The sequence below is a fragment of the Pholis gunnellus genome, assembly GCF_910591455.1.
Source record: "Pholis gunnellus genome assembly, chromosome: 12".
Taxonomy (NCBI): Eukaryota; Metazoa; Chordata; class Actinopteri; order Perciformes; family Pholidae; genus Pholis; species Pholis gunnellus.
The window spans coordinates 9,025,484-9,140,965 of record NC_136539.1 but is presented as its reverse complement, the minus strand read 5'-3'; the positions used below and the strand labels follow the sequence as shown (position 1 = coordinate 9,140,965).

The 115,482-nt window shown below is 41.9% G+C and overlaps 6 protein-coding genes across 8 annotated transcripts; 3 read left to right on the top strand and 3 right to left on the bottom strand.

Annotated features, from left to right (window-relative positions):
• Positions 1 to 26,223: 26,223 nt before the first annotated feature.
• Positions 26,224 to 28,501, bottom strand: trim13 (tripartite motif containing 13). 2 transcript variants are annotated; one of them, XM_079169917.1, is made up of 2 exons: positions 28,449 to 28,501; positions 26,224 to 27,789 (listed from the first exon to the last, which is right to left on the bottom strand). In XM_079169917.1, exons 1-2 carry the CDS (start codon positions 28,479 to 28,481, stop codon positions 26,551 to 26,553), a joined length of 1,272 nt encoding a protein of 423 aa, XP_079026043.1. In that variant the 5' UTR covers positions 28,482 to 28,501; the 3' UTR covers positions 26,224 to 26,550. The 2 variants fall into 2 exon arrangements, with proteins under 2 accessions (XP_079026043.1, XP_079026042.1); XM_079169916.1 differs by lacking the exon at positions 28,449 to 28,501 and adding an exon at positions 27,887 to 28,432.
• A 734-nt stretch (positions 28,502 to 29,235) lies between these two features.
• On the top strand, positions 29,236 to 34,945 carry spryd7b (SPRY domain containing 7b; the record flags this gene model as incomplete). The annotated part of the gene is given in 7 exon segments (XM_079169918.1): positions 29,236 to 29,301; positions 29,303 to 29,382; positions 29,384 to 29,532; positions 30,425 to 30,541; positions 30,825 to 30,991; positions 32,551 to 32,653; positions 33,815 to 34,945. Coding segments are annotated over 7 exon segments (780 nt in total). The 3' UTR covers positions 33,913 to 34,945.
• A 251-nt stretch (positions 34,946 to 35,196) lies between these two features.
• On the top strand, positions 35,197 to 49,370 carry kpna3 (karyopherin alpha 3 (importin alpha 4)). The gene is made up of 17 exons (XM_079169766.1): positions 35,197 to 35,327; positions 37,704 to 37,748; positions 41,372 to 41,461; positions 42,262 to 42,291; positions 42,395 to 42,447; positions 42,545 to 42,640; positions 43,490 to 43,575; positions 44,255 to 44,341; positions 44,427 to 44,596; positions 44,930 to 44,974; positions 45,093 to 45,224; positions 45,350 to 45,478; positions 45,897 to 46,001; positions 46,285 to 46,356; positions 46,658 to 46,820; positions 47,072 to 47,166; positions 47,253 to 49,370. The coding sequence occupies exons 1-17, from the start codon at positions 35,259 to 35,261 to the stop codon at positions 47,349 to 47,351; spliced, it is 1,566 nt and encodes a 521-aa protein (XP_079025892.1). The 5' UTR covers positions 35,197 to 35,258; the 3' UTR covers positions 47,352 to 49,370.
• Positions 49,371 to 51,435: 2,065 nt separating this feature from the next.
• LOC306704187 (RCC1 and BTB domain-containing protein 1-like) lies at positions 51,436 to 61,314 on the top strand. Of its 2 annotated transcripts, none has more exons than XR_013767303.1 (12): positions 51,436 to 51,557; positions 53,602 to 53,815; positions 54,557 to 54,707; positions 54,799 to 54,965; positions 55,594 to 55,752; positions 55,843 to 55,950; positions 56,784 to 56,926; positions 57,026 to 57,216; positions 57,741 to 57,867; positions 57,970 to 58,024; positions 58,231 to 58,361; positions 58,556 to 58,692. XR_013767303.1 is itself a non-coding variant. In XM_079170431.1 (12 exons), the coding sequence occupies exons 2-12, from the start codon at positions 53,690 to 53,692 to the stop codon at positions 58,694 to 58,696; spliced, it is 1,596 nt and encodes a 531-aa protein (XP_079026557.1). In that variant the 5' UTR covers positions 51,436 to 51,557; positions 53,602 to 53,689; the 3' UTR covers positions 58,697 to 61,314. The 2 variants fall into 2 exon arrangements, 1 of the variants encoding a protein (XP_079026557.1); XM_079170431.1 differs by having other exon boundaries at positions 57,970 to 58,121; positions 58,556 to 61,314.
• Positions 61,315 to 61,354: 40 nt separating this feature from the next.
• Positions 61,355 to 72,215, bottom strand: phf11 (PHD finger protein 11; the record flags this gene model as incomplete). The annotated part of the gene is made up of 17 exons (XM_079170240.1): positions 61,355 to 61,490; positions 64,034 to 64,105; positions 64,216 to 64,503; positions 65,478 to 65,616; positions 65,823 to 65,920; positions 66,009 to 66,043; positions 67,807 to 67,826; positions 67,941 to 68,029; positions 68,124 to 68,191; positions 68,608 to 68,630; positions 68,727 to 68,803; positions 69,573 to 69,585; positions 70,096 to 70,181; positions 70,268 to 70,302; positions 70,437 to 70,570; positions 70,677 to 70,781; positions 72,105 to 72,215. 17 exons carry the CDS (start codon positions 72,213 to 72,215, stop codon positions 61,393 to 61,395), a joined length of 1,491 nt encoding a protein of 496 aa, XP_079026366.1. The 3' UTR covers positions 61,355 to 61,392.
• Positions 72,216 to 75,886: 3,671 nt separating this feature from the next.
• mcf2lb (mcf.2 cell line derived transforming sequence-like b) lies at positions 75,887 to 109,398 on the bottom strand (the record flags this gene model as incomplete). Its single annotated transcript, XM_079170750.1, has 34 exons — positions 75,887 to 76,902; positions 77,001 to 77,104; positions 77,197 to 77,306; positions 78,369 to 78,478; positions 78,892 to 78,969; positions 79,135 to 79,200; positions 79,700 to 79,762; positions 80,270 to 80,362; positions 80,612 to 80,712; positions 80,860 to 80,932; positions 81,117 to 81,195; positions 81,643 to 81,735; positions 81,853 to 82,074; positions 82,389 to 82,514; positions 82,594 to 82,686; positions 82,777 to 82,869; positions 82,966 to 83,035; positions 83,174 to 83,289; positions 83,380 to 83,446; positions 83,623 to 83,708; positions 83,801 to 83,862; positions 84,524 to 84,683; positions 85,263 to 85,454; positions 85,544 to 85,735; positions 86,446 to 86,565; positions 86,658 to 86,772; positions 87,591 to 87,715; positions 87,827 to 87,976; positions 88,367 to 88,483; positions 88,635 to 88,754; positions 92,289 to 92,379; positions 96,271 to 96,385; positions 97,971 to 98,054; positions 109,242 to 109,398. The coding sequence occupies 34 exons, from the start codon at positions 109,396 to 109,398 to the stop codon at positions 76,823 to 76,825; spliced, it is 3,723 nt and encodes a 1,240-aa protein (XP_079026876.1). The 3' UTR covers positions 75,887 to 76,822.
• Between the last annotated feature and the right edge of the window lie 6,084 nt (positions 109,399 to 115,482).

Sequence of the window (115,482 nt, the reverse complement as noted above, 5' to 3'; positions counted from 1 at the left end):
AATTGAACGTGTCAGAAATTCAATTTTACTCTGAAGCCATCACATGCAGGGCAGCGGGTTTACATTGACTTGACTGATCACATTTAACTGAACAGCTGCTTATACGTTTGAACTACAATTATTATTATGCCAATTCCTTTCTGTTTGTATGTCTAATCTGATTGTTTAAGAAAGACTTGTTTAGCTTTTTCAAATCTCCACATAACCGAGAGCCTAAAAACCTCTTTACAGTCTGATAAGTTGCAGAAATGTTGAGAAGCAGAGATGATTTGTATCAGTGTGCCGTGTGTCTCTCTCATGCACACACACACACACACACACACACACACACACACACACACACACACCACAAACAAACACACACAAGAAAAACAGACTTTTTCGTTTTGAGTCATATAGATTCCTCCCACACAATATGACCTTTCAGTTGCTCCTCATATTTTAAATATCTAAACTTTTAAAAAAGGTTAACTGCCCTGCTCCTTCTTTGCTCTTGATTGAAGGTGTTGCAGATGCTTCAAAGTGCAGACATGGGCTCTTTATAATTGGTTGATGTGTAAGAGACATTCCTGTGACTATAATATATCAATATTTGAATTCATTCATCTCTCAAAAGCAGATGGTGATGCACTGCATGAAAATGTATTAATCATTGATTGCAGAAAGCAATGTGGCCCCTATTTCTTAACGTGCTTTGAGAGAATCATGCACGTGCAACTCGGAGTCAAACAAAAAGTTTAACAGTGTCTTTTACGCACATCTGTCTTATATTTTCAGAAAGTCGACCGTAAAGTGTCAAACAGCATGCTGAAGCAGAAAGACGCAGAGAGAAAGCACACGACTGCACAAACTTTCTTGAGCAACGTTCGAGTTTGTTCAGAAGAAAAAAAAGGTTGGTGGACAGATATAAAAGTAGAAATTATAAAAAATCTCCAGAACTATTTTGCCGCTCTCGTTGCAGTCTTGTTCTTCATCGATGACCTTTAAGTGGAGCCGCAACCCATCAGATTATTGTGCCTGTTTACTGTTTCTTCTTTGCATTCTGACTGTGCATCAGCCCACACGTCGGGCGAATATTCAAATACTGCATAACTGTGACACTCCCCAAAAACACACACACACACGCAGAGAGCGTCTTAGCAATTAGGCTGCATCAGCTCTGTCAGTTGATCACTTTCATTTGCGGACAGAACAAAGGAAACTAAAGGTAGGTTATCATACACATGTCAATATGAGTAATCAATATGTATTAGTATGACTTGTCAGTCTGGGGTTTCAGCTTCAGGTTTTCATTTCTTTCTTCTTCTTTTTTTTATATATGCTTATGACAATTCAATATTTGTAGTTCTAACATAGGTTGGAGATATCGAGCGGTGATAATTTATAAGGTAAAAAAAAGTCCTATTTTAAGTAAAAGATGCAGTTTTTCTCAAAGAAAGAAAGTAATTCAATGGGTTTTCTACAGGCTAGTTATCCATCCACAAACCGAATATTAGTATTTCATCCAGTAATCAACTTTACTTGGTAATTATCCACATGCTCAATAAAGACTGCATATATTTTATAGCAATTTCCGATTACATTTCTCATAAAATACTGCACAGGAGCTGTGCTCAATAAGTCTTACAAAGCAAATGAGTAACAATATTTGGTGCATGTGAAATTGACAAATGTGGCTTACATATTTTAGTTTTTCCTTTTATGTTTTGTTTTATTGTTTGCCTGTATTATCACCGTGCAGCACAAACAATAAAGGCATTTGTTGCCCTGTCCTTACAACAGATGACCTGTGGCGCATATAAGACGTATAGACGATGGCTGCTGTGCACCTTCTTTTATAGGGAGAAGGCATGAAACAAGCATTAATCAAAGGGTAGTTTTTTTTCTGAACGTGCGTGAGAATGTTTGAGTTTAAAAAACACACTCACCTTTTCACTTCAGCTGTGGTGACGCAGCGCTTGGTGGACAATAAGGACGGTGTCAGTGAATTGGTACCTCATTAGGTTACTGATAAAAGAAAAAGCTTTTGCATTGATGCTTCTGATAACAAGCAGCACCTTTCACTCTCTTACTGTCGACCACACATGCGGGCTTGTGCTTTGTACACTTTGAAAAAGAAGTGGTGGTTAATTGTACAAAAGTTATATTTTCATGCCACATGCATGATCTCTATTACAATCTAATTAAAAACTCTTTTCTTTCCCCACCAGCCTTCTACACAATGACAAATCAGATTGTGGGGTTGCTTTATGCAGAATCTCTCCAAATTATCAACCCAATGCTTCGATTTTTTATTTTATTTTTATGTTACTGTTAACTATTTACTTTCACCAAGCCTCTAAAGAGCTGTGTTAAGCCCGGCTATAAACATCAGGCCTAAAACTGCATGCCTGTATTTGTGCACCAGGAATATCTCCGATGAGCTCCTTCTGCAAATCCTCTCGGTTCATAAAGCTTCCACACTCTTTAGATGTGTTCATTTGTGTTCCCCGCGGTTGTCTTCTACAACCTGCACTTCATCCTCAGTGAAATCTGCAGCCTTTTATTTCTATCGTATAGCAAACGTTTTGTCACAGCCTCCGGCGCTGTGAGGTCAACATATTTTCAAGGGCATGTAAGGGCTGAAGGCACTGCGCTGCTTTCTTATTTCACACAGAAATTATCTCGACGCGGTCTGTGTTCGACATATGCTGCCGTACAGTCGCCCGTCTGGATGGAGGAGAGAAGGGCGTCTTTGATGGTGACTTCACTGACACCAACAACTTCCTGACGCAACGCCACTGTAACAGCGACGCGGAAACAGGGAGCTCACCTTTTCATCCGATGAACCAACATGATCCTATTTCTGCATAGTAAGCCGTCTCAGCTGTCCCTCCCCATTGGTTCCAAGAACAGCGACGGGCTCGTTACCTCAAAGAGTCGGCCGGTTTGTTTGCGCTTCGGTTTCCTATACAGCGTAAGGGCACCAACGCCTCAGTCAGACCATACTTGTTGCGTTGCTTTACGGTCCCGTCTTTGCCGCCAGAACGCATGGGATCCAATTACCTGACCCGATATTGATGCCTAAACTGTCCTAACATGTATTTTGTTTGATAAAACCTGCTTTCACCGGGAGAAAGTAAACTTTTTGCCACCTATAATGTGCGACGGAGAGCGAGTAACCTGTCAAGAAAATGAATGGATAGATGGGGGGTAATTACTCAACTTCGGTCTGGCAATTTAGGCTGAATGAAAGTTTAGGAGTGGGGAGGAAATCGTACGTCTCTCCTCGTTGGTGGTAACGCGTTACTGCGCATCTCGTTACCGCCCTGCACTGTCCGGGAACTGGCAGCAGAGTTTGAAGTCGAAAGGCGTGTGTAGGCTGCACGCGCTCTCGTTTTGAGGGATCTGGCTCGACGAAGTAACAGACGGAAAGCCTATGCGCGCCACGGAAAGCAAGCAAAGGGAAGCCCGCAAATACGGAATCTGTAGTTGTGGGAAAGAAATCCAAGTCGCCGAGCCGGGCTGAGCGAATGTGTCCGTTTCTCTATACGCGCGCACGGGGCGCACCGACCTGTAGTAGCCTGATCTTGGATAGCCTATCAAACCCGGGCACCCGTGAAGCCTACCGTCTGCTTCACTCTGAAGGGATGCTGGTCGTCCCAGACACGTGAGCAGAGCTGATGAGACGAGTTGATCGCGGATTTGGATGAGGGCTTTTTTCCCCCTGTGCGTTAATGGCCAGCCGTACAAACTAGGCTATGGTGCGCTCAGATGTGTGTGTGTGTTTTTTTTTTTTTCCTTTCTCTCTCTCGGTCGCTCTCTGTATCCACCGCTCCGCCTCCCCCTTTTCGCAACATTGACGCAACCAAAAATCACTGGAACAAAAGAAACAACTTCCTTGAAGCTTTGCTGAAACTGCACTTAGTCGGAGAATGGAAGCTTCTTGTCAACTTGCCTGGATGGAAATGTCGAGGTGAGGGTGTCACCAGCGGCCGGCTGGCGGCGAGGGAGATGCAGTCGATCAGTCCAAAGAGGCATCCTGGCTGTCGAGTAAGTGCCATTAAACATTCAGTGGAGTAATTTCAACTTTTGCTGTGTGCTGTGTGACTAGTTGAGTTTGCCGTTCAGTTGTCCAGCGCAAAAAAATTAAGTCGTTTTGGTCGATTCTCTCCGACGCGGGACACAAAGTAAAGTCCCTTTAATGTAACGCTGTCGAATTGACGAGGTAGAGTATAAGTTATAGGCCTTTATAGTCATTGTGGGGGATGTCGATGTGCATACTGTTTCCAAAATGACAAGTATGTAGCTACTCTTTAAAAAAAACAACTAAAAAACAGGACATTTAGGAGCCTCTGACAACGGGGCTGTCAATGTAAAAGACAGTGTTTGTAGATTTATTTCATGTACCGTGAAAACACGAGGTGAATGTGGATCACCTTTATCCGGGCAGACGTTGATGTGTTGTGCATTGACAGGCTTCCAGTTTATTATTGTTATTCATATGCAGCAGCCTTGAGCCGTCGCCGGGTTGCGTGAAGATCCCGGTGGTCGACAAAAACAGTCCCCCAACGTGAGCAGCGGTGCCTTGGTTCGGTGAAACAGATGTGGTGTCATCGTTTTTGGTTGATGTGTCTTAACTTTGCTTTGAGGTTCGGTCCGCAGTTCGGGGCGGACGACCACTGCGCTTTTGTCGCGTCGGTGTTTTCGCTGCATGAACAAAGGACTGGATGAAGTAGTCGGCTCCGCGCAGAGCGTCGGTGGAGAGCAGGCGGGCTGTTTACAATAATAACACGATCGCGGGGTGACGTCACGCGACTGACAGCGGCCTCGGCCAATGGGGGAGCCGCGTGGCCATCAGCAACACGCTATATTTGGAAAGGGGGTTACATCATCGAGGTGCAACGGCGGACTCTGGTGGGAGGGACTTCCGTGGGGATTTTCAATTTGTAGTCCAGAAACAGGACAATGAGTAGATTAGTTTTGTCTTTGGAAGCTTGAAGTGTGGATTTTTAGAGCTTATCAAACATTTCCAGAAGCTGTTTACACTCTCATTTAGCCAAGATGCTGTTAGTCAGCTTATTCTTGCAATTGCGTTTGGTATCGTTGTGTGTGCAGTTTATCCTTGCATTTTTAGGTTTTAAAAACTTTTTTCCTGTATTTTGTTACTGCACTTTGTTACCTACCTCTGCAAATTGTCCTCCAGTGACAAAGGAAGTGTTTTGAATTAGAATTAGTCTTTGAATTAGATGTGCCTCAAATAACCTAGTGTTATTGCAATGCAGTCATGGTCTTGCAACTTAGCCTATCATTTAATTTAACCTCTATAGTGTGAATGGAAAGTGTTGCCCAAGTATCTGTCAATAGCGTGCTTCCAGTTTCAGTGCTAAACATACTGCGGAACACTTAGGAGGCTGCTGTTTAATTTTCATACATACACAAAGTTTCTCAGCAACAGCCGAGTCCATAAATGTTTACCGATCCCAAGAGGTCTCGTCAAGTCAATTCAAGTCAATTCTATTTTTATAGCACAAATATGCTAAAGAGCCTTTACAATCTGTTCAGAATATCACACCCTCTATAATTTGACTCTTGTTTTGGATAAGGAAAAACCCCCAAACCCCTTTCAATGGGGGGGGGGAAACCCTTTGATGGGGTTCTACAGTGGAGAAGGGTGGTTCTATAACAGAAGTATTACAAGTAAGTACTGCACCTACATCTTTTTGTAAAGTGTCGATTTTAGAAAGGTGTGTTGATAATGCTGTAGTTTTAAAGTTACCGTTTTTTTTCTCCCATCGACTGCTAAATTGCAAACACAGCAGCATTAGTCGCCAAACTGTGAAAGAAGAGATTAACCGTCGCCTGTTCCTAGTCCTCCTGCCCTCAGCTCCTATAACAGCTAAGTGACAAAAATGAGAATTTGGTCAATTTATCATACCGATTAATAAAAAACGCTGCAACTTTAAAATGTTCAGGTAGATGCCGCGCTTCAGGACTACATATTTGTTCACACACAACAACACCTCCAAGTTAAACATGAGAAAGAGACTTCGAAACTGCAACAGAAGAGACTATGTCCAAAGTCATTGTCAGGGATAGATGTTAGGAAAGAGTCTCTTTAGGTCGGCTGCATACAGTCTTTCCGAGGAAATATGGCAATCAAATGCCAGCTGTTACGTGACAAGCTGCATTACTGCTTCTTAATTATTAGTAGCAGTATGTTAGATTGTAAAGTAATAATAAATGTAATTTCTCTAAATGCAATGGTCTTTAATGTTTCTTCTCTATAAAAGGGCATTTAGCATTTTTATTAATGCAAAGTATTGGTATTATCAGCGATAACTGCTCTGAAATTACTTGGTTAAATTAAATTTAAGGTATCGTTCACCACTACTACTCTGTAAGAAAAGAGACACTTTACACTCTGGAAACTACTTTTCATGAGAGCATAAGATCTACAAGCGGTGTACTTGAAACTTCTATCTCTAATCTATCGCTTTCATGTGAATATTGGCTTAATGTTTTGATTGATATTGGCCTTTGATCAGCTCAATGCGCTTGAAGAAATATATTAACAAATATAAGTCATCTCACTTGAAAACACTTATCTCAGCATAAGAAAATACATCATATAATATACACTACCGACAGTGAGTCACAGCAGAGTGATATTTGCCGTAGAACTACATTTCAGTGTGAAGAAACCTTCCAGTTTTTAGCGTCTCAGAAATGTCAGCTATATTAAGTTGATTGTGATAGGTGACTAATATAAATCTAACACATAGCCTACACATTTTTCCAGTTCACAAATAAACAGTGCTGACAATGGAGTCTTAGCTCAGCTAACGTAATGAGTTGGCATTATATGCATGTGTTGCATGTGCTTTGTTTTTGACTTCATCTCGTCAATCACTTTGCATATACAGTCTTTCCAAAGTTACAAATGTGTATTAAAATGTTGTCTCGAGATTTAAATCTATCAGCGTATCACTACACGGTAGGTTACAGCCGAGGTTTGTCTATAACATTAATAGTAAACGTTATATTGGCGCAGTATGAGCGTAGGCATGCTTTACAACACTCATGAATGTAATTTAGGAAATCTACTGGCTTTAGTGTTTTTTATATGCTCTCTGGAATTGCATGCCGTGAACTAAACACAGCATGAGTCTTTATTGTGCTGAATGTAAGAGATAAAATTAGAAATTGAGAAAAATGTATGAAAGAAAAAATAATGTCCATTAAAAGTGTCTTGAAGGACAGGATAGTCGGATGCTTTTGTTATTTGAGTCTTCTTTGTCCTTTTAAATGTCACTAAAGCTCAAATAATGATAGAATGAGACATTGGTAAAGTCATTTGCAAATAGTTTACCGGCCTTGCAGATACTGAACAGTCCTTTGAGACTTAATGTTTTTATTTATTGATCAGAGGTACACTTGTGTCTGACTGTCACCTGCTTTTTGAAAGATTCTTTATTTTGATGAAATTGCACACTAATTATTTATTTTTATTAATTCCATCCGTGTCTCAGGGGAGAGTCCTAATCCTGTGGTGAAGTTGCTGCTCCTACCGTACTTGGCTTTAGTTTTTGCACGATCATCATCATAGAGATAAAAAATGTCGCCACCAAATATCTTCAATCACCAGCTTCCGGCAAAAAATATCAGGCTTCCAAAACTTATTCTTCGAGTCCTTTCTGTAACCCTGCATGCTTAGGATTAGGTCTTGCTTGTGTTTAGCCTGCTCTGTAATCCCTCTCAGCAGTCTGCCTCCAAAAAGAAAGAAAAAAAGACTGAGGGGTGTGGACAATCGTCAAGATAATAACAAATAAATAGTATTAGACGAGGAAGTCATTCTAAATAATGTTTTGTGGGGCGATTTTAAAAGAGTCCAAAAATGTTGAATTGAAAACCTCATCAGGTTGACACACCCCAACCATGACACTGGATGTTTTAACTCCTGATGCAGGGATACGTGTCTCTGAGGGTATTAGTCAAATTGAAATGCCTCTACACAGGATCCTGTGGTCTTTTTTGGCACATGACCTCACATTTACTGTGGAAAACGCCATATTTGATACTTAGCCTTGAGCCTCGAGGTGTTAACAATATAACAGAGTTAAAAAACACAATTTGAAAGAAATCGAGCTGATCTCGAGGATCTTGTCAGTGACAGTCTGTGTTAGCAGACTACACAGCTTTTTACAGGCTCTACGGGGAAGTTGTTGCTGATTCTTTTTTTCTATTTAACATAAAAAATATTCATGGGAAGTCTCAAACCAAAGAATATCTTAATGGAGCATCGCTTTACTCTCCTCAGCTTGCCTTCTATTTCAAACCCCCCCCCCCTTCTAAATGAATTCTACTCACTTAATTTGATTACAATGCGTGGGAATGTCTGTAAGATCATATAGACTAAATAAAAAGGGCTTCTCATACTGTAATATCTGAACTTGCCGGCCAAGCATGTGATAGTGTTTAGCAGGACCCTGACTATAAAAGTCTGTTTTATTTAAACTCTTCTATTTTAAAAGAAACGACACTTTACGATGATTTGTGCAGCCAATTTAGATGTAAAAAAAAAAGTTGTGTGTGCACTTTTTATAGCGCCCGGGGGCTAACGTGACCACCTCGCAGCCTTTGTGCTAAAAAGAGGTCAGAGGTCTCTGTTATGTTTTCAGGGTGACCTGCTAGTGACTATTAGCCATTGATAAATGTGATGTCCCACAAGTGTGCGGGCCGGACCCCTCCAAAGGGGGAGGTGTCATAACACGCCCCACGCTAACCTCCCCACCTCAACCAGTGCTTACACACACGCAAACACACACACTCTGCCCTGCTGACAGGAGCACAAGGGGGCAGCTGCTACAGATGTCTCATAGAGAGAGGGGGAGGGGAGCCGGGGAGACATCAATGGAGAGTCTCTCTCTCTAGTATGGAGTTCTCAGTGGGGCTCATTGTGTTCTCAAAGGACCAAGACGAGGGAATAGGCTACGTTAATATAGTACGCCTATAGTCTCTTTTACTTTGTTTCAGGGTGCTGCTCAGTTTGACTGCTGCCCATATTATTTTCAGAGGGAATTGTCTCCTATACACTGCAAAATATCCCCACACTTTAGCTCCATTTCTACGGGTTGATATTTCCAATGAAGCAATAAAGAATAAGGGGATTTTTTTGGGGGGGGGGATTCAAACTGTGAATGGAACTAACTATATTTGAAATGATGACAATCTTGCGCTCACATCTACAGTGAGAAGAGGAGGAATGATTTTCACACTCTGTTCATTTGTAAAGCCTAATTTAACTCAGGGATGGGCAGCAATGTGCCACAGAGAGCTGTGCACACTCGCATGTCCGCCTACACCTAATGCGCCCATGCAGAAGGTGATTTCACATTATACTGCACCTTCAACAAGGGCCAGTCACCTGCTGGTGCGTTACGTTGACAGTAAAGCTGCCATGTGCTCATCCCTGGTTCGGTGTCACCCCTGACCTTAATTCGTTTTGTTCGGTCTTCAGTTGATATTTCTTCACTAAACTCGAAAGATGTGCTCGTGAACTCTCAACGCGTGTTGGGAGCTGAGCTTTTGCTGTTGTCTATTTCCCTATCATCAGATGTGATGCAGTCCCATGTCTGGTGGTGGTGTGAAAGGCCATCTTTTGAGTCACATGAGGGGAAATAAGAGAGAGAGAGAGAGAGAAAAAACTAATCTGTAAAACTCCTCCTAGAATGAGAAGCAGCTGAGTGTAACAGCCAACCATGCACACATGTCATCTAACATGAAATCAAATTACACTGAACTAAAACTGCCCCGGCATGGCAACTTTGCAGCCGGGTTAGCCTGCTGTGGCCAGACACCACGATACATGACACTGTGGCTCTTGTTAAGCTAGTCTACCAGAGGACAAGGGAGAGCCCCACTCTGTCTCAACCCTCCTAATGAAGAGATGCATTATGATGTGATTTCATTTGGGCCTGCAGAAAAGCTGTTGTGGATAACAGAGCAGTCTGAGTAGCATTTGTGTACTGACATGTGACTTGTGTTTTCGTGAGTCATAAGGATCTCCTGCTTAATGGAAGGCAGTGTGTGCTCATGTGACGGCGACACAATGCGGGATGAACTGTATAGTATTCACCCGAGCTCAGCTTGGCTACCGTTTGGCACTGCTAAAGGGACACACAAGCACCTTTTTTTTTTTATCTTGTTCATTTTTCTCATTGTGAAACTAAATAAACCACAATTTCTCTTTGTGTCACTGAAGGGTTTTGGCTGATTACTGCGTAATCTTTTTAAAAACCCTGACAAGTTTTCAACAGTATTTGTAAGTACGGCATATGTGCATTTGTAGATAGGACTGCATGCATGCGTGTGTGTGTGTGTGTGTGTGTGTGTGTGTGTGTGTGTGTGTGTGTGTGTGTGTGTGTGTGTGTGTGTGTGCGATGTCTTTGAGTACTGCATCATGATCTCTCCTATGGTCACACTGGTGTTTTCGCTGGCTCATCCCTGCCTCTCCACATGCCTGTTTAACAACACAGAGCTCCTCCTTACTGGCTTCCTGTCCAAACCAGTTTATCTGTAAACAAGTGTGTTTTTTTCCCCTCTCCGCACCATTGTCCACACTACACACCAGAATGCATACACAATGGGCGCCCTCTCTCTCCCAGTCGGCTTTTGACCTCCAAAGTAAAAAAATGTTATTAATGTTTTTACAACCACACACACGGCAATGCAAAGAAACAATATGTAGGACCGAATACAAATATAAAGGTTTAAAATACCATTACCCTACATGAAAAAAGTAAAGGATATATTTGATTGTGAGGACATTTTCAGAGAGGCAAGTAGAATTCTCAACTCACTTAAAGTTGCGTTCAAGAGATCGGCCTTTATTCACACCATAAAAACTAATAGCAGGTTGCAGCTAATTCTTTTTCCAATGCACACTGGTGGAGCCAACTACTGACATAGCAGGTGACTGTTATGCATTGCTATTATGTGTGCATTGGGATGAAATGGCTGTCTCTGTTTATCTTGCCCGAGGTACACTATGCTACACTAGATATGATAACAGCAGGGTTATTGTGGCAGAGCCCAACCCATCCCTGCTTTGGCCGTCGTATGCACACAACAGTGGCGTGTGTACTCATGTGGTGTTGCCAGGCTAATCTCAAACTGACAAGTGGTTATGCGATGCAATGAGGGCTACTTGAGGAGTGTGTTTCTTTTAAGAAAGATCTGTGTGCCTTTTGAAAGGTGTGGAAAATATATCAGTGAAAAGTTTTTAAAAAAAAAATAGGGCAGTTCAAAAGGAAACTTCAAATTAGAGAGGGCAATATGATGTCACAGCAATTTAAGATAAGAAAGAAACGTCCTCATTTGAACTGTGGAAAATAAACTAAGACAGTCTTCAAAACCCAACCCCACATTCTGATGGAGAAGAGCGTGGAGGGATAACATAACTGCTGACTGAGCCTTTATAGTTTAGCAAACCCTTTAGCCTTTACCTCAAAGTTAAGGCTTCTATTGCTTTTTAGTCCTGTTTTTTCATATCCTTCATGATTTGGTTTGCATCTCCTTGGTCTTGGGAGTAATCTCACCGTTTCCTTTACTTCTTGACTTCACAATATGCATTTACCAGATGTTATGCTCCTGTCATCGATGGCTGCAATAATGTGTTTTATTTGGCTATTTCCTGATTGTTTTTGATAGGCCTGTCACTCCTACTATTGTGCTTACTGCAGATAAGTACCCATTCTGTAAATAAGGAACACATGGTGACATCCATGGTGCTTAAATAAAAGATGGTAAGAAAAGTATTGCAACATATTCAGCATTCTTATACGATGATATGCTGTACCAAAGGCTTTTATTTACTGTGTTTTTATGACTCTGACAAAAAGCATATCAAAGCTTTTAGTTATATTTTTTATATATGCTATACCTGATTAGGAATAATCAGTGAGTTAAAGTGCAATAGTATACAGCTGACACATTTTAATCTGGGTCATCTAAGTAAAGAACAGTGTATTTTAACCACAAGGCCAATTGCAACTCTCAGTCATTGCTGTTTTGTTGTGGATCACTATGGAGTGATTTTTTTTATTTGCCCAGTTCGGTTGGTACCAAGGACATTTATCATGTTTACAGGTAAAGGCCGTGGAGCTTCCAGTAAAAGTTTTAGACATTTATATTCACCAGCAGTAAGAAACCTGACAAATGGCGATGTTTAGTGTAAAATAAACAAGGATTCTTATGCAACCACACTATTTCTAAAATATACAACGTTTTATTTGGGGCTATGAACATAGTGTATCTATGCCACTAGTATTGACTTTATTGCACTTTCTCTTAACCTCGCGTTGTATCACCATAGTTTTTGTGGTACATTTTGTGACTTGTAAAAGCTGCACAGTGTTCTTGATAGGTGATAAGGATCGTGGCATTCGGTTAATAAAAAAAAAAATCTGGTTTGAACAAGTTTGACCGTAAATATTTCGGCTCTGGCGATTGCTGTAAATGTTGTTTGGCATCTAAAGAGTTAACTTGTCTCTCTCCGTTGAGCGCTGCGTGGGCTGCGAGAGTGCATTTTCAGTGGCCAATGAGCGGCGCGGAGTCCACTCCGCATTCAGCCAATGGGGAGAATGGGAGGCTCTATCGAATTTGAATGAGGAGTGTATCTTTCGGCGCCATTTTCGAGTGAGCAGCGATCGCCTCAGCAGCTGCGGGGAGAGGATGCTGCGACTAGAGGAAAGCTGTCGCTGAGACGGGGGAGAAAACCAAGCGCTCAAAATAAAAACTGCGCCGTTAGAGAGGGGGCATCGCGTAATTCCAAAGGAAACACAAGGTAATTTGACGCCACAAAGTATTTACATTGATTTTTAGTCGGACAATTTAAACGGACCGAATGAGAGGAATACGTGGAGAACAGGAGAGACCGACCGTTGCGGGGAGACGTTAGCCGTTTGGCAGCTTTGCCAGCTTGTAACGTTACTACTCGTAGCAACTAGCCTGTTAGCTTAGCGTGCTAGCACATAAGGGACGTCTCACTTTGCTGCGCTGAAACGGTAGAAAAAAAATATGCGCTCATACAGCGGTCCGTTTTATCCGGGAGGTGAGAGGATTATATGTATATATTTTTTAAAAATACGAAGTGATGGTGAAATATTCTGTAGGGAAGACACACTTAACTTTGGGGTTATGAATGGAAGTTGAACTATAATGGGAGTATTTTTTTTTTCTTGTTTTCGCATTGGAGCCTAGTTTTGAGCGGGAGGTGCAGAAGCAGCCAGGCTCGAGCGGAGGAGCAGCAGTCTGTCAACAAATGCACACGGCACCGACACTGGGAGGGAAACGTCCAAACGAGAGACCGGGACACACGGTGCCTTTTGTGGGATAACTCAATTTTACCAAGCTCCTTAACTGAGGCACACTATTCGTCCGAGCTGGTAAATTGCATGTCTTGTTGCAAGCGTTTTTTTGGGGGGGGATAAGTTAGTCGTCATATTACTGTATGACCTTACACTCAATCATGACTTAAATAATAGTGACGGTTTTATTTCCCTATATCTGTGTGGTAAACTGGTTCTGACGTGTTTGCAGTCTTAACGTTATGCCAACTAATTTACCACGTCTTATTCGACGTCAGTCAACGTTGACTCGCTTTATATTTTGTATTAATAGATTTGAATGTCTCACCTTAACGTTAGATGGTCATCGATGTGGCTCTCGGCCAGCTGACAACAATCATAGGTCTACATCTGATGATTGAACTTTAACAGCTCTGTTAAACGTGGCTGTCATAACCTCGTAACGATGCAGTAAAGTTGAATTAATTAGTTATTGAAAATACAACTTGTAATGCTGGTTTCTTTTTTGGCTCATCGTAGTTTGTTTTCAGTCATTGCTTTCTGTCTCCTTTTGCTCTTTTATTTTTTGGCACTTACTAACCTCGCTCCACTCTCTGTGTGAGCTGGACTGATTCAGTTCAAGTAACGTTGAAGGAAAAACCACGACGTGGTCTAATCGGTGTGGTAAACAGTGACAAAACGGACCTCATCATTAATTACTAGAGATGTCCCATGTAAGGCATTGGATCCTGCTTTATGCTTCTAATAATGAACATGACTACTCGTCTGATAAAGCATAAGAGAGGCTCCATATAACCCGCCCCTTCTACTTCCTCCTGAGTAGAGATCGGTTTAATGTGTTACATAATGCGAGGCCTCGCGATCTGTTACAGTGTTGCATTTATTTAAACTAATACGTGTCCACAACGTCAATTATGCTTTTTTTAATTTCTGAAAAATTCAAATGAACTGCGTTGACATGAGACAGAGTTGTCACATCTGTCCAATGCCCCGTTACAAATGACAGAGTGCTTACTAATGGCGTTTTACAAGATTCTTATTTGGTCATACATATTCTGCAGCAGTGAGGTTGTAAGTTGTTTCCACTTAGATATGTATGACCTGAATGAAAATGAAACAAAATATCAAAGTCTTCCTCGGTATAATATATATATTTTGGAAATAGGACAGCATTTTCCTAATGAAACCATCCACTCTATGTTAGATTTTGTGTATTTATTTGGAGGGAAATGAGTTTGTGTGAAATGAGGGAAAGACCTTTCACAGTCACAAGAGCAAAGAGTTGGAGGAGGAAGAAATGACTGTACTATAAGATCTGATGTCTGACTGACAAGGAAACTTTAAATTGTGAGTGTATGAAACACAATGAGTTGTATGATAATCTAAAATGTGACAGGCCTGTAATTATGTGCTTTAGGAATGAACACATTTGTGGATATTTAATGTTCACCACATGGTGTCGTTGAAATTGGATGGGCAAGTTATATTAACCCAAGTTTCCACTTACCCATGTATATGTGTGGCTGTGTCAACTATTTATTGATTAGGTTTTTAGAAAATTGCTGCTTCTTAATGAATTGATCTACACTCTAACAAAAGCTAATCGGGTCACTACACCTGAGTTGTGTTTTTTTGCAGTAATCTTTTTCACACCACCAGATAGAATGTTTGTCAAATGTGTGCCGAAAAAAATTTAATTATTTAAAGCGCATTATCTTTTAGTTTTTATAGGATGGATTTACGGTAATACTGTGATGTATATACACATACTCAAAATATATAGCCTACACCTGCCTATTTTCATGCTAAAACTTGAAACTGTTCACCGGTCTGCTATCGTGTGAATCAGACAGATAGCTGTCAGGGGTATTAAAGATAGAAAGTCAAATTGATCTGATAACATACTTTGCTGGGGGGGGGGGGGTATTTCCGGTTAAGAGTAGATATATATGTATATATTTATTTATTTACAGATGTGTATATATATATAAAAATCACTTTGAAAATGTTACGGGTCACAGTGTCACTCTATATTTGTTAAAATGGAAAAAAGGCTAAAATACACATGTTACAGGCGGTACTTAATATTTCAGTTGAAGCCGTGATTATTTAAATCCCATTTCATCCAATTTAGTTGATCGAAGCATCTTTTGTAATTTAATTTTATAATATCAGCTGCAGTGCTTATTGCTGGTATTCCTGTTTCATAAAAACTACAGATTTCAATTAGTCTAATCTGTAGAAGGGACGAGGTAGCGCTTCGTCAAAGTGAGATTTTATGATCAGGACTCTTATTAATATCTAACCTTTTACACATCAGCTATGTCGTTTTAGAATGTGTATCTGGTGTGCTCACACAGATGAAATAGGTGTAAATATTTTGGTCATATTCTTCTGAAGAGGAATTACAGTATTGACACTGTACGCAATGGTCAAGTTAGTACTTGTGTATTTTACTAGTTTTTATTCCTGGCTTACAGTTAATCTCCTGTAAATGCTGCCGGTCTATGTCTCCCCTCCGTTCTCTGGTATTTGCCTCTGAACTCCCTTTGCAGAGCACCGTGGTGATGTTTCAGACCGTTAGCATGACATTCTGTGACTCATCATTCTGTCTTCTCAGACCCCTCCGGCAAAATGGGCTCCCACCCCCATTTCCTGGTGAAACTGCCTCTCTTCTTGTACTTGCTCACATGTGTTGTAGCCGGGCTGCAAAGGATCCCCCACCCCTTCTCTTCCTTCTTTCTGCACCACTCAGCACAAACTTTATAGTATTCAAATTTGCGGTGATGGGAACGGGTCTTCACGTGTCTCGTTGGTTATTTTCCAGAAGTTGGCCTTGGTTTCAGTTCTATGCCTCGGCAGCATTAAATAGAAGCTGTCGAAAGGGTTTTATATGCATCAGTCAGTCCGCTCGCAGACATGATTTAAGTTCAGGAATAGTTTAAAATGTGGTCATCTAGGTGAGCCTTAAGTTTACATGTGATATTTTTTAGAAATTTTTTTTGTGAAAATGAGTGTACTTAGCCATACATGTAGGGCTGATAACAGCAGTGCAGCATATGTTTCGAATTGGCTTTGGTTTTTGCATACAGTAGGTGCTGCAGGACTGTAGGTTTGCATAAGGCTTCACACCTGTCTCACTGAAAGGGTGAAGATGTTGAAAACAACAGTTTATAAAAGTGACTGCTGTTATGGTTTGTGTAGAAAAAACGTAGGGGAATTTTGTGGGCTGCTAAAAAAAGATAATCTGACATTGATGTAGTTTGGTGGTCGATTAGCAGCTTTAAAATTTAAAAAGGTCAACCGCTCTTCTCTAAAAATCTGATCTTTTTATTACTTTAATATTACTTATTTTAAGTATTTCTGGAATTAGACAGCGTGTTTAGAAGGAATGGGTCAACTGTACAGTGCTGGTGAATTCTCCACTTGATAATTGCCTTTTAGATATAGTATAATTAATATAATTACTATGATAACCTGCAACAGCACTGGCAGTAAGATCTGACATGGCAAGAGTATGCTTCTACACACACACACACACACACACACATGGTGTTTTCATTTTTGCTGCACCAGTCTTTTTTTTTCACCTGAGGGTGAGGAGTTCAATTGGAAATATTTACAATGATCCTGAATTATTGGTTGCTGGTTTGTGTATTTTTATTTGGTAATCGGGTAATACGTCAGCCACTGGGTGCAGCGAGACCAGATATTTTCACACACAGTGTGACCAACAATTAGTTGTTTTGTCAGCTTTTAAAGTTTACGTCAAGAAACTCATTTGGTGTATTTGTGACTGTAATATCAGCACACATCATTTTAGATATACTGCTGTGACTCATGCTGGTGTTTTAATTGGCGCTGCATACAGTTGTAAGTAGGTAGGTCAAGCCTACCAAAGAATGTGGTGAAATCATCATAGAATAATATCGCCAGCATTAACATGTAATAATTTAGTAGCGCATGCAAGAGCCATGTTATACTTCGATTGATTTATTTATGTTAATATTGTGTCGCACATGTAAACCACATCAGCAGTGTGACAACAGAACTTGAAGTCCTTGGAAAGCGTCAGGTTTTTTTTAGCAGGAAAGATTTTGGTTATATTGTGTGTTAAACACACATCTTCTACACTGAACTGTAGTATCGTGAGTATCTAAATTCAACCTAGGCATTTGAGTTGGAATATGCTGCAAAAAAAAAACATGTTTGTGAAATTGTATGGGTGTGCCATTCGGCTCTCACACTTAAGCTTTGCTTCCTCTTTTGCTCCTCTTGCTTATGCATGTAAAATATGTGCTTATCCTAATTTCAGCCTCACTGATGGTTCTGTACGTAGGTACTAATTCACTGTAATTAAAAAGGTTTTAGTAGTTTTTGCTGGTTCTCACCATGCCTTTTTTAATTGTTTTTATAGTGTGTCATGGTAATAGTCAAGTGTAAATGACGTCCAGGTGGCACTTTTGAAATTGCACCACAATATAGTGCTTTGTCTGCATCCTGTTTATTTCTGCTCAGTCTTCCTCTGCCAGTAAAGGGGAAGCTTTAAATAGTTAAAATGAAGGAGTAAAGAACTGGAGACATTGAAGTGCATCATTTTTTACAGTAGAGGCAGTTGCGTGTTCAGATTAAATATTTCACCAGACACATTGTGGACACACGGGTGTGTTTAGACGACAGACACTGCTGTTGGTCACTGAGGAACCTTTTTATAATGTGGTTCCACACTTTCATCAGAAGTGTTTAAAAATATCTCTAAAGACATGCAGCGTCCCGTTGTGAGACCTGGTCCCACTAAATGAATCGTATTTAACATTAATTCACAAGTGTAATGATTGTTGTGCTTTAAAAACTTAATTTCCAACTCTGAGTTAATTAATTAGCATAGATATTGTGTACCTGAGGAGTCTGTCTGTCTGTAACTCTCTCACCTGACAGTAGATGGGGGGGTAAACCTGAGGAGTGTGACGCTCTTATGTCTGCTGGTGTGTCCTGTGAAATGGGTTTGCCCTCTTGTTGGTGCCAGCTATGTGTCTCCACATGTTCCTGGACTTTCCTGTCATTCATTTGATAAGATATGATTATAGCCTCCAGGGAGTCCCAGTCACCCTGCCTGTGCTATGCTGAACATGTTCTGCTGGCTGTGCAAATATAACAGGTTTTTCTAGGATTAACACCATTACGGTGCTAGTTTATATGGAACAAAGTAGTTCTTCATTGGTAGCATCCCTGGTCCACAATGAACAGTGAAAAATGTTCAGCACCTCCTGGGTTTCTTGGAGAATTACACACCCACGCAAAGTACTTTTTGTAAAAGGTTATTTTTTTATTTTTCCCGTTATTGATATGCTTTGTCTTTACGGATGAACTGGTTTTGTATTTGACTTTTACTGCCCCAGTAGGTACATTTGATCACACCGTATGAAGTTGTGGCACAGTGAACACAGTATATGTGTACTGTGTGTGTGTGTGTGTGTGTGTGTGTGTGTGTGTGTGTGTTGTCTTGTCAAATGTTTATCTGGCTTACTTTTTTAAAGTGATGGTTTTCTTAATTATGTGCATGTCGCTTGCACAACAAAATATAAATATATTTATACATTTCCTGTAACTAGTATAAATCAGTCATTTAAATGTAGTGCTTTCAAACTGGGCTGTTGAGTCTGCAGTTTCCTTAAATGTCTCAGTGGCTGAAGATTGAAAGCTTTATGAACCCAACTCAAATTTGCATTAATCTTTTCATGTAGATAAATGTGAATGCTGTTTTTTTTTTTTTTTTTTTTTTTTTTTTTTTTTTTTGCACAGCTTAGGACGTCAATGTTAATCTCCCTTAGTTTATGCTTGTACTGGCAGAAGATGTTGTAACGCGGACAAGAAGCCGATCCAGGGCCACTTTTGGTGAGGTGATGGGTTGTCGTCGGCCGCCTTTGTACCCGATGGGGTGTAGGAGGTTACTTGACCTCCAACCTCGGGGTCAGGTGACTCTTTGAGGCCATTGTGAGGAGAGCAAATGTCGCAGGAATGGGTTAAATAGGCTGAGCAGTGAAGGTGACATGTCCGGGCATGCTGCCTTAAAGGAGAGGGAGAAAAATGGGGAGAGGTTAGATTGATTGATGGGAACTATTCTACTTTGACTTAAAGCAATGATCAGCTGAAAAGAAAAATACACAATTTACCTGGTTAGTATTTAGCATATTTTCTCTACTTGGTGTATGTTGTTTCTCCCATGTTGTCACACTTTGTGCTCCCACATGTGTAGAGTGTAGAAAGGAAGCTGTCTTCAGCTGCCTGAGCTTTAGTCTGTAATTACAGCTAACAACAAACAATTCATTTTATTGATTACTCAGCTGGTCTTTTTTTTTTGCCTTTTTATCATTGATTATTCTTCAAATGTTAGAGATGATGACAAACACCCCTTTGCACTTGCAACTATTTTAAAATAGTTATTTAATTTTTTGTTGCTAACCTGATTTTGTTGTGATTGCGTCCCCGTTTTTCTTGGTAGGGGTCGTGGACCCTGACAGGAGATTTGGACCCCAATAGCGCAGGACTAAAACGAGGCGTTGTCGTGCCCCGCAGATCTGACAATTATACACCTTTGATGTTAAGTTATGAATGTACCACAGTGTCATTTGTGGTGTATCAAATGTCTTGATTATTATTGGTTAACTTTTTTTTATACCATTGCAAAGCTTGAAACGCTAAAAAATTGTTCCTCCATATAGTTCTCTGAATTAATTTAACAGCATCATTTATCATGTAACATTCATGTTTTTAGAAGAATTTTACATTCAGAAGGTGCCACGAATTTTTTAAAAGGCTGAAAACATTTTGTGCATAAAGACACATTTTTGAGACGCTAGAATTGGTTGTAAAATTGGCACCAAATGTAAGCTCGAGATTTTTAGACTATTTTTGTTATGCTTAGCCTAAAATGTCATCACACATGCTTGAAAGGGGCCGGGCTCCTACACGCCGATTTAAGACAAACAAACAAAACAAAACAGCACACTCACTGTCAGGTCTGTCTGACTGGATAACATTGTTTCACTTGTGTTCTCTATATTTGCATATCTAACAACACATTTCAGCTGTAGTCATTCATTTAGATCACCGAAAATGACACGTGTAATGCCTCTAGATAGAAAGATGAGTCAAATCCTATATTGAAAGTATTACTAATAAAATATGCAATGTGGATCTCCAAATTTCTGGGGGGAAAACCCCCATATAAGTATATATATAAATTATTTTTATATATATATATATATATATATATATAAATTATTTTTATCACTGCTTGTGCGTAGTATTAATTAACATTAGAAAGCTAATCTTATCAATGAGGAAGCCTTTGTCAGACAGTAACACAGAGGCTTTGTAGAAGATGAAGACAATGGTACATGGTGGTAATGATGGAATGAAGTTAATGGGAATTCCAAGCAGCATAACGAGTATATTGATGAAAATGTTATGTTTGCCATTGCAGTTCATCTAACGTTTTCTACATCATACTGCAGGGTTTTATATTGAGTTCTGACCTTTCAGTCAGGTGTGTGGCTTGAGATGTTTAATCTATCACAGTGAACAATTAGTGGCTCTTTTTGCAGTCAGTTATGTTATTGATGCATGATGTCATTTTGGTTAAGTTTGATGTTTGTGGGACACTGACAATTTTAAAAAGTCAGATTCCAAAAGCTACTTTATATTTGCAAGAAACAACCAAATCCATACACCCTGTGTCAGTGTTTCCCTTCTAGGTTTAATGGTCTTAACTGATGAAAGCAATACGTTTGTGCTGCTGACTCTCAAGTCTTAAGAATTTATTTTTAATTGTTCTTGCTTGCAGCTTCGTTACCACAATAATTTAACTTGAACAGAAGAATATAAGCTACTAATTGTTTGTTTTTTTCATCTTTTATTGGATGATTTTTTTTTAATGGATTCATTTTTTTGGTCATCTTCTGAGCTACACTTGAGTGTGTGTGTGTGTGTGTGAAAGAGAAAGGCAGTCAGTGATTTATTTATTCATTTATTTGAAGGGACGTATGTTAGAGATGTTGGGTTCAGGCTCTCGGGTCCATTTCAGACCAAGGTCATAATTACAGGTCCATTGAGACCTCTAGTGGCAATAGTTGTTGGACCCAATCTCCTTCAGGATTATTATCAGGACCATGCTGGTTTTAGCGCCTTTGCCTACAAACTAGGTTTTGTTAAAGGAGATTTAGTTTTAAGGTTTACAAGGACAGCCTGAAACTTTTTTGGGGTACTTTATTGATGCCCCCAGTGGGCTAATTCTGTTTCATTTTGAAAACCAGATGCTTGTTTCTCCATCGTGAAACTGTTTTGTAGGAAGTCGACCTCTTTAAAAAGGAAAAGGTTTGGCTTCATATTTTTTCCGGGTAAACTACAATGATCTCTACCGAGGACAGTGGAGCAGCAATTAGCTTGTAACCCAAGAGTGCTCCACCACTGAATGAGATGCTGCACTTTCCCTCTGACATGCAAAGAGAGAACGCTCACTTTACAACCAGTTGTGTATGGAGCACCTGTCAATAGCACAAGTGTCCGTTACTGGGCAGGACAATTCCACCGTATTTTGACCGACGTCCTGAGGAAATTTGAGTAATTTAAAGTACAGACTATTTTTTTCCCCTGTCAACCCGGCTCTCCTGTTTTCACAGTGCTTTGTTGATGCAAAACTATGAATTATTTATTTTACCATATTACTAATAACCAGTGGACACATTTTGCACACTGCCTATGCTACTAAACCAGTTCAGTCAAACATGTCAGATTTGCAAATGCAGTTTTTCCTCCTAAATAGTTTAAGATGTGTACAGCTTTCACACGCTGCCAAAAACAGACTGGGGGGGGGCTGTGAAATTGTTCTGCTGTTACGGAAATGCAATCGAGTGAAGATGTGAAATGAAAATTAAGAACGGGTTACTGAGTTTTGTGAGGACGAATTTAACTAATCTGTGGAGATCGCTGACCTCGACCCCGCCCAACAGCTTTGGGATGATGTTGGGTCTTATGGACCAACATCAATGACCAACCTCCCATTGTGGCTCAAATTGGTGCACATTTTCAGGTTTAAAAAATCTTGTGGAAAGTTTCCCCGGAGGAGTGGCGGCTGTTACAACAGCAGAGGAATTCCCCGTAGCTTGAAATGAGATTTTTCAACAACCGTGGTGTTTTACATTCTGGTGTCCACATACTTTTGCCTTGCACTGCAATTCTGACCGTCTGCGCTCATGCTTGCATTCATCCGCATTGTCTGTTTCTGTGTGTTTCAGGTGGTGAACAAGAAGCAAGAAGATGCTGATGATCATCTGAACGTCTTTTAGGTAGATGATGGGTAATGAATCTGTGAACATGCTGTTTGGACGAGACGGCTGAAGAATGAAGACAAAAGCCACAGAGGATGACAAGAGTTGGGGAGTTTAAGGGACCATGACTGCAGCTCTGGCGATGCTGTAGCAGCACGGAATGGTTTGTGGGTTACACTGAGATGCAGGCCATACTGTGCTGCCACAGTAAAGCCTGAACATACAACCTGGCTGTCACCTGGCAGTCCCTCATCCTGTTGAGGCTGACTCGTTTATACTATCGCTCTTGGATTCGGTGTCTGAATATTGTTTGTCTGATGGCAAAAAAAAAGTTTGTTTGGAGTTGCACCTCTCTCATTTGCCGGTCGCTTTACTGTAGCAGCACGTAAATATTGGAGTTAAGACTCTAGCTGAAGCCTCCAGTATTGATCGTGCTGCTGAAGCAAAGCTGACCACTCACAGTGAGCTCAACCAACCAGCGAGTTTACTCCGGTCTCCACGGCGGTGCCGAACAGTGACGGGCGGCGATTGCGTGAGAGATGCTTCCAGGTACATTGTTTACACACAGATTCTGAGTCAGCCTCTAACACGTCCTTGCTTTTAATTGTTAAAATATGTACACCATCTTTTTACGTTTCACTGTCCTGCCTGCACACCTGGAGAAATAAAAATTTGAATTGGCTTTTTGTCTGTAATGTGTTCTGATCATGACGTGTTAAACTTGATGTTTAACAGAATGTAAGGCTATAATGTTTTCATGGTCTAAACGTTACACCAAACATTTAGCTGACATCCTTTACATGGCTTCATATAGTCCGCCGTCCACGAAGAAGAAATCATGCACGTGTAGGCCTGCGTGCCGCGGTGCAGTGTAGCCGGGGTGACCGGCCTGTTCAGCATGAGCCGATAAAGACGGAGTTGCTGCGGATTAAAATGATTACAATCGTACTGCAGCGAACGCATCAATTCTTTATTAAATATCAAAATGAGTTAAAAGTATAGATTTAGTTTCCTTTTGGAAAATGTTTTATATTTCTGCTCTTGTTAATTAAGCACTGACGGTCTTTATGAGCTATATACGCTCGCTTACTACGACCCTGTGTTTTTACATTCTTGTGCATTATGCACGCAAATATATGATATATTCTGATCACTGCAATGCTGTAACGAATGCTGTGGTGTCCCGTAACATGGCTAAAATCCTCCATTTTAAGTGGTATCGGATGCGCACGCAATCATGTAGACGGACACCCGGCGACAGTAATCTCCAGGCAGATTTACCTAAATAAAAATGACTGAATTCATGTTTTTTTTATCGGCCTTTGATACAACACGGTACCCGTTGATAAATCTGGCTTTATAAATCGTTAGATCACATGTAATGTAGGGAAATCTTCAAAATCCTATAACTGAACAGAAGAAGAGTGTTACACTTGTTTACAAAGCCGCTCGGACCCTTGCCTTTTGATAAAAAACATGAACTAAATAAACTGCAGTAATTATTGATTACATTTTTCCGTTTGGAGATTTTCTGATAACATGGTGTAAAGTTCAGGAATATTTGCCGTCTACTGAACAAACGCATGTTGCAGCATTTCTTTTTCGCCATTTGGCCTTGCGGGCCTGGTTAATGCTAATTCTGAATTCTCGTATTTGTTCTCGCAACTATAATTATAAATAAACTGGAATTAAGATATCTAACAAAGGTGAATTAATGTAAAATTATAACGGAGACAATTTGCGCATTTTGGGTGTTTCTTCCTAAGCAGCAAAGCGTGCATTTTTCTTTTCAAATGGAGAACATCTAACATATTGTATATTTATAAGATTAGCCTTTATATGATAATATGCATTTTTTTAAATAACACCGTAGCTGCAATATGGACCTTTTCTGTGTGTGTAAATATTAACCACGTCAACTTCATTTATTAGCAATTATTGAAGAAATGATTGCATTATAATTTCCTTTCTCAGTGTAGTTATTTCAATTGAATATGTGACCATTTTGCGTATTTAGGGGGAAAAGCACATCAAAGTGTGGAAGCTGTCTCGATCGTGATATACAGCGAGACATTCCACATTTTGTCTCCCATCGGTTAAGTTTCACATACTTTGCTGTCGTGACTTTTTATGCATATTTTCATTACATGCAGGCTATGATTGTAGAATAACACGTCTCTCTTGTTTGCTCTTGCACTTTGGTTGCAAACACATTTTCCAGAAAACCTGAAAATTATTTTTTAAAAAGACAGCAATAGAAAATACCATTGAATAAGATGCTTTCATCACAGTAATAATAAAATGTCTCTTCCCTCTAATCGATGTGAAAGGGTGTAAGAGTGCGGGACCTTATCCAGTGATGGGATAAGACGCTGTAAACACTTGGCTATATTTCATTATTATCTAGATATTTAGTTAAGTGATTGATCGCGTGCATGGTGACTTGAAGTTTTTATTATTATTATTATGTATTACTATTGTTTTATTACCTCGGTGTCTGGCCGTGCAACATACGGTCATTTGTTATCAGAAAAGTCTTAGTTAGCAGTTATTCACAATATATATATTTATTTTATTTTGGATTGAGTTGACCTTTTTCATGCTTTTGCGTGCAGAGAAAATTGAAATATTAATGTAGAGGGGTACATTTTTTTTCATCCTATATTTGCCTGGCAACAGAAGGCTATATATATATGTACATGCGTGCCATGACGTACGTCCTGAATTATGGTCAGTGCTGACATCACGGATTCACTTTGTGGTCTGATTTTCAGGATTTATGTTTTTCCAAATGCAGCTCTACTCAGGAGAATGAATGCATAAATAAATAAATAAATAGAAGGATAAATGATCAATGCACAATTCACCGTTTGTCCTTTTGCTCTGACCTATTTTAATAAAGACCATTTTTGGTGATAAGCCAAAAAAATCTCACTGAGCTATACCCTGAATTTAAAATCATTTTAAGAACTCCCAATTCCCATTTGCCCACACAATTGCATTTTGATTTGAAGCTTGCGAAGTCCGTTTTCTACCAATTCAAACGCGTAGCAGAAAATAGGCCTGAGCTTTTGACTTAACAGGCTGCAGATGTCTGACTTTATAGACCGGACAAGTCTATAACGACGAATGAGTCACATTTGCCTCCGCAAATAGCTCTCGTGCGGAAATAGAGTGAGTGCCCAGCACGCGTGACAATCATGCACCCTTGCCTAAGGTTTGTTATCAATAATAGGGGAAATAGAGCAGTCATCTGTTCGGGTTTCATGAAAACACCATAAACATAGGACCGTATTCTTTTCTCTTTTTCTTCTCCTCCCTCGCTGCAGCCTGGTGAATATTTCACACGGGCCCTGTTATGCAACGTGTGTAACCTTGAAGAGGTTGCAGCATCACTGTGGTGCGGACGCGCGCTGCAGGGAAGAAGCCAGGGATTATTACTCTGTACATTTCGTTTATTACACACACTTGCTTAGTTCACAGGGCTCGGTTGTGTCTCTAAATAGTTGGCGCACTTAATAAAAAAGAAAAAACACTCACGGGTGTGACTTAAATCTCTCAGTTTTATTTATCAAGATCACCTTGGACATGTATAGATTGTGAATTAAAAAAAAGAAATGTATCTATAGTGTCTATCTGATGTAAACATAGGCTACAAACTCTGTGTATAAGGTTTGATTCTATGCCTTCATTGGAGTTTGGCGCTTGGGCAAAAAAAAGGGGCAAGAAACAGAAGACATGGTAAACAAGGGTTTCCCTATATTCAGGTGCGCATCTGTCCCTAATTCAATGCACCTCGCGGGTCACTTGGATAGCAATTCGTAGCTGTGAGTGCATGCCAGAGATGCCAAAAGGCGAGTCATTAAGACAACTTATGCATTGGCAATGGCATTGACAGCAGAGTCAATCAAGTTCCCCATACATTCATGACCTGCACCCATCAAACGTATGCACGTGCCAGTCATTTCCTGCAGGTACACACCGGTGTGGGAAAGGTGCGAGGAGACGGCAGTGAGCAGCGGCTCAATCTGCGAGGGCACGTAGGCTGCGAGACTGTGCGGCTGCAGCAGGAGCAGCGCTGGCAGTAACACAATCATAGTGAAGGCGATCCACCTTGGCGCCGCCATCCGGGAGCCCCCCGTTCGGTAGGAGCCATTCTCGTGCGGGACCGAGATCTTGTCCACTTCTCCGAGCCTCAGCGAGTCCCACTTTTTAACATCGAAATTGCGCACAAGGGGACCGACGTCCGTGTCTTTCCGAGAGGGCAGCGGGGTCTCCTTCAGGACCTTCAACTTCTCCCGAAACTCCTGCATCTGCAGCAGAAAGCGCAGGGGCTCGGCGACGCTCCCGAGGGGATCGGCGACGCTCCCGAGGGGGTCGGCGACGCTCCCGAAGGACTCGGCGATGCCGAGCGCCCGCTGGTGCTCCTCCATCGCTGCGCCCAGCCTGGCGATCTCCGGGTCGTATTCTTGCAACGCCACCAGCTTCAGGGTTTCAAAGTCGGAGAGTATCTCGTGCTTTTTGCATTCGATGGTGCTGATGAGTTTGTCGAAATAGTCGGTTACCTTCTCCGCGTCCCTGGTCACAGACTGAAGCGCCTTTTTCTTACTGGCTTGCAGTGTCTCCAGGCAGGACAGGACGTCTGCGCTCTGCCAGCACTTCACCCCGTGAAGCAGCACATCAAACGCCTCCCTCTCGCGCTCGTGTGCCTCTTCCAAGGAGCAGAACGTGTGCCCTTTGTGGTCATCTGTCGTTGCGCAAAACCCACAAATTAGATTTAAGTCCGTGGCGCAGAATATGTTCAGTGGCTGGCCGCAGTGTTGTTTACATTCAGACATTTGTTTGGGCATGACCCTTATTTTGCTGTATTTTTCCACTATTCCCCGTAGAGAGTAGTTGATCTGCAGGCTGTTCGCGCCGTTGTGAGGGGTCTCTTTGCGGCACGTGGGGCACCTGAACGGCGTTCTGAAAGCCAGGCATCGGTTCCCCTCCAAGAGACCCTCCAAGCATTTCTTGCAAAAGCTGTGCGAGCACAGCAAGACCCGCGGGTCGTCGAAGAGACCGCAGCAGATTGGGCACGTAAGTTCATCTTCCAGCAGCTCCATGGTACCCTGTAAACACAGCATCCAGGCGTCAAATCGGTGCGTCATGCGAGTAAAGAAAACCCAATAAATCAGCACGTAATGAAATAGGCTAAAGGCTACGCACCCACACTGATGGATGCCTCCATAAGGCAGCACATGCAACACATTACACACGACAATGCTGTGCCATCGCAAAAGGATACAGGTTTTGCAGTCATGTTCCAGCTGCGTGTGGAGTATTCCCATCCTGAAAGTGAAACTGACTTGCATCCCCGTGCCCGCGTAAAAGGTTGGCACGAACCACGCCAAAGACTCCGTTTGGCCATCTAACGTTCAGTAACATCTTGCTTTTTGAAGTATATTAGTACCCAGCTGGCGTTGAAAGAATCGTGAAACCGTGTCGAGAAAACAAGGCTTGATATAAATCAAACAAATCGTTAGTAACTTTACAGATTAGAACAGCAAACTATTTCCCCCTCCTAGTTTTGCGTAACAGAATAACAAGGCAGAGGTTAGCTGAGATGAGCCCTAGATTAGCGCCGTCTAACCAATCCAATGCGACAAAATTATCGACAAACGGGGTTCGCGTTAGCGTTTCTCCTGTTGGCAAGGTACTGGAGTGGGGCTGTGACAGATTTTGCCAGCGCATAGTAACATGCAACTACTGGACCAAAAGAAGCACTCACCAGCTGCTGAGACGCACAGTGCAACGCAATCATGGCGCTTGTTGCTGTGCAGACTTCGCCCTCTTCCGGGTTTGGTGTTAACCGTTTCGGTGGCGCACCGAAAATCTAAATACACGGATTCGTCTGTGTTTGCGCAAATGTGAAACGGAGCGCGTGCTGTTTTGGCATTAATAAGAAAGCGTGTGATGTTTTCAAGTTTTTTTGGGGTGCTTAGTTTAGGACATTATGTTGTTTGCGTTCGTGTCCCTGTTGGGTAATTTGCAGAGGATCCCTGCCAGTCTGATGGGGGAGGGGCTGTTGCTATGCAAAACATTACAGCGTGAAAAACTGTCAACTAGGTTTTAGTTTGGCATCACATGTTTTCACACTAACCAACTTCTGTCGCGCGTGTGGGTAGGCTCTATGTGTAGATATATCCATCTATAAACCACTAACACGATGAAAAAAAAGGTGCAAGTGAAGGTGCTCAGCTGCATCAACTGATTGAAAGAGCACACGTAAATAGCGCACCCAATTGGCACAGTATCTTGGCACCAACAGAGACGGAGAAAGACAAACTATACCATAAATCAGCAACATTATATCAGTTTTGAGTTTCAGCCTCTGGGGATGCTCATCGGTTATTAATAAGCATCACCAATTCAGCATTTGTCCACTTAACATTTATTACATTTTCTAAAAACAAAAAAAAACACTTTCATCCCACTTGTGGTTATGTAACATCGATACCCAATAGTTACTTAGTCACGTGTAGAAATGTTGACCTTGATTTTCTTCCCTTGTTTCCATGCCATCAGGAGCAACTGCCTATCTTAGCCGCTGTGATTGGATACAGTTGGGTAGTAGGCGGCTGATGCTGCGCTCACCTCTGTCGCCGCGTGTCGCTGTTGTGCTCGTGGAGCCGGACGGTTTCTGACACCGCGCGCTCGTTGGTTTGACCGTGTGACTTTTGTTTCCGGATGTTATCGGGGAGCAAGAATGGCTGCGATGTTTACGTGTTGTCTAGGCTGCTGCGGAGATGGCGGATCGGGGCATATTCCCCTCAAAGAAATGCCCATTGTCCAGTTAGATACCCACCACATGGGTGAGCGGGTCTATCTCTGGTTGTCACAGCTGTGGATGTTGGTCGTGTGTCGTGATTTGGCTACTTCCGCCGTTAGCATTAGCTAGCTAACCGATAGCTGCTAGTGGTGTTGTAACCTTTGTGCTCAACGTGAAGTTGGTAGCATTGAGGGGTGTAGCTTTGTGTTGTAACACCTTCTTTAATATAATGTTACTTCCTGTGGGGTTATCACGCGACTCGTTACATTTTAACCTTTAAGTTAGCTCCTGTAGCTAAACTCAAGTCACGGGAGACAGCTAACTGAATTAGCATTTCGTATTTCTTTTGCTACTTCAGTGAAAAGCCTAATTATCTGTAAATGTGCAGTGTGAGATTTGTATAATAGTTTGAAAACTCTCATCTAGTGTCAAATTATTCACTTTCGAATTCAAACATTCAAGTTAAGTAACAATTGGGAAAAAACATCTTATCGAGTTGAGGGTGAATCTAAGGTATGATTTACCTCCAGTTGTTTTTTGATCAATCTGACTTTTTGAAGACATTTTACAAAGATTGTGCTTCTGAAGTATTGGTTTATAGAGTATGGAACATTATCAAACACTTCCTCTACCTTGGGGAATATCTAGATTTTCAAATGGCACCTGCAGATTATTAAAATTAACCAACAGCAATTGGCTTGGTGCTGAAATGATTAGCCGATAAATTGATCCGCAAATAATGACCCAGCAACAATTAAGCAAATCTTTTAATCGCTTGTCATTCATCAAACATTCTCTGTTTCCAGCTTCTCCGATTGGATTTGCTGCTTTTTATCTGACCTTTTCATTGCAAACTTCCAAAATTGTTTCCTCATTGTTTTGTAATAGATGTTTGTGTTTTTACAACCAGATGTCTCGATGCCTTTGTTTTGCAGGCACAGATGTCGTCATAGTGAAGAGCGGCCGGAGGATATGTGGCACCGGAGGCTGTCTGGCCAATGCTCCTCTGCACCAGAACAAAAGTTATTTTGAGTTTAAGATCCAGTCCACCGGTGAGAGCTCGTCTGATGACCGACCTGATTTCATACCTCTGCTGCCTGCTTTTCTTGCCAGATTGACATTTCCTGGTGCATCACTGTACTGTTATTATTGATACTGACACGCTGCGGTTTTTAGTAGCTGCACCGTCCTGTGACTGCATGCTCACTGGTGAGATTCTGTACAAATCTTGTCTTTTGATTTTTTATTACAGCTTGTTTTTGTCATAGATATGACGTTTATGTGCTTCAACGTGTTTTAAAAGAGCAGACACTCAGTGTTTTGCTTTGTGTTCAGGTGTGTGGGGATTAGGTGTGGCTACACAGAAAGTGAATCTTAATCAAGTGCCTATGGGCAGAGACACAAACAGCCTGGTCCTGAGGCATGATGGGTCTGTGTACCACAATAATGAAGAGAAGAATCGCCTACCTGCAAACAGCCTTCCTCAGGAGGGCGACATTGTGGTAAGAGCGACATTTATTACATCACTTGTTGCTGAATTTGTGTTTGATGTCCCGATCTTTGACAGATTGAAGTGTTGCCAGTTGCTTGTGAAGCTGAAAATGAAGAACTTCTCTCTCTCTCTCTCTCTCTCTCTCTCTCTCTCTCTCTCTTTCTTTTATACTGCGTCTTGTCAAATACATGACAACTGATAAGCGTACATTGATATAGACACTAATAGTATGAATGAACTGGAATGATTTGGGCAAGCCAGTCACTCTCTATTCCATCTGCCAGAGGCCTGCTGGAGCAGGCTGACCTGGATGTCCTGTGATACCCACAGGATATACAGTATACTGCATATATGTTTTATTTTTGTTGATGGGTATGTACTTTATTTTTTAAGGCAGCTGGCTGACACTTAAATATAGTCCCGTTGTAATGCTTGGTCCAGTATGGGCTGGATAGCCTTCTGTTTGTGCAAAAATTGCTATTTGGCATCAGCCTAGAAGTCATAATAACAGATTTTTCATCACACTGAGAAAACATTTATTGGATTATTTTACACACCATGTCATTCCGGACTCTGAAGTCATTTTGTTACATATGATGTTAATGGACACAGGCTTTGGGTCTGGAAAAAAATGGATCGCGGGTGTTTGCTGCTGCAGCAGAAAACCCAGCAGGGGGGCGGGAGCTGTTTTGAAACTCATGCAGACGTCTGTCTATCACTGTCAGCGAGCATGCCATTATCTGCTCAAAGCAGACACGACGTACCCAACTTATAAGACAAACCTTGTTTTTTCTTTTTCCCTGAAAGATGTTTTATCTTGCTTTATTTCTTATCACGCACATTTTATGATACCATATGATCCCGCTGAAGAAGAACCCCAAACAGCTACTACTGCTGGAGCTTAAACCTTGGTGACACCATAAGTCCCTTAGAGACATAAATATAGGGATGCTTGCTCCTTTGTGTCTAGTCATTGCTTTTATTTGCTATTCTATTATATCCTAGAGGATACATGAACACCTGTACATGAATACAATCCAGTGCTATTCTGTCCCTGTGAAGCTCATGATCCACTTCACTACATTTCTGATGCTTTTTGTGCTCATTTTGCATTTTATAATGCATGATGTAACATAACAACACTGTTGAACACATATTTTCAGAACACAGTGCAGATGACTAATATAATGTATTTACAAATTCCTTGATATTTAAAAAAATTGACAGGTGGCAACAAATTTGATCCACACAAAAATGTCTGTAGTGTCATAATTATGGAGTGGTAATTTAAGCTCAATCCATCATGGTCTAGTAGGAGAAAGCAGAGAATACTGTGGGGTTAAAAAAAATATATATATACTTTATTTTTGTTTTGTTTCTGTGCTATTCAGCTCTCCCAGATATTTGCTGCTCCTCTTGACTTGTGCTGAAAATAAGATGCTTATCTTTTAAATCGGTAGCCAGACTACACATACGAAGGTTTCTTTTTGATAAGTTGATCACGTTAAATGCGTTATATTCACATGCATAAATTCAGTGACTAATTCACGTTTTGTTTGTGTTCCTCAGGGCATCACATACGACCACGTGGAGCTGAATTTATATCTGAATGGAAAGAACATGCATTGTCCTGCCTCAGGGATCCGAGGCACTGTTTACCCGGTTGTTTATGGTGAGTTCATTTGTCGGCTTAATATGCTGATTAGTTCACTCCTTTTTAATCTTGTGATCATTTTTGACAAATTTTCTTGACTGCCGAACTGCTCTCTCAGAAATACCATTAATGTAGTTTCCCTTTTATTCCACTAGAGGGCTGTATTTGTACATATTTGCGAACCGCTGCTCATTTGGGCCTCATTAATTGTTTAAGTTAAGAGTTTTTCATTTGTCCACACATCCAAGAGTGTGTTATGTGTACTAGTCAAAACGAAGCCTTTAGCAGGACGAGACGGTGTTTCCACAGAGATTCGAGACATGCAGGTTTTATTGTGGTCAAAGGATGATTTTGTTGTCGTCTCCCTAAACATTCTCCAGGCTGATGTTTAGTTAGTCTGTGAAATCAACCCCCGATTTTATGTTGGAAAGAAACCGTGAAGGCTTTTGGTGCTTCACCTGTTTCTGTGCCACAGCAACACTAATGCAGAAAAAAAACCTGTGACTCATTTGTTTGAGCTGTTGGGCGCTAACACCCTTTGACGTAAAGCGCTAATTATATTTCTGAGCGAGAACATGTATCCATGTGATCAGAGAGTCACCCTGGGTGTGTTCATTTGTATGATCTCAAGCTTTCCAATCAGTCGCTGTTGTGTTGTATGTGTGCGGTAATATCATTTATGTTTAAAGGTTACATTCGTGTATATAAACTGAACTCCACTGTGGGATTATCCTGAAATATAGATTTTTCAATCTTTGCACTTTGAGTCTATATTTAGAATGAATACAAATTGTAAAACGTGATGAAGCTGGTAATTGAAAATCCTGTATTAGTAAGATACTTCACCCTAAAAACTTTCACCAAATGAGTTCTTTGAGCTGCAGTGTTACAGCAGCATTGCTTTGTTATAAACAAATGATTGCATTCTTATATTTTAATTTACAAGAATGTCTGCTTTGTCTTATCTGCGCGTCTGTAGCTCAGATTTCCAGCATATGTTTTGGGGTTTGCATTGGATCTCCACTTTCTGTTAATTAAACGGCACTATGACTCATTGTATTTGCATTAACTTCAAAGAAATACTGATTTAAATGCTGCTAATACTAAAAAGTTAGTTTTAAGAGGTGAACGTGTATACGTCTAAGCTTGTGCTCACGTCTTTCCCTTCTTTTGTTCCAGTGGATGACAGTGCCATCTTAGACTGCCAGTTCAGTGACTTCTATCACACAGCTCCACAAGGTTTTGAGAAGATCCTCTTTGAGCAACAAATCTTCTAAAAGGAAGACCTCTGTGACCACAGTTTGACCTTGATTGGATAATACTATGTGTGGCTTGAATGCCTTTTTGTTTTGTTTCCCCCCTCCGATTACTCTCTCTCTCTCTCTCTCTGTCCGGATCGACGTTGGAGCATCCTTGAAGGAGTGGGGATTTCTGATCATTGGTCGGCTATGCTTGTGTCGGTGGTAATCCCTCTGTATTAACTGAGACACTTTCAATTGCTGCTTACATTCTCAGTCTGTGTGTAGATGCCAGATAGTGGATGTAACGGTGAACGGTTCCCCCTTTTCAGGATCAGAAGCCATGTTTTATTGACATTGCTATATACATGTGTTTTTGATTATTATCTCCCATATGCCATACTGACATCTAAGCATACACTCTATATTTATTTTGTATTTATTTGAGTCACAGACCAAAGTGATTTGTCTTTGTATTTTTTTAAATTGTTTGGCAATCAAGAGTTTGTGAACTGAATAAGGATCAGCTGGTAATACTGAAACAAAATTCAACAATATCCCATTCACTTTTATGTTGCCTTCTTTAATAAAAAAAAATACAATTAAAGTGGGGATATTGCAACACTTTTCAATTCATGCCACTGTTATAATTTGAGTTGACACTGAGATGGTTTATATTCTGACAGTAGTCCGGTGCACACGCCAGGGGACGGACAGGTTGACTATTCACTGATGTTTGATGAAACATTTCTTAAATGACCCACATTAATATGTATTATCTTCGTTTCTAAATGACTTCTATAAACAGCCCTTTACATCTCCCACTCTTCTCTTCCCGGGTGTATTTGTTCTAAATATCTGAACATCACCAGATCTGGTGCTGGCTGTCTCTGATTAGAGAGATGTGGTTAGAACTGTCAATCTGTTGTGTTGTGTTGACATTGCATATCCGCTGCTGAAGTGTGACAGTTCATTATTGCAAATGCTTATCTTTGTTTTGCACTAATGATGTTATTGTACAAGCAAATCCAAAAAAAAGTGTTGATTCATTAAACTTTTGTGTCTGGAGGCATCGCTTTTGTCCTGTTCTGTCTTTTGGCTCGTAGAGAAGTATTATCTTCACTGGTATGCGGTAAAATGCCGCCAGACGTCCTGTGTATTGTGGTTAATAAGTCGTGTTAGTGAATTTATTATTACTGCGTCGAGGAAGCCTTGTAAACCAGAGGTCAGCCCATGCAGGAGGTATGCGTTAACTCCTCCCCTCGGCCTGTTACGTCCTCCCCCTCTCTCCCCGGAGCCAGCAGCAGCACAGGAGCTGCCGTGCCTCGTCTCTCACGGAGGAGATCTCGAAAGCCGGAGCTAATTTAGCTAAACCCCATACAGCCATGGCAGAAAGCGCCGGCTTGGAAAACCACCGCATCAAGAGCTTTAAAAATAAAGGACGCGATGTCGAGGTGAGCCGACATATACATGCGAGTGTACATGAGAGGAGTCGAGTTAGTTTTGCATTGGAAATGTTAGTCTTTTGGGCCTCGTTGGGGAGCCTGGCCCCGGCTGCAGCTGCCAGCTAGCTAGCTAGCACGTAAGCTATCGTCAAGATTTCGCCATCACAAGATTGGCCTATCTAGTTAACGGTGAATTCCCCCCGCAATTAAACGACTGTGAGGATTGTTGTGCAGCTAAGACAAGTGGGTTACCAATATCCAGTAGTTAATGTTTGTAAAGAGAAAGTAACATCATAGTTGGACCGTTGAAATTGGGGAGAATTAAGGGCTGTATGTAGCTGTCAGTGCCAGCTAGCTTTCACTAGCTAGTCGGATGGACACACCGGTCGCGAGCGAGGCTGGGCCCGACCGGCACCCCAATCTTGACGTTTGCTATGTTTCACAACCAGCGGACCTTAAGCAACACCAACGCTAACTTGGGAACGTCACATGAATGTGTCATTATTAGTGAAGAATCGTTTTTAGGTTGAACTGCAGGTTTGGTCCACATCTACCCTAACCAAACACTGCCCCTCCTTGTTAGCGTGCTAACGCTGTCAAGCAAACAGCTAGCATGTAGAGCCAGGTGAGCTACACTGAGCTGCTAGCTGAGCTAAGCTAAGCTAAGCCATTAAACTGAATGGTAACGATGCGATGACCTTAGTGTTACTGTCTACTGTCATGTGAAAAACTGACCCGACTAACATGAATTTACGGTCATGAATGTACTGTTTGATTGGACTCCATCAGTGAGACTTGGCTAACATCGAGTCAGCAGTAATAATTATAACTTGGTCTATAATGTCATTTAATCTCTCTGTGGTTATACTTTAACTTGACATTGCTGTATTAACGTATAGGTGACGCATAATTGTTAGTTGCTTCACTGTCAAGTCGCATAGTACACCGGTGTACCATGTACCTGCTGTCAGATCTAAAACGTGACAGTGAAACGATGAGTACTGCTGCATCATTCAACTAACGAGTCCGGTTTTAACAGCTTCTTGTCTGTAATTCCCATTGATATGATGACCAAACCATTAGTCAAAGGCTGTGTTCAGACGAGCCAAGAGTGAAGGAAGTTGACAGTGTTGGATTAAAAGAAGACGTCAAAGTATCAAATATCTAGACCCGTTGACGTTATAGCATATAAATAATGAGTTATATGGGTTATGTATATACTATACCAACAAAGACTCGAAGCTATGTTGAAAGTGGCCCTCGTTTCATCTTCAAATGCTTAAAAGAGCAGATCGATGCCCCATAGGTGGTTGTTTTGAAGCTTGGAGTGAGTGGGACAAGCACGTGGCTACTATGACGGACATATTTTTGCCAAGTGCATTCCTGATGCTATTTCAGGCATCTTGGATGTCTGACCTGGGTCCCCTGAAGAGCCTCTGCATGATTTTGGGTTTTCCTAAATGGATGAGTCAGACTACAGGAGGGGAGAACATGCCCGTTTGGGTTTTATTTATTTAGGTCAGGCATAACAGATTGCTCTTCAATTTCTGACATCAGTAGGAGCAGCTTTGAACTGCAAAGCAGTAAAGTCTCACATTCTGCAGGCCGTAAGCTCCTTTCTCCTCCAGCATGTAATATAGAATGTGTTTATGGCTTAGATTTGTCAAGCATTTTACCCCGAAATATCATATCTTTCTTGTCTTGTAGAATGGTTTCATTAAGTTATTATTGGCTTATATTCTTCGTTTTGGGAACAGTTCATATTTTGCGTACAGCAACCAACCACATTAGTCAAGTTAAAGTCACTGCATTCATTCCTCTTGACATCCAGGCTGCATGATTGTATTTTGATGTTCTGCCGTCTGTTAGTTTGAAGGGACATTTTTTGGTTGTTGGTCAGTGTAGTGGCATTATTGTTTTGGAGTGCTTTGGGAGAGACCTCTCTGCTCCACAGCCTCCTGAGTTATGACTGTCCCAGATTACGTAAGGGGCTATTTAGGAAAGCAATATGAACCTCTTCAAACAGTCACAAGATCTTAGACCATCTCAAACTGCTCTGGATGAATTGCAAACCCAACAGACAGTCTTTCCTCGCTTGTACTGTTTTTTTAAGTTGGTGGTGGTGTCTGTTTTTTTAGGATTCGGTCACAGATTTATGTCTAAATTGGAAAAAGAAAACAGTCCTCTACTTGCCCCATGTTAAAGTTTTGTCATTTTAAAAGGTTTATAAGATGTGTGTAATCTAATGGAAAACTGTAAAATAGTATTTTATGAATTATTGGGTGATTTTGCGTTCCCATGTAAAAGGCTTCAGTGTATATTTTCCACTGGTTGAATTTTTTTAATATGTCAAAATGTTTCTTTCTTTTTGTCTCTTTGATACAGACTATGCGAAGACATCGGAATGAGGTGACGGTTGAGTTGAGAAAGGTAAGAAAAGATGCACCTGTCTACCTACACACACACACATCCACACACACACCAATTCAAAGTATTGTACATCTTTCTCAAAACCTAAACCAGTCGAGTGGGGCTTGTGAAAACAGCTAAAAACTGCAAATAACTTCAGACCTGGCAACCCTCGCTATTTGTCAACAATATTTCGTGAAGTAAACCGGCTCAATGTTTAACATAGGATGGATCTGTTGAGCATTTATGCATTTCTGTTGTTGAATCTCTTTAATTGTTGCACACTTTCTGTAATTTGATAGTGGAAACAAAGGTTTTTGGTGGTCTTCTGGTTGAAATCGCTTGTCACAGGGAAACAATAGATTGTTCAAAAGATTTACAGGTAAACCGTAGAATTAGCTCAAACGGGGTACAAGGAATTCTACTCGGCATGTGTTCAATTTGGCCTGATTCTGGCCCAAAAAGTTGGGCCAGGATCAGGCTTTTATCAGGCGACCGTGTTTGTAGTTTATGGGCTGCACTCTCATAGTTCCAGCGCGGTGATGGAATTGAAAGGAAAGAAGAGCTACCACTCTTTGGGGCGTAGTGCTATTGTCTGAGTTGATTGTTGGAGCAAAACATGAACAAAGGGGGCGTATACTTTTAAAAGACATTGTACAATGTGCAGTTTGTGCATGGGACATGTTTTTTTGTGGTTGTGGTCCTTTTTAAACGCACAGAAAGCGATACATGACCGGCCACATTTGACGGGCCTCACTGGATGCTCCTATGTTGCACTGCAGATGTGAAATGCCAACACCACAGAATCAGAGGAAACGGGCGTTTAGGCAACATTTTGGCACAACATAGAACATAATCTTTTAACTTGACCTAAATAATCAAAAATGTCAAGTGGATAAGAATCAAATATTGATATATGGATGAAAATGTAACTAGATAATGTGAATTTGGCGTCATGTGTCTGCTGGATAGAATACGTATCATTCTGTTGAAGTTGTTGGGACTCCAAAAGCACTCATGCAGTTGTACAGTGGTGTGACAGAGTGAAGCTCCTCTAACCTCGTAAATCAATCTTTTGCTGATTATCGTGTTTGGCCATTTAAAACAATAGGTGTACTTGCGCATGTCAGAGGCTTTAGTGTGTTTGGGCCTTTATTCTGCACCATGGGCTTAAAATTAGTATTCAAATACCAACTTTCAGCTTGAATGTTTACATCTACCTCAGCTGAACACTGTAGGATTTGTCACATAGTTTGAGAGCATTAAATGACCTATAGACATCCAACCCCTGGTAGTACAAGTCATGTTTGATATTGATGTCATTTTGATGAGTATAATCAGGAGTTTTGATGCAAACAAGTCACCAGAGTCAGAAGGAGTTGGACGTAGACTTCAGCATGTGATTTGCTTCATTGTCAGTCACTTGGAGACAGTGTGGGATGTTTCCTGCTGATACAAATGCATTTTCTGTCACCAAAAACTTGGAAACGAGCTTAAAATATTCAGTGGTAGACTTTAAGTAAATCCTTGAGATGTTGCTTGGCAAGACTTGGCACCTGGATTCCAGCTGTGGGTTGCTGTGTTGTCCATCATGTATTGAAATCATTGCAATAATTGTGTTCAATGGTTTGAATACAACTAAACAGCAGATGAATTGTAATTTAATTGTGTTGCGTTGTCACTTTTTAATTTGCTGATGGGTTGGAGGTTGTTTCTATTTTCACACACAGTTGGAGGCTGATTTTGGTTTAGATGAATAGATAAGTCACATGTTAGCTGGGCTAAAAGTTTCCTTCTGTTTGATTGTGATAGCTGACGACAGGAAGACCCATCGCAACCTCCACCTCTTTTACTTAAGAAATTACTTTCTTTAGAAATACAGCTAGAACACCATCAGTGTGGCTCATCCATCAAAAGGCCACATTAAGTAATGCTGCTGAGTTATAGAGGTGTGGAAATGTCCCCGATTCTAAGATGCATCGTGATGCGGATGTGGACAGCTCTGCATCGTTGCAGTGACATAATCGGAAGCTTGGTTTCATTTCAGCTCAGCTCAGTGTGAGTGTTTACTGCGTTTTGCTGTCATTTACTGTCAAACATTCTTCTCTCCTCTTTCTCTGTGACACTGTGCGCCAGAAGCCGAGTGACGGCACTGTGCGGTCCTCTAACTTGTTGCTCTCGCTACCAATACTAGCTGCTCTTTTTCAACCATGTTGGGCTTTAAAGAAAAGGTGCGTGCAGGCTGAAATTCAACTGTGCTGGTGTTCTGTTGGGAGATGTAGTGACTTAAACCAGAGTAGAAGAGCTCTGAGTATGAAAAGCATTTCCATACTCTGCATTTAGGAAGTGCGCTGTCTTAGTGATGCTATGTGAAAACCACATGTTGGTAGATAACAGCGCACTTGTAAAGCACTGCAGAAGGATTTATGTTTTGTCTTTTGTAAGGTTTATGTAATAGGTGGCTCACACAGGTTCTGCAATTGAAAAGAGGCCACTTTTTATATTGTAGTCTTTTTTTTTTTTAAAGAATAAAAAGGGAGTTCAGATTTATTTCGCTGCTTGTATTCATTGATGAGAAAGTATCCATGTGCAGTCGTATAGAAAGTTGAGAATGCAATACAATGAGATCATCAATGATCTTTGTGCATTGGAATCGTTGACGGTCGAATCTTAATTGAAAGTCGTGAGGCCAGAGAAGATGCACTTCACTATTGAGTCATACGATATCATTTGGATTTGTTCCCTGTTAGCGTCCTGGAATAGGAAAGCCAGATGTTGTTTGTGGAAGAGGAAGCCCTCCGGTTCCAGGAACCTGGTGCCCCACAAAATGATAGAAATTAAAAATGAATCTTTTTGCTCAGTAAAAATGTGTTTTTGACAGCCCGTCATGGCACAAAAGTGACGGGCTGTCAAGAAGATGATAGCGTGTGAACATCATTGTTGGATGTTGGACAGATTCACTTGCATGCTTTGGTATGTGGCAATCTGATAAACACAACTCAAGAGACTCCTGAGCGATGCGCTTCCAGGGAAAGTCTGGGAGTTGTGGTAAACAAGCACGTAGAGCAGCCATCAGCAGGCGTTCGCGGGGATGATGAGCCGTAGAACGTCATTGCTGTGAAATACTGAGGTGGTCTCAAAGTCTATTACATTTCGTTTATTTGGATCAGAGCAGCAAGAAGCACTGCACTAGCTGATTAGTCATCAGTGACGCACATCAGCATGATGCACAAGAATGTAGGGCAAGGGATTCTCCTCCTACCACTGACTCAGACGCCCCGTGTATTGATGGGATGTGTGGGTCTGCATGTACATGTGTCCTCTTGTTTCCATGCTGAATGAGTGTGTGTGGTGAGCGGGTCAGAGGGTTAAGGGTCAGTGTCCTTCGAAGACGAGTGTGTGTGTGTGTGTTTGTGTTTGCTATGTGGACTAGCCTGCAGGCAGATTTCTCTGACTCACCCACTTAGGATGGGATTTCTGACGTGTAGGCTACATTCCATTAAGTCAAAGTTTTGGAAAGAGGAATTGTTTTTTGAGGTAGACCTAGATTTCCATTAAGAATTCATGAATGCATTAATGAACACTTTCATGTCCTCCCCTCATTGCTTTTCTGTCTCTTTTTTTTTTTTTTTCTCTCTTGTCAGAACAAACGAGACGAACATCTACTGAAGAAGAGAAATGTCCCGCAGGAGGAGAGTCTGGAGGACTCTGATGTCGACTCGGACTTCAAAGGAGTAAGTGTGTGTGTGTGTGCGGGAGAGATTTAGTGAGACTGGACTGTCTGGATAACGGATCAGAAGGGTTCAAATCAAGTGGGCAGTGTATTTAATTCAAGCTGCGTGTGATGTACGCTAGAAACAGTAGCTGCTTCAGTAAGAGTAAGATGTGTCTTTAGGGATTCTCTCCCAAAGAAAAGCTGGTTTTGAGGATCACAAATGTCTCCATCAGCCTCCATGGAATTAGTTTGGACAATCCCAAAGACTAATATCTTAAAAATAAAGCTAATAAGATAATTGAAGGAAAACTGCATAACTCCCTCTCTCTTGTTGCTATAATGTCATCTCAGTGTTCTAGTTGCTCCATATATGTTACTATGCTGTATGTGGGAAGAGTAGCAATATGCTGCCCAAGATGTATCGATCTCCAAAGCCCTTGACTTTAGTGCAATAGTAGAGAGACGTAGCTTCGTCAAAACACCACTTGGTGCCGAAACAAGCTAGCCTGGAAGTGGGCGGGGACTTCAACGCTTTGTTCTCGCAGTCCTATTGGACGCTCAGAGTCACAAGCAAAACACTTGAGGGAAAAGAGAGGGAGCAGCTCATTGTAATTCCCTTCATCCGTTTCAGCTGACGGCCGCCAACCATTTTGCATATTGCTAATTTTCATGTCATACATCAAGGTGCTGTGGGGAAAGCTGCTTAAGTCTCAATATAGACGTGTAAACAAAAAGTTGAACATATTATGTAAAGTGTGTTAATCAAGGGTCAGCAGACTCTGACCGTGCTAATATTCCTCTACATTTCTCTTTGTTCAGCAAAACGTTACGCTTGATGCCATCTTACAGGTAAGAGTTAATTTACGTTTCCCAAATGTACCACGAATAGATCTTAACTGTTTGATTGTTCTGAGCTTACATTCATCATGGCCTTCGCTCCTTGTCACTGCAGAACGCTACCAGTGATAATGCAGTTATCCAGCTCAGTGCTGTCCAGGCAGCCAGGTGAGTGACTGAAACTTCACACACACGGCAACTGTTTTTTTTTTTTTTTTATTGTATATGAAGTTCTTAAGGATTTCTTCTTCTTGCTCTTTGTCAGAAAACTGCTCTCAAGTGACAGAAACCCTCCGATCGACGACTTGATAAAGTCTGGGATCCTCCCCATTTTAGTCAAATGCCTGGAAAGGGACGACAAGTAAGTCTCCCAAAACAGTTTGTGTTTGTCTTCAGTGTTGTTTTCTCTGTGCTGCGAGGAACTGAGTGTTCTAGCTGTTGGGCCTGCAGACCGCTGTGATGGATTACTGACGCTACTGCATCAAGTCTTTGCCCCAACAGAGGCTTTGTGCGCGTCCCACTGTGCCCACACGTGAGAGTGTGTCGAAGCACGCAGGGCAGTTGGCTAGTCCTCTCAGTCCAGGCCAAGCCAAATATAACAGCATTCCTGTCTCTCGGAGTCCCACAATTCCCAGGACCTTGTGTTCACTGAGGGGGAGGGGGGGGGGGGGGGTGAATAGTTGTGGTGGAAGTATTTGTAAGGACCTACCATGGCAGACATGTTAGCACGGAGCACCGTCCTATATTGGCTGGTTACATCACAAATGTCCCCACGCCCTGTTTACTGCTTTACATCGCTCGAGTTCCTGGTAGGAAACCAAAACACGGCCCGTTACCCGATTGAAGTATTCGGTGGAACAGACACACTTAACACCCGTTGCCATGATTTAGCAGCATTTGGCTGGTGGGCGGTGTGAGGATCATCTGCGATTGTGTGATTTCTAATATGTTGCATAACTATTTTTAAAATCACGTCATGATGGTTTTCCCCTTTGAGCACAGCACCAGTTCACCAAACAGCTAGATATCCAGACCACTGATCTGGTGTCTGATGTGTTATTAGATGTATGTATAATGGAAACTTCACATCAATATTTAGCGTTATCATTATTCTCCTCTTTTCTGTCCCCACTCCTCTGTGGAAACTAACTGAGCTTTCTTTACGTCTTTAACTTCTTTACTAACTGGATTGGTTTACTTTGTCCCGCAGCCCCTCTCTTCAGTTTGAGGCAGCGTGGGCTCTGACCAACATTGCCTCTGGGACATCGGCACAGACTCAGGCTGTGGTTAAATCCAGTAAGTTGACCCCACATTCCGCCTTCCTGCAGGCTGTTTGTCTACCGTCTGCAATCTGCCGAGCTAGCCTGTTTGTGTTTCGCTCAACGACGCAGTATTTTTTTGATTATGTGTTTATTAGATAACTGTACTCTTATTTTTGAAACAAAGCCAACATGACTGTCTCTGTAACAGCCAGCTAGTCACATGAATGCTGATCATGGTGATGCTCCAGAACAAACGCATCACAAGCGGTCGTGGCACTTCTTTCATTGGATTTAATGGACTCTACCCTCCAGTTAGTTTACACGTCAGGAGTGGCACTTATCTGAAACAATCTTCATACCTTTCATATATTTTAGCCATATGACAATGCTCCATCAGATATTTTCTTCTTCTGTTTGGTCTCACTTTCATCTTGTAGAATAGTTTATCTAAGCCCAAGCTTAACCTGAGTTTAGCTAACCTTAGGTGGAGATTTTGGGAATCGAGTGAGGTCTCCAAAACATTATCAATGAATAAGTAAGGAGGAGTGAGGGAGCGGTAAGGTATGTCGCGCCTAAAGAGGTGCAACAAAACTCAGTTGTTAGGAGTTGTGACTCAGTCATGGATTTGTGTTGATTTCATTTGGCCTTTCCTTGGAGGTTGACAGTCCGTCACCATGGGCACGTTTTTGATCCGTTGATGCTTGTGTGTCCAGATGCAGTGCCCCTGTTCCTGCGACTGCTACACTCTCCCCACCAGAACGTATGTGAACAGGCTGTATGGGCTTTAGGAAACATTATAGGTAAGGGATGTGTGTGTGTGTGTGTGTATACTGCTAGGAAGCAACTGTTCAGAGTCATGTTGACCTCTGCCCTTTGCCTGCCCAGGTGATGGTCCACAGTGCAGGGATTATGTCATCTCCCTGGGTGTGGTCAAGCCCCTGCTTTCTTTCATCAACCCATCCATCCCCATCACCTTCCTCCGCAATGTCACCTGGGTCATTGTTAACCTCTGCCGCAACAAGGACCCACCACCACCTATGGAAACTGTGCAAGAGGTGGGTGGGGGTGTGTCTGTGTGTGTGTGTGTGTGTGTGTGTTAGCGCGCAGGCTGTCGTGTGCCAGACAGATGGATGCGTTTCTCTGTCGCTGAGTCACACAGAGTTTGTGTTGCGCCTTTTCAGTAGCCAAATCATCCTCGTCACCCAGGGAATTTCTGACTATAAAGATCCGTATGCGACATTTGAAGTCTGGAGTTGACAGCTGTTCTCTTTGTGATTTTATTTTATTTTTTTGGTGTTTTCACTCTGCCCTGTTTTTGCCTTCATCTGATCCATCTATTCCTCTGTCTACATCCAACCCACTCACAACCTACTTCTCTTTCCCCACAGATTTTGCCCGCCCTCTGTGTGCTAATATATCACACCGATATAAATGTAAGTATCGGAGCAGAGGGGGGGGATTGTCATTTTGTGTTTACTGATTTCTATCGATTGTACTGAACGATCGCTTGCTTCGTGCTGCTTTATGAGTCTCGCGTGTCTGCATGTTTAGATCCTAGTGGACACGGTGTGGGCTCTGTCCTATCTGACGGACGGGGGCAACGAGCAGATCCAGATGGTCATTGATTCTGGAGTCGTTCCGTTTCTTGTGCCTCTCCTCAGCCATCAGGAGGTCAAAGTTCAGGTGAGACTTGGATTGAAATCTCTAGTCTTTGGCTTTTCATCTACAGTGAGATGAACATTTCATCCTCAATGAAATAATCAGCAAAGCAATCTCAAGTTTTTCTCTTTTGTCTTTTTAAACGGCAGACGGCAGCTCTGAGGGCAGTGGGGAACATCGTGACGGGGACAGACGAGCAGACACAGGTTGTGCTCAACTGTGACGTCCTCTCACACTTCCCCAACCTGCTCACACACCCGAAAGAAAAGATCAACAAGGTATCACAACCACAGCCTTCATGTTGTTGTGTTTTTTTTATTTTGTAAGTCTCCCAGTTCTTAGGGCTCAGTATGGAAATGTGAGTTTAAGTGTCTACGCCATTGATTTGCCATTTACGAGCGCTTTGTATTTTCCTGTCAGGAAGTATAATATATCTGCTGCAGGTTTGTTATCGTATGTGTTCCCTTACTTATTCACTTGAGCAAAAAGTTTGTAGGTTCCTTTGTTTTTAATAAAAACTATATATATATATATATATATATATATTACCCTGATTGAATTGTGAAATGTAACGGACGTATGGAATATGAAGGTAACACTGGCGTTATAATAAAAAACGAGCGCTTGGATGAATATCTGTGTGTCTGTGGAAGATAAAGAGCAGGTTCTGAGCATTTGTGACTCGTCTGTTTGCAGGAAGCAGTCTGGTTCCTTTCCAACATCACAGCTGGGAACCAGCAGCAGGTCCAAGCTGTGATCGATGCTGGACTGATTCCCATGATCATTCACCAACTGGCCAAGGTTTGTGCTTGGTGGGAGAACAGAAAACAAGTCCCTTAAGCGCTATCGCCTCTATTCTTTAGATTCAGTTTTCACAACACATGGTACAACACAGAAGGTTGGCATCGACTGTATGTACTCGGTTGCATTGACACATTCCCTGTTTTGTAGCCAGAGAAGCAAAAACAACTCTTGATGAGAATTAATTGAACGCTGAATGCAAATGTGGCCTAGATTTTTTTTCTGTGTGCTTTAGAACAGACCTGCTATGTGCAAGTCTTAGTGACAGCCGGTCTCTCCGCAGGGCGACTTTGGTACACAGAAGGAGGCGGCGTGGGCCATCAGCAACCTCACCATCAGTGGGAGGAAAGACCAGGTGAGCCGTCCTTTGGGACCAGTGATGCACCTGGAGCTCGTTTGAATTCATCTACTGCAAATGTGTTTTTATTTAAAGTGCAGAAACCCTGTGTAGCGTATAATATTCCATCATTTAATAAGTAAATGTTTACCTCACCGTTTCATACTTGTTAAAGAGGCAGAACATTCCCCTTTGTTGAAGGATGAAACTCGGTGAAGTTGATTTTGTAATGAAATGACAGGGCGTGTTCCCCACTTGTAACCGTGTACCTGTGTTGTAATCAAGTATGGATGTGGTATGTATGTGTGGGTTTGTGTAGGTGGAGTTCCTGGTGGAGCAGAACGTAATCCCTCCTTTCTGTAACCTGCTGTCGGTGAAAGACTCCCAGGTGGTGCAGGTTGTCCTGGACGGCCTGAAGAATATCCTCATCATGGCGGGAGATGAAGCGAGCACCATCGCAGAGATCATAGAGGAGTGTGGAGGTCTGTATCTGGCTGATGGGTTCAGTCGTTTCAGCTTTGTTTTAATCGTCTCATAAGTTTAAGTTGTTGTATTTTTTTATTAGGGAAAATGTATCTAAGAAACTGCATCTCTTTGTATAGAATTTGATGTCTCATCTGGCAAACGAGTACCTATTTTGACCGCATTCTTGATTGCATAGTTGAACTATGGTATGTCCTGCAGTTGCCAGTATTAATGTTGTTAATGACGGAGGGAATGTTGTCATTTTCAGGTTTGGAGAAGATTGAAAATCTTCAGCAGCATGAGAACGAGGATATCTACAAACTAGCCTTTGAGATTATCGATCAGTACTTTTCAGGAGATGACGTAAGTTTATCACCAGTGTTTTCTTTTCTGCTCAGTCAACAACTTGCTCTGCTGTGATCTCATAAAATCTGTCCTCTTTTTTTCAGATTGATGAGGATCCCAGCTTGATCCCTGACACAACTCAAGGAGGGACCTTCAACTTTGATCCAGCTTCCAACATGCAGACGAAGGAGTTTAATTTCTAAAAGCCAGGATGTTTTGGTTCTACCAGCTGCACGGGTACTCTGTAATCACCCCAGACATTCATCCATCTCTCCTCCAACCTGGCAACCTGGTACCGAAGGATTTACTTAGCATCACTTCAACATGGAAACTCACCACTGAAGGATCTACCCACCCCACCTCTGCACTGCGGGATGTTTTTTTTGGTTTCTGTTTTTGTTAATGGTCATCCTTCACCGAACAGGGCAACCCTACGCAGGAGTCCTGGTCATTCAACAGGCACCATCACCATCTGGCAACCTGCACCAGGAGGGCTGTCTCTATTCTCTGCCAGTGCGGCGTCTAAATATCACACCGAAATACAACCAGAAGGAAGAAAAAGCCTTCGTGGCAAGATTTCATTGCCAAATGTCACGTTTTCACAAAGACAAAAACACGAGCGCATTTTCAGACACAAACTTGCACACACACACACACACACACACTTTTTGACACTTAGAGTTTGTGTGCATACTTCTGTTAGAAGCCATCATATCACTTATGGGGAAGAAATACTGCTGTTTGTTTGTGGTTTATTTTTTGTGCTTTCCCTCCCCTGGATTGTTCTCTGGTGTTACTTCACCTACGCGCACACTGACATACAAGTACACACATTGGCACACTTTAGTCACACTGAATCCCGATGGCCGGGCACCCCAATAACCCTCTCTCACCCAGTTTAAAGAGTTAATCCCAGAGCTCAGCCACGGGTAACCACGGACCCCCGCTGCCCTCCCAGGAGAGTCCCGGGGCGGGTGGAGGGGAGGGGAGGAGGAAAGGGCTCCAAGGCAAAAGAAAAAAAAAAGAGGACTCCATGGCAAACTGACTGACGGGACTTCTGACTCAACGACGTCACCTTTTTTGAATGTGACATCTGTTGAATTATCAAGCTTAACAAAAGAAATCATAACAATGTGAAGAAAATGCCATAATTATTTCTTTCAAAACCTACAACTGTTAAACCTGCTAACTGCTTCTGATTCAGCAAAGCGACAACAATTTATTTTTAGTTTTTTACGGAAGTGACTCCCTGTCACGGGAGGAGGAGGAAGAAGAGGCACCTTTAGGTGAAGATGCAGAGACTTGCGAGAAGAGGAACATGTCAGCTGTAGCGTTTTCCACTCTACAGGACATCCACTTGTGCAGCATGAGCTCGATCACGTCCTGTGAGCCAGTCCAGTGCTTGCTCGGGACTCCCCTGTAATGTGAAACTTTTTTGGGGGGAGGGGGGGAACAAAAAAAAAAAAAACCTCAGGCTAAAATCGACCCCAAATTGCTTATCTGACCTTTTGAACTTATTTTTAAATATTTGAAATTCTCTCATGAAACAAATATTTTGGGTTCATGTTTCAACTTCCTCTGGTTGAGTCGGTGGCGCTTCCATAATGTCCGTTTTTTTTTTTTTTAATTTAACTTTTCTTCAGTCTTATGCACACGTCTGAGACGACGCATCGATGTCTGCCTGCAGAAAGGGACCGACACTCATCGAAGACTTGTGGAACGAGCACAGGTCCTGATTACAGTACTTAACTACTTTTTTTTTTTTTTCAATGAAGAGGTCACATGTCATCACTCAATTTGAATAATTGTACAAAAAAAAGATGTGATGTGAATCTCTCCTTGCCGTCTAATGAATATATGAATATATTTACATAAAGCCTGTACAAAGCTGCTGCAGCTGACAGTCATTGGATGGACGATAACTTTACTGTCACAGATGGCTCGGGAGGTTTGTTTTGTTTTGTTGTTGAAGCAATATTTCTTTTGTTTCAATGTTTTTATTTTTGACTTGCATATGTATTGTGATGACATGCTGATAAATTGGAACAGGCTGTTTTTTCTTTCTTCCTCTCTCTCTCTTCGTAGTGGTGACGGGCTGTTTAAGATGTGCCGTCCCATGTCCCAGTTGGTGTGTGGGTTCACGGTGCCAAACCTTGAACCCGACCCTAAGTCCTGGTCTGGAAGACTTTATGATCCTCTGGTTGGCTGCTAACTACTGAGAGGGGGTCAGAACAGGTGGGGAGGGAGGGAGGGGGGTCACACTGGGGTTTTAAATATTGGGTGGGGTTGTTATGAGCAGCCCAGGCTTGTTTTTGGGACTAGCTGTTTATTACTGAACAAAACTATAGAGAGGGTGTACAGTCATGAACTAGCAGACTAGACCGAGCCACTTTAAAGATTTACAATTACGTTGCCTTGTATCTGAATTGGATACAAGCTTATGTTTGTTGCAAGATTTTTACTTGCTAATGAAAAGTTGTTTTAAATAAAATAATAGGAGAAAAAGCAACAGACAGCGTTTTGGCCTCTGATTGTTTATATCTTTTTATAAATTTTAGATTGAATTTCTCTCTTTAAGGTGGCTCATTGATGCTTTCAACTCTTGTGCATATTAAAGACAAGAATGAGTTGAAAATCATTGTGCCTTTTGTTTTTCATTTCAACTAAAACTGGGTTTTATTGAATAGAAACAATTCTTTGAGCAACTGGAGGATTTTGAAACGGGGGATCCGGTAATACGAGGTCTCCCTGTTGTGTGGAGTTTGCCATGTGGGAATGGTCAATGCTGCTCTCTGCTGAGAGTCACTGCTCCCCTCCGATTTAATTCACTGGACATTGTAACATACATTTCCTCCCACTCCCCCACCCCAGACACCACACATCACCATTGCCATACTTCAGTCAGGGGATTTTGATATGGTCTCCTCTCATCTCACCCTCAGGACATGATCTGTGTTTCTGATCCTAACCAAAATAAACTTGCTGTTTAGCCGTTGGATCCTCCGTGCTTTCAAGTGTTGTGATTCACACATGCAGCTAGTCACGTTCAAGGAGTGTGAGTGTGAAAGAAGCTTTCAGCGGGGCTGCTTTTCCAGTATTTGTGAGCAGGAGGAACACCCTTTTCCCCTTCAGCTCATAGGTTTTTATGCTTTCACGTCCTCTCCACGGGTAAGGTTAAAATCGAACATCTTATCTTGTCAAACACAAATGTTAGGTCCTCTTACTATTGTTTTTCTGTGTCGCATCCTTTACACTTCAGGTGAGATCTATGAGCATCTACTAACGGGGTCGTTTGCAGTTCTTCTCTTTCTTCTGGTGATGTTAGTGATTTGACTCGACACTCTGGGCATATGAGGCTGCACAGGTCACTCCATGGCAGATTTGGTGCTAAAGATTAGTTTACAGTGGACATTTCAAATGTCTCATTGTGAAATTAACATGTTTGTTTCGTAAATGTCACAGTTTTCCGTACTGTGTGGGTGTTGGAGAACACATTGACACAGGAGCGACGCTTTACTCACCCTGCATTTGGGTTTATTGCAAAGTCTGTAGCAGAAATGTGGCCTCCAAGCGGAACGCAAACGCTGCTTGACACAGATCCAGATTCCCCAAACTCCAGGTTTATGGTGCGGCAATTTGATTGGTTGAATCTTTGGGCGTAATATGCAATACCAATGCAAGATGTAAACTACAGTGTTAAGGCAGCTCCCGGATTCTTACCTAATCATTAGGTCCTGTTTCATAAAAAACATTTTAATAGCTGATTTTATGCCTATAGTGTGGAAATTTCCAAAATAAACTTATTGAATTACCTCAAACTAACACGGCAAACCTGGGGTGGGATGTTATTGCACCAGATGAGCTCAGAGTTAAGATTGGAAGTTCATTCATTGAATTTAGCAATTTAAACTTCCAACATGGATGAGAAATCGTCTTGAAGTACAATTCGATGACAACTGAGCAGGAAGATCATGGAAAAAGATGGAATGCTCCAAAACAGCCACTGAATGGAGTTTGTGGTGAAAACATTTTGCCAGTTGACTTCTGACTCTCTGGGCAAAATATATGCAGACATTAAAACTCCATTGGCTGAGTAAGACCATGACGTGTGGTGGGAAGTTTGACATTTTCCACTGATAAAACGGAATAAACAAAATCTGGTGAAATTGCCGTTCCACAGCCTCGTGGATATACAGTGGTCCATCTAGTCTGATCCCTGTCCGCAATTGATTATTTTGGTCTTTTAATCACGTGACATCTATTTTCCTCCTCACTTCCGCCAATAATCGTCGGTTGCAGCGGAGCGTTGCAGCGCCAGCAGAAAGTGAACAAACGCGGACGGACAATCCCGCCACGGACCCGTTCGTGGTTCCGGTGAAACCGTCCGTCCACCAGAAACGTTTTACCAGGTGGGTGTCACGAAAAACCTTCATGTTGTTCTGCTGTAGCTTTGACAGCTGTTTGACTTTTTGTTTTTAACGGTGGCCCGTTAGCTCAGATTCGGGTGAGCGAACCGATGAGTCCAGTAGCGACTCACTCTGATGCGTTGTGTCAGCGCGACGGTGTGCTGAATCATGCGTTTGTAACAATGGTCAACACGCGCTCACTAAGGGAAGTAGTCCCATGTTTACTACGGGGCGTTTTAATGGAACCAAACGGTGTTACAACACACAGCTGGAGCCTCACCCAGACTTTCAACACACTTTTTAGTGTATTTCCCAAAAAATATGATTAAGCCTCATGAGTTCATAAGTTGTTTACACCACCCTTAAACAGATGAGACGTTATTTACGTTATTGCCATTTAATGCTGGCAATCCTCTTTACAAAAAAACATGTTTTGTATGAACTGTTTGCAGAAAATTTGTGCTTTTTACGCTTTAATCAACTTTTATTGTCATGTTTTTATTGAACCCAGTGAAATTTAGCCTCTGCATTCAACCCATCCTAAGAGCAGCGGGCAGCGACTACACAGTGAGCTGGGAGCAGTTTGGGGGGTCATGGATGTGTGGTTTTAACGCTGTACAATGGTTCAATAAGACTGACAAAAGACAACCTTACCTTTGGGCAACAGCTAAATAACAATAGAGGAAATCCCCCAAATAGATTTGGAAGCTTACACAAGCTCACAATAATGTGTATAAACCAGCTGGAATTAAAAATTCTAATTGGTAGAGAAACGGTTACACCAGCCTCTCTCCCCTTTCATGCAACAACTACATGGACGTTTTAATAATTTCATTATGAACATACAACCAACACAATGTATTGTGAGAAGTTCTCTCGTGGTACAATGTTAGCAGTACTCTGGCAGCAGTACCACAATAGAATCTCCTGTAATACTATACTATAGTTCTACTCGCTTTACTACGGACCAGTGGTGGGTATCAGTGAACCTTTGTTGCTGCTCATTGTTGGTGTAATCAGTTGAGGTTGAAGTAGCAATACCACAATGTTAGTATTGTCAGCACAATGTACTTGAGTCCCAGATTAACGGTATTAATTAAAAAATGATGGCCCCTGTCAGTGTTGTACTATTGTATATTATTTGATTATTATTACTTTTACAGCATTTGTACTGAATCGAAGCAGCATTTTAACACCAAAGCTGGACAAGAGGGACCTAATTTGAACTCATTTACACTTTGTTGTGTAGTCTAATCTATAACTATTTATAGTTTAGTATCGGCCCTATTGCTATGCCCACTGGAGGGAAGGAAGAGAACCGGAGCAGACAGACCCTGCTGCAGTAAAATGACAGGTTTTGTTTTATAAAGGGGAACACGACCGCTTTTGTCCGCAGAGACCGCCATTATCCACACGAAATGAAAGTTTCCTGTGGCAGCTTTGAAGTGTGATGCCTCCGTTCATATAACTGAGCCATCTGCTGGCCAGTCCTAATTGGGTCAGGAAACCTGTAGAGGGCTCTTGAATAATTTGTAGATGAGGGCAAGTCTTAACTCTTAGGAAAGTTTGTATATATATCTATATATATATATATATATATCTTTGCTGCGAGGAGCATTACACAGGCCAGCCCTGATCTGTTTGAGCCAATGTTACACCACATGACCCAACTTCTCACTAATCTCCTCTGTGGGATCATTCATGGGTTTTAGCATTACATCATAATAACATGAGATCTGTAAATAATGAAATAATCATTCAAATATGGCAAGTTGGGTCTTGAAGCCCTTTGGGCGTTATGATCATATTTAAATTGCATAGCTTTAAGTAAAAATAACTTCAAATATAAAAGGGACATTTGCCCATTCCTGAACATCACTGTGTGCATGTGTGTGTGTGTGTGTGTGTGTGTGAAGTATTTCAAGTTTAAAAAAAGACAGAATGCTGTGACTGTCTTTGCTATAAAAGGCTTTTTCCCAAAGTTAAACCTTGTGTCAAATAAATAAATATATCATTTATCTTTTCTCTTCACACCCACTCCCCACAGCGGCTGCAGCTCTGGCAGCTCTTCCTCCCCGCACCATCCCCCCCGTCCCTGCCTTTGGATTGAGGTTCATCCCGCCGGCCTCGCCGCCATGGTGGATGTAACCAAATGGCCCGTTTTCAGCCTGATGGGGACCCTGGAGCTGTCCATGATCCGAAAAGCTAGCGTGTTCGGAACGTCCGCTAACGAGGCCATCTACGTCACCAAGGATGACGAGGTGAGACGTCGGGAGGGGGGGGGGGGGGGGGGGGGGGGGGGGTCGGGGTCGTTGAGTTAATCGTGCGAGGGAAGTCGTCGCCGGTCGTCGTCAGTGGTGCGTAACTAGTTGTTGCTGGACCACCGGGGCTTTACATGTTTTACATTACTGTAGATTACTTCAGCACATTGTGGGTTTTTAGATGGTTGCTTTACTTTGAAAGCAGTTATTTCATTTCATGTTTAAATTCAACGTCCCTCAATCAGAGAAGTAAATCATGCTTACAATCGGGAATCAACCGCAGGGGACTGCTACGCTGAAAAGCATCTCTGTAAACGTGCACATTTTGAAACGCACAATGTGAATTCAGAAGCTTCTTGCTTCAAACACGTTGCGGTTTCATCTTAAATGTAAAACTTTCCTTAAATAGTGTTCATATGAAAATAAACTGTAGGCCAGTGCTCGTGGCCTTGCTTGTCACCTCTCTGTACCGATGCTGTAGTTCTGTACTGAGTTGTGTGTGTGTGTGTGTGTGTGTGTGTGTGTGTGTGTGTGTGTGTGTGTGTGTGTGTGTGTGTGTGTGTGTGTGTGTGTGTGTGTGTGTGTGTGTGTGTGTGTGTGTGTGCGCTCCTATCAGCACTGCCGACTTGGTGTTGATGTTTGTGCGTCTGGAATGTGACCTGTTACCTACCGTCTCTGCTTAGCCCTGCTTATCACTGATCCACATTACATGCTCTCTCTTTTGTCCCTCCTCTCTTCCAGGTGTATGTGTTCGGGTTGAACTGCAGTAACTGTCTGGGAACAGGGGACAGCCAGAGCAGCGTTGTACCCAAGAAGCTGGACTTCCTGAGTGGGAGGAAGGTGGTCAGCCTGAGCTACGGCAGCGGGCCCCACGTCCTGCTGGCCACAGAGGGTAGCCGCCGCCGCGCACACGGCCTTTAATCCCCCTCGCCGCAGTCGGATTAAAAAGTGCTGCAGAGTGACTAATCTTTTTTGCGTTTCAGACGGAGAGCTATTCGCCTGGGGTCACAATGGTTACAGCCAACTAGGGAATGGGACGACCAACCAAGGGGTAGCTCCGGTGCTGGTGTCGGCCAACCTGCTCAATAAGAAGGTCACAGAGGTGGCCTGTGGCTCTCACCACTCCATGGCTCTGACTGACTCGGGAGAAGTGAGCGTCTACGACCCAGCAGAACGGAAATCCGTTCAAAAACCTTTTTTGTAAATGACATGTGATTGAGCTTTGGCCAAAGGCAGTGCTTAGTCATACAGACAAAGGACTGTAAGTCCAATCGCAGCAGTAGCTGATCCCCCCCCCCCCCCCCCCCCCCCCCCCCCGAGCTGAAAACATAGAAAACAAGCTCAGCTTTAAGGACACTATTGTGGTTCTTGAATTCCCCGTTTCCATTTGTTATGCTAAGCTAAGTTAGCCTGCTGCTGGCTGTAGCCTATCAGGGTTTAGTGTACCGACGTTAATGGTAGACATCTTCTCACCAAGCGCTTGGCAAGAAAGCAAATACAGCATATTTCCCAACATGTCTGACTTTTCCTTTTAAGCTGATTTTTGATATGACTACAACACACCATCCTAATGCTATAATTCCATCATTAACTGCATGTATTAGTGTCACGTTGCATACACACTTCCAACAAGTAATGTACCTCTCAGTATTAAGAAGCCTGGCTGCTCTACATATAACAATTACATGTTTTGTTGCGTCATAATAACGGTCTACTCCTAAACTAATAGATGTGGGATATTTAACTCTTCTTCCCACCTGTAACCTCACGTCTGCCAGGTGTTTGCATGGGGCTACAACAACTGTGGTCAGGTGGGTTCGGGCTCCACAGCGAACCAGCCCACACCCCGCAGAGTGTCCAGCTGCCTGCAGAGCAAAGTGGCCGTCGGCATCGTCTGTGGGCAGACCTCGTCTCTGGCAGTAGTGGACAACGGAGAGGTGACCTGATTATTATACTGGAGCTGTGAGCGCCACGCTGTCCGTCTCCGGGCCACCAACGGCACTCATGTTCTCCTCCCGTCCCTGCAGGTGTACGGTTGGGGCTACAATGGGAACGGACAGCTCGGACTTGGAAATAATGGGAACCAGCTCACTCCCTGTCGCCTTGTAGCTCTGCAGGGTTTATGTGTGCAACAGGTGGGACATTACACATAATCATAAAAACTAATATTTGTGCAACTCACTCAAGTGAGTTAGTACATCGTATGACTGTGCAGTTTTCTCATTCGATTCGCTGAAGCGTGTATCTGTGTTTGACCACTTGGTCAATATTAGTTTCTGAATTGATGACGTCTTATCTTTAAGACCCTCAAAATGTAGTTTTAAATCTTAAAGACTTTAGTTAAAGTTTAAAAAAAAAAGAAAATGCATCCTTGGATCAACACAAGCAGGTGATGTCACCTTTTTCCCACTGAGCTCTCTCCCCTTTAATACAAGTGAGAGGGGCACAGACAGAAAGGACAAGTAACCGAAACTGTTCTAACTTAAGCAGAGCATTGTGTGCTAGTTTAGCCTCTAGCGACTGCAGGAAACGTTTTTCAGGGCCTTTAGACATGAAGACATTGGTAGCAATGTTCGTTTCTAGGTCCACTTTGTTTACATTGCCATAAACAGACTGTTTTCAGCTTCAGACCCTCAACCTTTGACAGCAGCGTGCCTTTGAGTTCACTGTCACTGAGTTACTGTATTGATTGAATTGTTCACTTTTTGTCCGTAGACTATCATTGAAAAAGTAACCAGAAAAAAAAAAAAGGGAACCAAGATTAAAAAATATTCAATTTACAATATGAATCATAGTCCTCACTTACTGTATGACAAGCTGCACACGTTCAGAGCATTGGGACCTCAAATGAACCAAAATGGACAATTCTTTATAGTTTTATTCAGTGTAAAGTAGACTTTGCTGTGAAAACATTTGGCTATGTTCGAATAGTTGGTCTTACATCTGAAGTATTTGTTTTCCTCTCCAGATTGTCTCCGGCTATGCCCACTCGCTGGCACTAACGGACGAGGGGTTGCTGTACACTTGGGGTGCCAACACGTACGGGCAACTGGGCACCGGCAACAAAAGCAACCAGCTGAGCCCAGTCCAGATCATGACTGAGAAAGAGAGGTGAGCGGGACCATCACACACACACACACACACACACATACACTGTATAACGAACCATCTCCTCACCTGCCAACTCTCTCTTCCGGGCCCCTTTGACAGGATCGTGGAGGTCGCTGCCTGTCACTCTACACATACATCCGCCGCTAAGACTCAGAGTGGTCAGGTGTACATGTGGGGCCAGTGCAGGGGCCAGTCTATTGTGCTGCCTCACCTCACGCACTTCACCTGCACCGACGACGTCTTCGCATGCTTCGCCACCCCCTCCGTCATGTGGAGGCTTCTTTCATTGGGTAAAGACAAAGGGCTGATTATTATCTTTATTCATTTGAGTCACAGGAGACGTTGTTACTTGTCACAGAGGGATTAACAGCTGGTGTTCTATTCAAATGTCCCAGTAAGCCATGGCCGTATGACAGTGAGCCAGCATGCACGATACTGCAGCTAAATGGAATTCAGCCATAATTAATGTTATTCACATCTGTGCATATTTTTGCTGAAGTTCAGCTGACCTGACCTAGCTCAGCAGTTAATTGGAAATTATTAAATAATTCAAATTAAATAATTGGAATAATTAAATGGCAGTATACCGATTGAGCCCAATTTGACACTATAATTAGTGCCAAATTAAATATTTCTTTGACTGTTACCTGACACGTAAATTATTATTATTACATTATAAATCCTCATTTAAAAAGACATGAATAAAACTGTGGTCCTTCTTGTTTCAGCAGTAAAAGGTGATTCAAATCACTGCTAGTTTCTTTGATCCTCTTAAAACCAGAGCTTGATGCGCGTGGGTGTTTTCTCCCCGCAGAGCACGATGACTTCTTGACCGTGGCTCAGTCTCTGAAGAAAGAGTTTGACAACCCGGAGACGGCTGACCTCAAGTTCTGCATCGACGGCAAATACATCTATGTCCACAAAGCAGTTCTCAAAATAAGGTCAGGGATTTCATCTCACGGCTGTCGGCTTAAGTTATGAAACTAAAGAATATAAATGATAAATAACATCTTTTATCTGTCCTGAAACAAACTGTTGTGCAGGTGTGAACACTTCAGATCCATGTTCCAGTCCCACTGGAACGAAGACATGAAGGAGGTGATTGAAATAGACCAGTTCTCCTACCCGGTGTACCGCTCCTTCCTAGAGTTCCTCTACACAGACAATGTGGAGTTGCCTCCGGAGGACGCTATTGGTCAGAACTGCACGCGCGTGCGCATCACAGCCTTCTGCTCACTGACTTCTTGTTTGTAAGTTGGTCGTTAAGGCTTCGAGTGTTGACGTCTGTGCCTGTGCTCCGTCAGGGCTGCTGGACCTGGCCACGTCGTACTGTGAGAACCGCCTGAAACGCCTGTGTCAGCATATTATAAAGAGGGGAATCACGGCGGAAAACGCCTTCTCGCTGCTGTCTGCTGCGGTGCGCTATGATGCAGAGGTCAGTCTACCAACTCTCGTCCGTTTCTATGTATGTCAATAAGGAGAGATTGTTTTCAGCTTAAGCTCACAAGTTTTCCAGTCTGTCTTAAAATAATAGTTAGGCGCTCATGTATCTTGTTAATTTGTTGAAGAACGTGTGACCAAAAATAGCGTTTATTTTCCTAATTTGTGCTCTTACCTTTTGACATTCAGGACCTGGAAGAGTTTTGCTTTAAGTTCTGTGTGAATCACCTGACTGAAGTGACCCAGACCGCCGCTTTCTGGCAGATTGACGGCGACCTGCTCAAAGATTTCATATGTCGAGCCAGCCGCTGCGGAGCCTTCAAAAACTGACTTTAGCCCGAAGTCATCACAGACACGGACGCAGAGGACGCTGTGGCGACTCCGGGAGGGACTTCTCTCAGGACTCGGTCACTCCCAGTCGGCTTCATCAACCCTTCACTGACGGCTGGTTACACAAACTTTATATTTTTAAGATGATCACCATCGCTGTTATGAATCTCATTCCAGACTTGAGCCAGTGTGTCCATTTCAGTATCTGCATAGCTGTGCATACTGAAGCTACAGGGCTGAGCTGACATGATACAGTTCAGTTACAGTCCTCGTTTGCCACAGTGCCTCACTGCCTATTCACTTACACACAGTGTGTGAAGCAGGACTTGAAACGCATTGAGAGGCAGACTTTCACTTGATCAAGTTGTGTCTAATAACTTGAAAGATTCTTGCCAGTCGCCTGATATCACTTTTTACTTTTCCTATTATTCTGTTGAATTGACCAAGTTACTTCTTTAGTGTTTGCACTTGCTTGATATATGATTTTGTTCCTCAGCTAGAAGGCTGCGTCATAGTTTGGAGGTGCCATCTGGAATCGTGGTTTTCAGGTTGAGGTATGAGGCTGTTTGCACTTTTAGATGTCAGGACAGATCATAAAGACTGGACACTGACACGTCAAGAAGACAGATTCAAGCCTTTATTAAGTGTGTTTAGGTCAAACTCCAGTCAGTGATTATTAAACCTAGTGGCTGAGGTGTGATCTTCTGTCTAGGTCTAGTTCTAGGTTGTAAGACAACCCAAAGAGAGGGATCTCAGGTTACATTCAGATTCAGAACAGAGTGAGATTCAGATTCTTAAACTGTTACAGATTTGAAAATGATCATCTGCGCGCTACAGTACATTTGCGGTTTAGGTTGGAAAATGTTATTTCGTGCAGCTACCATAACATGAAAAAAAAACTTCTTTAATTTGTCTATTTCTATAGCGCAAAACAATCATAACTGAAAGTTAAACGTGCCCGGTTGCCAGCTGAAACAGAATGTATGGAGCCATTAAAAGTCAGTTTACAGGAAGGCCTGCGGCCGTGCAGGAGCTTACGTTTTATGGGCCTGGACTTGTGGATACTTTTTCATCCATATGACATCTAATGTATGTTAAAAATCAATATTTGAAAGTGTTAATATTCATAAAGTTGTTAAGTGACATCTGCACTACTGCTGTGAGTATTTTGAAGAATATATTATGAATTGCCAGTTAACTTTTGTGACCTTTGCAAGCAAATTAATAAAAAGACATTTGTTTTCCAAAACCAAGTTTTTTAATACTAAAAATATATATATATTGCAATTAAAGGAAATGGAAAAGACGGAAATGTTCATGTATCATAGTAATAATTTGAAAAAGTACAATAATAAGTAAAGAATAAGATTTTGACAGGTGAGCAACACAATAAACAGAACTTGTTTGTGCATCAATAAACTACCAGATGCAAATCGTGAGTCCACCACCACAGAGTGATTCGTTTCATCATCAAACTGAATATTTGGACGGCAGGTTCAGTAACATATCTCGGACGGTTGGAGTTGCTGTATACTTACAGTTTGAAGAGCAAAGATCTTTTGAGAGATCATTAGAGGTAAAAACTCCAACCACACTTGTAGTACAGGACTGTCTCAGAAAATTAGAATATTGTGATAAAGTTCTTTATTTTGTGTAATGCAATTAAAAAAACAAAAATGTCATGCATTCTGGATTCATTACAAATCAACTGAAATATTGCAAGCCTTTTATTCTTTTAATATTGCTGATTATGGCTTACAGCTTAAGAAAACTCAAATATCCTATCTCTAAATATTAGAATATCATCAAAAAGTATACTAGTAGGGTATTCAACTAATCACTTGAATCGTCTAATTAACTCGAAACACCTGCAAGGGTTTCCTGAGCCTTGAAAAACACTCAGCTTGGTTCAATAAACTAAATGACACGTATGGGGATTATCACAATATTCTAATTTTCTGAGACAGTCCTGTATACTGAACAACTTTATACTACATGTATGGTGTCTTCAGACTGTTTCCCTTCTCCTTGCACCTCGAGTAGAGACTTCTTGCCCAAATTCACTTACTTCCAACATTCACACATACATTAAATACATCTCAAACACATCGGGGAAATGTTTTGTTTTTCTACTGTAGTCTTAAAAGTACAGAAACAAATCCTGGCACAACATCATAAAATGAACAAACTCAAGTACAAACATATTTAAAACAGTTATTTTAACAATTTCAACATCTAAAAAAAGTCCAGTACGCTTGGTTCATAGTGTAGCGTTGGATGTGGAACTTTTTCAAGACAGAATACTATTCTTTAAAATTCATCGGTACAGGTTTTTAAACCCCATTAGTTAATGAATGAAAATGTTACTGACACGATCCTGTGTGACGTATCTTCTAAATAGAAAGGCACCATTTACAACTGAACACCAACAGCATCAGGATCACAGGCTGAAGTGTGAGATCATATCATAGGAATTCAACATGTTAACGCTTAAGGTGCATTTTGAATTATCAGTGCCGTATATTGGTGCAGTTTTGTATTACCACATACATCACTTTCCACCTAAATATTAAGACATAAACAATACAAAATATATACATATACAGATTGTACAAAATGCAAAAAATGTCAGATTGAGTAATTTGAAATACAAAACACAGACAAAAGAGAAGAACTCTAAACACTGATCCATGTTCTTACGGGTTCTGCTGATGGACTCGTGTCCTCAGTGCTGAGACGACCTCCTTCATAGCAGCCGTCGCCTTCTGCAGCTCCGTTTGTTTCCTTTGTAACTCTGTGGAACAATATATATATTCATAAACTAAAGTTATAGTAGGTTATAGAAAATGTCAAATAAAGAAAAAGTATAGTATTAAATCATAGTATAGTATGCAATAAAAAGTCATAGTATAGCATGTCATAAAAAGTCATAGTATAGCATGTCATAAAGGTCATAGTATAGCATGTCATAAAAAGTCATAGTATAGCATGTCATAAAAAGTCATAGTATAGCATGTCATAAAAAGTCACAGCATAGCATGTCATAAAGGTCATAGTATAGCATGTCATAAAATGTCACAGCATAGCATGTCATAAAATGTCACAGCATAGCATGTCATAAAATGTCACAGCATAGCATGTCATAAAGGTCATAGTATAGCATGTCATAAAATGTCATAGTATAGCATGTCATAAAGGTCATAGTATAGCATGTCATAAAGGTCATAGTATAGCATGTCATAAAATGTCATAGTATAGCATGTCATAAAGGTCATAGTATAGCATGTCATAAAATGTCATAGTATAGCATGTCATAAAAAGTCATAGTATAGCATGTCATAAAATGTCATAGTATAGCATGTCATAAAATGTCATAGTATAGCATGTCATAAAATGTCATAGTATAGCATGTCATAAAATGTCATAGTATAGCATGTCATAAAATGTCATAGTATAGCATGTCATAAAATGTCATAGTATAGCATGTCATAAAATGTCATAGTATAGCATGTCATAAAATGTCATAGTATAGCATGTCATAAAATGTCATAGTATAGCATGTCATTAAGTCACAGTATAGCATGTCATAAAATGTCATAGTATAGCATGTCATAAAAAGTCATAGTATAGCATGTCATAAAATGTCACAGCATAGCATGTCATAAAAAGTCATAGTATAGCATGTCATAAAATGTCATAGTATAGCATGTCATAAAGTCATAGTATAGCATGTCATAAAATGTCATAGTATAGCATGTCATAAAATGTCATAGTTTAGTTTGCTATTAAAAAGTAATAGTTTAATATGCCGTAGAAAATGAGGAACCTTGTGAGAATGGTGTAGTCTATAGTTCTATAGTTCAGCATTCAATACTGTTGTGCCCTCCGATCTCATCATAAAGCTCAGAGACTTGCGATTAAACGTTGCCCTCTGTGACTGGATCTTTAGCTCACTGATGGGCAGACCCCAGGCCGATAGGTACCACCACATCCTCCAACCTGACTCTCAACACTGGATCTCTACACTCAGCAGATCAGAACTGGACAGTGTGGACAGTGCACAGAGGTGGTCAACGGACAAAATCAAAGTCATCATAGATGACCCTTCTCACCCACTCTACAACGAGCTGTGGCAGATTGGCGACTCTTTGCTGAAAGATGAATGAAGGACAAGGTCTAAGGAGAGGGAATTCTCTTTGCTGTACAGATTGTGAAGAGCCTTGAGGCAACTGTTTTGATGAAGGGATATACAAATAAAATTGATTTGACTTATATTTGTTCAGCTTTGTTGTTCTTGATCTGATGTGTGTCTATTAGTGTGTAACAGACTCACAATCCTTGTATGTGTTCATATGATTCTGACAGAACATAAAGTTGTAGCCAAGACAGAAGACAATGCTTCACATTTGGATGTTGATGGAAAGAAGCTACAAATTCAACGTAGATGCTTCACACACAACTTCAACCCGGCAGCACTAATGATCTACAATCACCACAGCTTCAAAGGGGATACAAATATGGTCACAATATCCCCTTCTGTACCTGAGTTATGGTATTGAATAATGGCCAGAAAAGTGTTTTTGTATGTACATTATGAAAAGTCACCTTTGACCTTTTGGATCTCAAAAGTCATAACTTTGTGTGAATTTTGTGTGAATTTTGTAATTAGCAAATTAATTCTAAAGTTATGGCCAAAAAACATGTTTTGTCAGGTCACAGTGACTTTGATCTTTGACTAAATTCTAATCTGGTCATCCGTGAGCCCAAGTGGATGTTTGTGCCAAATTTGAAGTAATTCTCATCAGGTGTTTCTGACATATTGCATTGACAAGAATGGAACCCGAAAACATAATGCCACCGGCAACTGCTGTCGCCAGCGTGGAGGTGTAAAAATGTCCGAGTATAGTAAGTCACAAAAAATGCCAAAGTACTGTATGCCATAAAAACTTCATAATATAGATAGATAATATAACACCCTGTTATAGTATGTCATGAAAACATTTCCTGGTATAAAATTCCCTTAAATATGTAAAAAAAAACAAGTCAGAGTATATATGTCACAGAAAAGTTACAGTATAGAAGGTCACAAACTATTTCACCAAAAAAATCAATTTATATTATCTTAAAAAATGTCAAAAGTATTAGTAAAGAATGCCATAAAAAAGTTATGTGTAGAACGCCATAAAATAGTCATAATATAATAATAATAGTTTGTTGTCAAAGTGCACTAGATTGATGCATTTAACTTTAAAAAGTACAAAACTTTCATCCAGGGGACAATGCCGCCCTAGAGCGTACGACTCACTAAATCCTGTAGGAAACACGGGTTCACTTCACCTTCCTGCTGCTTGGCCACACGCTCTGCCAGTTTCCCAGAAGCAGTCATCACTGTCAGTGCATGGTCATAATCTGTGGAGAGAAGAGCGAGAGCTTTAATGTTCCAGTGTTTGACACATAAATGAAGGGTGAGCCAGAGATGCGGTCGCAGTAACTTGTGGGTATCTCGTATGGTCCCTCACCCTCCTGGCTGGCCAGGTCCGACTGGATTCTGCTGGAGATATCGTTCATCTCATCAATGAAATCAGTGAAGAGGGCCTGTGTGCATCTGGCCGCGTTGCAGCTTTTCCAGAAGCTGGCGGAGTCGAAGCTGGGCTCCGGGTCTGAGGGAGGTGCAGGTGAGCGGGTACCATAGAGAGGATTGGAGCGGTGAGGAGAGGGAGGAGGTCCAGCGGCGCTCTGCTGTGGGACAGCGGGTCCAGTAGCGTGTTCAGCAGGACTGTGGACAGGACTCTGATCAGGACTGAACCCTGAAAGAAAGAAATAAAACATCATTCAACAACAGCATCTTTCTCATACAAGTGCTGTATACCGTTTCCCATATATTATTCATTTCAAAGGATATATACAGCCATGAAAATGATCTCAGTACTTCACATGATTGTCGTGGCCACACACATATTTTGGAGTACATTTCCTACATGTTATTTTAATAATCTTTATTAGGATTTTAATCCCGTCTGGATGTGTGTATGTTGGTAATTTTTTCACCCCCACCCCAATAATAATTACAAACCACTGTTTATCAGAGAGCTCGCTGGTCCTCCTGTACATTTAAATCCCATCTAGAGCAACATCTCCGCATTTTAAAGTTGAGTTATTGTTCCGTGGGACGAGCTGCTATCAACATAATGACGATTTGATTGGCCTCACTGCTGGTTAACATGCAGCGTCTTTCACTGCTGGTGGTAATTAAAATCCATCCTACACTGAGACAAAGTCTTTAATCAAGGTGCCATGTATTCCAGCCATACTGGCCAACCCTAGGTAGCCCGTGGCTCAAAGCAAGAACCTGGTCCAAAGCCAGTGTGACAGCCAGCAACAGTGATCCTGAGCAGAAAAACTGAAGAAGTGCTCTGTAGCCGACTACAGACGCCGAGAACGGCCATGCTTGCAATTATTCTTTTTAAAGCTGTTATCTGGAGAGTTAATTATCTCATTTTCTTGAGATAACAGAGCTTGTTTCTCGTGATAACGGGTGAATTTATGTAGATTGTCAAGAAAATGTTCTGCCAAATTCTCAAGATAATAGTTGTTTTCTAGTTGGATAAAAAAGACTAACCAGCATTAAATCCTTTCTGATCTCTAAGAAATAAGAGGAAACAATATCAATATCTAAAGTCTTGATCCTGGTTATGATTATATACTGAATTTTAGTCTTAACACACTAAAGTTCATCTCATCGTCTGACCGCATGTGAAACAGTACGTAGAGTAAACTGTACCTCCGTCTGACTCTTCTACCTCTGTCTTGAACAGAACCACGCTGGGTAACAAAGCTGGAGCGGTCTGAGTGGAGACTACAGCCGTCGTCGCTGAAGGTGGCTCACACACGGGCGTCAGCAGACTCTGCGACTCACCATCCTGAGAGGAAGCAAACATGTTTCATGTCAGGTGAGGTAATACTGCTCCGCTAGGGATGATACACCGTATATGAATTACAATTATACAAGCTTTAAGTTACTATGTTGACTGTCAGAGAGAAGGACCAAATCTACTTCAGGACTAAATGAGAAATTAGAAGACAAGTTGAGACTTTATAGTTGAGAGAAAGAAGAAAAAAAACATACACTTTCAAAGCTAGGCAGTATGTAACATTCCACTGAATGTATGATTGTTTCATCTCCATCTTTATTTCCAGCGATGCTCCCATCCTCCAGCTGATTTCCTACAGAAGACAGCAAGAGTTAGCAAACTATTTGTATGTTGGCCACAGGTTTAATACACACAGAGCTTGCTGTGACGGCCTACTGTACCTGAAGTGGACCCAGTGGGACTCTGGTTGTCTTTTCTGTGTGTGGACGACATCATCAAACAATTATTCTCTACAGCAGAATAAAATAGTTAAAAACTCATCACAAGACATCATCTTTGGCTGATGTCTTTAGATTCCTTGTTTTGTCCAAATCTAACAATAAAGCAAGCACTGTCTGTCTGTGTGTGTGTGTGTGTGTGTCTGTGTGTGTGTGTGTGTGTGTGTGTGTGTGTCTGTGTGTGTGTGTGTGTGTGTGTCTGTGTGTGTGGTCTTTGCATATGTGGAGAACGGCTGGAGAACTTTAGAACCACAGAGTTTATGTCAAAGCAAGCGACTAATACGGAGTATTTTTCACCGATGTCTCACCGTGAGTAACAGCGACTTTGATGTGTTTTTATGGTCAGATTTAGTTTACAAAAATCCATAAAAAGGTTAATCAATTATCAGAATAGCTTAACGATTCATTTTGACTAATCGAATAATCAACTAATTGTTCCGCTCTGGTCTCTATTATCTTGTTTATCCATCACACAGCACGAACACGTGTCTGCAAAATGTCCTGTACAGTTTATAAAGCTGGTCAAGACCTTTAAATGACTGGAGAAGTATTCAGATCCTTTACTTCAGTAAAAGTAGCAATACAACAGTATACAAATAATAAACACAGAAAGGTCTTGCGTTCAAATCCTTCAGTAAAACCACAGCGGTATTATCAACAGAATGTTGCTGAAGTTATAAAAGTAAAAGTACTTACGATGCAGCCGAATGGCCAGTCTGTGTCATATTATTCCATGTTATATTATTTATTAACCTCTGAATAGCAAGTTGCTGAAGAGAGCAAATTTCAACTTTCAACTGCCTTCAGCAGTGGCGCCATCGCTGTGTCCCAAGGGAACAAGCTGTCCTTTGTGCATACGCTGCTGGGTCAGCTTGACCGTAGGGACTCTGGTACACACAGTCATTCAAGCATAGAGGGCTGAACGGCACAAAGCCGGGGACGGATGGAAGCTTGAGGGAAACGTCATTTAAAGTACGCCCATGCACAAAGAATTGATAAGGTAAGGATGGAGACGTGACGTCTCCATAACGAGCTTCTAAAAGAATTGATTAAATATAAAGATATAGACGTTATGTCTTCATAACGAAGCTTCTAAAGAAGAAGAGCAGGGGTGCATCCAAATAAGGCTTCATTAGCAGAGAAATGATATATCTCATGTGACCAGATGTCCCAAAAAGCCCCCGATGTACCGGGGTCGTTAATCCCAACTGTATGACACGATGAACGAGATGACTGTCTAGAGGAAGATTGAGAGTGGGAGGGTGAAAAGTGGGAACAAGGGTATAAAGTAAGGAACAATTCTTTGTATTGTCAGTTGATTCTGAGTTCTTTTTAGTGAGAATCCTGTGCTGTCTCTCCACGAGTCAGATAGCAATTAGTTATTAAGCCAGCCTTCAAGTATTAAGTTTAATATAAAGTTAAAGTCCAAGAAGTTGAACATAGACGTAGAAAAAAACCACAACATCACGTAAACAGGTATTTTGACTAAGTGATGGATTAACTCATTGTTTCATCACTGGTGATGTGTTTGTGATATTTCTAAAGTGTGGAGGAATTGAGGTGAAAAAAAAAGCCACATCTTTCAATATAATGCAACACAACACTACACCACAAACTAGAAAACGTACCACAGAAATGAGTCAACACACACACACACACTGACATAGTAGCTTCAATAAGGTCACACAATGATGTAAAATGTCATTTATAATTTCAGTTAACCACAAAGGTTTGATCTCACCTGATCACCTGACACACAGTCTAGAAAGAGGCGGGAAAAGAAATGAAAGAGAAGAACAATTGTTATCAGACTATTGAGCATCTTCAGCCTCTCATGACGACGTTACTGATGAATAAGCAAAGCTTAAGACTTACTTGGGACTCTGGAACAGAGTTTGCACTTTCGTCAAAATCCGTCTCGACCGGGGCGAATATGTTCATTTCTGAATCAGGCTCATTGTAACCTGGAGCACATGTGAAATGGAGTAAATCGGGTTGCCGCTTAAAACAAGAGTATTAAATAGGTTACATTCTCTCATGTAATGTAAGTGTGTTAACTTGAGTTTGAAGAATCATCTGTGAGGATCGCGTTCCGCCTTTTACGTTTGGACGCGGTCCCTTCCTGCCTGTGACAGAGGACCGAGGTCAGGCATTATAGCTCTAGTGACTGCTGCACTTAATAAACAGTTTATGGAAAGCAGACAAAGAAAACAAAGAATCCTGCACACTGTCTGTCACTTGTACTCACTTTGATCCTCAGACCTTCGTCGAGCAAAGATCATGAAGTCAAACGGCACCGAACATTTAAAGGCTATAGTCTCTCACTCGCCTGTATATGTATGGTGCTGTCTGTCTATATGCACCGCGGATGATAAAGGTCTGAGTTCAAGACAATGGTGCAGGATTCTCTGGAGTTTTTCATCCTATAACTAAAACTTTATGATGTGCAAGAACAGTTCTGAAATTGGGAACAGAAGGTATAAAAGGTGGACGGCACAATTAATCTGGAGCAAGTCAAGCATGCAAACTCTCACACACTCACCCGTCTCCGAAAGTCAACCGTCTCTGTTTCAAAAGCAAAAAAAAAAGATTCAAATCACTGAATAGTTCGGAAAAGAAATGAAAAGCTTTATTTAAGGTGACTACGAACAATATTCATACCTTGGAAGACGAAGGCTTCACACTTGTGGATGACTCGCTGCTGCACACAGACAGTCGTCTGGCTGATGTAGAATCACCTGTGAAGAAGAAGAAGAAGGACAATTCAGGGCCTCATTCACCTTTTATGTGTGTTCTTACTTTGTGCACAAAATAAGTAACAAGTAATAAGTAACGCGCAACGTGACGTCGCATTCGTGACAAGTGCGTACTGGCCAATATTGTTCGTAACACCGTGTGTATGTGAGTGAATCAGAATCATTCTGCCGTTCCAAAGGGTTTCCCACGGGACTGAAGATGAGAAAGAAAGAAAAAGAGGCTTTGGCTGCAATAAGCGCTGAGATACGGACTGTGGCTCAGGTAAAACAGATACGGTTTGATATCAAATATGTGACAGAAAGAATAACCGACCAGAAGAAAAGGACAAGCACTGTCTGATTTGTCATCCCAAGATGAGAGTTAACTGTTGGACAAACGTCTTTAAGTGGGATGTGTCAATAAATGACGGTGAAAGTGATGACATCCACTGAGGACTTTCACCCAGTGGTCATTTATTTCCTAATTGCATCAGGGCTGTACCGAATAGTCAATTCATAAGTTATTTATACGTAAATGAACTGTAAAATAGACTATTAAGCTACAAAAAGGTAAATTGATGGTTTTAAATACAGCTGTCTCTGAACGCGGTATATATGAGATGCATTTAGTTAAAAGCTGTGTGTTTACATCGTGCGAGGCAGTTCAAAATAAAAAAAACAAATACAGGTAAGAACATCTGGATGAGTCCCGGGTTTGTGTGTAAAACATTTGCATGCAGAGTTTAAGCTCTAACAACTTAGCAGGACTTACCGCTGGTGCTCCTCTTATGTGACGCAGGAGCATGTTTGTTACAATACAACCTGAAAACACACGTCTGGTCGTCACAACGGGATCAGATATTGATGTTAGGAGCTTATTAGTTATAAGCGTATAAAGAAATGTTTGTAAAATGTGAACATACTTACATACTATTGGACAAACTTTCCAAGCTGATATTTCCTTCTGTTCTCTCACAGGCAAGGCAAGGGACCTCATGAACAAAATGGATATCATTACTTGCTAGACCAGGTTTTGTGGCCGATAGAACTCTCCCATGTCTTTTTGAGATTTCAACAAATAAACCAAATGAATAAGACATTGTGGTGGAAAATGTGCAATAATCCGCCCCTGAATAGTCAATAAAATGCACTATTTCCTCCTGCTTGAGTGAGGTTTGCTGAAAGCTACAGGGCCAAAGTGTTTTAATTGCTGAACTTTTATTTATGATTTCAAGTTATAATATATATATTTATACATTTGTCATCTATGTCGTAGATATGTCCATCAATCAAACCTTAGAGGGTCCGGCTTCACTCGGACTTTTGGAAGTTCGTGACATAGCGACGGAGGAGGGGCGTCCGTTTACAGAGCCGTTGTTTTCTGCAAAAAAATTGAAAAAATAAATAAAATTCAACACATAATATGTTGTAAACCGAAAAAGTGTTGAGAGGAAGAAGGGCACCTACCTTGTGTTTGTCGAGAGTGACTGGAGCAGTACAGCCTGAAGATAGTTTTACAAAAAAAAGGAAAAGAAAAACTGCATTACAGGGTGTTTTAGAACACAAGAACATATTCTAGACATACAAATATATATTGTACACGTAAACTATAAACACACAGCTATGTTAGACTAACTCATATTTCCCCAGGTCTGCATCCTCAACGATCTCAGCTCTGTGTTTGACAGCACACGGGTAGTGGTAGGACTTCTTGCAGCGTTTGACTTCACATCCTGCAGTGGCACCCTTCGTCTGACATTTGTTACACAACTATTGTAAACACAAAGGAGACAACACAACTAGAAATAGCTTCCGGCACACTATGAAGGGATTCGGCCTAATTGTATCTAAAAAAAAAAATATCAAGAATCTTTACCAGCTTGCTTCCTCGTTTCACCTCCTTCAACACATCCTCCACGGAGAAACCAAACAGATCGTCAAACTGTGGGGAATTACGGCAATACAGGCCAGAGGAAAACAGCTGAAAACAGAACAACAGAGAGAACACGAGTGAGGACAAAATGTGTCGGATAATAACACTGTAATTCAAAGATAGACGTTCAAGGTTAGATTAAAGGGGGGGGGGGGGGTGAAGCAGATGTACAAGTAATGCAGGTTTTCCAACAGAGGGCTGGTCACTGTGACCTGCTGCCAGATGTGAAATCAGAGGAAGACGAGCGAGGAAGGAGATTAATCCAAAATCTGTTTTGGCATGTCCGTGGTAAACATTGTAAATTCTCTTATCTAGGAGTTTAGGGACCAAGAGCGCGAAGCAGCAGACCCCGACTTAGTGATGTACGTTTCTATTGTTGACTCCGGACAGCTCGGTGTACTTGTACTCTGCGTGATGCAAATAAACCTGCGTGAACTGAAGGAAATCCAATCTCTCTCTGGAAAAGATAGAAAAAGATCTATGAATTAATTATTGAATAACTGATTAAACACTAAACTAAAACCTTGAAGGCTGCATATATACTGAAAAGGTGTTTAGTTTAATGTATATATATTTATAATCCTGCTGAGCAGGGATTATATATATATATATACACACACTATAAATGTATATATACTATAAATATATACACACACTATAAATGTGTATATATATATATACTATAAATATATATATAATCCTGTTGAGCAGGGATTTTAGGCGACAGGAGCAGCAAGAGGGGGCGGGGCGGGAACAGCTGTGTCTCATTTCGTAGACCGCACGGTCCAGCCTACCCGGTCCTCAAAGGACGCAGCCCACGTGGACCGCGAAGGCTGGGTCCTCCGAAGGATGCAGCCCCTGAATTGGGACATAGCTATAGTCTGTGTTATTCCTATATTCATCCTCTGCACTGTGTCATGTTTGCAGTAGCATTGAACCATTAAACTTAAACTTTCATTGCGACAGCTTCACTGTAGCTAATTGCTGTGCATACGACCAATAAAATAAGTTTGAGGAGGAACGAGTTTGACAAAAGGAGTCCCCTCTGAATGCAAAACTGTGCTCTTCTTCATCATCACCAAGTCCGTTATCTATTCAGCCAGAGTGAAAGAGCTCCACACTCTGCCTGAAGTTTGTGTTAGAGTTTCTCTTCTGCTCTTATCTGTCTCCATCTTTTCAAAGGAAGAAGCCAAACAACAACAGATTTGTCGTTCACTTTTCATGTTATCTCCTTTTAGCACGAGGCTCAAAGGTCACGTTTAAACCACGTTAAAGCTGTAACGTAGCTTGCTAACTTTAGCTCACTAGCTAACGTTAACCTGCTCGCTACAAGTGAATGAAGAATCAAAGGACGGACATGTGAATATTTACCAAACAGTTTTGGTGAGCCGCGACTTTCTCTTTAGTGGCTAACACTCCGGTTATTTCCGTCTCTTCGCACCGCTGACAGAGTAGGCAGTACACTTTGTTAATGTCGTCCATTTCTGTCGACTAACAGCATGCAAACTCTTTGTCTTGTCTATGAGAACGTCCGTAATAACGTGTAATTACGGTTACAGTGCAGATGTGCAGCGCCGTTGTGCTTGTAAACTAAGCGCCAGCTACTTCCTCGCGTTTGATTAACCGCCCTTTACTTTGGTGCGGTTGCCAGGTTGTATCCGTAATATCCCCCGATCTCCCAAAATCCCTCAGGCCAGTTGATTCTCTTGAGAATTAAGCTTTTTGTTAATTTTGTATAAGTGACTGATGGGGAAACATCTAAAAGGCTAATTATTATGCATTTAATAAGTAGTGAATGTCATCTGTAGCGTTACGTGTTTGGAGCTGTGTCCTCAAATGGTTTGCTGTGAACTTTCACTGACACTGAGCAGCACAGCTGTTTAGTCTATTAAGGAAGCAGCAGGCTGCCGAAAGAACACTTACAGTTCGTTACCCTAAATAACGATAATAAACCTACAGAAGGCGTCAAGACGTTCGCAGTGCTGATTTACGACGACGACGTCGCTGATTGCGAAGAGGTGATCTTGGGACTGGAACAAATTGCTCGGAGTCAGACCTTCGAGCAGCCTTGATGCAACAGCTTGTTTGTGTTTCAACTTTCTTCCTTCTTGCAAGAATAAATGTCCAATGATTTAATGATTTTTCTAACAGTGACTGTATTATGTTTCACCCTCAAGGGAAGGCCAGCGTTTTAGTTAAATACTGAGGTTATGAATTTAATTCAACAAGCTGAATCCCAGCCACTAAAAACTGTTTTAATCACATCATAAATAAATAAGTTTATTTAATTTAGTTAAAGTTTAATTGTATTCTCTGTAACATCTATCGAGGATCTGGAGCCAGTAAAACATATTAAATTCCTTTTATTATAAGTGTCAGATTTAATTGAACAAAATATGAGAATTAGCCCTAAAAACAACAACAAAACATGTATAATGCTGTACGTGTAATTGTGTTGTGTAACTCTCCTTCAAGTCATTTCATGTTTCTTCAGAAATATTACTGCGGACGTGACTTTGGTGTCCTCATTGGTATATGGCCATGAAGATGGTAGCTTATTGTTCCAAAGACATTATAGTGTGTTTATATTATAAGTAAAACACAGCAATCACTGATCTTGTATAAATGGATGGTTTTAACTTATAGTTCCCTTTGTAAAATGTGTTACATGTTACATGTAATACTATTTTTCTTCCACGGAAAGCTTCATGTGGAGTTTTCATCGCTGTAGTCAACAAGATTAGTTCAGTTGTTGAGATTTTTACTTTATTGATATTTGGTTTTATAAACTTTTTTGGCTACTGCAGCTCAGAATTTACAGTTTTAATTGTTAATATGCCTCCTTGCTAATACCGAAAAATAAAATTGAAAACAATTACAACAGGGTTTTTTTTCACTGCAATGTATTTGGTCTGAAAAAACGGATTTAAGCATAAATGGTGGGTTTTCACAAACTTGGCAACCCAATAGGTCAGTTTCAGTTTCATTTCTGATCCAGACGACTTTCTTTTTCCTCAAGCTGTCAATGTCTGCCTTTGTGTGTGTTATCTGCACCAACAATGCTCCAGATGTTTAAGATATGCACACTTTACTTTAGCCAAAGAAAAATCGATCATTATCATTATTACGCTTTAGATAGCAAGACACGCATCAGCAGTAGAGGAAGCATTCAGAGTAAAAGTAATAATACCACACTGTAGAAATACTCGGTTATAAATAAAAGCCCATTAAAGATTAGTAAGTATAATCAGAAAACTGTACTTAAAGTATTGAAAGTAAAAGTACTCAATGGAGAAGAATGGCCGACTGTTATGCAGTTTGATTATTATTACTACGCATGCATTAACATAACAGCATGTTGAAGGTTGTTGAGGTGGCATTTGTATCAATTGTGTAGGCTACAAGACTGCAACTAATGATTACTTTCATATTGATTAATCTGCTGATTACTTTTCAGTTAATCGATAGCGAGAAATGCCCGTCAGAAGTTCTTATAGTGCAAAGACCAGAGAACCCTTGTTTTGTCCGACCAAAAGTCCAAACCTCAAAACTATTGAAAATAAATTCAAATATTTAAAAAGAAAAGCAAATGCTCACATATAAGAAGCATAAAGCTTAAATATTTGGCATCCTTGCATGAAAAGTGACTTATACAATGATCAAAACAGTTACCAATTAATTTCCTGTCAATTGACGAGTGGCGGGCCGTGTATTTTATACCAGGGCCTTCAGTGCTGTCCTAGTTGAACCACCTCCTAATAACATCATTATGACGCCAACATGACGGGATGCTTCAATCATTAACAGGCAATGCATATAGTCAAAATCAATGTAATTAACACAATGACAAGAACAAACTCACAAGAACCAGTCACATATATTTATAAGACAACAAAGCAGAATAATCCCCAAATAACACGATTCTACAGAACATAGAACACGGAACACACACAGAACACACGGAACACACACCCAAAGTTCAACAGCTGCCAGATCTATATTTAACCTGTGTCGTCTCTCTGGTTCAGGTTGTTGCTGTGTGTGTATGTGAAGATCTGCAAAGGTTCTCCTCTTCATCGCCTCAGACTCAGAGAGACTAGAGCCTCATTCAGACGTGTGTGTGTGTGTGTGTGTGTGTGTGTGTGATTATTCTCGCCTTGTTCCAGTCGGGATTAAAACGGTGAACGAGTGATTAAAAACGTCTTGATATACATGAAGCATGTGCCTTGAATTAACTAATTGATTACTCGACTAATGAAGCTCTAGCGTACGTTCAGTGAGGAAGACTATACTCTTGTATGCTCAGGCTTCTAGTTGATTTCTCATAGATCTGCCATTCACTCCTCAAGCATGCTCACTCATAATTTCCTTGCTGTCATTGCTCGGGTCTGTCAATCATATCAGCTGTTTAGATCAGCTGGTCTCCTGTATCCAATAGCACCACAAAACAATAACATAGTTAGCCGTCTCTTTTTTAAATATAATTGTCTCTCTGCCTTCAGTATGTTCATGCCATTGTATCAGCCTCATCAGCCACCGACTCCACACCATCTTGCTGCTGCTCAGAGCAGACACTCCTTCATTACAAATCTCCCTCTAGAGTCCAAGTGCCAAAGACTGTCAAGACTATCATCACATATCGTGTGATGATAATAAACTTTTTTTCTTCATCAGACTCATCTCCCCTGATTGAAATCCTTTCAGCTCTACTTGTATATACTGTTGATTAGTGTATTTATAACATATATTCAATAAGCTCTTCATATGTTTTGTATGTAAAAATCTTAATTTGTTAAGTAAATAAAGTTGTCAAATGTAAAATGTACAATATCTATAATGTGGTGGAGTAGAAGAAGAAAGTGTCATGAAAAGAAAAGACTCAAAGTACAAATACACCCTCCAAATTCACCTCAAACCGGTACTTAAGTACAATACTTGAGTAAAAGTACTTTGTTACATTCCACCAGTGCAAGACGTAAGAGTACTTTTCAGTGCAATCAGGTATCAAGCCTTCGTCTATAGACTAGTCACTAGACAAAAGAAGAGACAATGACTGAATTGAAGTTGTTTATGTAAAAAAAAGAAAAATTACTTAATGTACAATATAGCATCTCAAATAACAAACATTTCATGACAGACTGATATTAATGAACAATATCTACATTCAGCACATGATCCTCCACAGGGAATAAGTTAGCGCTATACAGTGATCTCTGATCATCAACATGGAGAAACATCTTTAAACTGTAGCGCACATGAAAACTCACAGAGTTAGACCATGAGGCCGTCAGAGGCCCCAAAAGACAAACCTCATACACAACGTCTGGGCAGCTGGTGGCAGAACAGGTTTCTAATGACAACAGTGAGACAAATGACAGACGGGAAAAAAAAAAAAGAGTAAAAAGACAGAAAGAAAACAATTACAAAAGAAGTGACTAAATATATATATGTTGGCTTTTTCGTTTCTTATAAATAAATAAGCTTGCAAAGGGAAAAGCAGAGGGTGGGGTGGTTAGGCTCAGAAAACATTCAAGCTAAACAAGCTGTACACGTTTATGTCACCCCCTCCGTTATATTTACAGTAACAGTAGCATTATAAACTCCTGCGCGGGTGAATGAATGCAGATGAACACAAAGACAGCAGACATCTTTCTCCACTTGTCACGTGAACACAAATAGATGCATTAACTGAGATCAGTCCCGCTGGCCCATTCATACATCTATTACATTGTAAACACAGGGATCCACTGTTCTTCATAAGAAAAATGTACAGACAAAGTGTATGACTAGAGGAAGATCACTTTCACAATACAGTGTATTGACCGCCTGTGATGCATGCCTCCATCCAGCATTCTGTATCTCCGGCGCACAATTGCACCACAATCAAGTCTATAACATGTGCACACGTATGACATATCATCTTAATAACTGGTGCATGTGCATGATTTGAAAAATGAGAAGAAAAAAAAAAAATACAGCTTTCTGTGGAAACCTGACAAATTCTACAGACGTTGGCAATACAGCACAGGTAGCAACATGATGCTAGCATGAATGAGGGCAGTTTGGTGATGGCGGATATGCTGAGGAGTTCAGGGTTTGATGTCAGAGACGGTTGTGTAGGTCTCACAGCAGCTGGACGATGTGCTGAGGTTACCAGAGCCACTGCCTTCTGGTAAACACACACACACACACACACACACATTGAGGATTAATGTCCGATTTTGTACTCTTGCTTAACACTTTATTTGGGACTGTTTGTTTGAATACCTGAGCTGGTGAGAGACTGGCAAGACTTGGACTTTCCAATGAGCGTGATAAGATTAGCAGCTGCGATCCAGCCCTCCTTAGAGCTGCTCAGGTTACGTACTAACCTGCGTGACCACACAGACAAACACTCACCTTTATAGCAGTGCAATGCAATATTATTATTTTCTAACAGGCAGCAGTATGACTGTATTCTCACCACTGTGCGTCCTCCCCCTCTTTGACCAGCTCCACCACGTCTCCGCTCTTCACTGACAGCTCTTGAGCGTCCTTCTCGTAGTCCGCCATCACTGTATATTTGCCGGCACACTGTTTCAAAGTTGAGATTAGGAAACAGAAAAGGATACATGCTAAAATGAGAAAAAGTCACATTAACATGTTTGATAGTGTTGCTCTGTGAATGGACAAGGCAATCAACATGTGCCAACTTTAAAAGCTGCTCTTGTGAATATTTTAAGACAAAGTCAGCAAATAGCTGGTGAACATAGGGGAGCATTTATCAGCTGAAGAGACAGATATTTCCCCCAGGAGTTGATGGAAGACAAATCTGACAAATTACATGCGGTTTACTCCACTTACCTGCCATGAGGGAAAGAAATCCATATTTTAGAAATAAGAAATCGATTTGACCAAAACATACAGTAATAGGCCCTTTTCACAGCAGCCATTCTATTTAGTCATTCCACTGAGCCAGCACACACAATACCAGAGCCCTAACCCACCTTAATGCAACAGGGCCATAACTAATATTATGAAGTACACCTGTGTTTACCCTGCAACGACATGTCAAAATGACTGCTGTGGAAAGGGCCCCTTTGCTTTATGAAGGTATTTTCAAATTGACCACGAGTCTTGAAATGTGTCCTATTGTCTCAGTGTTTCATGTTTGATTCAATCCTACATAAATGCATTGACTGGACGTGAAGCTAAAAAATAACCTTAAGAATTACAATATATAGTATGGGCATGAACGGCAAATCAGGGTTCATGTGAGATAGATGTACGTTTAAGAATACCAATTCATCCAAATGTTGTATACCCATTGTTTTTTTTTAGTTTTCATGAGTAACTAATTATAAACTAATGTGTATAATATCAAAAACGGCCAGCAGATGTCCCCATCTCACCACCAGGGCAGTTGTCAGATCATTATATTCACGCTTCTTTGTCGAGTTTCTCAGAAGAAGAACAGTAAGAGAAGAGTGTAACGCAGAGAACAGGCACCTTTATCAAACGTTTGTTTGAACTATATTCTACGTGAGATTTCTATTTGAAAGGCACACATTGTTTACGGAAACTGTTACGCTTGTTAGCAAAGAAAATCAGTTGCACAAGGCAGGTTGACGCATGTCTACTTCACTGGTGACTCACCAGCTTCTTGCCGACGTCGTCCTCTGGGTCAGAATTCAGAGGCTCCTCGGCACTGGAATAGCCGTCGTGCTCCTCTGAGGCATCCATCGACAGGGAGGCCTTGTTCCAGCCTGAGGGGAGGAGGGAGACACAGGTGTTTAGTTTTACAGCAACATCCATCTTCAGCTACTGTCAAATATGTGCGTGACCTGCAGTGAGTGATCTACAAGTGTGGAAGAGTGAGAGGAAGAACCACAAAAAGCTCTTTTGAACAAAGAATCCCCCAGAAATCCCAGCAGGACACAATCAGCTCCACAACTATAACCACAAAACTCTTAAGACCAGAGAGACGGGCATGCACGTCCATATTTCTGACTCAAAGAAAAAGTGGCAGGCAGGAATTCCTCCATATCAGTGTGTATTTCTATGATTTTCGCTAAGCCTGAAAGAAACGTGGAGGTGTGGGACCCCAAAGCAAAAAAACTGAGAAAAACAGTCTATTAAGGGTTTATAGGAGTGAAACAGTGGGCCCAACACAGTGTACCTCTCCACTTTGTCTGTAAGAGACTAGGAGTGCTGAACCACCTGGCCCTGCTCAGGAGGAGGGGGGGAGGACCTGCATCTGAGGGAGGGGAGGCAATAGAAACACAGCTAGTCACTCACCCTGCAGCAGCTACAGCCAATGAAACTCAGCATTGTATGATACTTTAGGCTGTGCTCAGGCATCAGGGATCAACAGGTGACCAGACAGGGAGAGTACGCACTTATCGTTGAACAGACCAACTACCTTTAAAGCCGAACGGCGTGGGATCGCTCTGGCGTTTCGTCTTGTGATCGGGACTCGTGGGCGATCCTGCCGTCAAGAAAGAAAAAGGAGGGACAAGCATGGTCGTTGAGGCAAGAAAGAAATCACAAACGTCATATGGTTCACAGCAAAGTTTCATCTCTGGCTACGACGACACAGACTAAACGAACACCTGGATTAGAAAGGTTGAGGAAAGACGACTAATACAGATATTGAGAGAACCTGCAAAACGCAGCTCAATGTTGTGATGCTTTTTTGAAAGGAAGAAGCGACCAAAAGAGCATCAGCAACGTAGGCTTTTTTTCAGAGGACGTTTGAACATGTGACAGTAGGAAACGCACAGGTGTAAATATTAAAATCAATGGTGCTTCAGTTTCAGGGACCTGGTATTGGGCATGCTGGCTCTGTCATGACTCACTGAGGCACTTGGATAAAATAGAGCCGTTGTTAAGACTTAAACTGTGCTTTTCCTACTATTACAAGTCAAAGCTGTGAAAAAGGCATTGTGCCGGATTAAATAAAACCAGGGTCTGGAGCTGTGTGATACCTGGTGAGAGGAAGATCATCGTGGATGGTAATGTAAAACTTTTATCATCAGTAGTTGAGGACTCTGTGGAGGGAAGCATGCAGCATTTGACCTACTGACCAAATGTCTTTGAAGCACATTACATCTTTATTTATTTTGTCCTTCAGAGACTTAAGACAACCTACTTGGCTTAAGTTAAATGAGAAGTTTGACACCATTCTAATGTCTGTAGTAAAAGTGAAGCTACCACCGGTAGCCGTTTAGCTTAGCTTAGCATAAAGACTGGAAACGGGGGAAACAGCAAGGCTGGCTCTGTCAAAAGTTAACAAAATCAGCACAGCCAAAGCTCACGAGCTACGTGTAAAAACGACAAACTGTGGTTTTATGAGGTATGAGTTGGACCATGTTTTGGCTGAGATCAGTAAATGACTTTCCAGTAATTATATGTCCCCGTACAGACATTCTCTAACTTCTCATCTAACTCTCGTCAAGAAAGCAAATAAGTCTAAATGTCTATTCTTGAATGACTCGACCACGATGATGATGATGTGATATGTTGGATAGGACATTGACTGAATGGCCTGCAGTTACCTTTCTGGGCTTTGAGGTTACTGAAGCCCTGTAAAGTAAAACGCTTTTTAGCCACAGCAGCTCTGTCTGAGGTCGGGCTTGTCACAGCCTCATCTGACCCAGAGAATAAGATGGGGACAGACAACAAGGGGGAAAGAAGAGGGTACGTTAAGACAAGGAATAAAGATGTTATAAGAGTCAGAGAAACAGACAGAAGTTAAGACACGGGTTAATCACAAAGAGGAACACAATAAGTGTAGTTTGTAAAATACATGCACTACAAATGCTGGAGGCAGATTTGTAAAAAACATAACTAATTAAGGGTTTGATCTGTTTGATTAGAAGTCTGTCCTCTCTACTTACCTTTTCCTGTTGGCTTTGGTGAAGAAGAGGAGTTGGATTCGGACTCAGCTTTCTTCTCCTCCCCTCTCTTATTAAAGCTCCTCTGACCAGACTTGAACGGACTGCAGGAGGACAAAGTGGAGCATAAGCTTCAACAGCCTGATTGTTCCTGATCATCCGCAGATTGATATTAAAAAGGCTGTCACAAATCAAACTCTTCATATCAAATCGTGAGCGAGAATATAATGAGATGGGGAGGTCAGACTTACCTGAGACTCACTGATCCACTGGGCACAGCAGGAGGGAACTGGAAAACCTGATCTGGTGCCCTCTGCTGGCTGGCTTTGGAAACAAAGAGAGGGAGAACGAACGCTTCAAAACAGCCATGAAGGAAGGTTTTTCACAGATTTTTCTTCTATAATCATTACTGATAATAATATCAGTGTTTCAGTTTCTGGTTGAACATGGCTATCAGTGTGAACATGGATTCAATAAATAGGTTTTAGAGTACATTGTCTCTCTGTACCTCTGCAGGCTTCCAGCTGGGTTGTCAGAACCTTCCTGATCTCATTTACCCAGGTGGTTTTTACATCAGCCGTAGGCGCCTGAAACAGGATGGTTAACAAGTATGAACAAGTTCAGTGTAAACTGTTTTATGCTTGCCAGACATCGATATAAATGCCTATTGTTCAAATACAGAACACTGCTGTTATTTTGTATTTTTCGAATTGTCAACAGATTCCATAAAAGAAGACTAAAAAACAGTTAATCTCCAAAAACCTTCCGAGTGTATTTTTTTTTTTTTTTTTTTAAAGGCCCAATCAGTTCCTAAAACAGCAGGGCACTCAAAATGTACAAACATTACTAAAACAAACAAACAAGTGCCAGTGGGAGCTTGTGGCACTAGGATGTGGCTGCGCTGTACACAGAGGAATCAGGCTTTGGCGACAAAGATAGTACTTATTATTAGTCAGATCACTTTCACGGGTTTTGTCGACAATTAGCAAAAATGTAGAACATCAACACTATAAATCGTCAGGCGTTAAACGTACCTGAACAATATAGACCTCTTCTCTGGAGTTGCACCAGATTTCAAACTTCTTGTTGTCTCCCTTTGCATTCTCAGTGATGCCGACAGCACTCATCTGTTAAAAAAAAAAAAAAGACGGGCACGGTAAACCGTAAAACATTTAATGAACACGAATAGATGGCAGTACAAGAGACAAACGCAGCAACATTTTTGCGACCGCAGATGTGCTCACATTCAGAGACTGCTTGAAGCTGTATGAGGGCGCTTTCTCGTAGCCTTCACCGTTCTCCTCCCTCCTCTTGCAGAAGAGCAGGGCCTTCTCATGGAGGAAGAGGTGCCTCTGCATGGGCTTGAAACGGGCCAGATCCTTAACCTTGGCATGGCCCTTCTTGTGCTCAGTCCACACACTGAATGAGCCCTGCATCAGCAGCTTACCCAGCTCACTCATATTACCCTGAGAAAAGAAAAGAGTTAAAGACGCATACTGCTCGTGTTCTAAAGTACTGTATAGTGGCTATAATTTAATATTCAAACAAACTGTTTGTAGTATAATGTAATAGTATAATTGTCTCATTTTCTATCCCCCCTTCTTGTTGAACTTTTCCGTCATTAAATCAGAGACAATTTCACCGCAGATCAGAGAGGCTTTTGCACAATATCAGCATGCTCCGCTCAGCATGCATCCATCTACCACGTTATTCCAGAGACCTATACACGGCGTCTGTTCTGTGACTGATGAGCCTGTGGTCCTGTTATTAAATGTCTCACCTCATATCCTGTAATGGCGATGAGGTGCATGGAGTCATTGACAGCCTTGAGGATGCCTAAGATGGAGGTCAGCGCCTCCTGCAGGTCGTCGGTCCCCTCACAGCTCTTGCTGTACTTCAGCATTTCCTGTGGTGAGAAAACACGACGAACACGAAGCTCAGCCATACCAGAAATCCCACTGAAAAGACAACCGGTCGTATCGTACCTTCAGTAGCAGCTGATATTTGGTGATCCTCTGAACGGGCTTCAGCAGGTAAGAATCTAAGCCAAGTTTATGCTCCAGCTTTTTCTGACACTCCTGATGGAGATGGGGGGAGGGAAAAAAAATGTGTCAAATAAAAACAAACAAAACGAAAGAAAACTTGACGGCGCTGCCGACGGTGTTCACCTGGAAGAAGGCGCAGTCTGAGCACTGCCTCCAAAGGCTTTCAGAGCGAGGCTTGTTGTGACAGTACTTCTCATAAATCTGCAGGTCTGTCATCTAGAGGAGCAGTGAAAACTATTTGTATTCCAGAAACCTCTTCATGGGCACAGTGGGATTCACATCTCTGTGCTGAAAATCTCATAATTCACTCACCCTCTCGAGAAAACACCTTCCAACCAACTCTGGGCAGTCGGTGTACTCCTCCAACTCCCTCAGGAACGTCCTGGAAGCAAACAAAAAATCATGTCATGAATGAAAAAGCAAAAGGTGATGAAGATATTTGAGTAAAATGTTGATTTCTTTTTTTGATGGCTGACAACATGTCAGTCTCATCAATGACAGGCAGATGGCGCTCCTTCACCTCTTGTGGAAGTGGTAGATTTCCGACATGTTGCCAAACAGAACCTCCTTTTTGTTCTGCAAAGGAGCGGGGATGAGGTGAGCCATTGCTGCATTATCCATCTCAGAGGCATATCCCTGTAACACAGCACAACACAAAACATGAACTCCTAGACACAAGTAAAAGACAAGAGAAGAATACACACTTTGTGGAGCGAATACACACACCTGTAGTACACAGAGCAGCTCTTCCACGTAGGCTCTCTCAGTTTCCAACAGCTCGTTCATGACATGCCTGCGGACGAGGAGAGATTGGAGAGCGAGATGGATAGAAAGGCACAAATAAAAGAGATCAAATGAAACAACAACGATAGATGCACAGAACTGCAGATAAGGAGATAAGCGGTTTCACACAGTCCATCAGCTGTGTAATTGGATTACAGATGAAAGAGCGGCGGCTGATCCCCTCACCTCCTGAGCACCGCCAGGTTCTCCTCCTCCTCTGATAGAGACGCATGTGTGCCGATACCGTCTCCGTTCTGCAGTAGGTCGTTTCCCTGGGGAAAAAAAAAAATATATATAAAAAACATTGGGTCACCTTGATAAGCGACAGACAACACAAACAGAATCATGACAGTGCTCCACTCACTTTCTCACAGTTGTTCCCAGAGTCTGTCTCTGAGCACCTTCTCTCCTGCTGGGCTCTGTGTGCTGTGGAAGAACAGAGTAAATGTAGGAGAGTAAACTAATATTTAGCAATTTTAAAATCCAGTTTAAAAAAAACCCCTCTTTTCTATGATTGAGCTACAATGTTTTTATTCTTTTTAATGTACTTTTAAAAAAAAATGTATAGGACTCGTTTTTAATTATATTACTACTTTTGTGTTTAATTACTATCTATGTATGTTTTACGGTGTATTATTCATATTTTATATACTATATTGATGTTCTTTTTTGTTTTAATCTATGTAAAGCACAAAATTGCCCTTTTGTACAAATTGCCCTTGAGAAACAAACTTGCGATTGATATATGGGTAAGGTAACAGATATACAAGTCAACTAAGAAATTACAATTAATGTTCAATTAGAAATTACCTGAATGTAATAGATTTACAATAAGACAAAACAATGTTTATTTCTCTTTTTGATGTACAGTACAAGCCATAAGTGAGATCCATACTATCATCCACTCTATCAGGTGTTAAAGGACTAAAATAAAGTCTATAATGTATAGTCTGATAATGTACATTTAAGTGCTATACATAATGTGAATAGCATTAAGGTCATGCAAAGAATCAAGAGCATAAAAGCCTCTGAAAGGCTCTGAATGGTGTGAGATAAATGGTCCATGTGTGGATGTGTGGGGACTGACCAGGCGAGCTTAGAGGGGATTTGATGAAGGCTTCGGGTCTGGGGGCTACCGGCTGCACCGGCCTGGTCTGTTTGGCTGCAAGCTTCTTCAGACTGACCCTCCTCTTGTCAAACATCTCCTGCATGGACGCCTGCTTCTGGAAAACCTTTTCCACTTGGTCCTGATGCACAGGAAGATATTAGAGGAGTGTCAATACGGGACATGTGCTGCATATTTAAGCACATTTTCTCTCAGCACATCATCTGAAATTGATGTAAATATGTTATGTCTAGTACTTTATCTCAATTTTGAGACATATTATAAAAAAGAAACTTACATCTGACACAGTGTGCCATGGATTTTGAAATACATTTTTGGAATAGCTTTAAAATAATCTAGATTGCTTTTTTTCCACGGCACAAATGATTCCAAAGGCTTAGAGGGTTTCTTATAATGACATATAATCATATAACTGAAAGAAACAATGGAAAATTACTTCCACAACACATTCCTCCTCCTCTTTGTATCAAAAGATAAAACTTAAGACACAACATCTTCTTTGTGAAACAAAACAGCGTTTTTTCAGAAATATGGTCAACTGTTTGCTAAACTCTGGCATAAATTCGTATCATACTGATGTTAGACATATGTACTGTAGACAATAATATGGACATTGGCACCATTGGCACCAAATTTTCACAATCTATTTGGCATTGATAGAGTGAAAGTGACATTTGTATTCTTTGTTTGGTTGCCTTACTCTGAACTGCTGGTTGAGCACTGCCTCATATTCACTCCAGATGGTACTGAGTTCTGTCAGTTGGTTCTGGCCCGCGTTATCCAGGTGCTGCTCCAGCTCCTTCAGGGCTAACTCCGCCCCCTCATGTGATTGACACTTGTCTACTGGCTGAGACGCCAGCAGGTATATACCATCATCAACCCATTTAGAAGCCTGAGGCGGACAACAGAGGAGGAAGAATCAGTGAGAAAAAAAACAGAGAAGACAAAGCAACTACACCAGGAGTGTGTGGGTGTTCTTACTCTCTCCAAACAGTGGTGCAGCTCCATGGCTTTGAGGAGACGGTCCTTCTTGGCCCTCAGGCTGCTGCTCACATTCTCACTGATGGTTCTGAGCTCTCTACATTTAGGCTGAATGGAGTCCTCGGCATAGTGGGAGTTCTGGATCAGGTCGTCACCTTCACGGGCCAAAGACGAGGCTCTGTCCACCACCTCCTGTGATCCAGTGTGGAGTCATACTTATTGAGTCAAGTCCTTCAAAGTATATTTTTTACCAAATTCGTCATACCTAGATGAGCCTGAATGCTTTGAAACATGTTTTACATATATTTCATACAATTTTCCATTACTTGTTTTTTTAACACCATAACCTATTGACAAACTGTCATAACTCTTGAATTTACAGTCCAATAGCAACCAAAATGTAAGCAAATATGCAACTGTCAACTCTGATAGGCGCTATACAGCAACATGATACATTTAAATAGCCATGACGTACTGGTTATGTGACTTTTTTTGCAGAATTTCTTCTTGTTCAAAGCCTTAATATTCCCAGACAGGATTGAAATACTACCCCAAAATCCTGGCCACCATCGACCAATCAGCATGACTGGAATGTGCGTTTCAAACACATTTCAAAGCAGTTCTGGATCCAGACCAGGATCCACTTTTTAAAACAATATTTTCTAAGTAAATTTAGATGATTGTGCAGCTGGCAGAGCAATACATGAATGCTTTCTTAGATTTAATGAAGCTATGCTCAGTCAGACCTTTTTCAAGAAAGTACAGTGCAGTTATGAAAAAGAGTGTAATAATCACATTATTATGCAACGCTGACTGGCTCACTGAAGTCATTATAAAAAGACATCATTAATCTATTCATGGTTAAACAAAGCTGTAATTGTGAGGGGTTGGGTATTACTTACACAGACTCTCTCCTCATAGGTGGTGAGTTCACAGAAGATATGGTCAGCGTGGGCTGGGCTGATCCCCACCTCAGAGAAGGTTGCAAGTTTCTCAGACACCTGATCCAGCAGAGCCCTCACCTGCAGCAAAAACACCGCAGTCAGGTTTAAATAGGGATCATGTGCCATATGTCATCTTGTATGGACCATTTCACCTGAGCTAACGGGCTCACCTCTCTGTAGTTGTGCTCAAAGTGGCGCAGTTGGAGACACTGCTCCAGTTTGGTTTGATGCCTCGCCCAGAAGTCATCGAAAGCCGTTTCCGTCTCGTCTAGCTGGGACAACAGTCTGAAACGAGAGCAGAGAAAGAGATAGGGACGTGGTGAGGTGGAGAGTAGAGGAGACCCAAAGCAGTGAGGGGAGAAATGAATAAAGTAGAAAAAGCAGTGGGGATACTGACTGAGGTATTTGGATATATTTTCTGTGTGTGAATGTTGACATGGGATTCAGTGCACTCGGTGTTGCTTAAAATACCGCACTGACTGACCTCAAAGAGAATTGCCTTGCCAACTATTCCAACTACACTGACAGCAGAGCTGAGACAGCTTTGAACAGATCAGCAGACGTCAACGACAAAAAACTAAATAAATGTCTGCTGGCGTTAATCTTCATTACATGGAACAATCAGAGTTAATTAAGAGACTGAAATTTGATGTATGACAATCAAAACACTATATCTTAGTCCAGTGCTCACATTTAACAGCGTGCATCTTAAAGTTTAATATTTGCAGTTACATTACAAAAGCTATGTCTTAAAATTGGTACTTTACCCGAACTAATGATGAAAAACTCCAAATATATCACATTTTTACATGTAATGGAGAAAAGTAATAATTTACAATGTGAAGCTCTTAACTGAAAAGAGCATTTTCTTTTAACATTGTTTTAATTATTCACAAAATAATTGAAAAAGCATTCTTCATATTCAGTTTCTGAATAGAGACAGTGTCGTATGTATAATGTTTGGAAACCTGAGCTTTCTGTGAGAAATGTCCAAACCAGAAGTGTCAAAGATCAAAAACAGTATCCCTTCCATCTGTCTGGTTCCTTTATGTTAACGACGGTCTTGACTTATTTTTAGCTTCATCAGCTCTAGCGGTTCTAACCTCTGCACAGTGGCCAGATTCTCAAGCTCATCCTGGTTCATGTTGTGGTCGGGGTCTCGCACCACAGGCTCATTGATGCTCTCCAGCAGCCTGCTGCCCTGATCCAGAGCTACCAGCAGATCCTCCTACAGACATGCACAGACAGGAGGAGTGATATGATCCAAATATATATATCTAATATCAACACCTAGTATACTGTAGACGTATAAACAATCTACGCGTGTCAACGGTGTTACCTTCATTTTGTCTTTCTTGTTGGTGTGTGTGCTCAGCAGGATGGTTGTGGCCTGGATTTCATTGGGGAGTTCAGTTTCAGCCAGTACAGTCCCAAACGACTGCAGGATCTGCGCGGTTTTCTTCACCATCAATGCAAAGCCTTCAATAGCCTGATGCAAGCAAGACACAACAAAGACTGTTGAAATGCAACGCTCAGGATGGAGGGTGTTTTTTTGTCTTTATTGGACGACGTGCAGCAGAGGGCGCTGGATTCAAACCCAGACTTTTAATGGTCATCCTAAAGTACTGCCCATGTATTGATGATGCAATTGTCATTTATTAACTTCCATTATACCATATATACATATACACACACAAGACACAGCCTGACCTTGAGCGTCTCAAATTAAACCTATAATTCTCTGTCTCCCGTTTAATTCTTAATCGTCTTTACCTTTTAAATGCACATATTTCCCTGAATGTATTCATATATCTCGTAATGTCTGGCAGCGTTATGATCTCCATGTTGACCACTGAGGTGGTGTGTACAGTGTACATACAGTGCGGTGAGAGATCCACTTCTCGTGGCAATACTGTTGTGTTCCTCCGAGTTCCTGGGTCAGCTGGGAGCGGTCGATGTAGGCGTGAAGCTCAGTTATTGAGCTCAGCATGATCACCTGAGACAGAAAACACCTGAAACTATTACAAACACATCACTTGATAGTAATCATATTAACTAGCATGTTTACAGTCATTCAATGAGTTGGTTTGGACCCAGAGAGGAGTCACTAATGCAGTGTATCCAGAGGTAAGAGTGGCTGTACGCACCGGCACCTTCATCTTGAACTCATCCTTGTTGAGCTTGAAGAGGATGTCCGAGAGCGTGCGCTGCAGGAGGGCGGTGGGCCTCAGGACCAGAACCAGCTGGAGGTTCCCTGGGAAGGAGCCCTGAAAAGAGAGAGTGGATGGAGACTGTGATTTACGCAATAGAGCAGAACAGGATCCTCCTCCACCCTGAGTCTATTATACATCACACTTCTGTCGGACGGGCTCTGTTCTTTCTGCTGACAGCCTGCACTTCCCTTTATATTCCCTGCCTTTGTATCACCATGTGGAAACTCTCGCTCAAACACATCACAGCATGTTCGTGGAGTGTGTAGCGTACAAGAGCATTGGAAAAGATGTGGGGGGATGTCGGGGACGGTCCTGTGGCAGCAGGGACATTAATCTTCATGTCCCTGGGATGCTTCTGCGTGAATAATGAGGTAGTGTCACCACCAACTCATACATGTGGAGGCTAACAGGGCTTTCTTTACCCAGCTGGCATCATTGAGACTTAATATGGAGTAATGCAAGTTTTCCTCAGCATAAAGCAAAGATACCGTAGCGAAGAGAAACGTGTTTTTTTTGGAACATTCTCCTCATATTTATCATGCTATGCTACCACACAGCCCAGCCAAAAGAACCAATGAAATGCTAATTAAAAAGTCATGAATGACACAGACTGACACAGTACTGCTGTGAAAGCAGTTGTATGATGGTTAAGGGTGGACACTGATCTCCCCTCCTGAGGCAATACGATTGTTAATGCTACTTTAATTAGCTAATGACCTAAACGGCTGCTTCGCCTGAATGGCTGCCCTTCCTCAGTGAGTTGGGGAATGCTGCTCTACGCAGAAATGACAATGAAACCATCCTTAATAAGAACCACTTGGGAGACGCACTGTTAATGGAATTAATAAATCAATTCAGTGTTTGTCCTCGTTGACCCGCCTAGCACTGTGAAAATGGTCACTCGCCATCTGGAGGAATGAAAATGATTGTGGGACATACTGCTGTTTTTATAACATGGTAGTAGTAGGTGCTACCATACAACAAAGAGCTATTATATATTTAGTGTATTTATGGTTCATTGTTTTGAACATGGTGTGCAGCACACTCAAAAATTTGCTTCCTAAAGAAACAAGTCTGGCAAAAGTCTATATTTTCCTTATCATCAACAAATCCCATGAAAAAGATCCATATCAAAAACTGATCCTAATCGAGCCAAAGCCTGATATATCCTGTGCCTCTGTGCCATATAGCTCCATATACAACTATTAAAAACACATTAACCACAATGTTTACAATTACAATGAACACAAACACTGCAGTGTATTTTGACTCAATCCCACAGCCAGTACCACGAATCCTCACTAGAACACAACATTTATAGCTGAAAATAGTCCCCAACTAATACACAACTACAGAGCCCAGCTGTTTTAGGAAGTTATTTTTCCCTCCTTTTAACAATGAAGCTATGTACTGCCGATTAAAGATTTACTTCTTCAGTGAGCATGAATGGGCTTAGGGCAACATACAGGGTAGGGATGTCAGAAAGTATTAAGAAATGCACTGAAAGCATTGTTGGTTTTCCTATTTTCATGGAACAACAACATTATAGAATATCTGCAGACTTAACCTTTAAATGCAAATTGTAGCTTCTAACCATTAAACCTTGCTGCTTGGATATCTGGTCACTGGCTGTCACGGTCTACTTGTTCTTTGTTCTTTGTCAATTGTAGGCTTAGAGATGCATACACACAGACACACAGACACACACACACACACACACACACACACACACACACACACACACACGCACGCACACAAAGCCTCAAAGAAGAGCCAGATAAATGACAGGCGAGGAGGGTTCCCTTTAGGGACTGACAGTAACTCTGCAGACATAATTGGGATCAGTCTATGAAACACACTTTCTGTCTGTCATCAGATCAAACTCAGCCATGCACGGTGACGGGCAGCTTTTCCTTGAAACACACTGACCCACATTCACACAAACACATGTACACGAGTGTGCGCATATAAATAGACCCACAGAAAGACAAAGGGAATCCTTCTACAGCATAAAGATTTAATATCCTCTCACACACAAACACACCCTCATGTACACACGGACTCAATAACCTCGCTGAGTGAATACATCAGTGCGCTATGACTACAATGCGATTTAGCCCATGAACTAGACTCCACTACAAATATATACAGTAGCTGTAGCAGCTTGAATAGTGCCTGTTTTCATCATCATCATCATCATCATCATCATCATCATCATCATCATCATCATCATCATCATCTATTTAGCAGCTGAATCACCCCAAACAGGACATGATTGCAGGCATGACTGAATGTCCCATATTACCAGCCTGTCAGTCTGTAAAAGTCCCCCTTGTGGGATTAATAAAGCTTGATTTAATTTGAAACGAGCGATGTGGACTCCCATGTCTCTCGAGACCATGTTTGGTGATATTCATCTCTCATTCTCTCTTGGACATTTCATCTTTTCGTATATCTCTTGAGTTATTACTTTGCTGCCATCAGCGTTAATGATAGACCTGTAGAGATCTGTCCGACCCAAACGTTCCCGTTTCCTGTATATCAACAGCAATTATAATTTCTGAATGTTGATATGAATGAAGCTTTGTAAAGCTGTTAAAACTCATACTATTAGAGCATGAATCATGGTGCTGGTCTATTTCCCATTGTTTTAAGCCAGAAAAAGGAATTGGCAGAGAGATTGTGTGTTTATGAAAGTCATTCTCCCACACACACACACACACACACACACACACACACACACACACACACACACACACACACACACACACACACACACACACACACACACACAAACACACACACACACACACACGCACACACACATTATGGAGCACTGCCAGATCGTCACCTCCCGAACACAAAACATATAGCACAGATGAACAGAGAGCTTTGTGGCTACCAGAGGAGAAGAACAACTGAAACAACTGTCCGGATTACTTCTGACGCTCTGCCACTTCATTCTATTCCGCAACATAAATAACATTACTAGTATCAGTTCCGTCTCAAAAAGGGTGCGATGAAGCATTAAGTAGCAATCAAAAAAGGTGATGGGAAAATAAATCATGTGCTAAAGACAGTTTATACAGCCGTTTGTCTTCCTGCAGAATCACTCAGCAACTCATTACAGTGCAACAAAATATGTGTAAATGCATCTGTTGTTTTCTCTGCTGGTGCGGAGATGATAAGTGAGACATTTAAATGACTGCTTGAACAAAAGCAACATCATTTCCTTCTGTCTTTTTCTGGCATGTGACTGTCTATTTGTCCCTGTAGCTATGGGAACACATGGCAGGCTGTGATGGTGATGGGATAGAGATCAAGGATGAGGTTTACTCATATCAACCCCCCCCCCCCCCCCACACCAGGGTGGAAGTGATATTAGCAGTGGAGCTGTGAGAGAGAGATGGAGACGCTCCAACACCTCTCTCTGGCCTGACAAACCCTCCCCCCTGTGGGTGAAGGTGCGAGGCCAGCACCACTTAAAAAAAACAAAAAAAAATAGTTTACTAAAACTGTTGTTCCTCTCACACACAGACACAAAGACACCAACAACACAGAGAGGAAGTAAGCGCACGGTCAACTTACTGCGATACGAAGCAGGGTCCCCTTGACGGCCGCCCATCGGTCTTGCCGGCGATCGATGACAAGGATGAAACCCACGCCGGTCGAAGACAAACTGAAGCACACAGAGAGAAAACATGTCAACACAAATCAAAACACTGGTCTAATTATACCCAGACACACGGTGAGCAGAGCTCGACAACAACACAAAGACTGGTGAGAAGAGATCATGTCAACTTTTAACTCACATTGACAAAAAAAAAAGATAAAATCACAGACTGTGCCACAATCTATTGACTCCCAACAGACAGTTTCAAAGACAGAAAAGTAGTTAGCACTCAGAAACACAAGAGCGCAAAGAGAAAAACACAGACATAAAACATACAGTTTTCAGTTGACGCGTGCACAGTGAGGCACTCGTGAACCTAATTGCTTGTTCACAGCTCGTTGTTTGGTCATGCTGCTCTTTATCTTCTTAGACAGCTGGTGCAGTCCATAAAAGGAGATGCTGTGAAGTACCTCTAGATTTCTTGGCCCCCCCAGTTCTCTCCCCCCTGCACCCCCCTTCCCTTAACCCCCTCTCTGGTCCCAGAAGAGAGGAGGGCTGTACGGTTTACACACACACCGCCAACGATCACTGATAAGGGCATGTGCAGCTCACCCTGCGTACACTTGCAAACGCGATGCAACTACAGTGCTGTCAGAACCATGCTGGAATATCACAGTAATCCTCAAGTATTTGCTTTCATGTCCACCATCCTGCAACGAATAACTGCACAAACAGGGTGGCAGCAGGTACAAAAACAAAAAAAAAGAAGTCTTTGGGACAGTAAAGCCAAAATAAAAACACAGGACACGGGGTTGTGTCTCAGAGGTAGATCCCAGTGTGCTGTGCTGTTTGAAGGGGAAAGAGCCAAATGCTTCAGACCACCACAGCATCCAGCCTGCCCCCCTGCACTGCATCTATCAGTCATCCAATGAGACACTGGGAGCTGCTGAGACAGGAGCCTATTACAGAATGGCTGCAGAGTGATGAGCAGCACTAGAAGCCAGTCAGCAGATGTAGGGGGGAGGGGACAGACTCAAAAGGAGGGTGCTTCTGTACGCAGAAGGAAAACACAGAATGTCAATTCATGTCTGCCTCTCTACTTTATCTCACTGCAACATTCACATTCTTAGCGGCACTCATCCTTGTTTTCTGCACTTCTCTCCCTCCGTCATCTCCCCGTTTCTCGGCTGTGCGCTCAGTCACCCGCAGAGACTCTTACAGCCACTCGGGCTTTCAAAAGCACGAACTGTTTTAACCTCAGCCGCAGAGGAGGAGGAGGAGGAGGAGGAGGAGGAGGAGGAGGAGGAGGAGGAGGAGGAGGAGGAGGAGGAGGAGGAGGAGAGAGGGCGAGTGGGACAAGAGCACTTACTGCCTCCAAGACATTTACGGCTGCGAAGACGAGACGGTGTTTTATGGTGAACATAGAGCACCTGAGGCTTAAAGATCTGAAGAACACGATGAAATAACTCGCTGCTGTCGCTGCTAAAAGACAATGTCCCAAACTGTGTGTTATGTGTGACAGATGACATCTATTGCTTATGTCCCATTTTATTTTCAATAATATATTTCAATACAACAATAATATGTATCCGTTTCTTCTGTTAATTCTATTGGGACTATGGGTCAACAATTTAGACTTTGCTTCTAAAAAAGGTTATTTCGAGTTTATAAAAATGTAAATATACAAGGGGCATTTTAAATCATATAACGTCTTGTATGGTTATCATCTGCATCGTAAACAGTTTAATAAACTATTTCAAATATGCATGGAAACCACCCGGTAGTGTTGCTGCTGCACATGCATCCGTGTCCTAATAATAATTGGATTCCTCAGGACAAAGTGTGAAGCTGTGAGTTGTAAAAAGGCTCTGCCTCATGGCGATGCAGTGATGAGGGGAAATTTGCTGCCTGAATGCATTTGCAGACGTAGCAACACACATCCTGCTGCAGCGTTCCCTTCTACTGTTGCAATGAGCAGCGCAGAGAGAGAGATAGCTTGAATATAAGAGCAGTGGTATATTAAATAAAAAAACTGATTAAATAAGCCACGAGCGCAGTATGTGTTTCGATTCAATATGTCTCAAAATGACTACCAATGGTACCTTTTAATACAAAACCAATCAGCAAAACTGTGTGTACGCATTTTCAAAGCCAAGGAGAGATCAAATAAGAGGCGGGACAAAAGACTATTAATTCATTCCTGAGTGCGTTTATAGATGCAAAGCCCAAAGTAGATGAATTAGGATCCAGAAAATCCTGCGACAAGACTGAAATTGATTTAATACTCAACACATCTTAGCTTTAATAAAAATACATATTTAGAGTTAAGGGCTGTGCGATTATATACATATTTCATACATATATGAAATTTGTCATGCTATGACATAACACACATATATCATAGCATGTTTTCTGGTAGTTCAATAAATGAATAATTTACATGGAATAACCATATGTTTTAAATGATGTCTCCCGTTAATATTGATCCAAAGGTATTTGTTTCAAACTAGCAGCAGCTGTTCAAGGGCACCACGCAGAGTTGTAGGACATTTGCCCCCAGCTGTGGACCGTGTGCCCTGCCGGGGGCGTCGGTCCCTCAGGTAGCACCAGCCATCTGCCTCTGTGCTCAGAACAGCTTGAGGCTCGACGCCATCTCGCTCCTGTCGATCAGGTCTGATCACGATGGCATTGAATATGGATGCAAACTATATCTGCATGTTAGCTGGTTTTCAGCTTGGATTTGAAAAAAAATTGCACACAGGTTGAACTGTGATACAGTTTATAAAAGAACATTTTGAAAATTGCTTTAAATAGGCTGGATATTTGATAATATTGCTTGTTACTTATTGATTAAAGTTTCAGTATATTAGTTCAAGTTGTTGACAAAAAGAAGCTGTATTGGCTCTATTGTTATTATCTAAAAGGCCTAGAGCTGTATTGGCTGTATTGTTATTATCTAAAGGCCTAAAGACATGTCTATATGTAGGTCGTCATATAGACATGTCTGTGCAGGTCCTCATGTGAATTCATCACACTCAAGCGCACACACTACGGGACACTGCTCAGCTGTCGGTATGCATTATTCAGATTCAAACGGTAAGAATTGCTGCAGTTTCTATTTTACGCACTTTGCCAGTCCGGTCACGATAAAGGAAGGGTGGGACAGCCGGGGGGGGGGGGGGGAGCTAAATCATGTCAATGCCAGACTTAATAGTGAGGAAAATATCAAAGAAATAATGAAAGGGTACAAAACACGAGTCAGGGGATGGCTTTCTGGAGGAATAGTTGGAGAAAGACGGTTTCGTACATTCCCCCCCCCCCCCCCCATGTCTCGCCAGGTCTGTCCATGTGTACAAAGACAGTCTGCAGAGCACTGATAAGAGACCCTGGATTATTAATTGGCCATTTTATTAATACACGAACCACTCTTCCCCTTCAGATATCTATGCAATACACACCAACTGTCCCCATCCACTGCAGCTTACATCTTTATGCAGTTGTGTTTAAGTATTCACTGCCACCTACTGGCAGACTTCATACACAAAGGCATCTTCACAAAGTAAAATGTTCATCTCTACTGCCTCTCTGACTGAATTACATCCATTTATTTTGAGTTCACTTGACCTGCATGTCTTTGGAGTCCAAACCCGGGAAACCCCTTCTACTTTAGCACATGATGTGTGAAATGTAAAAAGAAAACATGACTGTATAGCTCTCAGTTTATCCATAAACCCACAGAGGTGAATCAGCGGTGTTGTGCTGCAGCACTAAGAGGGAGAAAATAAGTAGCTGGTGACACCAGGATAGCTGGTGGTGTTAAAAAAGTGTTGATAAACAAGGGAGGATAGGACATCAGTGGTAATACCATGTAGGAAAGAGGACGCAGCTACGATTAGATGACTTGAAAAAAAAAAATCTTGTGTTTGCGTGTGACAATCAGCCAGTGAGGGACTTTACCTCGGCACACTAGTCAGGTAGGTCAGCACGTTGTGAAACTCTCCGTCTGTGATCTCTCCAAACGCAGGGAATTCTGGGAACACAATGATGGGGCTGCCATTATCTCCTCTACCTCCTAGGAAATTGGAAAACAGAGGAACATTAAAAATTGCCGCATGAATATATTGGGATTACCTGTAAGAATATGTTGTGTATATCTCCTTGGGGATGTTACAAATCAGTACAGCATAGGATATGGTAATTTATGAGGCAAAGAAATAAACATAAACTCATAACTTTCAAGCTGCGAGTCTCTGTGTTGGGGGCTCTGACAATCATTCTGACAAGGAAAATGTCTTGATTTATTACAGTTAGAATAAAAGGAAGAGAGCACCGAGGAAGAAGAAACAATGGCCACATGGGGGCACTGGTGTTAAAGCTGTATCACTGATGATTGGAGACTGTACAGAAAAAACTGCAATATCCATCATAAAACATACAAACATAATTGTATTTTCTTCCAATATAAATAAATTGTTCATTTTTTAATAACTAGCATTTTTAAATCAATGTCAATATCTGAAAAAGAGGAGGATAGGTTAGCCCACAACAGTCAATTCAATAATAATAATAATAATAATAATAAACTACACTGGTTTGCACTGAAAACAGTTGTCATTAGATTCTGATTTAAATATTCTTCAATCCTCATTAATCCACAGAAATATATGCCATCACCTTTTCCCAACAGAGCTCCGCCCACTTCAAACCAGTGAGAAGAGCACAGAGAAAAATATAAATATCGAAAAATGTCTCATGCGAAATAACCAAAAAACTCTAATGTTGCCAGAAAGGTGCGTGTTCCTGTCAGACCCCATCGCTAAAGTGTGTGTTTCAAAAGGGCCTTGAAGAAAAGGAATTTTAAATTAAATAAAAACATGAGGAAAAAAAAAGAAAGCGGTTTGTACACAATGACACTAACACCTTCAATCTCAACTCTTTCACACACACACACACACACACACACACACGCACACACACACACACACACACACACACACACACACACACACACACACACACACACACACACACACACACACACACACACACACACACACACACACACACACGCGCTCTGTCACCGCATGTGACTGGAATATTAATCTGTCTGCCTTTTCTTCTCTCATCACTATAGCAACAGCGAGTGCATGGTCATGGTTTCAACGTCTGCTTAAACATTTGTCTTGTTGGCTGCAGTCACAAGGTCAGCTCTGGCACACAGCACCGTACTGTAAGGAATGATATCATTTGCGTCACAAATAACTGGCAATCTCAGTGAAAGACGCCTCAAATGTTGTGGAAAGACTCAAAACATGGATGTTATCATAAAACTGGACATACAGAGGCAGTAAGCAAACACAGATCAGGTAAGAGCAGCAAGAATATAAAGAGTATTTGGACCAGAACATGACAGACAGCGAATAGGAAATGGAGCGAGGTGACATTTGAATAGCAGATCATAACTGCCGGGAGAGAACAGTTCACATTAAATATGCAAAAATCAAGTGGAGTAGTTAAAATAGAAATGATTCCTCTGGTGGCAGAGATGAGGCAGATGATTAGTGCTAATTAACATATAAACTGACAGGCAGAAGATGGGATGAAATCCCCATGAACCCATACAGACAGATACGCAGATATAGAAATGAAAGAGTCACCTGAAAGGAAGGCAAACTGCTTCTTGAGGTCAGGGGTGATGTCAGCAGCACGGAGCGGACTGCTGTCCAGCTGCATGATCTCATCTGGAGAAAACAGACGAGGGAAATATTAGCTGGAGACGTACAGGAGGGAGGGAGGCTGAAATCAATTTAAGAGCTGCTGTGCCATGTACAATAGAGAGGGAGAATTCAAATACAAACACATACTGACATATTTCACTTTATTTTACTGTCAATTTTAATAGGTTTCTACTTTTTGCACTGTGTCGATTGTTTAATGTTATGTATCACCGGCCATGTCTAATTCCTTGTATGTGCAACAAACCGTGGCAATAAACTGTTCCGTTTGTGATATTTTCTAAGAAAAACTACAGCAGTGACATTTCCAGTACATTGAAAACAATTACTTCACCCACAAAATGACCATTTGTGTATTAATTACCCATCACTTGTGACCTTGTACTTTTGCAGAAAACTTACATGTTCTCGCATGCCTCCATGGTGAATCTAGAATTTTTTTTAAAAACGGAGAAAAGTATTTGAAGTAATTGAAGCAAATGGGGGGGGGGGCTGCGTTTAACTACAGCAAAACTATATCAAAACATTTACAATCTCCCACACAACTCATGCAGTATAATCCAAGTTTATTTATCAAACTTTACTATTTGTGTTAAAAGTTAGGTGTTAATGAACATGCATGTTTGATAAATACTGAGCATACAGTAAATACGACTGGGATTATACTGCACGAGTTGTGTGTGAGTTTGTGAACTGATATTTTACTGTAGGTTTGCTGTTGTTAAACGCGGCCCCGTTTACGTCAATTCAGTAACACGTTCCTCCGTTTTGGGATTCTTTGTTTACTGTGCGAGCGTCCCAGAAAAAACTAAAAGCTTCCTTGAAGATAGCATACAGCATTGATAAATCAACAGGCTTTGTTGGTCCCCTCATTCCAGCTTCAGCAGCTATCCATCCCCCATGGACTCCCTTCATAAGGATTAAAATAATCAGATTTAAGGTTCAATGCCCCCAGTAGGAGATAAGGATTCCGGATACTACAGGGATCAAACTGGTGGCAGCAGACACGCACAGGGCTGAGGCAGTGCAGTTTAGCAAGAGACTTCTGGGCCAGGTGAAGGACTGTATACATTTGTATATCATCAAGATAACATCACACATGTTGAACATGGTTACAGTGAATGTGCAAACAGGGAAATGTAATATATTTCCCATGTGGTCCAAGTGGCAAGACACACAACTCGAGATATTTGACAAAATTAGTGTAAAAAACAAAAGTAGGTTACACTGAAAAACATGTCTCTGCCAGCTGCTGGTCCTCATGATTAAACATAAACAGCCTCCCTACAATATGGAGTGTAAGCATTGATCTGTATTTGAGAGACTTCTGTTTTGCTCACTGAATAGAAACTGAGCGCTGTGCAACAAAGGGCAAAACAGATCAATACAGAAAAATTGGCAGAAGTGCAGACATTTGCTGCAGGATTATAATGTTGCTGCTATGCAATGTGGGTCGTGGTTTGTATATACGTGGCATCTATAAAGGATCCTCAAGCCTTAAACACAAGACATTCAATCAAACACGTTCATTTCACTGGATTCATGCAGCCATCCCCAACATAGCAAAAGATCCATGAGGTCTGTTTCATCAGCTTTATATCTCATTGACGAAACAGCCGTCTGGGATCAGTCACGAAGACTTCACAGCGAGAAGCCTGAGGGAAATAAAAGTAATCCAGTGCATTGTGGTCCGATACTGCCGTGAGAAGCTGCTGTAAGGGTAAGTGGTTTTCGGTATCAATCCTTGGAGCATTTTTGGTGTGCAAACATTTGTGTTACAGTGCCTTCCATCAGGGCGAAGGAGTATCAGAACCTGAAAAACTGCTGCTCAGTTACCGGCCACATCTGCCAACAGGATGCATTGTGTTATATTTAGTTCCAGGCAAATTGGGCTCTGTAGTCGTCTATGTCATTAAAGCTGAAAGACCACATGAAGTCAAGAGAAACACGACTGATTTCTTCGGCTCGCTCTATTTTCCCATTTTCCCGTATAAAAGCACTTGACCACCATTGAGGTCAGCGAGGTCTGGACCTCTGTGATTTCTGACTAAAAATAACTTGACTTTGGTGCAGCAAAGATATCGTACAATGCCAAGATTACAAACTTGCTCCTTTGATCTCCATTTGGTCGCGCTGTGTTAAACAGTGGCCAATGATGCCGGGTAGTTAGTTTCATTTTCAGCAAAATAAAAAAACCTGGTAAACTACATTTTTGGACCTCTGTATTTCTAAAACCCTGCGTACGGCCATGGTTCCAGCCCACCAGGATTCCAAAGCTCTAGAGAGGTGCAGTTCTTCTGCATGCCTCTTTAGCATCCACAAAACTGAATTTTAATACTGTGCTTCAATTAAAAAAAGGCTGGAGGGATGAAAATACAGGTGGAAAATGATGATTCAAAAAAGCTCCTGACCGTTATGGATTAATTGATTTGGTCCACACCAGAGTAAATTTACTGCATTCACAACTGCCCCAACAAATCGCACCACAGTTAGAGTAAAATGGACTAAATGTTGGCAAACACAGTTTGTCCGTACAGCTTTCTTACCATACTTTGTATGGCAGCGTACCTGCCCAGGCCAAAACACGTCCACCTAGTCTAACTTCGTAGTCACTGGAGCTCAGTCCATCTCGGAGTACCACAAAATATCCATCATTGTTATGGATGTCGATTCCCTCTTTATCCAGACTGTCTGTCTATCTCTTTACAGACAGTCCTTCTACTTCGAGCACTCCTCTGACTCCAGTTTTAACAAACCAACGAGACTTGCTGTTGACTCTTTGTTTGGCAAAACCTATCAGGTTACTTAGCCTTAGGGTGTCGGTACATTGAAGTTTATTGCCTCCTTGCTCTCACACACACACACACACACACACACACACACACACACACACACACACACACACACACACACACACACACACACACACACACACACACACACACACACACACTTTGAGGACAGGATTCATTCAAGTGTGTCTTCTTGGTCTGGCATTTTCAGTCTCCTGCCTCCTTTAAACCTTTTCACTCAGAGACCAGCTGGTGCCATGCCTGTTGTGTCAAAACAACATCAGTCAAAGGTTTTAGCTCTTCAGAGGACTTAAAGGACCATACCTGTGTTTTCACATGTGTAAGCATCGACTACAGAAACAATTCTCTCACACTTGACATTACTGAGCATACCATACGATTTGAGATTGCTTTCCTATCAAGCAGTAAACATTTTAAACAAAGTTCATGCACCAACATAAGCAGCATGACAATCATAAATTACATTACATTAATTTGGCAGGCAAAGCGATTTTTAACAAGTGCATCTAACCTCACGATTAGCCGCTGAATAACTGAGAAGAGAACTTCATGTAATAATGAGTTGCTGTTGAACAAAGATTCTAGACGATACATTTTTGTTTACAAAGTCTATGATATCACTATGAGAAGACAAGAACAGACAAACCCTGAAATTGGAGCTCACAACACCAACACAACACCTCTGTTAATTCACTACAGCTTCTGATCACTGAAGCAGGTGGTTTTTAATCTTGCCTGCCAGCCGGAGACCTCGGAGGCTGACGCACATTACACTATTCTACCACGTTTAGCAACACAAGACACACACACAGACAGACACATACACACATGAACACAGAGTCTAGTAAATTAACAATTAAGATGCTATTAAATTACACAGCAATCTGTTACCTCTCCTCCCCTTTTAAGTGTTTCTGATATATGGCAAAGGGTTGCACGGGTTCATCTATTATAAATTAAACAGCCAACCTGTGGCTGGACAAACATTATTGATCGCACAATCTAGTGGACCGTCCCAGTTTCTGATGTACTTTGTTGTCGTCGGAAAAATGATCCGACCTTAGAACTAAATACATTTTGACTCTTAGATCTACCAAACCTATAACAAATATGGTATTCTGTATCAGCCTCCTCCTCTATTGATGGGATACTATTTCCTTTGACATCTGTAGTTAACATATATTGATTAGGGACAACTGACTGACTTAGATCTATAGAGGTTATTTGAGACAGTTCCTTTCTTTCAACTTAACCTAAAGCATGGGTGTGTGAACCAAAATGTCTCCTTAACAGAAGTCAGGCAAGTAAAAAGATGAGACAAGACAAATGACCATATCTTTGATGTTTAAAACTTGGTAAAGCTGCCCTGTTAATAATGGCCACTCACTGCCTAAGGACACAAAGATCCAACTGTCTCGCCATCTGCAGAGCGCTTACTCACACACCCCTCAAGGAATCAAGTTCACACAGAAACCTCCAACAGTTTCCACTTTCTGACCCAGCCTCACTTACTCAGCCAGCCACGCCTTGCCCCCAGCAACTCCCACACAACCCCCCCCCCCCCCCCCAATCCAGGCCATCAATAGCTGGACTTTGTCTCCAGAAGGAGATTCTGTTACTGGAAAATACCCCTCCTGGAAGATGACAGCTTTGAGTTTTAGCCCCTTTTTTTAACACACTTGCTTGTTCTGCCTCTCATCCTTTCTTCCTACAACTCCATTACTTCCTTCCAAACTTCCACTTAAAGTTGACACAGTATTGCACAATCGTTAACAGCCCCTCTGGCCATTAGAAAAGGGAGAGGATGATCCAGTTTTAGATACTACTGTATTTCTCACAAAAGAAAAACAGACGTAGAAACCACTCCGGTGCCTTTTCCGATCAACAAGTATCGATGATGTCACAAGGAGCACAGAAATGATCAATTAAAAAAAACATGTGAATATAAATTATTAACTTATTATAGTGGTATAAATGAAAGTCTGTGTATATTGACACACACAGGCCGCATCCTCACAACAGTTGGAAGGGGGGGGAAAGGGCTCAAATTACTTTTGGTGTTTATTTTACTCACTTGTCTGCATTGTATTACATGGTTCATGATTAGAGGATATTTTGCAATAAAAATGGCAGATTAAAATCCCTACTTCTCCCTGCTATACAACCTGTGATTATTGAACAAAAGCACTTTTTCTGCTAATGAGAAAATACACTTCCTGAAGAAACATATTATTCCAAGATCCTCTATACCAGGGGTCCCCAAACTTTTTCCTGTTTCCTTGACCTAGGGCCGCACGATTATGGGGGGGGGGGGGGGGGGGGCGACTGTTGCATCGTGCGCGCGGATCAGGGCGGAACACCGCCGTGCGCGATACAGAGAGCAGGGGAATTGAAAACGCGCGACCATGTAGTGACAGACATGACATGCCAGCGTGTAAATAAATTAAGCACAAGTACTCGTCCTTCAAGCTCCCGTCTCTCTACTCTTCTACTTCTACAGGGTGCGCGCATGACAGCTCTCATCTCGTTCGCCCCCTGGTGGTTGGCTGATTCAGGAAGAGCTTGATTTGATATGTAGCAGAGCACGTATTTTAAATGTTAATATCGCAGACGATCATGCTCATTTAATCGTGGCAGCCAAAATCGTGATCGCGATTAAAATTCGATTAATTGTGCAGACTGAAAAAAAATCATAATGCGTCTCTGGTATTGTTCAGGGGGCCGGACCAAATGTGGAGGTGGGCCGCATCCGGCCCGCGGGCCGTAGTTTGGGGACCACTGCTCTATACACACACACACACACCCACAAACCACCTGCTGGTTGAGGCGCTAATGTTCTTTAAAAGGCTTAACGATGGGGATTAGTGTCCACTCACGCTCACGTTTGTGGCCGACGAGTCAAACATTAGTGGGTCACAGTCACACACCTGGACTGCCTGCTTCTACTGACACAGATTAAACAGGACGAGAGCAGAGGCCTGAAACTCTCATTCATCAGGCCAGAACGAGTGGAAACCTGAAATCATTCTGATAATATTCTTGTTCAGTACTAGGGAACAGAATGGACACCCACAAACAGAAAGAGGGGGGGGGGGGGGGGGGGGGGGGGCAGTCATGCAGTGGGAATTAGGGGTTTACAGTCATGGTCATGGAGGGAGGGGGGGGGGGGGGGGGGGGGGGGGGGGGGGAGTCACCAAAACAAAGCAAAGCACTAAATAGGGCGGAGCAGTGACGGAGGAGCCCATATAATATCAGGGGTGAGAGGTTTCGGGTTAAAGAAGGCAATGTTTAAGGCAATGGTCAACTATTGTGTTGCTCCACTGGGTCTGTAATCACACAATCAAGAAATAAGGATATGGATTGTGAGGGAAAAAGTTGGAAAACAGAAATCATCCTGTAGAAATTAATGAAAAAATAAATGGTCAAAACACCTCAATCCCTCCAAAAGATATAAAATCGCCCAAACAGCTGATGTCTCTTCTGTACTGCCTTAGCTCATCAAAACTTGTTAAAGTACAAACATTTACCAATGGTTCTGTCTTAATATACTCTCTTGATCATTATCAAAATGATCTATACCAGATCCTATATACGTACACACAACAGGACACTGAGTGTCTGTGATTTACAGTTTCTTCTTCTTCATGTAATAGATTTTAAGGAGGGAAAAAAACAGACATCAGATGAAACAGCACAGCCAAATGAACTCAAGATTTCACTTCCAACGAAGAAAGCAAATGCTGTGTATTCCAAGCCTAACTCTACGTGGGAGCAAAGGTAGAGGACAGGCCAACTCAAACAGAAAAGCACAGGTAGAAGATGCCGTGTGGACATAACAGACCCAAATTGCGCTTAATATAATAAAAGGGATAATCTGCCCACAAAAACAAATAATGGAAAGACAGCATGGTGAAAGAAAGATTGTGACAAGGGAAGACTCATTTTGTGAACCAAAAAGGTGAGAAAATGATAAAATCATCTGATACCTACCACACAGCCAGTGGCAGCAGCGAGCAAATCGGTAGTATCTTTCCACCTCCTCCAGAGAGATCCGTACATGACCCCCAGTCTCCTCTACTGGCCACAACCACACATCCAGTGACCCCTCCATCTCCTCCTCTTTGACCTCTTCCCTTTGATCATCCATCTCAACTCCTCTCTCCGCTTCAGTCTCTCCATTCTCCATCGACCCTGAATCAGCCCCTGTCTCGCCTTCCCCTGAGGTTTGACTCCCTCCAACTCCTGCTGGACTTTCCTCTTTTTGCTCATTACTAGTAAACGGAGAATCTGCGTGTCCTGTACTCACAAACCAGTCCAACTCCTCTCCATCTCGGTGTTCATCTGAGCCTTCAGCCACCTGTCCCCCTGAACTCAGCTCTAAGTCCACATCAAAGCAAAACCCAGAGTCCACCTCAACATCCTCCTCCATCAGGAAGCCTGAATCTGCCATCTCCTCTCCACCCATCCTGCTGCACCAGCCTACGTCTTGTTCACTCTTCTGCAACGCTTGTTCCATGCAGCTTTGCAAAAAAAAAAAAGAAGGTATCACTGCAACAGTTTCCCTCTCATTCTGACTCCATCTTTCACCAGACTCCACATGCGGCCTCTCGCTCTCCGTCGGGCTGCAGGTGCTCTACAGCCTGCAGGACGTCACTCAGGAATTGAGGGGACTTCCTATTGCAACCTCAGGTTACCTTCCCTGCAGACAAAAGCAACATTGTAGCACCCTAACCCCACCCTCCCTGCTCACCCTGCTACCCTTTTCCCTCCCCTAAAACAAAAACACAATGACCTGACCCCTCCTGGTTGAACAGTAATGCCTCCAACCTGCTAATGAATGACTAAAACTGACCTCTAAAAAAGGATCCATTTTTGACTCTGTAAGACGAGAGAAAGTTATGCATGAGCTATGTCATGCCATGTTGTGTCACAGTGTTATAGGAACTGCAGCTCCCAGTCCTCTCGCCAGTGCTCATTTACCTAGTTCAACAAAGCTCCGGCTCCTCGTCTGCCTTATCTAGGGAGATGTGGACCAAAAGTACAAAGCCTCCATTCTGACCAGCCCATTCAAACACTGCCTGCATCCCCGTTTAACCATTCGCAGACTGTATCCATTCAAAGACCCTATTCTTGTTTATAAAAGACCCCATTCTTACACATTTGCTGAAAGACTTAGTTCTAATGAGACGCCTCAAAGAAAGACACTGTTTCTGAACAGAATGTGCCAATTTAGATTCCATTTCAATGAGTTGCATAAAAGATACATTTCACCTAAAAACAAGCTGATAGACACCATTCTCTCTCCCAATTCAACCAGTATCTACAAATACAAGTTCAGAGTGCTAAAAGGTTTGGGCAAGAGATGTTGATTGTGTTAAGTGCGTGTACATGTATGCCTGCATGTGTGCGTGTGCGCATGGGTATGAAAGCTTGCATCCGCAAGTATGTGTAATGGGTGTGGGGGGTTGTGTTTAATGTATATGTTTGCTCTATGACCAAGGGCAAGCACGAGGTTATCAGTGTCATAAACCTTGAGATAAACACGAGAGCCATTAGGTTAAAGAACTGCACAACTCAACGTGAACAAGAGAGTCAAACAAAGGGACAGAACGCTCAACTCGCAGTCTAATTTAAAAGACAGTGATTCATCGTGTTTTTGTCACATAAAGCCAGTGAGCGAGTACCAAGACTGAGAGCAACTCGTGTATCAGATATACTTTTCCTCTAACTCAAGAGATGTAGCCATCAGAAAGCGTCAGTCAGCACAAAATGCAAGAATAAGATGTTTAACATAATTGGGGAACTGAAAAATTAACTCAAGTGATGATGTACCTCGAGTCAGTGGAGGTTGGAGCAGAAAAATAGAAAACTTGAACATTTGAAACATGAGAATGAGGAGTTAGAAAGAAGAGTTGATGCCAGAGCTCTGTAAACTGCCCCTCATCTCTGCTTGAAGCTAGCAGCTCAAGGCTACGTTAGCCCCAAATAGAAGGGACGCACAGATACCACTTCTTTTCAGACCAAGTACTTACATTTGAGCACTTGTCAATACGGAGTACCGATATGCGTACTTAATAATACCATTACAGTTCTATCAATGACTTTACAAACGTGTTTCATTTTCATTAGATGTTCCTCACTTTCTGTCAGTAACGAATTAAATATACAACATGATGCTGTTGTTGACACTTTAGCTGGGCGGCTTGTAAGGCTCAACTGACAAGATGTTAACGTCACGTTGCCTTATCGGTATCAGGTGCGGCTGTATCAGAGCAGTTTTATTGCTACGAGTACATCAGCACAATATCGGACCCAATACTGGTATCTGTACCGGTGCATCCCCACCTCATAGCATAATACACAGACTCGGCTGTCTAGTTGTATTGTCGGTAGGGCTGGGTATGTTTTAAGAAATTACGATGCCAGCGTCAATACCGGTACCCTTAAAATGATATCATTGGTATCATTCGGTTAAAACGCTAACGCCGTCACTCGACACAAAGTGGCGGGACTGCGTTGACGTGGAAGAGTTACGCCCACCCTCCGGCTACCCCCGGGTTAAAACGGTTTGTTCTGTCAGTACTGTTGCCGTCGTTAGCACTGTAGGCACTGTTAGTATCGTTAACTGCAAGCCGCAGGCTCAGACATTCAAGGCTGGCTGTATGGGTTGTAGCTGTTGCAGTAGGGGGCCAATCACACGTCTCATTCAATGTAAGAATGCTTGCTGTGATTGGCTGCCAGGAAAACCATACAAATATGAACCATAAAAAGTTACAGAGTACCAATATCCAGCTATAATTGTGGGTAATGTAGGCACTAGGTTTTTTCACAAGGAAGAAAAATGTCTGTACCAAAAATGGTGACATCTCTAGATTGTGCTGCATTGATTTAGATCCCTTTTTCAAAAAAAACTCCCCATTGCGAAAATGAGTACTCCATCGTACTATTATAACATTGTCGGAAAACACCAACAGAGACAGATCGCTCATTACAAGTCCTCAAGTCAAGTCTTTTTTGTTTCTACAGCCCCAAATCACAAGCTCATCACTTTGCAGCCTGTATAACTTACAATACCCTAGAGTGTCAATTCCAGAATGCACTTGATTAAAAATGTTTTTGAGTTTAATTTGGGCTTCTTCTGAGATCATTTTAAGAATCAGTCAAAGGTGGAACAACTTGCAGATCAATGTTGTTATGTTAGTGACCTACATATGCAATCGAGCACACACTAATATTCTTTCCCAGTATTTCTGACTATCATTGCTAAGTGGGCTCAGCCAGTAAAACCAAACAACTGCTAGATCAACAACATAGTTCCTCTCTTGTACGAATTCACCTCATGGCTAATGGTTTTAACAGAGCTGGAAACCAATTCCCTGAAACTACACAGCCTGAGGTAAAAACAGGCAAAGCAGACAAGAAAAACATGCACATACTGTTAGTGGAGTCCATATGTGCCAACACATATGCACATACTGTACTGTAGCTGCAGACACACATGCAATCCATAAGTGCCACGCACAGCAATATCTTTGAACAAGAAGCAACCTTCAACCAGGGACAGAACAAACATAAATAACAACCTCGGTGAGGGACAAAGATATGTTTTCACATACATCGTGTCAGCAAGCTATAGGAAAACAGCTTACATATACAGACACAGGGTCGGATTTTTGGTCAGAGTTTTCCCCAGACATAGCAAAATACACAAGCATCCTACCCACACAGACAGACAGAAAATAATTCCATGCATATGTCTCCTGACTCACTTGGCTTAAGCGGGACCATCGGTATCCCACTGTCCCATTGAGAAGCACTCCTCCTGGCTTTGCTCACCATGCTTTTGTCCCTGCGTGCTAGTGAGACCAGCAAAAGTCCCTGTCTATGCAGTGGAAAAAGTGGCAACAATCTGGCTGACAGACAGGCAGGACACCAACTTGAAAAGTCAGCAGCTTTAATCAGCAGTTCCCACTCCTTTGCACCAGCTCGTCTGCTGGGAAGGTGCTGTGTGCTGCAATTTCTGCATATGTTGAGGAATCTGTTCGCCGCCACAGAAGAATTACAGTGCAGCTGCGAAGATCTGCAAGCTGGAAACTGAAGCGACTGTTTAAACTGCGCAGTCACGCACTCTCGCGGACACAAACTGTTGTACACACAAAGACACACAGACAGCCCAGTGGGGAGCAAAGGGAAGCCCACAGGAAACACTGTGTGTGTGTGTGTGTGGGGGGGGGGGGGGGGCTCTGGGCGTGATGCCCTGCAGAACTCTGGCCAGAGCTGCAGTCGGGAATATTGCATACAAATCCACACGCATACATATACAGGCATGACCACTGGAAAATTGCACACACCCCCGTCTCCTTTCCTCTTTTGGTCTTACCATCCCAGTCTCTCCAGGAGTTCCTGCGGCTGGCAGGGTTGAAAGGGAAAGAAGAGCCCAGTCCGGAGACGTCCAGGTTCTGGATCAGATGACTGAGCCGGTTCACTATCCGGTACGACGCCTCGCCGCCCTCCCGCAGAAACTCGTGCAGAGACATGAGAGCAGTCTGCTGGTCTCACACACTGCAACAAACTCTGTCATCCAGAGAGAGCCCTCGCTGCACCTGCAAAGCTCCGCTGCACACTCTGATAAAGACTCCGAATCGCAGCCCCCAAATGCCGGCATGGGAAGGACCTTCTTTGTTGTAATGTGCCGGTTCACTCGGAATCAAGCCGACATGATCTCACATGCGTCCTCTGAGGAGATGTCTGCTTTGGCTACATACAAGACAAGCCTGGTGTCCTCTGCAGTGCCACATTAGGGACTCAGGAAACAGCAGTGCAGAACCCCCCAAAATAGCTGAGTCACTGTCTGCACAACCTCTGAAACAAAGTGTTCACACTGGAGGAGAGTATGGGCCCAGCTCACTCTGAATGCGCATGCATACCTCGTCGCAAGTGCTACTATTGACGGATCAGAGTAGCATAGGTTTCCAAGGAGGGACGGGAGGGGAGGAGGCTGGAGGTGAGCTGGAGCAGAGGGCAGCCGGTGGAGCACAAATCCCCTTCTGCTGCTCAGGCTAATTATATTCCTCCACTCCCCAACTAATCTGCCTTTTCTTTCCCTCTTTCTATCTCCCCAGATTCTTTCAGGCATTCATTCCTGGAGAGACCGGGTGAGCATGGAAATGTAAAACCTTCCAACACTAAAACTTTGCAGTGGACATAAGACAGCTCAGAGTATTGAGGTGGAGGAGCAAAGAGGGTCCTCTTTGATGGGAGAGTGGATGAGGTTGCTGGCAGGCTTTTAAGTATGTGTGTTTGGCGAGCAAAAGGCAGCTTGCAGTTTATAGGCTTAGAATAGCAATGAGAGAGGCACTGCACTCTCACACTTGATGCGGCGACTGCAGGAGGACGAGACACACAACATCAGCCATCTACCCATAACCCTCCATCTCTGTCTCCCCACCCTCTCGTCTCCTTATTTTTCATCACCCACCTCTTGTGTGTTACTTCATCTGTAGCCCTTCCGTACTGTTTGCTCTCACACTTCCATAAACCTGCCTGTGTGGACACAAACATATACACAAGCTCACAAAGCTCATACGTCAGCCTGTCCTAAGGTAATAACCAAAGCTGCTGAAATCCACAAAAACCACCACGAATCAGAAAACAACAAGACTAAAGAGTCTACAGCTATGATAGTGATGCTGTGAGGCTGTACTTTGCCACAACAATGTTTTGAGCTAAATGCTAACATCAGCATAACATCCCAACAATGACAATGTTAATATGCCGATGCAGGTATAACGTTCACTATCTGAGCAGTAAGTTAGCATGCCAACATTCACTGATTAGAAGTAAATGCGAAGTACAGTACATTAGTTTTTGAAGGTATTTTGTCATAAACAAAAGTACCGGACAAATCACATTTCTGATCTGATGATGGCGCAACATGAAAAGTCAGTGGATCACCAGAGTTACCACTAAATCTTGATGGGGGCATGACTGTCCAAATTTCATTGAAATGTGTCTATAATGTCAACCTCATGGTGGCGCCATAGAAGAAAGAAGAAAAAGATCGAGGTCACTAAAGTCGGTAAGATTCATCCTCTGGGCACCATGAACATAAGTACTTAGTTTCAGCCAGTAGTTGTTTAGATACTTCAGTCTGGACCAAAGTGGTGGGCGCCCATAGAGCCACCACCATTAGACATTATTAATTAATGAGTATTGCCACTACATAAACACATTGTTTCTGTCATTTCTATCTCGACAGTACAAGCCAATACAAACATACAGTAGATAACGATCTGAAGCAGGACATTAGCATTTAAAATAAGGCAGACAGTTTAAATTACATTTTCTTTGATGGGAAAAATACATTGCAACTATCCTCGATAAAATGCAATGACATGAATTGAGAATGCTTTATTATTGCAGCACTCTCCCTCGCTCGGGCGTCTTTTTGACCACTGCTGATTAGCTGGAGACGGATAGTGACCTGCTGGATCCATCTGGCTATACACCTGCTACGCCTTTAGGGATAAACAGCACAGCTCACCTTGGAAGGTTGAACCCCTGACCTCGAGCTAATCAGTAACCCGACACTAATATTATTTGTGACAATAAAGTCTTATGTATATCTGATTTATAGGCAAGCTTCCTTCCTTCCAATCCAGAACAGCGCCTCAGGGGAGCATTTGATCAATAACAAATGACTGAGTAGCAACCATGAAGTCATGAGACAGCTGGGCTGCCTGGAGCTCAGGCACTTTCATAAACCTCAGCTGCCGCTTGGCTCAGCAGCAAACACACACTAGACAGTCTCTCACATACAAGCAGAGAGGTGTGAATACATACTAGCCATGCTCCGCAACGCCACATATAACATGTCACTATTGCTGCGCAATAAATAAAACAGCTCCCCAAGCATCACTGGCAGCAGATGAACACATTCCTGCTGGAAAAGCTGAGACCTGTGATTCACTGAACTGGATGTGTCCCTTTAAATCAACTGGAAGTAGGTCAAATGCCCAGTCAGAGTCCAGGAGAAGACATTTTTCATTAGGGCTGCAAGTAAGAATTATTTTCATTTCACTGATTAACGTAGGATATGCTAAACTAAAAATCTGTTTTTTTCATACCAGAAATTAACTTTCATGTTTTTTTAAGCCATGCTAACACCCTGGCTTTACGTCTGCAATGTCTCGGTTGGTTGGTCCACCAGTTCGGTCCAGACTGAAATATCTCAGCAACGATTGGATCAATTGCCATCAGATTTTGTACAGATATTGATGGTTCCCGGAGAAGGAATCATTGGTGATCCTCTGCCTTTTCCTGTAGCGCCACAAGCAGGTCGAAGCTTTCACTTATCTGGGTACATATTTCAACATCTACTGGATGCATTGGCACATCATTTTGTACATACATTCATGGATCCCAGACTATGCATCCTAATGACTTCGGTGATCATCTGACTCTTCCTGTTGACCAGGTGATTTATAGTGAAATATCTCAACAACTTTGGCCATGGAATTTTGTACACACATTCATAATCTGCTAAACATTTTTAAAAAAATGTAATACTTCTGTTTATGACAAAATACCTGCAAAAACGACATTCCCATCAGCCAAAGCTATACTCCATGAGTAATGCTAATTAACAAATGTTGCCAACACGCTAAACTAAGACGGTGAACATGGTAAGTATTACACTTGCTGTTCTGTCTGACCAGCTGCCCAAAACCAAAGTTATTATGTATATTAAATGATGAAGAAATGCTAATTTCTCCATTCCATGTATTATTTGTGTATCAACCGAGAACAGATACGATGTGATAAACAGCTCGGCCCACCTACTGCTGACTGGATGACCTCACTGATAGATGGATTGGATCGCTGCCACTGTTAAGAAAAAGAAAATATAGGCAGCCACGGTGTAGGATGCCAATAGGTTTTCCTGAATTGATATCAGTTTGAGAATATTTCATGTTTAGGCACGTCAGTCAGAAACCATGATCCAATTCAGAGACAAGATCTGTTTGCAACTTGTTCTCTGGGGAAGAGAGAAGTAATTTACAACATGACACCTCCTTTTCAGCGACGTAGAAGCCATCAGTTCGTCAGATTAGACAATGGCAAATCCTTTTCATCCTCAGTTGACTTTGTTTCCCCAGAGTTTCTCTGAATCTTCCTTCTCCTCACACTCACTGCTTCCTTCCTCTCCGCTGTCTTCTGTGATGAGTGTTAGTCTCTCTGAGCCGATTACTGCTCTCATCTTCCTGCCACAGCAAATTCCTGTCACATTTCCTGCTAAACAAAGCGCTACCAATGATTGCAATGCCTGCAAATGTTTACTATTATGTCGCACACTTAATGCAGAAGAAAGAATATGAAAATGTTTCAAAATGTTCATGTCATTTTGCTTTTATCGTGTCTGGAGTCATGCAGCTCATTATTCTCTGTCAGAGCTGCAGTATGTTCAGTTTTATTCCTCTAGCTTTGGCATTGCAATGCCCCCTCCTCGCACAAGTCCACCCACCCACCCACTCACTCACTCACTCACTGCCGCCATGCTTTCACCATCTCTGGTGCTAAGGGGGAGATGCAACTCGAGCCCACTGTGGTGTATTCATGATGATTGTAGCAAGAGCCTCATCGCTATTGTAGATTAACAAAAAATGATTCCGCTTCCCTCTGCATTCATACTGTAGCTGCACGTACAAATACAGCTAAAAGGAATCACGATCTGAAAACTACAATGCCACATATCTCAATGACACTCAATGAGCAGCTGTGGCCTTTCTAAAGCTGACCAACATCACTGATCTCCAGTCTGATGAAATGGAAAGGTGCACAAGTGTGCATTCACGCGTGTGAGAATGTCTGTGTGCGGGCGGTGAGTGGATTAAAAGGAAATCTCTATAAAAAAGGATCAAAAAAGAAACAAGAAGCTGAAATATCATTCATCTTAGGTGCACTTGTTAGATTAAGGAGAGAAATCTGTCCTTCAGTCAGTGGTGATGAATCATGAGGCTGCAAGAGCAAAGTCAGGACCTCACACCTGCAGTCCAGGAAAAGGGTTCTCGTGTCAACTCAGAAAGGCTCCGAAATAGCTTTTTTTCCATGACTATACGTAATGATAGACATAAAATGTTTCCTTGCAGCCACTTTGACTCCTCAGGGAAAATATGAAAGGCCATGACTAAACACATCAGCAGAGCCCTGACAGCAAAATCTAAGAGGTGATGTGACTACATGAAGTGAGTATCTGTCCAGGGTTACAGTGGGGATAGGACTATATAGATATATATCTATATAGATCAACAAAACTGTAACTCAACAGGGTGGAGTAATGAGAAACAGTATCACACATATCAGCCTGGCTTTTGCAGTAGATATCATCGATGGGCAACCGTAGATATTTCTGCTAATTTTGCAGACATCAGTGTATAGATTACGAATGAGATTGAATGCAATCAAACATGATAGATATACAAATTATAACAAAGAACGCTTTGCCTTTTCATAACTGAACTATCTGACTGCAATACAGAATATTTCAATTCATGTCACAACAACATGCACTACTCTTTTTCTCGTTCTAGATGAAAGAAAATGAGTCAATATCACATTTTCCACAGCAAGATTAAACTGTAAAAGCAAGTCTTGTGACAAAAGAACGGCGTAATGGCCAAACTCCACCCTAGCTCCAGGCAGAAAGCATGAACAGCAGGTTCATGCGGCTGTTAAACCCGGTGTGGTTTCCTGCAGAAACAACGATTTGTAGCTCATTGACATGATGATCCTGCATTTTCCTTTGTAAACCCTTGTTTCAAGTTAGATTTGGTCTAAATTTAACCAAACAAGAGATACAATATTGTCACTTATTGTGGCTGAATACAGATTAGTATTTCACCTATAATCATGTTTCAGACAGACACGCATAATCCCTCTGCAATGACCAGGGATTACAGTTGTTGTGAAATGTGTTGTTGTCACCCACCTATGCTCTGAGTGACTGTCCTCAGTCTCTCCAGCAGCTCCCCCAGGGCCATCTCCTCTGTCTTCATCCAAAGGATCATCCTCCAAAGGTACAGTGGGAGACCAGCTGCCCAGCCAACAGACACTTCTGCAAGAAAAAGAGACAGCTTGCCTGCTTTTTCCTGCCCGGTGCTACGAAGAGTGGATGATGGCGAAGAGGACGAGAGATGGGGGGCTGTTGTGGTGGCGAGCCCAGCCGAGCAGAAGGGAAGAGGGGTAAACTAGCCCAGGTTGTGACCGCCTGGCTGCTGGCTTGTACGACACACGGCTGCTGGAGGAAAGAGATATGAGAAAGAGTGGGTGTGTGCAGCTCGGAGGTGCTGGGATGCTTGTGAGAAATGGATGCTTTCGAGGACGCTGCAGAGGCGGACGAGCGGGAGATGCTGAAGCTGCTACGGCTGTCACAGCCCCAGCTGCAGTGACGAGTCCTCCGCGGAGGGATGCTGAACGCAGGACACCGGCGATGGAGACGGGGAGGAGGTGGAGCAGGAGGCAGCCTCATCTGCACATGCATGCTTCAGCCTCAGCACACATGATGGTGCAAACCTGTGAAGACCTGGAAGATGTAGAGGGGGGAGGGGATTTGAAGGTCAGCA

Bases quoted from the DNA above. Each gene is read 5' to 3' on its own strand.
- trim13 (XM_079169917.1), bottom strand. From the start codon at position 28,481: ATGATTGCGTTGCACTGTGCGTCTCAGCAGCTG. The intron at 27,790-28,448 runs GTGAGTGCTTCT...CTGTGTTTACAG, and splicing joins ACTGTGCGTCTCAGCAGCTG to GGTACCATGGAGCTGCTGGA.
- kpna3 (XM_079169766.1), top strand. From the start codon at position 35,259: ATGGCAGAAAGCGCCGGCTTGGAAAACCACCGCATCAAGAGCTTTAAA. The intron at 41,462-42,261 runs GTAAGTGTGTGT...CTCTTTGTTCAG, and splicing joins TCGACTCGGACTTCAAAGGA to CAAAACGTTACGCTTGATGC. The intron at 46,821-47,071 runs GTCTGTATCTGG...TGTCATTTTCAG, and splicing joins GATCATAGAGGAGTGTGGAG to GTTTGGAGAAGATTGAAAAT.
- LOC306704187 (XM_079170431.1), top strand. From the start codon at position 53,690: ATGGTGGATGTAACCAAATGGCCCGTTTTCAGCCTGATGGGGACCCTG. The intron at 53,816-54,556 runs GTGAGACGTCGG...CCTCTCTTCCAG, and splicing joins ACGTCACCAAGGATGACGAG to GTGTATGTGTTCGGGTTGAA. The intron at 54,966-55,593 runs GTGAGCGTCTAC...CACGTCTGCCAG, and splicing joins CTCTGACTGACTCGGGAGAA to GTGTTTGCATGGGGCTACAA.